The sequence below is a fragment of the Phascolarctos cinereus genome, unplaced genomic scaffold (assembly GCF_003287225.1).
Source record: "Phascolarctos cinereus isolate Bilbo 61053 unplaced genomic scaffold, phaCin_HiC Scaffold_5;HRSCAF=322, whole genome shotgun sequence".
Lineage (NCBI taxonomy): Eukaryota > Metazoa > Chordata > Mammalia > Diprotodontia > Phascolarctidae > Phascolarctos > Phascolarctos cinereus.
The window spans coordinates 232,631,081-232,775,259 of NW_027555958.1; the positions used below are offsets into that span (position 1 = coordinate 232,631,081).

General features: G+C 45.4%; 1 protein-coding gene across 1 annotated transcript; it reads right to left on the reverse strand.

Annotated features, from left to right (window-relative positions):
* Positions 1-15,085: 15,085 nt before the first annotated feature.
* On the reverse strand, positions 15,086-116,296 carry FOXP4 (forkhead box P4). Its single transcript, XM_020999518.2, is given in 19 exon segments — positions 15,086-20,211; positions 21,105-21,274; positions 22,017-22,083; positions 23,532-23,653; positions 40,678-40,779; positions 43,271-43,347; positions 43,468-43,672; positions 44,051-44,134; positions 45,042-45,129; positions 46,086-46,190; positions 46,492-46,532; positions 46,534-46,617; positions 46,619-46,701; positions 47,011-47,158; positions 51,071-51,157; positions 52,267-52,389; positions 63,151-63,240; positions 89,460-89,712; positions 115,730-116,296. Coding segments are annotated over 18 exon segments (2,061 nt in total). The 5' UTR covers positions 89,697-89,712; positions 115,730-116,296; the 3' UTR covers positions 15,086-20,063.
* Positions 116,297-144,179: the final 27,883 nt, after the last annotated feature.

The following is a 144,179-nucleotide window of genomic DNA, read 5'->3' on the forward strand; positions in this document are numbered from 1 at the left end:
TGAGGACCAGATTTGAACTCAAGTCTTCTGGGTATGATATTCTATCTACTGTTCCACCTATCTGTCTCCTAGCTGATGTTAATTGATATTAGAGATCTGGTGATTGGTCTTTACAATTTGAGAGTACATACTAGATGGGGGCTCAGAAATGATAGTATTAGAAGATAAGCCAAAATGGAAGAGTAGGAGGAAGCAGTTCACCTTGGCTCTACAGACAACTTTTCCAAAAATGATCTAAGAAGAACACAGGATTAAATAGCGATTGAGGAATTGAAGGAGAAACTACAGTGGACCATCTTTCCAGCTCACAAATTCGACCCACAGGCAAGTGACCAGAGCAGGAACTTTGGAACAGGGAACATCATAGACTCAGCATCCTGAGCTCCAAGCTAGGCCATCAGAGCAAGGACAATGAGAACTGATCTCAGACTCATCCCCCAGGCAGCAGCTCAGAGTCTCCCAGAGGGGCAGAGAACATAAACTCAGAGCCCCAGGACCCTTAGCTAGGCCAATAGCAGAGAGATGTCCGTAAGTTTACAAAAGAAGCCAATTATACTGAAATACATTTATCAAAACATTAAAAAAAAAACAAGTTCATGGACAGCTTAAAATCTATCCACAGACCCCTCTATCCCAGGCTAAGGCCCCTTACTCTATATGGTCCTATTAAGCTGGAAAACTTTCATGTCTGAGTCCACTCTTTTGTTTCGGCAGATAGTCCTCAGTGCCAGATAAGATTAATCAGCAAGAATCTGTTAAGTGTCTACTACATGCCAGGCATTGTGCTAAGCACTGGGGATATATGGAAAGGCAAAAGACAATCTCTACCAGCAGCTAGGTCAGGAAGGTTCATCTTCCTGAGTTCAAATCTGACCTCAGATACTTTCTAGCTCTGTGACCCTGGGCAAGTCACTTCACCCTGTTCGTCTCGGTTTCCTCATCTATAAAAACGAACTGGAGAAGAAAATGGCAAAGCACTCCAGTATCTCTGCCAAGAAAATCTCAAATGGGGTCATGAAGAGTTGGACAGGACTGAAATGACTGAACAGCAAAAGACAATCTCTGCTGTCGGGGAGCTCATAGTCTACTGGGGGAGACAAATGTAAACAATCAGACACAAACAAAAACTAGACAGGATGACCTGGAAATAGTCTCAGAAGACACTAGAATTAAGGGGGACCCTGAAAGTCTTCTTGCAGAAGGTAGGATTTTAGCTAGGACATAAAGAAAGCTAGGGAAGCCAGAAGGCAGAGATGAGAGGGAGTTCCAAGAAGGGGGAAGAGAGAGTGCAAATGCTCAGTCAGCAGATGGAGTGTCTTATTCAAGGAAGAACAAGGATGTCAGAGTCACTGAAAACCAAGAACAAAAGGGGGTGGGGGAGAGGTGTAAGAAGATGGGGAAGCTGTGTGTGTGTGGGAGGTCAGGGACAGGTTATGAAGGATTTTAAGCCAAACAGAAGAGTTTATATTTGATTCTGGAGCCAATATGGAGCCACTGAAGTTTATTGAGTTGGGGAGTGAAATGGTCAGAATAGAGGGCAGAGGGAGCAAAGAATCTCACAGCCTCAGACTTTCTCAAATACCCAAATGGATCTGTAAGCCCATAAATACTGGAGATCCCAACTTATTCCCTCCTGCCCACCTGTGTACTTCTTGTCTTTGTCTTCCTTTATGTGTCTAGATTGTCAGTGGACCAGTCTAATTAAGGATGAAGTATATCACAGAGGACTGGCCCTTATTAGGTGATGAATTCTTTGGCCTTGCTTATTGACTCATGAAAAAAGTGGCAAAATTTCCTTCTCCAGGAAGCCCTCCTAGTATGCTGTAGAGCACCTGCCCTCTCAGCAGGTCTAGACCACCATGGTAGCCAGAGACTCTTGTGTATTCATGGGTGTGTGTGTGTGTGTGTGTGTGTGTGTGTGTGTGTGTGTATCTCCTGAATCCTCCTTTATATTTGAAACTCCTTCAGGTTGTCAATTATTTCTATATTGATATTCTTTCTCTATTAATCACTCCTTGTATTCAAAAACCCATGTTGGGTATTGGGTGTGTGAGTGAAAGGTAGAAGAAAGTAAAGGGGAATACTTCAGAAGAGGGAAAGTTGTGTTGTTGTTGTTTGTTTTAAGACCGAATCTCCCTTTCTTACCCAGTCTGGAAGGGGAAACACTACTTACAGGCCTGCTCCTACTCTGATCAACTGAGCGACTATGGCCTACTTGAGCCAGTTATCCACTCTGTAGGCAACTTGGTGGCCCCCATTCCCAAGGTCTCACCATATTCATGCCAGACTTAGTGTGGACATCCAATTGGCTTAGTCTACTCTAGCTCAGAACTCCAAAGCTGCAGATGTCCACCAGCCTACTTCTTCCTTGTAGCAGGGATTATAAGCTTGTGGTACCACCTTGACCTTATGTAGTACCTATCTTTGGAAAACTGATCTTATTAAAGATACTCCTCAGAGGTCCTCCAATTTGGGGAAGATACAGACCCTATCCTCAGGGAACTCCAAGTTTAATGTGGATGTCAGTGTCTCTTCCAATAGAAGGTTCTCAGCAGGATTGGGTAGACACAGTTCCTACTTTTGGGAAACTCTCCAAGGGAGATAAAGTCTCTGATCTCAGGCAATTCCATCCTTAAGGGGAACATACACATAGGGGAGAACTTGGGGAAAATTCCAGAAGGCAGAATTGACAAAAAAGGAAAATGACAAATGCTGGAGGAGGAAATGGGTACATCAATGTACTCTTGGTGGAATCATGAAATGATCTAGCCATTCTGGAAAGCAGCATGGAATTTTGTTCCCCAAACTATCAGATTGTGCATACCCTTTGACCCAACAATGGTTTACTACTAGTATTACACCTCAAAGAGATCAAAGAAAAAGGATATATGTACAAAATGTATACAAAAATACTTAAAGCATTTCTTTTTGGTGGCAAAGAATTGGGATGCTCATGAAGTGAGGAATGGCTGAACAAGTTATTAAATAAATGATGGAATATTATTATGCTGTAAGAAATGATGAGGGCCATCATTTTAGAGAAGCCTGGGAAAGACTTGTATGAACTGGTATAGGGTGAGGTAAGCTGTGCCAGGAGAACAATTTATACAATAGCAACAGTATTTTGAAAACAAACAACTTTGAAAGCTTTAGGAACTCTAATCAACATAATGACCATCCATAATTGCAGAGGACTTGTGATATGCTACCCACCTTCTAATAGGTGGACTAGGAGTGCAGATTGAGACATATTTTTTTATATGGCTACCATGGGAATTTGTTTTGCTTGACTATACATGTTTGTAATAAGGATTTTATTTTCTCACTTTCTCAATAGGGAGAGAGGTGAGAGGGAGAGAAGACAAAGTTTAGTGAAAATAAAACTTCATTAAAAAATAAAAAGCTGACCCCCCCCAAATCATCAATGTATAACACAATTCATCTTCCCATATTTCATCACAGAGTGGAGGTGACCCTAGGTTCTTTTCAAAGGCTATATCAGCTGGGCTTCTGGTACAGTTGGGTGACAGATTGTGTTTACCCAAGGGCCAACCTAATTAAGAATGCAGAAGTTCATCACCAGAGGGCTGGCCTTGTGATGAATTCTTTGGCCATGAAGCAGATAAAAATAATAAACGGTTTTCAGTCTCATGTAGCACCACTCCCCCATCCTATCCTCCCCTGCTTCTTCTTCAGTGACAGTCTTAGAGCAGCACAAAAGAGGAGGCACAGGGTATGAAGAAGCTCATATTTCTTTGACTTTCTCAAACAGATCTGTGATTTCAGTGATATGGATGTTCTGGACATAACAGGGCATTCAAAGAGAAGGTACCTTTTTCTGGCAGATCAAATGTGCAGCTAGCACATGGCTTAGGCTCTTTAGGGATGAGAAAACCCTTGGCTGTGATGCAGCTTTGAAAGATTTGGGCAATCAGAAGAGGACGAAGCAATGACCATATCAGCTACTGAGCAGGAAGGGCCACTGACTCAGTGGATCTTTTTTTTTCTAATATTTTTCTTTTTCTTTTTTAAATTCTTTTTATTTCATTAAATATTTCCCAATTACATGTTAAAAAAATTTTTAGCAATCATTAAAAAAACTTTGAGTTCCAATTTTCCTTCCTCCTTCTTAGCCTTCTCCCCTCTTTAAGAAGGTGAGCACTTTGATTTTGATGATACATGTGAAGTCATGCCAAACATATTTCCATATAAACTATATTGCAAAGGAAAACACAAACAAAACAAAACAATAAAAATAAAGAAGGTTTAAAATATACTTCAATTTGCACTCAGAGTTCATCATTTCTCTCTCTGGAGGTGGATAACATTTTTCATCACGGGTCCTTTGGAATTGGCTTGGATCATTCTATTGATCAGAGTAGCCAAATCTTTCACAGTTGATCATCTTTACAATATTGCTGTCACTGTGTCATGTTCTCCTGGTTCTCCTCACTTAACTTTACATGAGTTCATACGAGTCATCAAAAGTTTCTCTGAAACCATCCTGCTCGTCATTTCTTATAATACAATGGTATTCCACCACAACCATATACCATATCTTGTTCAGTCTTTACCCAATTAATGGGCATCCCCTCAATTTCCAATTCTTTGCCACCACAAAAAGAGCTGTTATAAATATTTTTGTACAAATAGGTCCTTTTCTCTTTTCTTCGATCTCTTTGGGGAACAGACCCAGTAAAGTGGTATTGTTGGATCAAAGAGTATGCACAGTTTTATAGCCTTTTGGGCATAGTTTCAAATTGTTCTCTAGAATGGTTGAATTGGCAACTCCAACAACAGTGTATTAGTGTCCCAATTTTTCCACATACCCTTCAGCATTTGTCAGTTTCCTTTTCTATCACATTAGTCAATCTGAAAAGTATGAGATGGCATCTCAGAGTTCTTTTAATTTGCATGTCTCTAATCAATAGTGATTTAGAGCACTTTATGTGACTATTGATAGTTTTTATTTCTTCTTCTGAAAACTGCCTATTCATATCCTTCGACCATTTATCAACTGGGAAATGGCTCTTATTTTTATGAATTTGAATCAGAAAGGAAGGAAACAAGCATCTATTAAGTGCCTACTACATACCGGTCACTGTGCTAAGCACTTTACAAATATTACCTCATTTGATAGTCATAATAACCTTTCAGGGTAGGTTTTATCATTATCCCTATTTTATAAATAAGGAAACTGAGACAAGCATTCAAATTCCCTATATATTTGAGAAATAAGGTGGGGCAGCTAGGTGATGCAGTGGATAGAGCACGGGCCCTGGAATCAGGAGGACCTGAGTTCAAATACAGCCTCAGACCAAACACTTGACACTTACTAGCTGTGTGACCTTGGGCAAGTCACTTAACCCCAACTGCCTAAAAATTAAAAAAAAAAGAAATGAGGCCTTTGTCAGAGAAACTTGTTACAAAAATTTCCCCCAGTTTCCTGTTTTCCTTCTAATATTGACTGCATTAGTTTTACTTGTACAAAAGCTTTATAATTTCATATAATCAGAATTATCTATTTTATTTTCCATGACTCTCTCTATCTCTTGTTTGGTCATAAACTCTTCCTTTATTCATAGGTCTGACAGGTACATTTCTCCATGCTCCCCTAGTTTACTCATGATATTCTTTACATTTAAACCATTTATCCATTTTGACCTTATCTTGGTACATGTTGTGGGATGTTGGTCTATGCTTAATTTCAGCCAAACTGCTTTCCACTTTTCCCAGGAGTTTTTGTCAAATATTGAGTTCTTGCACTGAAAGCTTGGATCTTTGGGTTTACCAAACATTGAATTACTATGGTCATTTACTACTGTGTATTGTGTACCTAATCTATTCTTCAGTGGATCTTTAAAATATAAAGTCACCTGCCCTTGGCCACCCTCTGTCTTTCCATTAGCTGAATGTACCATTACCCTTTGAGCTTCCCCAGTCCCTACAGAATGTTGACTGCTTTTAAGTGGCAACTGAAACAGGGGGACTTAACTCAACCTAGGCCACTGGCTACCTTTTTCAACTTGTGTTTTCTTTTCTGAGCATACATGACCAAAGAGCAATACTGACATGGACATGTCCAACCTTGGAAGCAACCTTGTGAGTTCCAGAAGCTGGAGATCTTTATTCCCTTGGTCAGAGCCTATTGGTGGGATAGGGAGTGTCTGCTCTCTGTCAGCTCCACCAGAATGTACTAGTAATTAATATTGCCACTTGCTTAAGTTTTCATGTCAATGCATGCTTGTGAGACCCTTTTGTATTAAACATTTCTTTTGTGTGGAGAAAATAAATACCTTTCCCATACCTGATTTATATTATACATTAAATACCTTTCCAAACTTCAACTATAAATAATTTTTCCTCGGGTATGTGAAAGAAAGTGGTATAAAGTGCCAAAGAGTTACAAAAAAAGGTCTGATCCCTCTTTCTGGTTTGCAAGTGCTTCATTCCAGAATTGAGAAGGACTCTTTAGTGGAGAAGGTGACCAGTTCCTTGGGCCCAGTAGCTAGGTGGGACAGTGGAGAGAGCTCAGCCTGGAGTCAAGTTCAAGTTCAGTTGAGCCAGTACAAGCCCGGCCTTAGACATTTACTAGCTGTGTGACCCTGAGGAAGTCACTAAACCTCTGCCTCAATCTCCCCTGCTTTAAAAAGGGGATAATAATAGCATCTTTTTCTCAGAATTGTTGTGAGTATAAAATGATAAAACACATGTAAAGTGCTTTTGTAAACCTTCAAGCGCTGTATAAATACTAGCTATCATTATTATTATAACTGTTAGTTCAACAGTGACCCATCCATGCCTGTCCATCCCATACACCTCTTATTATTGTCCTCCCATAAATTCAAGAGACTGGGGGGCGGGGAAGGGGTCCATCAACATGCTGGAGCTCTTCCTTGATTTCTCGTCACATCAACAGTTTATCAGAAAGAAAGGAAACAAACCTACTTGCTAAGCACTTTACAAATATTATCTCATTTGATCATCATAATAACCCTTCAGGGTAGGTGTTATTATTATCCCTATTTTATAGATGAGAAAACTGAGACAAGCAGCAGTCAAGTGACCTGCACAGGGTCACATAGCTAGTATCTGCGGGGTAGGATTTGAACTCAAGTTTTCCAGATTTTAAGCTTAGCAATCAGTCAACAAGCATTTATTAAGTGGCTGCTATGCACCAAGCACAGGGAATACAAAGAAAAGCAAAAGATAGTTCCTCCTCTCAAGGAGTTCACAGTCTAATGCAAGCAATAATAGGAAAACGACTATGTATAAACAAGCTAGATATAGGACAAATTGGAGATAATCAAGTGGAATTGGAAAAGACTCGGTTCACATCCCACCTTCTACAAGAAGCCTCTCTTGGGCACCCTTCCTCATGCTGCTTATTTCTTTATGAAATTACCTTCCATTTACATTGTGATCTCTTGTATTTCCACAGTTATTTGCATGTTCTGTCCCCATTACAGTGTGAGTTCCTTGAGATCAGGGACTGTGCTTTTACCTGTCTTTGTATCCTCAGGGCTTAGCACAGTGCCTGGTATACAGTAAGCAGTTACATCTTGGTTAACTGACTAACTCTTTCTTACCATCTGGTTAGTAACTGTTCAACTCCCAATGAGTCTGGCTTCAGCCTATAGTGCTCTTTCTGTGAGTTATTCTCTCACCTCTCAATAGGAGTTCAGATCCCCCAGAGGGAGGCTATCCTCAAGTTCAAAGGCACTCTGTGGGTCCCGAATCCTAGGACTACTGGTCACAAGCCATTTACCTTTGATATTCAGACAGCAGACCTACTTAGCTCAAAGCAAAGGAATTTGCTAAAATGATACAGTAAGAATAATAACTACCAACCAGTCCTCCTTAACCTAGGGTACACTTAGCACCAGATACAACTAGTATCTGTGGGAAGAGTGGAAACAATCTTCAAGTACTCTGACGGAGAGGTGTACAGTGTAAGGAACACATATTGCTTAGGCAACTCATACCTATACTACCATAGCGCCCCACTGTCCTTTCTCTTCTTGTAGTGTTCTTCCTCTACTCCCCCCAGGGTACAGCATCTCTACCATGATGGTTGCTTATCTGGGATTCCAGGGCCTTGGACTCACAACTGTCAGGACTAATTCTCTCTATAGTCTGCCAGTCTGGTCTTTCCTCTGCAGCCAAAGGTCACGATCTTTGAAGGTGTTTCCTTCTCTCTCAACTTTTTGTATTTACATCAATCAATAAACATTTATTAAGTACCTACTATGCGTCAGGCACTGTGCTAAGTGCAGGAAATACAAAGAAAGGCAAAAGATAATCTCTTGTCCTTTTTGGGGGGTCCTACTTGTCCTACTCTCTTGCCTTTTTCTAATTTAATTTTTTAAACTTAGTTCTACCATATGGCACTTCTTGACACGTTCTAAAAGAGTTACAGGAAACAGACACATCTGTATACTTCTCATTACCTGCCCCTTCTGTGATTTCATCAACTAGTCTGGGGTGGGGGGAATCCTCCCCTTTCCACATATATTCATACTATTCTAGTGAAATTACTCTGTTGACAATTACCAGCAACTTCCTAATAGTCAAATCCCATGCCATTTTCTCAGGCCAGAAATTAGAACCTTAACTTCTAAACACATTTGATGTTATTGACTACTTCCTCCTTCAGTAGACTCTCTCTCTGATCTAGACTCTTCCGGTTTTTCCATCCCTTCTCTTTCCTTTGTAGTTTCCACTGCCTCCTCATATTCTCCTATCCCAACCCTCTGTTAGTCTCTGAATCTCAAGCATCCACTACAATGATGATTTCCTGTGGCACATCTAGCATTGGGCCTTTCAGTTCAGTTGTGTCCCACTCTTTGTGGCCCCATTTGAGGTTTTCTTGGCAAAGATATTGGAGTGGAGTTGCCATTTCCTTCTCCAGCTCATTTTACAGTGGTGGAAACTAGGTAGCAAGCATAGTTAAGTGACTTGCCCACAACTAGTAAGTGAGGCCAGATTTGAACTCGTGAAGATGAGTCTTCCTTCATGAGTTCAGCTTCCTGGGGGCATCTGCTCCTCTTCAGAGCTGGCCCAAGGAAACTTGGTCTCGACCTTTGGACTTTCACCTTTTGCTAATTTTAAGACATTGAGTCTCCTAACCACTTTTGGTTTCTGAGCCCTCTCAGCTTCCTGAGTTTGGAGATCTGCTATGGCTAATCCCTAGTTACCTTTCCTTCTTCTGCTGCTGCTCCCATCATATCAGTGCATTCCACTGTCCCCTTCCCTTCTTATTCCTGCCTCCTCACACTACCAACCATAAAGTTATATTCTAAGGTGTATTCACCAAGGAAAAGAGTCATGTTAAATTTAAAAATAGGGCTGCCTTAATTAAAAGTACATAGGAAAGAAATTACCCAACCCAGACAAGGTGGTATAGGGCCAACCAGAACCTTCATCTAGCTAAAATGCGCAGGGCTGAGTTGAGCCCTCACATATTTGAGAAAAGATCTGGAGGTCCTAGTGGACTGCAAACTCAAAAGGAGTCAGCATCATGATAGGACAGCCAGAAAATACTTGTCTGGATTATTGTGTACATCTCTGAGAGTCACATTTTAGTAATAACATTGCTAGGAAGGCAAATAAGAGGTGAATCAGGGCTTTGAGTCCCTCATATATGGAGGATCTGTTGAAGGAACTGGGGATGTTTAATCTGGATGAGAAGATACTCAGGGGAGATGTGAGAACTGCCTTCCAGTATTTGAAGGGCTGGCATCTGGAAGAAGGATTAAATTTGTTCTGTTTGTCTCCACAGGGAAAAGTTAGGAGCCAGGGGTGGAACCTGCCAAGAGGAAAATTTAGGATTGATGTCAGGAAAAATTTCCATTAGAGTTGCCCCCAAAGTGGAATTGGCTGCCTTTTGAGGTGGTAGTGGGCTCTCCCCTCTTGGAAGCTCTTTAAGCAGAGACCAGAGGAGCACTTGTCAGGCATGTTATGGGGGAATTCTTCCAGTGTGGATTAGACTACTGTGTCTTAGTCCTTTCCAACTCTGGCATTCTGTGGTTCAATTCTCCTTTGTGGTCCCCAAAGTAAAATGGCAATTCTTGTTTCAAATGTTAGTCATCGATCTGAGATTTCCTTACCTGAGTGCTCTGAACTGACCTCAATCGTTAGTTCAGATTCTTTCCATTTCCCCCTTACCCCAAGCCCAGGACCTCATCACCTTATAATCAGACTATTGCATTGGCCTCCTACGGGTCTCCCTGCCTCCATTCTCTCCTCAGTCAGTGTGGAATAGAGAAAAGAATGCTAGATCTAAGGACAGAGAACCAGAGTTCGAATCTTGCCACTGCAACTTATTTCCTGTTTGGCTTAGATAAATGGCTTCCTTTCCCAGGGCTTCAGATTCCCCATTTATGAAACAAGAGGGTTGAACTAGTTCATCTCTAAGGTCCCTCTCAACTCTAAATCTATGACTTATCTGGACACAGCCATAAGACTAAGTGGCTGAAAACATTGCCTTGTGCCTAAAGCAAAAGTACTGGATCTCCTTAGAGGGTCTCCCTTCTGGCTTTCTTCTGGTTCTTTGGAGGATTCCTTTATATTACCTCCACAGGGCCTAGTGCAGGACTGTGTTGCTGTTGTTGATGATGATGATGATGGTCATGGTGGTGATGGTGATGGTCATGGTCATGGTGGTGATGGTGATGGTGATTGTGATGGTGGTGATGGTGATGGTCATGGTCATGGTGGTGATGGTCATGGTGATTGTGATGGTGGTGATGGTGATTGTGATGGTGGTGATGGTGATGATGATGGCGGTGATGGTCATGGTGATGGTCATGGTGATTGTGATGGTGGTGATGGTGATGATTATTGTGGTGATGGTGATGGTGGTGATGGTGATGGTGATGGTGATGGTCATGGTGGTGATGGTGATGATGATGGTGGTGATGGTAATGGTGGTGATGGTGATGGTGATGGTGTTGATGATGATGGTGATGATGGTCATGGTGATGGTCATGGTGGTGATGGTAATGGTGATTGTGATGGTGGTGATGGTCATGGTGATGGTGGTGATGGTGATGGTGATGGTGATGGTGGTGATGGTGGTGATGGTGATGATGATGGTGGTGATGGTCATGGTCATGGTCATGGTGGTGATGGTGATGGTGATAGTGATGGTGATGGTGGTGGTGATAATGGTGATGATGATGACCACAATGATGTCCAGACCTGCTATTTTATTGGATAAGGAACTCTGGCAGGAAAGTTCCTTCTAGGAATAAAAATCTCCACCTGTTCTCCAGCTAGGGCACTAAGAGATTTAAGTGACTGGCAGAGGGTCACACAACCAGTACATGTCCAAGACAAGAACTGAAGCCAAGTCTTTCTGACTCTGAGTCTACTTTTCTCTCTATAACACATGGCCTCATATTATTATTATAGTAGGTGACTAATAAAGGACCATGGATTAATTGCTTCAAGGTCTTGGTATTCAATCCCAAGGACTCTCAGAGACAAGAATAAAGGTTAACCCCTAACCAACTTGATTCCATCCCTCTTATCATTTCTTCCTCCGCAAGAAGAAACAGCTTAGAGAAACAGGCAGGCAGGGCAGGGAGAGATCCCTGGCATTGGGAGCTGAGCACAGACCATTGTTCCACACTGCCTGGGGCTTGGGTGATGTCAGGACTAGGGACCTGTTTAGCTTCTGAAGCAGCAGGAAGATCTGAGGACAAATTCTGCTTCACACACTTGCCAGCTTTTTGGCCCACAGGCAAGTCATTTGACCTCAGTTTCCTCATCTGTAAAATGAGAATAATAATAGCACCTACCGTCCCTGAGTTGTTGTGATGATGAAATGAGATCATATTTGTAAAGTGGTTTGCAAACCACAAGGCTAACAGTTATGTTAGCCATAATTATCATGATGCCTATCTTTCACCCACCTCTGTGCCTCTGATTTTCCTCTTCTCCTAGGCCTGGACCAGCTCATTACCCCTCCTCCTGCCCCTATCCAGACGAGCACAGAAGGCCTTTCAGACTGGGCTCAACCATGACATAGTCCCTTGGGAGGGGCTGTGTTATTCTAAACTTTCACTCCTGGCAGGAGGTGGAACAGAAGAGGAGGGAGGACCATGGATGTGAGTGTGAGCTTGGGTGACTAACTTCATGTGTATACATGTGTAGCTATCACATGTGATCATGGACAGAGGTGACAATGATTTGGAAGTCTGTGTGGGCATGTTGGGGGGGTGCCCTGTTTACTGTGCCTATTTACTGTGTGGAACATAAGGTCATGGATTCCTCAAGCTGGAAGAGCCTTTGTGCACACATATATGTGTGTTTTTGAATGTGAACGTGTACATGTGTGTTAACGATTTGTGTGTCTGTATATATGCACTTAGTATCCTGTCTACGTTTCTGAATCTGGATTTAAGCTTCTCTGTGTGTGTGTATTTGTGTGCGGCTAGGAGGTGTCTGTGCATAATTTGATGTGCTTATGTGTGCCTGACTTTAGTGTGTTTCTAAGTCCAGACAAGGCCTCCTTTGTCCTCCCCATTCCTTACTCCTTTCTTCATATACATGGCCCCTGTTTGATTATTTTTATAGGTTTTCTTCAGCCTCCTTCCCTGCCCCCCACCCTCTCTGCAGTGGCTCAGCTGATTGAAGGATGGGGGCTGTGGATATGGAAGCCAGGACCCCCCCTTCTCAGCTCTGTAGAGCTCTGTGCCTAAGCTTCCCCAATGGGAGTTTCTGGAAAGGAATGGTTTGGTGGAGGGAGCTGAGGAAAACAGAGTTACCAAAAATAGAGATTAAGCCATGGGTGCCTAACCCCACTCTTCCCACCCACCCCATTTCTGAATATCTCTCTGTTTCTCTCCCCCTCCCCTTCTTTCTCTCTCTTTCTCTCTCCCCTCTCCTCCTTTCCCCCTTTCCCTCCATCCCTTCCTCTCTCTCTCTGTGTGTCTCTCTGTCTCCCTGTGTCTGTCTCTTTCTCTTCCTCCCTCATTCCTTTTCCATGCTCTATCTGGGAGATTTCTGAAGAGACAATTCGGGGGGGGGGGCCTGAAAAGACTGTCCAAAATATCAGGTGGCTTAACCTGTTTTTTACCCCATCCAGAGGCTGCAGTTCAGGGCCTTCCTAAGGCAGTAAGAAATGTGTTACATGTATGTGTGGAGGGAAGGTGAGATACACACCCCTGCAGCTACTTCTTCCTCCCTATCCTGATACCTCATCCCCTTTTCCCACCAAAGGTCAAGTTCAAGGGAGAGAGCTCAGTGACTGCTTTGTCCAACACCACCCTCTGCTGGTCATTTAGAGTCCTGCAATGAGAAGCCGACAGAAGGCTGAAGGCTTTTGGCGGGTGTGTGTGTGTGTGTGTGTGTGTGTGTTGGAGGGATTGTGTTTCTGAACAAGAGAAGGCCCGATGTTTCTTTTTTTCCCTCTTCTTCCACTGTCTGGAAGCTGGGCCCACAAAAAGTACCTTTGAGAACTCGGTGGAATTCCCTCCAGGACCGCCAGGGAGAACAGCTGCATCGGTGTCAGGAGCAACAGAAATCAGAGGCGCTCACTTGTTCCCCAGAACTTCAGAGATATAAACAACCAGGAAGGAGGCTTGATCACTGACCAAGGTACAGAGAGGTAGCGAATGGACTGAGCACTGGGCTTGGAGCCAGGGGATCAGGTCAAGCCATAGTGCTACTTACTATCCACATCACCCTGTTCATTTTATCTCTCTGACCCTCAGTTTCTCCACCTAGAAAATGGGAATACTAATAATTCTAGATGCAGCATGGCATCATGGATAGAGAGTTGGGCTCAGAATCAGGAAGAACTGAGTTCAGAATCCTGCCTGGCATATGCCAGTTTTGTGACCCTGGACAAGTAATTTAAACCTATGGGTGTCCCAGACAACATGCAAAAACTATAATTTGGGGGCAGCTAGGTGGCGCAACAAATAGAGCTCTGGCCTTGGAGTCAGGACCTGAGTTCAAATACAGCCTCAGACACTTAACATGTACTAGCTGTGTCACTTAACCCTCACTGCCTCACAAAAAAAAAAAAAAGCAAAAAAATTTTGCAAAACAAAAGACAGAAGCCTGTCTGGGCTGGTAGGAGTCTCCTCATTAGGACTTCCTTCAACTAAATAAAGATCTGGTGTAAATAATAGTAACGCTAATAATACTTGCCGTCCCACAACAGCACAGAGTTGTGAAGATACAAAGGTGTTAGGCATGAGAGGTATTTTATAACTAGTCAGCACTAAACAAATATGAGTAACTGAGCTGTTTGAGGCCTAGGAGTGGGTGAGTGTGGGAGACTTTGAAAACACCTTTCCTTGGGATCTCCTGGCACAGGATGAACCCAATCGGTCCTGGCTGGAAGATGGCCTTTCTTGTTTTGAGGCAGGAAAGGATAGATGAAGTGAACTTGAGAGAGACAATCCAGAAAGAGGGAATTAAATTTAGGAGTCTAAACTTCATGGGGTTCAGAGATGTACTCCCTTCTTTTCTCTGGGCTCTCTGCCTTCTACTTGCCATTCCTAAGTCAATCCCAGGGGCATGAACTCTACTGGATTTCCAAATCCCTGAAGGGCTATCTTCTGTTTTCGGAGCACAGGACAGAACGAAGTAAGGGTTGAAACTTTGCCTGGAAGGTCTGGAGTGGAGGCACCTTGATATGATGGAAAGAATACTGGCTCAGGAATTAGGGGATTTGGGTTCTTATCTTGCCTCTGACTCTATCTGGGTGGCCATGGGCAAGTCATTTAATTTCCTTGAATTTCTTTCATCTTCTGTAAAATGAAGAGGTTGGACGAGGTGGTCTCTGAAATCTCTTCTTGTTATATAGATCTACAATCCTTACGAGATTAGACAATTGGGATGACTTTCTGAGAGTGAAGTTGGATGGGAGCAGTTGGGGGTGGTGAGTAGAGCACAGCAATCTCATCCTTGGGAAGTTCTTTAGCACAGAGCAGACCCCTATGGGATGGAGCAAAGGCTGTTCTGGACCAGAAACAGGGAGAGGGATCAACTTGCCTCCAAAGAAGCATCCTGGATTCTCAGTTGCTTTTTGGAGGTGTGGGGAGGAAAGAAGGGGGAAGGGGCATCATTGTAGGTAATTCACTTTATTGCATTATATATAATGCTGTTGTCCATACAGATTACATGCAGCTAGTTCTACTGTACAGGGTCCACCTGTCTGCCACCACAGAACGGAGGGAGGGTAGGCGGAGTACGAATACACAGCAATGCTATTCCTTTATACAGCACAGGATGGGACTGGGCCTGGGCCAAGGGGAAAGCATGAAATCCCCTATCTGTCCCACCTGACCCCTTTCACTCTGTAGCCCCCACTAGAGGAGAGGAAGAGAGGGGGACCCCAGCTCTGAGCATGTGTCCAGCAGGATGAAGGAAAAGAGTGGGAGAGATACAGAACGACACATATAGGGGCTAAGAAAGATCAAGTGAGACACACATACATATACACACACACTAAGCAGACAGAAGGGGTGGGGAGGGGGGGATGGTAGACATACAAATAATAGAGACAGAGAAAGGCAGAGAAAAAGGGAGTGGGGGGAGGGGCAAGGAAGGAGACAAGACAGAAATCAGGCCAGAAATAGAGAAGGAATGAGGCCACAGAAGAGAGATGACACATTAAGGAGTTGGAATCCTCAGGGCCCACTCCTCTTCCCCACTCTTCTTTAGTCTGTAGTGTTAAACATTTGAGATTGGCTATGGTAAGGGGGCTGGGTCCCAGTATTGTACTTCCCCCCAGTGAAGGCCAACCCTCCCTCTCAGGCCCATCCTCCCTCAGCCCTATGCCTGAAGGACCCTGGTCTAGGAGCTCCCTGGCCCCAAAAGTGTTGGGGTATCTGGAAGACTCTGATGGTGGTTGTGGGTGGTGAAAAGGAAGTTTGAAAGTTGAGACTTGGGGTCCTGTGATTACATCTCAGAGGAAGGTATATAGAGGACAAATGGTATGAGAAGTAAACAGGCAGGCTTCCTTCCATCTATCAGGTCCCCATCTTGGAGGTGATGGTAGGGAGAGGAATAGAAGCAGAGAACTCATGATTTGTAAGGGATGGGTGGAGTTGGGAAGTCAGAGTTGGAGAGAGTGCAAAACTGGTCAGGGAAGGACTTTGGTTTAAGCATGTTTAGGGTCCCTCCTGTCCCCCTGTCCCTTCTTTGTTGGGAGGCCAGCAGCACTCACCTAGGCATCCATTGACTCTACATCCCATCCTGGCTACCAGCTAGACCAGCCAGTATAGTCGCTTTGCATGAGACAAACTCACACAATCACACTCACACACACATTCAAGTCTGTAAGCATGTGCCCATATACATAACCTTACAGTGGCGTATATACATACATACATTAACACGTTGTGCATGCACACACACATACACATACACCACCATAAGGATGTGGGCTTGCTGGCCCAATGTTTCAGACTCAAGTCTTCAGAATTACTTTCCCTTGTAAGAGATCTGGTTTCCATCAACGAAGGAAGGAAGGAATCTTTGATCTGATGGTCAGGGTGACTGTAAGGGCTAGTCCAAGAAGTACACAGATCCTGGAAATTGCTTACCCTCCCCCTCCCTGTCCCACTCCCAGGCACATCAGCCTGGGAAAAACAACAAAAAACTTGGGTTCCAAACCTTCATAAAAACATTGGGTGGTGTGGTATAGGGGTGGAGGGTTTGACTTAGGAAAGAAACAAGAAAGAGAAGGAGGAAGAGTTAGAGAGAAAGCTTTTGGGAAAGAAACTTTGAAATATAAAAAAAATGAACGGTTTAGGGAGAGATATGGGGAAGGAATAGGAACCTGGAGCTGGGATGGAAGGCAGCAAGGGGCTGTACCTCATCTATCTGGGAAGGTAGGGCATGAGGGCTGTGCTCTGTGTGTGTGTGTGTGTGTGTGTGTGTGTGTGTGTGTGTGTGTGTGTGTCCTCAGCTCTTCTTGGGGGTGAGGGAAGACCCAGAAGTGTAGTAAGAAGCTGAGAGAACAGCACATAGAAGTGGCAGTGAGGAGCTAGGCCACATCCAGAGAGGGAGAGCTGGGGCTGGCAGAGGAGAATGGTAGCCTGAGCAGAACCTAAGGCTATTAGAAATACTGTTATTATACAACACTCCAGCTTCTCCCACTTAATAGGCCACTTTATGGGGAAGCTGTCCCCAGACCTAGCTTGGTAGGAAGGGAAAAGAAAAAGAAGCTAAAGTGGGGAACCAGATTGGCAGTCCAATGAATGAAGCCTACCTTCCCAAACCAATAGGTCCTTTTGTTTCTTTGTGAATGATGCTTTGAATCAGACATACATATATTGGTTTTAGGAACCCATGGGTGCACATCAACATCCCTGCTCATTCATACATGGCTGAGTGTGGTCATATGGACTCACATACATACATACACAGAAATACATACATACTCATCCACTCCTATGAAAATGCCCACTCCCATGCTTTGTGTTCCATGCTCAGGTCCTTCTGACTTAACCCCATCATACATCCCCTCCCCCCACTAGGTGACACACACTGAGGGCCTAAGAGCAGAGGGCATTTAATATTTCTGCACAAGTCAGAGGGCAAGGAACAAACTGGGATGAGGGTCATGGCTAACAGGCACCAGGGATCTTTTGCCACCCAAGTCCTACTGAGGACTTGTGAGGATCACAGTCTGTGTGTGGTAACTGGATCTTTTCTAGGCAATAGTCCATCAAGTCCCCCTCCATCCCCTTCCTGGTCCTGTCCCTATCAGAGGGACTAGTCTAGGGGCAGGGTGGGTGTCAGACATAGCAGCCTTGCCTTCACCTGAAGTTGGAATCCCCCATAGTAGGGGGAAGGAATGACATCTGGTTGCCCCTTTACCTGCTTCAGCTCTCTCCCCAGTAACCCTCAGAATACAGTCCTCTACCTTTGTGTCTCCAGCCCTAGTAGTGATAGAAGTATGATGATGGGCACACCAGGGACCAGCCTGGGGTGGGCACTGGAGGGTGATCGAGAGGAATGGCCCATGACTGGGACACAATACTGACTGGAGGTAGAGGAGGACTGGGGGGGAGGGGGAGCAGGAACAGCAACCTGTAACTGGCCCTTCCCTGTAGAGGCCCTTGGAGACAGCCACTGTTACCCCAGGGGGCCGAAGGGAGCTCATCCCATTTGAGCTCTCCCTTCCCCTCAGATCCCAAGCACCCACTGAGAGAGGAAGGGGAAGGACAGCCGAGGGACAGAGTGATGAGGAGGCAACGAGAGTAGAAGGGAGGTATGCAGGGAAGCCTGTCCCCAGGCCCCTTCTGTGGGCAGCTGAAGACCGGGGTGTGGAAGAAAGCCATGGCCACCAACAGACACTGTCAACTTTGGTTTAAAACAATAACTTAAGTGGAGGGGACCCCCCTCCCTCCAGCTTCTAGGTTGGGGGGTGAGGGAGCCATGGGGGCGAAGGTGGAAGGTCAGATCAGGAATGGAGGGCAAGAGGTGACAAAGGAAAAAAAGCAAACAAAAAGTTTTGGTTTCTGCTTCTGGCATAAGAAAGGTCTTTGGTCATCTGTTTAAATGGGGAAAGAAGAGGAGAGGGAATTGAGTGGGGCTGTGAAATGGAGGGGGGCAGGGGGTGGGGGAAGGATTAGGAGGGAGAGCTTTGGAAGAGGTAACCCATTCCTCTGGCCTTGGCAACTGGCCTGCTCCCCCGCCCTCCCCAGACCCCGCCCCACATACACAAGCCTCTTCTAATACCACTGGAGGCTGAGGGGCACACTTCCTCCCCCAGGCAGCCAGCTGCAGCAGCGAGCTCCATGGGGACACCTGGTGGACGCCATAGGATTTTCCCCCTCCGCAAGTGTGGAACCAACCTTCAGGTCCATGGGTGAATACCAAAGTCTTAGGGACATTTTCCCTCTTCCCTATTCCCAACCCCCCCCTCGTCCCCATATCTCTCCTTCTAGATCCTCGATACTGCCCACTCTTCATAAGAAGGCAGGGTACATGGGGGATGCAGTGGAGATGGGGCCCTCGGCCCCTGTTTGACTTGAGATGGCAAGAGTCAGAGCTCAACAATTATAGCAAAGACGTGGGAAGCTGTGAGCGAGGCGACATCCCGCCTCCCTTGGGGAGGCCTGATCCTCACGCGGGGGATTTCCATCAACAGTCCCCTTCTTGAAGCTGCTTTCGGTCCACAGCCCCAGCAGGTCTCACCCGTGTGCAGCCCCGAGGCTGCTGGATACACAGGGAAGGGAGAACTGGTTTGTCTTGGGGGGTGGGCTAGAGTCTGAGATGCTCTAGGCTCCCCTTTCCCCATGAGGCTGGTGCCGGTGTTGATCATTCACAGTATGGAAGAAGGATGCCTTGTATAGTACCGGGGAGGAGAAAGTGGACCGGACTTGGAATCAGAAGACCTGACTTTGCTGCTCACTGTGTGGCTTTAAGCAAGTCACTTCCCTTTTCTTAGGCCTCAGTTTCCTCATCTGCCAAATGAGGGGGTGAAACTAAATCATCTCTCTGGCCCCTTCCAGCTCTAAATCCTTTGACAATGTCGCCTTGTCTTGGACTTGTTGGAGAAGAGGGTGCAAGGTCAAGGTTGGGGTGGGGGAAGGAGGGGACAAATGCTTCCTTGATGGGAATGGGGGTTTGTAGCCCCGCCTGCGGGTCTCAGTGTTGAAGGGGGCAGAAAGCAAAGGTGGCGGGGAGAGTCCTGCTGGTGGTGGTCATGGTGAGAGGATGGACTGGAGGGTAGAAGTCAAGGGGTGGGGAGAGAGAGGGAGGTGCTTGGACACAGACTGAAGTCAGGTACTGGGGGTCCATGCTCTCCTGGCTCTTCCACCAGTTCTAGACCACCGGTCTTAGGGTGAAAAGCAAAGATCAATGGAGGGGGAAGGGGGCCATCTCTGCCAGGGAAAGTCTGTCAGTCACAGGTGGGATGGCATAGAAGCCCTCACCCCAATCTGCTGTTCTGGAAGTGCCTTGAGGTGGGGGTAGAAGGGGGTGCAGAGTGGAGGGGAAGGTGAGAGCCTGAGGAGGAGTCTCCTGAGCAGGGGAAGGGGGGAGTGTTCACCCCCTTCCTTCCCTTCCTGCCCCTCCCCCAGAGGCCCTTACGACAGTTCCTCCCCAGGCAGATCCTCTTCAGGGTCCCTGTCTTCTGGGGGAGCCCCGGTGCTGGGGTTGGTGGGGCCAAGGTTGGGCCCAGGCCGACTGTCCTCCTCCGCTTCAGCTGGCTCTTCTTTCACCTGCACCTGGTGACTGCAGCAGTGAGAAGAAGGGATGGACGGATGGTTGGGTAGATGGATATAAACCCCAGGCAGGAAGAAAGACCTTTTCCCTCGACTCCCCACATTACACTCATCCCCAATACTTGCCAGTCCCTCACCTCTGGCTCTACAGACCATAACACTCCTGCCTTGCTGGGACCTGACCTCTGACCTCTCTGGCATCAGGTCCCAGTGTCCTACACTCCCTGGATACCCAGACCCTCAGAACCCCACCTATCTCACAAGAGAAAGGATCTGTGGAGATACAATTTTATGCTGCCCGAGAAAGTGTGTGTGTGTGTGTGTGTGTGTGTGTGTGTGTGTGTGATACATGTGGGCATGTTTGCAAACACGTACTGTCTGTGTATGTTTGTTAAGCTTGTATATGTAGATATGTGTATGTGTGCATGCTTCTCTTCATCTGCCCCCGTCCTAGGGTAGGAAAGATGAACAGGGATAGGAATGTCTTAATTGTACTGAAGAAACATATGAGAAAGGGAGAATTTCACCTGGCCTGGGAGAAGAGGGAAGGCAGACTTTCCTGAACTGGTCACCAGGGGGACATCTCCCTTGTACTTGGGCGGAGGTAGGGAGGGAAGTGGGGAGAAGGGAGGCTCTGACTTGCTCTAGATGAAGCGGGGGTGTGGGTATGTCATGTCACATGGCAGCAGAAAGTGGTTTCCCCTGGAATGCCTGAGGCAGACATGTTGCACAGTGGATGGACTACTGGCCTCAGACTTGAGAAATGAGTTCTAGCTCAGACATTTACTTAGCTGTATGACTCTGGGCACTCTGGAAACCTTAAAGCACCAAAGCTATTGTTATTATTATTCCTAATGGGGGAGGGCTATGGCATTAGACAGAGGGGGCAGAGGGTGATCTCACCTGTATTGGGGTGGGGAGAGGCGTGGGGGACTGATGCTGCCATTGCTGGTGAGGGGCTCTACAGTACTGCTCACATCCTCATGTCCGAGGTGCAAGAGGCTGCTGGTGGAGCCCGGGTTCAGCATGCCTGGGCTGTTGAGGAGGGGGAAGCTGCTCTCGGCAAGGGCAGCCTAGAGAGGGAAACAAGAGAAAAGAGGGATGGGCAAATATTTCAAAAGGAATACTTTACACGAAGGCCATGGCAGATATTCTTCTCACCCTCCCCCATCACACCAGCTGGGGAACCTCCTATCTGTCCGTCTGGGCTCACTTGTTTATCCATTAACTCCTCTCACCCTCCTAGCCCTCATACAAAGTGACTGTTATGCCAGGTCCCTTGGCCTGCTGTTCTCTTTGGCCCCATCCCACTTGAGCCCTGGCCTCCCACCTTCTACCCTCCCAGGTTCAGCTCACATCCTATCCAGGACAGAAGGGAGCCCGTGGGGCAAGGGGCTCCAGATGCCCGGGAGACAGAAGGCCTCTCCTGAACTGGGGATAGTGAGAAGGGAGATGAGGGAGGAGGGTCTCACCTGTACTGGAGGGGAGAGGCAATCAGGGCCAATCTTCCCTCCTGTCCCCCTCCCCCAGCTCCATACACAAGAATTGGAAAGAACTGGAGGCTGTGTGGGAAGGAGGAGATAGAGGGGGAAAGGGAGTTGGGGGGTCTCAGCCAACATGGAGAGAGGTCCCTCAAAAAAGGAAATAAGTCTTTCTTGGCTCTCAGCTACCCTGGTGCTCTTTGGCATAGGAGAGGACAGGTCTTTGACAAAGGGTGAGCAAGGGCTTTTGGAAGGAACTGGTATTGAGGAAGCAAGGCAGGGGAAAGGGAAAGAAGGGTGAATGGGACCCCACTGGGGGATAACAATAAGTCACCTGATAGCTGGCATTAAGTGCTCCATAACTGAGGCCCGAGATCATGTTCTTCACCAGAGTTGGACTCCTTGGGGGGAAGAGGGAGGGAGAAATTTAAAAGACTATCACTTTCCTGGGGTGTGCATCGTGAGCCAGGAGGGAGAAACTCTTCCTAGCCCAGATCCTGGACCTGGTGGGACAGTCGTCATTCAGTAGCTAGGGTGACTAGGTAAAAGAGATCATTCTTTGCCTCATTTCTTACCTAGCCTTAATGGGTGTTGCCTCAGTCAAACTGAGACCTAGGAAAGACCTTAACTTAAAAAGGCCAATGCCTCCCACTGCATCCTGGACTATCTCCAGTCATCCTGGTATATGTCTTGCCATTGAACCCAGATGGCTCAGGAGGAGAGAGTGAGGCTGGTGACTTTGCACAGCCCTGCCTCACTTAAATCCAATTCACTTGCAAGTCATGATATCTCCTTCCTGATGCCACGGCCCTCCTCGAGAACGAAGGATAAACAACAAACAAATGAATAAGTGAACAAACGAGGGGGGCTGGATGAGTGGAGGGAAACTCAGGTGGAAGAACATGACTGTGGAGACAACTGGCTGTCCTGCTCACATCCAACACATGCTCTCTCCCCAAAATACCTCTGACCCAAAGGGGACTCTGGCGTTGGCCCCAGCCCTGGGAAACTGGACAGTCCCCATGAGACAGGTGACCAGACACCTGGAGAGGAGGGAAATTGGGATAAAACGGCTCTTCCCCAACCCCCTCCACACACCTTGAAAACTGTTCTTGTTCTCTCTCGCTATCTCCCCACCTCCCCGATATATACGTGCACACAGATATGTATACATTTATATTTACACAGCCACATACACATACACAGTGGTACATATGGGTGTCTAACAAGGCATATATATATATATACACACACACTTAGATACAGAACAGAGGCTATACATGGGATGCATATATGTGTGTATGTGTGTGTGTACACAACCATCTTTAGCCCTCATTCTATACCTCTGTGTTTCTCTTCATGGTCCTCTCCTCCCTCCTTTATTTCTCTGTCTTGGCTGGGGGAATAGGAATGTCATGACCAGGGAAATTCTCCTCATCTACCCTGTCCCTCCATTACTTCCAGACTCCATGTAGACCGTTCCTCAGTCCTTCCCTTCTAATTTCAACTCATCCATCCATCCATCCATCCGTCCATCCATCTGTCCATCCATCCATCCATCCGTCCATCCATCCATCCATCCATCTGTCCATCCATCCATCCATCCGTCCATCCATCCATAAATTTCCAACACTTGATTCAAATGCAGCCAAGGCTAGGATAGATGGGTGACGTATTGGTTCTTGCGGTGGTGGTGATGGTCGTGTGTGCTGGCAGAGGGTATGGGGGAGATAAGTGGCCAACAGTACGTATGTACAAGCCTAGTCACATAAACACATGCACTGAGCAGATCTTTTTGCTGGCCCAGGTGGCTGAGGCCCATACGACCCAGAGGGCTGAGCACACATACCCTGTCATCTTTGGCGGTCTCCGCTTTTGGTACTCGTGCTCATCCACCGTCCACACGGCACCCTTCACGTTCTCTACTCGTACAAAGCACTTGTGTAGGCTCAGGTTGTGTCGGACAGCATTCTGAGAGGTGGGAGGTGGGGAAGGGGAGATAACAAAAGAGACCTAGGTCAACATCTCCTCTAGCAAAAGTGGACATGGAGAACACCACCCACCATCACCACCACCATTATCTTCAAGAGACATTCGCAGAATGCAAGAATCCCAGCTTCAAAAGGAACCCCCAAGGTCATCTAGTGGAGCCCATTCCTAAACAGAAATCTCCCTTCCATTTCTCTGACAAGTGGCAGCAGTATCACAGGGTCACCCGTTAAAATTCAGAGACCTAAAAAGCCCTTTAGGCCAATCCCTTTCACTCTCCAGACTAAGAAAGAAACTCAGGTGTTAATTAACTTGTCCAAGACTACAAACTTAGGAAGTGGCAGAGTCAGAATTTGAACTCAGATCCTCTGATTCCAAATCCATTGCTCTTTGCACAGAACCAAGCTTGAAGACTTCCAGTGATGGGGAACCCACCCATGACCTCTTGCAGGAGGCAGCCCATTTCACTCTTTTTGTTGTTCGGTCATTTCAGTCATGTTCAACATTCTGTGACTCCATTTGGGGTTTTCTTGGCAGAGATACTGGAATGGTTTGCCATTTCCTTCTCCAGCTCATTTTACAAATGAGGAAACTGAGGCAAACAAGGTTAAGTGACTTGCCCAGGGTCACACAACTAGTAAATATTTGAGGCCAGATTTGAACTTCGGTCTTCCTGACTCCAAGTCCAGCGCACTATGGTGCCACTTGGCTGCCCCCATTTCACTTCTGGACAGTTCTAATTGTAAGGATGGTTTTCATTTCCTTACACGATACCTGCATTGATTTCCTGGCAACTTGCACCCCTTGCTCCTAGTTCTGCCTTCGAAACCCCAGCAGAACAAGCCACTAGACTTCTCTTTAATACTCACCCTCCCCAATTTCCCACTCGCTGATGCTCCCTCCCAAACAGAGCACAATAGCTTCCTTTAAGTGTCTGCCAAATTCTACTTGAATCAACAGCTCCCCCACTCCCATAACATCTGAACCTCCATCTTTTTAAAAAGCCCAATCCAGCATAATTGCCTCAATACATGTCACACCTGAGGTACCCACAATCGATTCAGAAACCATCCCTTGTCAGAACAGGGAGAGACCTTAAGGGTCATCTAGTCTAACCCCCTTGTTTTACAGTGGTAGAAAACGAGGCCCAGAGAAAGGAAGTGACTGACCCAGAAGGGCCTTTACTAGAACCCAAGGCCTACTGAGCACCTAATATGTTAGGCAGGGCTGGGGAACCTCTGTGAGAGGCTCTGTCCTAGGTGTTGGAGACAGTATTTAAATGGACAAGACAAAGCCCCTACCCAACCAGAATCCGTCTCAGAAGGCACAGCCCCTGAATAGAAATGCCCCCAGGTTGCATCTGGGGTACAGCTGAGAGAGCTCACCCCCATCCCGCCTGGGATTGTTTATGTGACTGTCAGAGTCACAGGTGGGGTTGCATGGATGACCTGGAAGCCTGTTTTATGGCTCTCACGCTCATGACTCTTTCCTCTGAGTTTCCACTAAAGTAAAGCTCTCCCCAAACTGTCTGCCCCTATCTCCTGACCTGGTCCCAAGCTGGACCCCTGGAAGGGCCCACACTGGACTGTAGAAGCATCATCACACTTCCACTCTTACAAAAACTAAGTGTCTCCATTAATCACCTTGGTCTGCTCAGGCCTAGAAAGCACTTTCTCCTCACTTGCTTGACCACCACACCTGGAAAGCTCTCCTTCCTTATGTCCAGCTCTGAGAATCCTTAGCTCTGCTCACAGCTACGATTAGGTCCCAGATCCTACACAAGGCCTTTCCTGACCCCCACCTCCTCCACTCTCTTAACTTGTTAACACTTTTCCTCTACTCCATAAGTTGTCAATCACTTTGTATATAGCTTGTATTTACTGGCAAGACAATGTGGTATACTAGATAGATGGCTGGTTTCAGAGCCTACAGGAAATCCCACCTCTGACACATACTGGCTGTATGACCCTGGGCAAGCATTCGAGGTAACCCCATAAGACCTGAGAAGGTAAAACTGCATGAGTAGAGGGAATGTCCTCATCCAGGAGTTCCCTATACCAACGAAATCACAGGTTCAGTCCCTAGATCTTGTATTTACTGTATTTGGGATATCTTCCCCAAGAGAAAATAAGTTGCTTGGGGAGACAGAGATAGTTTCATGTTCTTAGTATCCCCTACTCTAGCACAGTGCCTACACAGTGGGGTCTAAATAAGTGTTTGTTGAACTGAATAGCACAATATTCCTTTTCCTTTGTGGCTATCATACCCCACCAGCTTCCCTCCCACCTTTCTACTCTCCTATCCTTTCCATCCAGACCTACCGCCCTAACACACAAGCCCTGTCCTGATGCTGCCTCCTCTCACAACATTCTCTCAGCCTTATGCATCCCAACTTTCCTTTCCCCAAGTCCCTCAGAATCAGAGGATCTAAGAATCTGGAAAGACCTTGGTCCAACCCCAATCTATAGAGTAGGGGTTCTTAACCTGGTAGCCATGAACTTGAATATATATTTTATTATACCATATCATAAAATATATTATATATGTATATTATAATATAATATAGCATCATATTTTATCAATGTATTTTATATGTATATACTTCTAAATATATACGCATACATATATTTGTGTTTCATATATGTATTTCATTATAGTCAGTTTTCTTTGTAATCTTATGTATTTTATTTTATGCATTTAAAAATTATTCTGAGAAAGGGTCCAGAGGCTCCCCCAGATTGTCAAAGGGGTTCATGACACAGGAAAGGTAAAGAATCTCTGCTAAGAAGCAATCCTTTCTGCAATACGTGACTAGAGAAAAAGTGAAGGATGGGAGAGGTATCATAAAAGTAGAATTGATTAGACTTGGAAACTGACTAAATATTGGAGATGAAGCAGGTGGGGGGAAGGGGGAGTCAGAGCTGACCCAAGGTTACAAAGCTGGATTACTGTGAGAATTAAAGTGCTCCAAAGAGAAGTAAGGGGAGGTTGAAGAAGGGCTGGGTTGAAAGGGAAAGATGACAAGTTCTGTTTTGGACATACTGATGCTGATGAGACAACCTTTAGGCAAGATGGAGTTCAGAAGAGAGTCAGGCAGGATAAATAGATTTAGGAGTTATCTGCAAAGGCATAATACTAGAATCCATAGGAGCTAATGAGATGTTCAAGGGACAGAGGGTAGAGAAAGAAAAGGAGAGAGCTCAGAAGGGGACAACTGCACTTAGGGGTCTGGAAACGGATGAGGAACCAGCAAAGGAGACCGAGAGAGAATGGCTAGACAGGTAAAAGAAACAGACAGGTTGTCCGGCCACAACTCCCCCATCACATATTTGAGAAGTTGACTTTTTAATGCAAGTGTAGCACTTTACATTTATCTCAATTACATTTCATCTTTTTTAGATGCAGCCCACCGTGCTAGTCTGTCAAGATCTCTTTGAAATCTGACTGTCATCCAGTGGGTTGGCTAACCCTTCTAGCTTTGTGTCATCAGCAAATTTGATAAGCAATACCATCTATGCCTTCCTCCCAGTCATGATTTTAAATAACCCCATTTCTCTGTTAGCATCAGTTGACAGCTCCACTTTTCCTCTGAAGTTCATGTCATCCAATTTTATCATCTTCCCCCATTCTTCATGGTTGTCCTGCACTGTCCTGGGTACTCTCCCACCTTTCTCTTTGGCACCTGGCTCCAGTGTCCTCCCACCCCTTTCCTCTGGCATCATCCTTAGAGACTTCCATATCTATGCTGCTCTTTCCAACACCCTATTCTCATAGTTCCTTGGATTTTTCACCTCATGGGACTTCCATATCAATCGGTGTTTATTAAGCACCTACTATGTGCCAGAAACTGTGTTAAATGCTAGAGATGCAAAGGAAAAGCAAAAAAATAACCTCCCCCTCCCCATTCTTGCAATAAAAGAACTTACACGCTAATGGGAGACAACATAAATCGGTATATACAAAATACATAAGAGCAGATGAAAGGTACCACCAGCATCACTCAAAATTCAAAATCAAGAATAAAAAGAGAGGCATCCAGGGATAGTGTAAAACTGCTGGATTTGAAGATAGAGGACCCGGGTTTGAATACCAGCTTTGCTGCTTATTTATCTGAATGCCTTTGGGGAAGTCATTTAAACTCCATGGGCCTCAGTTCCTCCTCTGTAAAAGGAGGGAGGTGCTCTAAATTTATAATCTTATCTTCAATTTTTCCATAGTTGTTAGTTTTTTCAAGTCAGCCTCCCAAAATGCCCAGGTCCCCCATCTTCCCTTGGTCTCATTGTAACCTCAAAGTATGCTTCCATTTCTTTCCTCACTCTCACTCCTAAATTTTTAGAAAGAGTACAGTTCTCCCTTCTACACTGTAGGGGTTAGGGGTACAGAATCCCTGCAATCTGGTAAATCCATGTAAAAATTTTTGGTCCTCTCTGTACCAGAGAATAAGTCTGAATTTTTTTTCTTTTATGGGGTATTTACAGTACCTTACTGTAAAATTTGGGCTGATATTATATAATACTATATATATTTTATGCTCTTCTGAGTTTCTAAACTTTTTCTATGTCATTTGCTGGCCTTCATGTGTCATCTGCGGCTTCCGCAAAAATCTCCAAAAATTCCCATTTAATTTCTTATGCCGACCTGAGATATATTTAAACTGTGATGGGGAAAATCATGATGTGGAAGGGATAACTAGTCAGTCATCAACCTCTTTGAATACAGCTTGCATCTCTGAGAGCCTATTGCGACAGCTCTCTCCAAGGTTACCAGTGACCTCTTTATTATTAATCCAACAGCCCTTGTCCTGGCCTCCTCCTACTTGACCTCTCTACAGCAGCCAGCACTTCTGACCAGCCCCTCATTCTTGATATCTTCACCCTTCACTGGCTTCCAAGACACTGCACTCTGTCATTTCTTCCTCTATTTCTCTGACCCTTCCTTCCTTGCTGGTTCCTTTTCTTTCTCTCCTACCATCCCCACAGCGCCCGCCCTTAAACGTCAGTGTCCATTCCCTCGGCTTTAATTATCACCTCTATGCAGATGCCTCTTAAATCTTTATTTCCAGCTTTGACTTCTGAGAACTTCAGCTCCCTGTTTCCAACTGTCTGCGGAATATCTGCATCTGAATGTCCTTCTGGAAGCCCAAACTCACTCTGTAAAACTGAACTCATCTGTCCTACTAAAAAATGCATTTTTTTTGAACTTTTCTGTTTCTGTTGATCTTCCCAGTCATAAACCCTCAGAATCATCCTGGCATCTTTCTTCTTCACTCCACACATGCAAACAGTTGCCGAGTCCTATCAAATCAACCTGAAAATATTTCTCCCATTGAACTCTCCCACAGTGCAGGCCCTCATCTCCTCTTCCTTTAATTACTGTCTTCCTGCCCCCATCTCTCCAATCCATCCTTTACACTGCCTCCTGAATAACTTTCCTAACACATTACTCTCTGACTCAAAAATTTTCCATAATTCTTCACTGCCTACTGAATAAAGAATAAATTCATTATCATTCTGACATTCGAAGCCAAATAGCCAAGAGAGTGATAATATCATTAAACAGTCTAAGGTTTAGTTCTGGATCTTTAATAGATGCTGTCTGGTGTGGACACTGAAGACAGAGACAGACAGACAGACAGACAGACAGACAGACAGAGAGGGAGGGAGAGAGAGGGAGAGAGAGAGAGAGAGAGAGAGGAGAGAGAGAGAGAGGGAGGGAGAGGGAAAGGGGAGAGGGAGAGAGAGAGAGAGAGAGAAGAGAGAGAGAGAGAGAGAGGGAGGGAGAGAGGGAGGGAGAGAGGGAGGGAGGGAGGGAGGGAGAGAAGGAAATATGGCTTGGGAGAGAGAGAGAGACAAAGACAGAGAGTAAGAAAGAGAGGAGGAGAAGGAGGAGAAGGAGGGCAGAAGAGACAGATGGAGAAAAAGAGGGGGAGAGAAAGACAGAGAGAGAAAGCAAGAGAGAATGAGAGAGAGACAGAGAGTGAGAGAGAGAGAGAGAGAGAGAGAGAGTCCAGATCCAATCTACTGATCCAGCCTTAACTCATACTCCTTCCCTTCACAGAGGCAATGTAGCTCAGTGGAAAGAGAATTGGATTTGGCATTTGAGGCTCTGGATATAAACCCCAACTCTGCCACATGCTGTCTTTGTGACTTTGGGGAAGTCACATAACCTCTCTGAGAGTCATTTCCTTTATTAGTTAAAAGAGAAGGCTAGACCCTGCCTCAGATATTTGCTAGCACGTCAGTTACCTCTCTGGCCTCAGTTTCCTCATCTTTGAAACCAGGAGGTTGGACTTAATGAGCGCTAAGGTCCCTTCTGGCCCTAAGACTATGATCTTTTTTTTCCCAACCAAACTGCTTCACCCTCTGTTCTTTTCTCATTTACCTTTGCACCTTTGCTTATGCTGTCTCCTCAGGCCTGGAATGAACTCCTCTCAATTCCATTTTCTACTTTCTGAAGCACAATTCCTCATCTGGCAAAGCCCTACTTAGTTCCAACATAAAATCTTCTTTGACTCCTTCCCTAACTCCCCCAGCTGAAAGCCATCTCTTCTTTCTCAAATCACAGCACATAGCTTAGATTTCTCCTTTGCACTCATCATACTCTCTCCTAATAACTTATGTCATAGTTATTTTTTGTATTGGATTGGAATACAATACAAATTGAGGTAATTTGACTGGAATTTGGTTGGGGGACCCACCTCTACTCCTCATTGGACTATAAGTTCCTTGAGGGCAAGGTCTATTTCATCTTTGGCCTTTATATCTCCAACATTTAGGGCAATGGCCAGTATATGGCAGTATATTATTATATTAACTATATTATTAAGCATTTGCTTAATAAACACATTAAATTGGGCAGCTAGGTGGTCCAGTGGATAAGATGTGGGGCCTGAGGTCAGGAAGACTCATCTTCCTGAGTTCAAATCTGGCCTCAGACGCTTATTATCTTTGTGACTGAGCAAGTTAATGCTCTTTGCCTCAGTTTCCTCATCTGTAAAATGAACTGGAGAAGAAAATGACAAACTACTCTAGTATCTCTGCCAAGAAAACCCCAAATCAGGTCACAAAAAGTCAGACATCACTGAAACAGCCGAACAACAACAAAATTGGATAGTAACCATGTGGTGCAGTGGACAGAGAACAGCAAGACCTGGGTTCAAGTTCTGTCTCTGAGAGGTTAGCTAATTTGACTGGCTGTGTGACCCAGGCAAATCATTTAACCTCTCAGTGACCCAGGCAACTCTATATGATTATAAACTGTAGAGCAGTAACTGACATGCATCAATTCCTTACACCAATGAAACTACATGTGTTCAGATCCTACCTCAAACACTAGCTGTGCGACTCTGGACAAGTCATTTGACCTTCAGAGACTTAATTTCCCCACTTGTAGAATGAATATAATAGTAGCACCTATCTCACTGCATTGTGAGGATCAAATGAGATAATGTATATAAAGCACTTGCAAACCTTAAAAGCTCTATATACATTTTAGTTATTTATTACTACTATTACTAAAAAGCACAAAAGCTTTGAAGAGGTATTAAGAAAAAATTTAAGGAACCATTATCAAATAATGCAAAAAACAAAAGTTCCCATTGGGAGAAAAATGAATAGTATGACAATAATGTAAACAAAGAAATTATCAGAATGAAATATGAATTATAATAATCAGTCAGTCTTGGTGAACAGATAATGAAACATATCTCCTCAACCCCTCTTAATTCTAGTGCCTTCCTTCTGTTAATTCTTTCCTATTTATCCTGTGTATAGCTTATTTTGTATGTATTTGTTTGCCTGTTGTATACCCACCCCACTCCATTAAATTGTAAGTTCCTAGAGGGCAGAGTTTCTTTCTGCATCCCTAGCACTTAGCACAGTGCCTGGCACATAGTAGATGCTTAATAAATGTTTATTGGATTGCATTGAATTGAATCTCCCTCTTTTCAGTAGACTGATGGGAAACTGCAGGATGATCACAGCGTCACTTGGTTTTGCTTAACTGTACAGGTTTTATTCTTGTGTTACCAGAGAGGGTTTAATGGGGGTTTAATGGGAAAATCTAGAAATGGCTCTGATTTTTTTTAAAGGCATTAATAAAAAGAAAGTAAATTAAATTATATAACATCGTGAAATAGAAAGAGTACTGTGCTGTAGGAGTCAAAGAGCCGGGTTCTGCCACTAACTAGCCATGTGACCATGGGATCCACTTCTCCTTTTAGAGCCTCAGTTTCTTCCTTTGTAAAATGAAGGAAGTGTATTAGATCATCTTTCAATTTCAATCCCTTTCCAGCTCTGACATTCTAATATTATTTTTTTTTGGAGGCAATCGGGGTTAAGTGACTTGCCCAGGGTCACACAGCTAATTAGACTGGATTTGAACTCAGGTCCTCCTGACTCCAGGGCCTCTATCCACTTCATCACCTAGCTGCTCCCATCCTAATAGTCTATAAAGTGAACTGAATCCTGTCATCTGAGGAGCCCCAGGGAAGTTTGGAGCACCCTTCTTCCAAACATCCTTATTTCTATCAAGAGACCTACCATCCTTACAATCACCAGATTCACATCCTTGGGAGTCGTCCTTGACTCCTCACTGTCATCCCACACACCCAAATCAATTGCCAAACCATGTCATCTCTGTCTCCACAACATCTCCCATACCTGATCCCTTCTTTCCACACACACCAGCACCATCTTACTTCAGAATCTCATTCCCTGTCACCTGAACTATTGCAATAGTCTTCCATTTTTTCCTAAAACATAGGCCTGCTCATGTTACCCCACGCTTCTACTCCATAAACTCCACTGGTTCCCTGTTATCTCCAGGGACACATATAAGCCCTTCTGTTTGATATTTAAAGCTCTTCCCAACCTGGTCTCAGCCTGACTTTCCAGCCTGATTACATCTTACTCCCTTCCATGGACTCCATGGTCCATCCACTCTATGATCCAGGGTTGTTCCTCACACCTCTTCCTCCATCTTGGTCTTAGTACTAGCTGTCTCTCATGCTTAGAATGCATTGCCTCCTTAACACCATCTCTTGAAAGCTCTGGTTTCCCTCAAGCATCATCCTCTGCATGAGGCCATTCCTGGTCTCCCTGTGCCTCCCCTTCCCAAGCTAGTTAGTCAGAAAACATTTATTCAGCCCTTAGGTGCCAGGCACTGTGCTAAGTCCTGGAGATACCACCACTATCACCACCAACAACAGTAGAAGCAAGACGCAAGCCCTGCCTTCAAGTAACAAACATTCTAATGTATTTACCCACAAGTTTATCATGTTATCTGTTTGCATGGGTTTTATTGTAGCTATATAGGTGTGGAAGGCAGCATATGGTACTGAATAGAAAGTCAGCTTCAAAGCTAGGAAGAACTATGTTCAGGTCCTGTCTCTGACATACAGTGACTATGACCTGGGAAGGTCACAACCTCTCACGGCTCTAATCTATAGCCTTATAGCCTCTGTAAGGCTCTAGGTTGCAGAGAAGAAGCTGTCTTGAATCAGTAGAGAGAATTTCCTCCCTTGGGAATTCTCCATACCAATGACATCACAAATCTAGTCCTTATCCTCTATTTTATATGTTTGTGTATATGCATGTATTATTTCCCTCTTTAGAATGTAAGCTCCATATTGGAAACTGAGGAGGTGCCCCTTCTTTGGGCAATGGCTAAACAAGTTATGGTATGTGAATGTCATGGAATACCATTGTGCTGAAATAATGAAGGGTATAGTTTTAGAAAAATCTGGGAATACTTGTATGAACTGATACAGAGTGAAGTGAGCAGAACCAGGAGAACAATTTATTAACAACTTTATAAAGGCAACTTTGAAAGACTTATGACTCTGATCAGCACGATGACCAATCTCAATTATAGAGGACTCGTGATGAAACATGCTACTCACCTCCTGACAGAAGGGTGATAGACTCAGGGTGCAGACTGAGACATATTTTTTGGACATGGCCAATACAGTAATTTTTTGTGCATGATTATACATGTTTGTAATGGGGGCTTTTTTCTCCATTCTTTCTCATTTGGAGAGTGGAAGATGGATGGGAGAGAAAACAGATTTTCATTGAATAAAAAAAAATAAAAGTTCATTATAAGAATAGAATGTAAGCTTATTGTAGGCAGGATCTGCCTTTTTTCTTTGTATTCCCATCATGTAGCACAGTGTCTGCCACATAGGAAGAACTTAATAAACCTTATTAATTCTAATAGAATGTAAGTTCCTTAAGGGCAAGGACTGGTTTGGTTTTTTTGTCTTTGTTTCCCCAGTGCCTAGAACTTAAATGTGTAATAAATGTTTCTCAGATTGAATAGACTGTCTGATTTCATTCATTCATTTATTCTGTTGTCAAACATTGCATACAGAGCCCTGTGCTAGCCTGCAAAATAAAATAGAGTTTCAAACATAAAACATACAACGTATGTGCATAATATCACAAAGTAAGCTGCATTAGAGAAGTGTAAAATAAAGTGCTGTTTGAGGTCCGGAGGGGAAGGATGTTACAGAAACCTTCCTCCCTAAGACTAGGGCAGACCTTCTCCAGTTACTCTGTAGTGTATTTATTTTGTACACACTCATATATGTAAACGTCACCTTCTCTGATAAAATAAATGTAAGTTCCTACAGGACAGAGAGAGACTTTTGTCTTTCTTTGTATCCCCAGCACTTAACACAGTGCCTGGCTCTAGTAGTTAATAAATGCTTGTTGACTTGACTTGGCCTAATGCCATATGCACTAGGTGCCTGGCACATGGTAGACACTTAATAAGTTATTACTGATTGACTTATTTATTCCAAAGGACATAGTAAAGGGGACAGAGTAATTATTTAGGAAATATTTGATCAATTAATGAATATTGACTACCTTTCGTATTTATCTGATGTTCCTTGAGCATGTGAGTAGATTGTAAACACTTTGGGGTCAGGATTCTGTCTTATACTCTTCTATATCTGGCACAGTAGCTCGCACAGAATTTAAGTACAAAATTCTAGGCAGAGGGAGTAGATAATAAGACTAACAGCTGATATTTACATATTGCTTTAGTAATTGCAAAGTACTTTATATATGTTATCACATCTTATCCTTATAACAGCCCTGTCAGGTAGGTACTACAGATGTCATTATCCCCATTTTACAGATGAGGACACTGAGGCTCAGTGAAGTTAGGTAATCTGCCAAAGGTCACCCTCTAGGTAAGCTCCAGAGGCTATATTTGAACCCAGATCTCTCCTGATTCTATCCATGACTCCACATCCATACACCATTATTGATACAAATTGAATTGATTAGACCAGAAAGGAGGATAGCAGGAAATGATCGGCAAGGGGAAGCAATCCAACTCAACAAGGCTTGGGTTATCCCCAAAGTCTTACAACAGTTTAAAGCTTTATTAGCTTATTTATGAAGCACCTACTGTGGGTAAGCTCTGTGCTAAGCTCAGATTGAAATGAGATTCAAGCCTAGTAAGTCTAATAAGGGCATAAAGACATGTACACAGAAAACTCTAACAGAGTAGAATATGAAAATGCATAAGAGAGAAGTAAACAGGCCACAGGATTTCAGGAGATCATTTCTGCCTGAGGGATCAGAGAAGGCTTCACTAAGAATCAGCATTTGGACATGAGTTGGAATAGGACACGAGATTCTGGGGGAGAACATTCCAGGTAGAGGGAGCAGTGTGGTTTAGGAAGCCAAGAACATGTCTCAGGAAGGAGTATCTCAGTTTGGCTAGAGTGCATATAAGGCTGGAGCCATAAGGCTTGGACCTTTTTTCAGTAGGAGATAGGGAGTCATTCAATGTTCTTAAGCAAGGAGTCTAAAAAAATCACTACCCCTAACACTTTCGGGGCTGCCTCTGAAATTAAGGTAATCTCTCTGCCTTCTTGATTTTTAGGTGGGGACATGCCCATTCCCTCCCCTCCCACTGTCATCAGCTGCCCCCTATTCTTCCTACTGTGCCCTGAACATAGTAGGTGCTTAATAACGGAAATAAATTGAATTCCTCTCCTTATTTCCCACCCCCTCCCCATCTTCTGACCTACTTCTCTCCTTGCCCCTAATTCCTTTCCCTGTCTCCCATCTTCATTCCTGTTACCCGGTCCCTTCCTCCCTCCCCACACCTGCCCTTCTTATCCCTGTGTCCCCGTCCCTGTCCCTGGTCCCTGACTCCATCTTTACATTTCTAAACAGAGAAGAAAGCGGGCAGGGCAGGCAGGCGCTGTGCCCCCTCGAGATCCCCTCTCCCTCTCTCTTTTCCAACTCTTGCCACTTGCAACTGGCCCGATTTCATTACCAATTTTAATTTGCCTCTAATTAAATCCTGTGTATTTTTCCGACTCGCTTGCTAATCCACGAGGGAGGCAGGCGGCTGGAGTGGAATCTCTCGGAGCGATAATTACAAAGGGCCTAATCACGCCGGGGCTCCTGCCTCGGAATAAATTTCCCCGCATTACGGGGCTCGGATCCTCCGCTTTGCAAATGAGAATGACCCCAATTTCCGAGGATGGCCTCACCGGGGCTTTTTTCCCTCATTTCGAAGCCTGATTCGTGATGAGAGACTAATTCGTTACGCTGAAACATTAACGGCAATTTAAGGGGTCTGGCGGGGGCTTCGTAAACAAAGGGACCGGCCCCACAACAAGGGCCCGGGGAGGGGCCCGACACCAGGAGGGGGCGGGAGGAGTGAGCTGGGGAGGGGGCCCGGGAGGGCAGCAGCTCTGAGAAGCAGATGGCGTCTCCTGTCTCCGGGATGGCCGGGCTTGGCCCCAGACCCCCTCCCCATCCTCTCCCCCTGACCTGGTCCTTCCAGGGAAAGGGTTCCAAAGAGAAAAGGGGGTAGGATGAGGAGGGAGGCAGAGCAGGAAGGGCTGGGTGGACAGAGGGGGAGAAGGAAGGGAAATCTATGAAGCCAGGATTCTGTTTTGCCCCAGAGGGGATAAGTAGCAGAGGCCTGAACCCCAGTGGCCTGGCCTGGCCTGGAAGGGGAAGTGGAGGAAAGAGACGGGAAGTGTGGGTAGAAGGAGAGTCATAGGATATCGCCTATGCAGAGGGTGAGTTAGGGCTGGGAAATGAGAATTGAGGATGACCCTAAAAACCCCAAGGGTAAGGAGCTGGGTCCAAGAGGGCTAGAATATGGCCATAGAAAACCTGAGGGCCATGATGGACCACCCTTCTAATGTGATACATTCTACTGAGTTGTCCACCATTTTACTATGAGGAAAAATCTGAGTGATCCCAGCCTGTATTCCCAAGAGGGTGACCTTCCCTTGTTCAAGAGCCAGCCCCTCCCCCCCCACTCCTCACACACATCTATCCCCAATGTTGACCAGGCCATTGTCTATCCATTATCAATTCAGGCCTAGTAACAGGCTGACACTGTTGGATCTGGGAAGGGAAAGTAGAACTGGGGAACAGATGAAGAATTGACTAATGAGTAGGAAATCAAAAACAGTAGGAAGAGGGAAAGGCATAGGGACTGTTTGGCCTGAAAAGGAGAAATGAAGAAGCACTGTATAACTACTCAATCTCTGAAAAGCTTTCTAAAAGAGGATGATAAAGAGAAACTGTAAAAAGAGCCCTGGATTTGGAGGACCCGAGTTTGAATTCTGGTTCAGCCACTTACTACCAGTATGCTCTTGTGGAAGTAACTTTCTGTTCTGAGCCTCAGTTTTCTGAGCTGTAAAAGGAGGGTGTTGGGCTAGATGAATTCTAAGGTCCATTCCAGATTTAAATCATATGCTCTCTAATTATCCTCCATCTTCAGAGAGGAAATGGTCTGCACTAAAGTAGATATAAATAAAATAATGACAGAGTGAATGTACAATTTCTAGTTTGGGCAGGTATGTGTAGTGAGTGTGGAAGCAGCATGGACAGGACGGATCCCCACACACATACATACCCCACCCACACAGTTGTTAAGTAATAGGTAACTCCTTTAGGTGCTGTCCTGTCTAGTGGCTAAAGACTGGAGATGACCTCTAGAGGGCTCAGCCAGCCTGAAAGGAGCCCCAGAGTCTAGGAACAAGATGCAAGTCAGAGCGATGACATCACTTACAGCCAATCAGAAGAGCTGACCCAGCTTGGCTTGCCATTACCTCTTTGGGGCCTTATCACTCCAACTCTGTGACCCTAGTCCAAGGAATGGGGGTGACATTTTAGCTGAGTGACTCTATTCACCTCTCAGTCCTGGGAAGAGGCATCATGCATAATACCTGCTATGGCCCTAAACCAGTACATTCACATTCTGTCCAATGAGGGACTTAAAATGTTATTGTGGCTGAAAGTTTGCAAAGTGCTTTACAAATGTGATCTCATTTGATCCTCACAACAAACTTGGGAGGTAGGTGTTATTACTACCCCCAGTTTACAGTCTGAGGCAGACAGAGGTTAAGTGACATGCCCAAAGCTGGTAAGTGAACTGAGGTCCTATTTGAACTCAGGTCTTCTTGGCTCTGAGTCCAGTTCTCTATCCACTAAGCTGACTTGCTGTTCAGAAAAGTCTTCTGACAATGAGTTCAATGAAAGGCTGAAATATTCTTGAGGCTCTTCAATAATAGTGTCAACACCCATCTTTCCAGACTGGTTTGGGTAACATTTGCCTGGAGCTAGGAGGATGACCGAGATGACCCTTCAAATTCCCTTCCAATCCTATAATTACCTATTCTGATGTTTTCCATAAGCCAAGGCAGTATTATACTGATGAAGCAGTATGACTTAAGGGGTAAGAGACTAGATTTTAAGTCAGATGACCCAGGTCTGAGTACTAGGACACTTTGTGGATAATCATAGTGCAAAGAGTGCTAGATTTGGAGTCTGAATTAAAATCCTTGTTATGCTACTCATTATTTTTGTACCTTGGACATGTCACTTAACCTCTTTAAATCTGTTTCCTCATTGGTTAAATAGGGGGTTGGACTAGAATAAATGACCATCAGGGTCCCTTCTTGTTCTAAATCTATGACTCTATGATCCTAATTCACGGAAATGTTCCCTCCCACCCCCAGCCTGGGGAGGACATCTTGCACCTCTGAAGTTCCAACACTGGCCAGCAGGAGGACTCAAGGGCCAAAATTCCTGGCAACTCCCTGCATAGACATTGGCCCCTTCTCTTCCCCACCCTGATGGTCATGCTCCAGCCCTCTCTCCACTGAGCCACAATGCCCACCCTGCTGTATAGGCACCAAGTCCTTCATCTGACACCTGCACCTGCCTGTGACTGCTCTCTCGTGCTCTCTCTCTCTCTCTCTCTCTCTCTCTCTCGGTCCCTCTTTTCCCATTTATCCATCTCTCTGTGTCTCTCTCTCCCTCCCTCTCTCTCTTTCCCTATCACTCTCTCTCCATCTCTCTCCATCCCTTTCCCTCCATCTCAGCCTGTCTCTCCATCCCTCTATCCCCATCTCTCCCTCCATCCTTCTATGTCTTTCTGTTTCTGTTTCTCCAGCTCTCTATTTCTGTGTGTCTCTCTGTGTCCACCTGTCTTTCTCTCCATCTCTCTTACTCTATCTATCGGTGTCTCTGTCTCTGTCTCCACCTCTCTCTCTCTCTCTCTCTCTCTCTCTCTCTCTCTCTCTCTCTGTCTCCCCACCCCTCCCACCCCCACAGTCTTGGCAGTGAGAAAACAGAAGGCACTATCAGCATCCGGCCCCTAACTCCCTGTCCCATTTTCCCTAGCCCTCCCCCCCACCTTCTCTCTCTTGTCCCCCTAGGAAAACTGTTATGGCTGGAGGTGTTGAAATGACTAATTGGACTAAGACAATTATCTTTCTGCTTCTGACAGCAGAAAGGGGGAGGGTGTATGTGTGTCCATGTCTATATACGTGTCTGTGCCCATGTCCACAGACCCGTATTTGGCCCCAGGTCCAATTTTCCCATACACTTTTCTTCCCCAGTGAGGGGTAGGGTCTTTGGAACACCCCTATGGTACCGTTTTGGTAATTCAAGGGTCCCTCTGAATGGTTTGGACATACTTCATGAGAACCTAGCCACAAGCTCATCAAGGGGCCTGTGCCCCTTGCAGTTGCCTCTAGAGCCTGTGCGGTCACCAGGGGTCAGACCCCATCATGTTTCCCTTTGTTAAAAAAAAAAAAACTTCAGTGGCTCACTATTGTCAATAGAATAAAATAAAAAACTCCTCAACTTAATTTAGTGCCCTCCATAATCTAATGCTCCATAACTACCAGCCTTATTTCATAATACTCTCTTTTAAAAACTATGTTCCACTTAAATTGGATTGTAAGTCATTCCTGGAATTTTAAACTCCATCTCTCACACCCCTGCATCCATATAAGCTATTCTTCATACTTGGACTGCACTTCCTTCTCATCAGTACATTTCAGAATCCTTGTCTTCCTAAAAGGCTCATTAGAGGGCATATCCTCCTTGAACCCAATCCCCCTTAGATCTTGGTCTTTTCCTTCACCATTGAATTTTCTTCATTTTATGCTTATTTGTGAAGATGTTTTATCTCCACCTCCCCTAAAATGCAAGAGGAAAGTACAGACCTGCTCCCTAGAGACAGAGACTCTTTCATTTTTGATTCTGTATCCTGAATATCTGGCACAGTAATTTGCCTGGGGTTTTACTGCCAGCATATGTAAGAAACAGGGTTTGAACTGAGGTCTTCCTGACTCTGAGATCTCCTCCCTATCTTTTATGCCAGGCTGGTATTGCACATAATAAGTGTTTAGTAACTCTTTGTTGAATTGAATTAGGGAAAGGGGGGTTTAGAATCCAGAAGATCTCTGAGGAGACATTTGAGTTGTAGGAGTCACCGATGATGATGATATGGGGACATGCCTGAGCCAAAAATGTTCCCGACTAAGCCAACAACACAAGAGCATGCCTGAGCTCCTAGAGGAAGGGAACCTGACCTTTGGGCTGTAGCATTAATATTCCCTACAGGAATCTCCTATCCTGAATGTGAATCTAGGGGATGGCCTGCAATATTCATCGAGGGCCCTTAGGAAGAGGAGGAGAGGCAAAGCAAGGTAAGTGTCTCACCTTCCAGGTGGCTGTATTCCTCCGGAAATAGGCGAACATCCTGGTGAACCAATTGTAGATTTCATTCAGAGTAAGCTGCCTGTCAGGGGTCTCCAGGATGGCCTTCAAGGGAAGCAGAGGTCAAAAGGGTTACTTCTTCTAGAGACAGGAAATCAATAGCACTGGATTCTCTTTCCTAGGATTCCAACTCTCCCTTAGGCCAACAATTTTTACTGTTGAGTCGTCTCAGTCATGTTCGACTCTCTGTGACTCCATTTGGGGTTTTCTTGGCAAATATACTAGAGTGGTTTGCCATTTCCTTCTCCAGCTCATTTTACAGATAAAGAAATTGAGGCAAACAGGGCGAAGTGACTTATCCAAGGTCACACAGCTAGTTAGTGCCTGAAGCCAGAATGGAACTTGGGTCTTCCTGACTCCAGGCCCAGCGCCCTATCCACTGCACCACCTAGCTGCTTCTGAACCCACACTAGCCCTTGTAAAAGTTCCTAAGTGTGTGAGTATGAGACATGAAGGGTGTGACTGTGTATGCATGCATGTACCTTTATGCTTTAGTAATGATAATAGCTAGCATTTATATAGCGTGTTACGGTTTGCAAAGTGATTTATAGGTATTATCTCATTTTATCTCCACAGCAACCCTGAGAGTTAAGAACTACTGTTATCCCCATTTTGCAGATGAGGAAACTGAGGCAGACAGAGATTTAAGTAATTTCCCAGGATCACACAGCTAGTAACTGAGGCAGGATTTGAACTCAGGCCTTCCTGACTCCTTCCAGCACTCTATCCACCGTACAATCAAGCTGGCTCTGTCATATGATAAGTGTTATGGCTGGCTAATCAGTTCTGCCAATGACCCCAGGAATCATTAACTTTGTATGCACGAGTGCCTATGTGGAAGAAAGGAAAAGGGGGAGAAAACAAGAGGAGGAAGGGAGAGAAGAAGAAAGAAGGGAGGGAGAAAGAGAGGGTGAGGAAGGATGAGAGAACAAGGGAGGGAGGGGAAGAAGATAGGGATGGTTACAGTGACAGAGACACAACGAGAGTATAAAAAAAAGATGTGTACATAATACAAAGAATGTGGATGTAAGTGGAAAGAGCCCTGGATATGGGAGGACAAACACAGTAATGCCCCGCTGCTGGGGGCTATGGATTGGTCCAGCATTTCTGGAAAGCAATTTGGAACAACACCAAAAGGTCACTAAACTGTGCATATCCTTTGAATCAACAATATAACCAGAAGTCAGAAAAAGATGAAAAGGTCTCACATGTACATACTTATTGCAGATGTTGGACTAGAGATGAAGAATGAGACATACATTTTTGGACATGGCCAAAGTGTGGATTTGTTTTGTTTGACTACACTTACTTGTTACAAAGGAAGGATTTAAAAAATGGTGAGGGGGATTAAGGGGAACAGGGAGTTTAGTAATAAGTAATGCCAAAAAGAAAGAATGAAAAGAAGGCCATTGAATTTACAACCAAAGAGAAGCAAGACAGCTTTGAAACTGTGTTGAATTTATTTTATGTTTTAAAAAAACCCTATACATAATAGGGACTCGTGGTTTCATCGGCTATCCTCCTTTTCAGTTCTTCTTTGAACGTGGAAATGTTTATACTTGTTGTTTTTCAAGTTTAAAGTAAATAAAAATTTAAAATATTTTTTAAAAAAGAAAGTGCATTTGATTTAGAGTCAAAGAAGTGGGTTTGAATCTTTGCTCTGTCTTGAATTCTTGCTTACTATCTTGGATAAATAATTTTCCCCACCCTGGAACTCCGCTTCCTCATCTATAAAACGAAGGAACCGAATTGAACTGCTTAGGTCCCTTATAGGTCTGTCTGTCTGTCTGTCTGTCTGTCTGTCTGTCTCTCTCTCTCTCTCTCTCTCTCTCCCTCTCTCCCTTTCCCTCATTCTCTCCCTCTCCCTCCATACGTATATATATGTATATATGATCCTGTGACAAAACATTCTATATGTGAGTATGTATATGTGTATGTGTGTAAGCATGGGTATGAAAGGAGGGAATAATTATGTATGCCTGTGTAAGAGAGACAAAGTGTGCAGCATAAGTGGGAATGGATACATATATATATGTCTAAGGAAACATGTGTGAGTTATATCTATGTGCAATAAGAGAGAATGGATGTGTGCATGAGAGACATAAAGAATGAGCTGGTGAAATGATGAGAGAAGGTATATCTGTGAAAAGCTGAGTGTGGGAGTGGATGTGCCATATATAAGCCTGTGTCAACATTTACAATGTACACTATAAGCTGTAGGAGAATCTATGTGCATGGGTGCACACATGTGTGAGAGAGATGGGAGAAGGATGAGTCACTTCCTCTGACCCTAAAGGGATAGGGAGTGAATGGAAGAGACAAGAAATGCTCTCGATGTCCAGAGGAGGGAGGCTAGGGTGATCAGGGCAGGGGGAGGCTGGGTAGGATTTAGATAGTGGGAAAGGAGAGGGAAGGGCTTCATAAGCAAATAGGCAACTGGAGGTAGATTTGGGGGATGGGAATGAGAATGGAAGGGAGGACTTTTCATGAATTCTCTTATTCCCAACACCTCCATATTCTTCCCTGGGAAACTCACCTGTCGGATGAGGGACGCATAGGTAAAGGGAGGTCGGACGTCTGCATTTTTGTAGAACTCATGATTCTGGGCCAGTTCTGGGGGAGAGAGATGAGGGATATAAGGAGGGCCAAACCTGTGGCCCAAGGAAGCCCCCTCCCCTAAACCACAATGCCTCCCCTTCTGTGGTCCTCCTGCCCCCACCTCCCCACCCTCACCAGAGGAGATGGGGGTGCAGAACTTGTCACTACTCCTCCTGCGGGCAGGGCCCCCACTGTGCAGAGTAGCAGAGCTGAGGCCAGGGGGGCGTAAGGGAGTAACAGGGGCGGCAGCTGAGGTGGGGGGGTGGGCGAGGCCATCCGGGAATGAATCAGCTGCTGAGACAGTCACCTTGGAGAGTGAGGAGCCTGACACCAGGTTCAGCTATGAAAAATGGAAAGGGTGATGAGAGCAGAGCTAAGGAGGACGGCAGGTATGAGCAGAGAGCATCTCCTTGGATTCCAATGTCTTCTCCACTCTTATAGATCTCGCAGTCAGAATGGTGGGGGGTGAATTTCAATCATTAAGGAAAAGGGTAAGTGGGGTTTAGTTTCTGAAGGGAAGGATTCTGAGGGAAACAGATCTGAACCACAAAGGTCTAAGGTAGAGGAACAATGTTCAGGGGGAGGGACTAAAGGAATGGTTGGGGAAAATGTCTGGGAAGTCTTAGAGGGTTCTTGGAAGGTCCCACTTCACTGGAAAGTATGAGGGGTCATAGGGACTGAAGGAAGCAGGGGATATATGGGGCATGGAGCATCTCACCGGCTGGCTAAAGGGCTTGGGTTCTGAAGGCCTCATGTGCAAATGGGCCATCATCGCCTGAAGTCGCTCACTCTCCTTGGCTAGCTGTAGGGAGAGAGAGAAGGTGGGAGAAAAAGCCTGGGTTTCTTCAAGGTCTAGCCTTCTCCCCTTCCATTAGCACCCAACACCATCCTTCCCCAATCCTCTGCCTCAAGGGGAAAGGGAAGGAGGAGCCAAGGGGAGAAAAGATGACAAACACAAGTCTCTTCAGTGGCTTGACCTCAGACAGGTATCCCTCAGTCCCACAGCCCTATCAAACTCCAGGGTTTCCCACCTTTGTTCATGTTATTCAACCCGTTTAGAATTTAGCATCTATTCATCGATGCTTACTGGCTGATTGATTTACCCACCAAATATTTACTGAGTGTCCACTCCATCAAGGCCCTCAGTCAGGCCCTGTGAAGAGTACAAAGATGTATCCCCACCCTTAAGGAATGTGTAGTCCAGTAGGGAGCTGATACTGCACACATATTTGTTGGCAGATTAATTTCTCTCGTGGATTGATGGGTTCCCTTGATATGTCTCTTGGGTATCTGCAGTTCAGGCCACTAGCTCCTCTATGATTTCTTCATGTTCCTCAATCTGACTTTTCCAGAACCTTTTTTTTGCCACAACCTTTGCTTAAGACAACCCGCTGGGAAACTGAGCACATATCATCTCCCAAATCCAGTAGAACCCATCTGCCAAGAGGCTTCCTAGTTATGTTGGATACACTAACTATGCTGCTTCTGGTCCTCCCAGGGCAAGACCCAGACCCTCCCCCCCACCCAAGCCCACGATGTGCCCTCTCTAGAGTTCAGCTCCCCCAGCCAGATAACCAGGAGAATTTAGACAAGGTAAGGAGATCACTTTGGCTACGTGAACACATGGTTGAGCCCAGAAGGCCCCATGGAAAGGTGAAGGGTGAGTGGCATCCAACGAGCACCCTACATACACACACAGAGGGCCACACCTGTATCTCCAGCTGCTGGACAACCTGCATCTGGACCCGGCACTGGGCTGTGCTTCTGTCGTCAAGTGCATGTTCTGTATTGAGGTGTCTTCGTCGGGGGGAAAGAAGGGAAGGTTTAGATTCAGGCTTCACCTAGGACTTGCCCCCCAACTCCCCTGACTGTTCTCCCCAATCTGCCTTCCCTGATATATCTTCAATCCCCTCACACACAAAGACAGAGATACAGAAAGGGGCAGACAGAGCAATGGAGACAAAGAGACAGAGAAGGTGGCCAAGCCAGAAGAAAGGGAAGATAGAAGCAGCATCCTCCTAGTCAGCTTCCTTTGATGTCTTTGCTAAAATCCCAGCTACAGAGAGATCTAATTGCAAATGAACTAATTAAGTAAACCTCTGACGAAGCGTGAAAACAATTTGTTTGACCCTGATGCTGCAAGGGGCTGGGAGACAGCAGAGTTAATCAGTCAGTGACAGAGCCTGGCACCACTGTGGCAGCACCAACCGCCTGTGCACCACCCCCCCCGCCTACCTGTCCACCTGCCCCCTCCAGGCCCCATCACTCTGCTGTCAGTTTCCTCCTGCCCCTGGACTGGGGAGACTGGGAGAATATAGGAACTGGACACCGTTCCCTACTCACCCCTCCACCTACTCTGTATCTCCCTAGGATGGGGAGGAGTTGCTCTAGTTCCCACAGGAGCTGGCTGGAGGGGCTAGGAATGGCTGGAGGGGGGCCCAGGTAAGGCAGCTGTGTGTGTGTGTGACTGAGAGCATGCACTCACACTCACACCCACACATCTCAGCACTCCCTCACCCCCAAAACACAGATTCAGGTTCAAGGATTCGGTGGCTGGGGGCCTGTCTAGGACTTGAGATTCAAAGAAGAGAAGACAGTGGCAATTATGGGAGGACGGGGAGCTGAGGCTAACTGTGGTGCTCAGTGACCAAAGGGTACAGGGAAGTGGAGGTAAGGAGTGCAGTCAAGGAGGTGGGGGGGAGGGAAAGGGGGAGGGGCGAGAGGTGAGGAGGTGGGGGCAGTTGGGTACCTACTTGACAAACTGCCCCAGGTCTTCACAAAGGGTCTCACAGCCTGGCCACTTGCACTCACCATGACCGTAAAGGGGATGGGAGCCAGGGGTGTCCTCATGTGAGGAGCTGGGAAGGGAAGGAAGGTAGGAGGTCATGGACCTTGTACAATAGGCAGGGGTCCCTGTAGCTGACCATGACACCCTTTGGCCCAGTTTGGTCCCAGCTCCCCCCACCCCATTTTCCTTTGATCAGGCTATTTAGCCCTCCAGGAGTACTGACCCCCACAACCAACCCCCATCCCCTACTCAATTCCTCCACCAGTTTAAAAGCTCCGCAGTTCAAGAGGCAGATCTGAACTATTTACAGTTGGGCTTCCCGGTGTCACCCACCCCAACAGCTCCCTTTCAGGTCCCCTCTCCAAAGGTACCTGTCTCGTCGAGGTGTGAGCACAGTGGGTTGCCCATTGGGGGAGGGTGTGGTGGGAGAGGGGGGGTGAGACCTTAGGGGGAGCAAACGAGGTAGCGGTGGCTGCTGCTGTGGTGAGGTCCAACCCCTTCCTGCTTCATGCTGTCTTCAGCTGGCTGGGCAGCCGCCCCATCTCCCTTCCACAGCTGGGGCAGGTCCGATGGACATACGGCTGCAGAGAACAGGGCCAGATAGAGATTCCTCCCCACCCTTAATCCTTCTTAGACAGTACAGGAGACACTTAACCTTCTGGAAATGAAGATTGTGACGATCTTCCCAGGAACCCTGAAGGATTCTGAACCTTCCGTGTGGGGCCTTAGAAATGTGGGGTCTCCTCAGGGGTCCAGGGTGTGAAAGCATGGGAGGCTCAGTCTAGACCCTAGGAGTGGGAGGGTTTCAGGGACTCAGAGCAGAGGCTCTGGAGCTCAGTCTGGGCCTGGGAGAGTACAGGAAGTATGTGAGAACTACAAGACTTACTCACCTTGTGGGAGAGTTTGGAGGGGTCCTGTTGCCTGGCTGGGCTGCAGACTGACCAGACCCTGTCTCTGCAGGTTCAGCAGGTGCTGCTGTTGCAGCTGCTGCATCTGGAGGAGCTGTTGCTGGAAGGCCAGCTGCTTGTTCCCAAGTGCCTGGTCCCAGGGAAGTAACAGTGAAAGGAAGAAATATCTCATCAGGCCTTTCTTCATTGGAGCTGGCGCTCCCTGCCCTCCACCACCCCCCAGCCCCACTCCCTCTTGCTCCAACCAGCCTTTAAAGAGTCTTGTCTCTTCCCTACTTTCCTTCCCCAAAGACTGAAGGCCTTCCTTGAATATGATGTAGTACCATACACACACACAAACACACACACACACACACACACACACACACACACACACACACCCCCTATACCTAGTCACTCTCTCCCATCTCTTGCCTTTCCTCCTAGGGGCCATCCCCCTTTCTATTCACTGCAGTAGGGATGGGTGGAGGGAAAGCTTGCTCTCTCCTACCCCTGGTTCATCAGAGACCTCTGGGTGCCATTCTGGCCTAGAACACAAGTCAGCTGACTTGAGGTTTCACACCACCCTCTTCTCTTTCCTCTAATAGCCCCAGCTTTTGAAAAAGCCACTGGTACAAGGGGCAATGCTAAGAAGGGGGACAGCTCTACTCTTTTCTGGCCCTCCCTCTAGCATTCTCTTGTTTTCTTCTCTATTGCTGTCTTCTCTCTATTCTCTCCTGTTCTCTCCTCCCTTCCTTCCTTTCCACTACTGTTTTTTTTAATTTTTTTTCTGATCTTTCTTCTCCTTTCTCTCCCCCTCCCCCTTTTCTCTTCTTAAGATCAAGAGAAGGAATAGACCTTAGCCATCATCTATTCCAATTCCTGTGTTTCCCGGATAAGGAAAAAGGCCCAGAGATGTTAAGGCCAAAGTTAGTAAGGAAGGTAGTAAGGTTCTCTGTGTTCTCAAAATCCATTCCTTTTTCCACTACTTTTTTTCCTCTTACTGAATCATCAAACTTAGAATGAGAAGATCATCTCGATAACACATCTCATGCAACTCAGCAATCTCTTCTAGAGCATCCCTGATATATATGGTCTTATAATCTCTGCTTGAACAGTGATCCAGACTAGAAGCTTACTACTTCTTAAGGCAGCACATTCCATATTTAAACAACTCTAATTATTTAGAAAAGTTCTTCCTTATATTGAGACCAAATCTTTCTTCTTGTGACTTCCAGCCTTTGGTATTAATCTTATCTCTTAGAGCTTTGAAGAATAAGTTTATTCTCTCTTTCATATGACAGGCCTTTCAATACTTAAAGATGGCAAACATGTCCCACTCCTTACCCTCTTTTTAAGTCCTCCAGACTAAACACATCCAATTCTTTAAGCTATTCCCAATACAATGTGGTTTCCGGACCACTCACTGGCCTGGTCACCCTTCTCTGGATTCACTGCTATATGTCAATGTCCCTTTTATCTCTTACGTACAACCAGAAAAACTTCTCTCCAGAAGGTAGGGGCTCCCCAAGGAGGACAGAAGGTCACAAGCAGGCAAGATAAACCCCATAATAACATGCTCAATCATTTCAATATACCACTACACACACACCCCTACACCCTTAAACACACAATCACATATACATAGGTACGTCTTTGCCTGGAACCACTGACCACAATAACTTCTTGTGACAGATAACATGCTGGGGCCAGAAGTGAAGCTTATCATTTCTGTCCCACCAACTTTTCCCTTCCTTTCTTCCCCCTACTCAGTACACACACCTAGTCACACCCACACACCGCTCTGCCTTCCACCCCCCCCCCCCCAACCTCCCAGCACACACAGATTCAGACAGGGCCATTCAGCCACATGCACAGGCAGAGACAAGTCAGTCAGTCAGCAAGTTATTTATGGAGCCCTCCAGGGTCATGCCTGCCCTAGGAGCTTGCAATGATGTCTGTTTGCAGCTTGCTACTTATTGGGGAAAAAAACATAGGATTGCAGATTTATAATGTCCCCATTGGAGTATAAGCTTCCTGAAAGCAGGGATTGTCTTACTTTTCTATTTGTACCCTAGCGCTTAGCACTGTGTTTTTACACATAGTAAGCATTTAATAAATCATTTGTTCAGAGATGGGAGAACCCTTACTAGCCATCAAATGCAGCTCCCTTGTTTTATAGATAAAATGTAGGCACAAAGATGTTAAGTGACTTGTCCTGGGTCACACAGCTAGTAAATATCTGAGTCAGGATTTGAATCCAGGCATTCCTGATTCTAAGACCAGTGTTCTATATGGCTGACAAGATTAACCAAGAGGAAACACTAGAGATAATATAGCAATGTAAGAGTGAGTTGAAGTAGCAAAAGAAGCCACCAATTGTCCTGGTATGTTAGAGGGTTTTTAGTTCCAATCATGGAAGACTCCGTGGAGGAGGCCTGCTTGGAACTGTCATATTTTTCCCAACATGGGAGGAAGGAGATTGTTCTAGACACAGAGCAGGAGCTGTCAGGAGGGGCAAGAAGAAAAGTGTGGCTTGGATAGGGTGGGCAGGCTGTTTGGAAGGCTTTGAGAGGAAGAGAGATGAGGCAAACAGAAAGAGAAGGAAGGAGGGAACTTGGCAGTTGGGAAGCTGACGAATAGAAAGCCACAGTATTGAGATCCACAGGAGAGCCTTTAAGAGAATGGAAGGAATGTTGCAAAAGTATAAAAAACATGTTTGGCCCCAAACAAGAGATTTGAGAATCTCTTCCATCCCAATCTTTTGCAGAGGTGGGGGGTGGGGAAGTGGGTAAAGAGGAGCAGTCCATGAGTATGGACCATTGCTTACAATGCCAGATTTTTTGGTATATATTGAACTGTCTTGCTAATTTTTCTTTTCTCTCCTTCATCTTTAAAAAAAACCTATTTGTTTTAAGGAATGGCTCTTGGGAGGCATACAATGAGAAATAGGGGTGATTTTTTAAAAGGATATCCATAAAAATCTATTTAAAAAAAAACAACAGAGAGACTTAAGGCATAAGAAGGTACAAAGTGAGGCGCATGCACATACACACACACCCCTCCAGGAAATTATACATATACAGGCATGCAAATATGGCTCGAGCTACACATTCACAACTAGATTCCCACACAATTGTCCCATATGGTAAAAGGGAACCCAACTAACCAGGTGGTGGCCTAGGGATAAGATGGCATATAGGATAAGAAGAAAGAAAGAGGGATGGAGCAGCATGGGGGAAAACTGGTCACCAACTAGACACCTAGGTAGCACAGTAGAAAGAACCTGGTGTCAGGAAGACCTGAGTTCAAATATAGCCTCAGATATTTACTAGGTATGAGACCTTGGACAAGTCACTTAACCTCTATCTGCCTCAGTTTACTCAACTGCAAAATGGGGATAATAACAGCACTCATCTCCCTGGGCTGTTGTGAGGATCAGATGAGATAATAGCTGTAAAGCACTTAGCACAGTACCTGGCACATAGTAGGCACCATAAAAATGTTAGCTTTCTTCATTATTGTCATCATTATTTATTATTATGATTATTATTAAAATCTGGCCTCAGACACTTCTTAGCTATATGATCCTGGGCAAATCACTTAATCCCTGTTTGCCTCTGTTTCCTCAACTGCAAAATGGGAATAACAATAGTACCTTCCCGCCAGGGTTGTTGTGAGCATCACATGAGATAATGATTATAAAGCACTTAGCACAGTGCCTGGCACACAGTAGGCGCTACATAAATTTAGCTATTTATCATTATTATTTTTTTTCTCTGTGATCCTGGACAAGTCACTTAACCTCCGCTTTAGTCGCCTCAATTGTAAAATAAAGATAATAACAGCACTACTTTCCACAGTTGTTATGAGGACAAAATGAGATAATAATTGTGCCTGGCACACTGGAGCTTAATACATGCTTGCTTCTTCTTCAACTACGCCAGTCCCACAGGCTTCTCTACTTCCTAGGAAGGGCTGGAGGTGAAGTGAGTGAGGGGGGAGTGGAGGGAAAGAAGGGGGACAGGGCCCAGGCCGCCTGCCCCTCCCCCAAGCCTCCTACCTCTTTGGGTTGCTGTTTCCCAGCTTGCTGCTGGGTGAGGAGCTGTAAATGAAGCTGTTCTTGTTGTTTCTTGTAATATTCCTGTAACTGGGGCATAAGGGAAGGGGAGGAATAGGTCATAGAAGGAAAAAACAAACAAACAAGCAAACAAACCCAAGTCTGGGTTGCTTTCTTTCTTCTTCTACCCCACCCCCCCAACTGTGGACTCCTCAAGGCCCTAAAGCTAGGGTGGAAACTGAATCCAACTCACTTGGTAAAATGGATCCAGGAGCCCAACCTTTTGCACGGAAAAAGCACTGAGCCAGGATTCAGAGGACCTTGCCTCTCATCCTTACTACCTGAATGACCTATGGCAAGTCAGCTGGGCCCAGATTCCTCATCTGTCAAATGAAGGGGTTAGACTAAAATGGCTTGGGAGGGCCCTTCGATCAGTCGCGAGATCTCAGCTCCGACCCTATGACCCCTGCCCGCTGAGAACTATTTTTGGGGAATGTGGCAGAGCAAGAAGAGAAGAGGTTGGTGAGAGGGCAGACTTGGTGTCTAGTGTCAGTCACCAGGAAAGGGGATGCTTCATAAAGGGAGGGCATAGTCCTTCCCTCAGCCTCTGAGCCTTCTAGAGGAGAGATGAAGCCCCCTAGATACCACTGAGGCTGGGGTTCCTAAATCCTTTGTCCCAGCCCTCCCCTCCCTGCAGGAGTGGAAGAGAGATCTCCTGTACAGGTCAGAAAGTCCAATTTTTTTTTCTCAGGCCCAGAGCTGTGGAGATAGGGGTAGGACTGGTACCTCAGGAACCCCCAGGGGACTAGGGAGTACAGCGTGAATATAACCCTCAACAAAGAAAAAGAAAAAATGATCTTTGACCTGTACCCAGCTGTTCTAGAAGAATGCAGGCCTGTCTAGCCCGAGCAGTTTCCCTGACTGTCAAACAGGTTTCTGTTACCCTCCCAGGCCCCACCCCTCCACTGGAGCTGGGGGCTCCCCTCAGCATTGGTAATAAACAAGGACCAGAGGCAGGAGACCAGGCCTGAGGGGGGAAAGGGGAGACCACCAGGAAGAAGGTGAAGAAGGTGGGCCTCTTGGTCCCACACCTTACTCTACCCACTCAGTAACAGGCCTGAACTTGTGTAACATCAAGGACACTGGTAGTGAGAGATGAGAGGAGGGGGCAAAGAGGTTGGGAATAGGTGGGGTCTCACCTGTTGAAGCATGATGGCCTGTTGCTGCTGCAGCAAGGCCTGGAGCTGAGGAGGTGACAGGATCTGCTGCATCTGCTGGGGGGTGATCATCTGAGGTGACATCATGGCCACAGACACCGGCACCTGGGGGCAGAGGGGCAGACACCATCCCAGTCAAACACTGTCTCCACTGAGCATTCTCCAGGCCTCTCCGGGCCTTTCTCATTCCTATGCCCAAGGGAAGGCATGCCATACCCCAAAACACAGAACCCCAGAAATGGCAGAGCCTCAGAATCCAACTTGGCCAACTTATACCTGAACAAGAATCTTCTTGACAATGTTCCTGAAAAATGGTCAGTAGGTCTACAAGCATTTATTACTTATTTATTTATTTAGTCTACAAAACTACTATGTATGTGCCAGGCATAGTGCTACGCATTGGCAATACAAAGAAAGGCAAAAGATAATCCCTGCCCTCCAGAAGCTTACATTCCAATGGTACCTTACTCCCCAACACATACTCTTCTATCCAATAACACTGGTCTTCTGGTTGTACCACAAACAAGACACTCCATCTCTTAGCTCTCGGCATTCTCTCTGGCTGTCCTCCATGTCTAAAACATTGTCCCTCCTCTGTTTTGATTACTGACCTCCCTGGCTTCCTTTAAGTTCCCAATAAAATTCCACCTTCTACAGGAAGCCTTCTTGAACCCCTCCTAACTCCTGTGCCTTCCCTCTGTTCACTATTTTCTAATTATCCTGTACGTGGCTTGCTTTGTATATATTTGTTTTCTGTTTCTTCTCTGTTAGATTGTAAGCTCCTAGAGGGCAGCTAGGTGGCACAGTAGATGGAGTGCTAGTCCTGGAATCAGAATCAAAACAGTTCCTGGCCTCAAGGAGGTATCATTCTAATGAGGGAGACAATGTGCACACAATTCTACACAGGTAAGAGCTATGTGGAGAAAATGGGAGGTAATCTAAGAGGGAAGAGACCAGGAAGAGGGAGGCGGAGCAGGAAAGCGCTTTCCTTTTGTGGAAAGTGGGCATTCCAGATATGGGAAGCAGCCATTGCAAAGGCCTGGGGATCAGAAATGGAATAAAGTGGGCAAGGAACAGCCTACTCACTGGATTGTTGAGTTTGTGGAGGGGAGTAAGATGTGAAAAGCCTGGAAAGGTAGGAAGCGGCCAAGTTAGGAAGGAAATCTTTCCTTACATCAAGCTGGAATCTTCCTCTCTCTAGTCTACTCATTGATCCCTGGAATCAAGTAGGAGAAGTCCAGTCCCTTTTTCCTAATGCTTGAAGACAATAATCATGGCCCCTTCCTTCTCACCTCTGTCTTCTCTTCTCCACGTTAAACATCGCCTATTCCTTCCACTGAGCCTCATCTGGACCTTGTCTCCAATCCCCCTGACATTCCAGTCACCCTCCTCCCCTACCTTTTCAATGTGCTTGCTAAAATGTGGCACAGAGAACCCAATACTCCAAAAGTTGTCTGACCAAAGGGACTATCACCTCCCTAATATTAGACGCTGTGCCTCTCTTAATGCAGCTGAGGTCAGCAATAGCTTTTTAGGCTGTTGTGTCATGCTGTTGACTCATACTGAGCTTGTTGGAGAAGATACTGATGGATGTCAATGATTAGGTGCCCACGGGTGACCAGGAGTTCTTGATGTATAAAGAGAATGACTACAGCATGGCCAGCAGGACCTAGGGGCTACTTTGGTTTTCTCCTGGAAGAGATGGGCTGAATGGAGCCACCCTCACTCTCACATAGCCTTACTCCCTCAGATGCAGCAGAAATACCTGGGTTCAAATCCTAGCTCTGGCATTTAGTAACGATATGATTCTGGGCAAATTTCTTAACCTCGCTAAGCCTCAGTTTCCTCAACTGGAAAAATATTATGATAAGAATATAGTAATATTTGCAAGTTCTACCTCACAGGATTGCTAGGAGGGAAGCATTTTAAAAGCTAAAACACAAGTTATATTTTATTATTAATAATATATAATATTGTCATTATATATTATAGCCCTAGCTAATCAGAGTCAGTGATAAAAATCAGTGGCTATGGAACTTACAGGCCCACAGTGGGGTTTAAATGTATGACCCCAGCCTGCTTAAGAAGAATAACCACTCTCATTTATATTACATTTTACAGTTTACAAATCACTTTTATCTCAACAACCCTGTAAGGAAGGCAGTAAAAGTATTTGTTGTTCAGTCATGTTCAACTCTTCATGACCCCATTTGAGGTTTTCTTGGCAGAGATACTGGAGTGGTTTGCCATTTCCTTCTCCAGCTCATTTGACAGATGAAGAAACTGAGGCAAACAGGGTAAAGCGACTTGCCCAGGGTCACATAGCTAGCAAGTGTGTGAGGCCGGATTTGAACTCAAGAAGAGGAGACTTTCTGACTCCAGCCCTAGCAATCTTTCTACTGCACTACCTAGTTGCCCAGTAAAGTATTATTGTCCCCCCTTTACAAGGGAGGAAACTGAGTCCCAGAGAAGTAACTTGTCCAGTGTCACATGAGTAGTAAATAACAAAAGCTGAAATTCTAACACAGCTCTTCTGATTCCAAATCCATATTGACATACGCATGTACAAACACAGACAAGTACTCATACTATGTGGACTCCTGGACCCCCCCCAAAGACAGCTGAGTTTGCAAGTACCTAGGATGCAAGACTTTGGAGAAAAGAAGCAGGAAATTGGGTGGATAGATGGGCCTCCTAGGTAGGAATACAGAGCAACTCACTACTCTACCACTTCCCCCAGGGGCAATATTAGAGAGCCAGACCCTAGCACTTTCATTTAGCTTTCAGGTTCCATACCTGAGCCCTGGAAGGGACTGTGGAAAGTTTGGAGACCCTGACCCTCAGGTCAGCAAGCCCAATTTGGGGCACAGATTCATAGGTCTGAGGGCTCAAAGGAAGGTTAGAGATTATCTAAATTTTATTTGAAACAGGAGGAAACTGAGGCCCAGAGAGGGACAATGCTTTACCCAGGAAGCAGCAGTGCTGGGATTTGAACCTAGGTTTTCTAAGTCAAAATTCAGTGTTCTTTCTACTCCATGGTATGCTAGGCTTTCCTGGCCTGTATGTCTATGCTACTCTCTCTTATCAACCAGTTTGAATTCTACCCTGACTGCCTTTGAGACCCAGATGCAATTCTTCCTCCTCTGTGACAGACAGCCCCAGCCTGGCCAGTCTTACCCTTCTCTAAATTCCTGCAGTATTTGGCTGTCTTCACTGTTTTTATGCATATATTCTCATCTCCCCAATTACAATAAAACCTGGATTAAAGGGAAGCCAACTACAAAATCCTCATTAATAAGGACTGTTTTTCTTCCCTGAGCTCTACTTTTGGGAAAAAGGGGCAAATGGAAAAAAGGTGGGGTGGGAGGGGGGAGACTTTCAGGGATCTGTTTAAAAATAAACAAACAAACAGAGCAAGCCAAACAACTTCCAGGCTATGTCCTTGGCTCCTTATATATCTCTCTTCTAAAGCCTTCCCTCCCTCTACCCCTCTCCCCTCCAGATGAGAATTCCTGATCAGCAACAAAATTGGGAAAACAAAACCACAAATCCACACAAAAGAATAAAGAATCAGGAGACTGGGAAGCAAACAGGACATTTTTGTTCTGATTTTGCTCAAGTTAATATACACATTGATTTGAACAAATTGTAAATAATTTTGAGTTTTGGGTTTTATGTATGGATCATTTTCTTTGTTTATCTGAATATTTGTTTTTGTTCTTGCTTACCAATGTTGGGAGGCAGAGAGGGAGGAAGGGAGGGAAGGAGAGAGGGAAAGAGAGAGAAAGAGGGAGGAGAAAGGGAGGAGGGGGAAGGAAAGAGTTAGAGACAGAGGGAAAGAGGGAGGGAGAGAGAGGAAGAGGGAAGGAGAGGAAAAGGGAGAAGGAGAAGGGGAGAGAGGGAGGGAGGGAGAGAGAGAGAATATTTATTTCTACTCAGAGTGTTGGGACCTGACCTAAAAGATTTTCAATCAGCAAAGAAAGTTTCCATTGTTTTCTGAGTACCATAATTAATAAATCAGGAAAGAGGGCTGAAAAAGAAATCCTGGGTTGTAGTCAATGGACTTAAGTTCAAAACCCCAGTAACACCACTAACTTCCCATGTGACCCTAGACAAACCTCTTCCCCTCTCGGTGCCTCAGTTGGAAAATGAAGAGGTTGCACCAAAATGGTCACAGTGCTCTCTTCCAGCTCTAAATTCACCAGTCTAGGATTGTAAAAAGACTTTCAAGAGTCAAAGATTATAAAATATGGAAAGAGTTGTTGTAGGGCTGTGGACCCCTACAACATCGACTCTTCTCATATTTTATAATCTTTGACCCTTGAAGACAGGCATGTTAATATACTATTGATGAAAGTAGAACTGGTTTAAGTTCTGGAAAGATATTTGGAATTGTGGCTAAAAAAAAAACTAAGAGTATGGACTACTATGTCCATACCCTTTGACTCATACCCTGGGCATATGCCCCAAGAGGGTCAAAGATAGAAAGTAAAGTCCGACATATACAAAAACACTTATAGAGACACTTTTTTTATAGTAGCAAAGAACTGGAAATAAATTAGATGCTGAATGATGAGAGAATAGCTAAACAAATTGTGATACAAGACTGATTATGAATATTACTGTACTGTAAGAAACAATGATTACGAAGAATATAAGAAAGCATAGGAAACCAAATAAACGGACACAGAGTAAAATAAGCAGAATCAGGAAAATAATAAGCACAATGACAACAACAATGTAAATGAAAAGAACAGCAAAAATGGAAACTGAATGCTTTATAATTATAAAGACCAAGCCTGGTCTGTAGAAAAGATAGGAGTACATCTCCCTCTCTTCTTTGGAGAGGTGGGGGGCTATGGATGTGGATCACTGCATACACTGTCAGATTTGAGTAACACATTGGTTGTTTTGCCAAATGGCTTTTTTCCCCTTTATCTTTTATTAGGAAATGAAGCTAATTAAAAACAAAAGATATTAATTAAAATTTCTGGAAGCAATCAGTAGGAAGGAAGGAAAGAGAGAAGGAGGGAGGGAGGAAAGAAGAGAGGGAGGGAGGGAGGGAGGAAGGGAGGAAGGAAGGAAGGAAGGAAGGAAGGAAGGAAGGAAGGAAGGAAGGAAGGAAGGAAGGAAGGAAGGAAGGAAGGAAGAAAGCTCAGAATTCTTTAGCATCCCTAACCTCCCAAGCTTTGCCTTCTATGACCCTGGGATACTTGAAGAAATGAAACCTCATAAGCTGTCAATGTCTTATACACAGTAAGTACTTAATAATACCCTTTTCAATCTCTGAAAAATCTAGAGAAGTGAGAGGCAACCTTTGTCAGGGATGGAGGTGGGAGAGAGAGAGACCAACTTACAGCTAGGAAATTGGTAGCCCAGGATAGCTGGAAGAGTGCTGGATTTGGAGTCATAGGACTTGAGTTTGAATCCTGGCCATGCCAGTAACTACATAGGCAACCTTGAGCAAGCCATCTTACCTTTCAGAGCCTTAGATTCTGCATCTGGAAAATGTGAAAGCTAGACTAGATGGCTGCCTGAGGCCCCTCCTGACTCTGTGAGCCTGTGTATAACCTCTCTGAGTAGGCCACGATAATTTTTCATTCACTTCCTTTATCTGAATTTTTTTCTTCTCTTACACTGTCATCCCTTCCCTCTAAGTCCATCATAGACACTGTTTCTTCCTTCTTTTTTTCTCTCTGTCTCTTTCACTTTTAGCCTTCACTATAGCCTACTATTGACCCCTATGGGTCACTGCTTGACTGGGAACACTCAGAACTAAAGAGCCTGGTTACCTAGCCCTCAGGATTCAATCAGTCAGCCAACAAGCATTTATTAAGTACTAAAGGTTGCTCTCCATTTCCAGAGGTCCAATTTAGAGTTGAGTCCCAAAGTCACAGCTCAAAGGGAACTCCAAGGCCATCTAGTCCAACCCCGTCATTTTTCAGATGAGGAAACTGAGAACCAGAGAGTTTAAGTGACAGGGGTGAAATCTGAACCCAGGGCCTCTGATTCCTAATCACTTGCTCAATTCACTGAACCACACTACCACTAAGATTGATGCTCAGAGAGAGAACTATCTTGCCCAAAGTCACAGAGCTAGTAAGTAGCAGTTGGGATTTTGAATCTAGTTTTGTGACTCTAATTCCAGGATTCTTTCCATTTACCCCATGCTTCCTTCTGGGGAGATGGCGGTAAGAGTGGAACACACAGATCTGGCCCACAACATGAGAATCTGAGGTCAGACAAAAGGAAGAACTTTCTGGTTATAAAAATATGAGTCACTAGGAAGAATAAGTGAGAGACGCTATGGGGATCTGTTTTCCAGGGGAGACTAACCCTCTCCCGCTCTGGCTGTCTGGTCTGGAGGTAAAGGAGTGGATAAGATGACTCTTTAAAGTCCCCTGCATCTGTGAATCTGTGATTCAGTTTATCAAGACAACTGAGTCTCTGGGCCTGTGCCCAACCCACTCTGTCTTGGTCCAAGAAGTTACATGGGATGAGTGCTGCTCACTAAAATGGCACAGCCAACATCATGACGCCTTTGGCCATGCCAAGGAATAGCTGCCTACATCCCTGACTTTAACCCCTTTCTCAAGGGGCCTCTCACTTCCTCTGTCTCATGAGAATCGGACTCCAGGACTCCAGCTTCCCCAGGCTCCCCCCCCCCCCCCCCCCCCCCCCCCCCGGCTTCAGAGGCCTGGGTTAGGGATGTGTCAGGATGGGCATCTGCCAGATAGTGAGCTCAGCAAAGTTAATGAGTAACCATCTGGCCAGGAGCCAGCCCAGCAAAGTGCTTACTAAGGCTAAGAGTCACAGGCCACCCCTCCCCTAAACCTTCTCCTCCCTGCCCCCGAGCTAAGAGCCAAAGAATCTCCACCGACTATCCTGCCACTCCTCCCTCCCCCCAACTAGTTCTCTCTCCCAGCCAAAGATCATTTACACTGAGAGAGTCTTGGCTGGTAAAGACTGAGTGGAGAGGGATCATAGAATAGTGACAGGACAGGTTCATGTCAGGCTGGGGTCCCCCAGATGAATGAGACTGATGCACTGGAGCCAAACCCTCAACTGAACATCATGTGGTGGATAGTAGATGTCTTGCTGCAAATTGAAATCAAGAAGACAGATTAAATTAAGTGATTTCTAAGGGAGTATGTGTGTGGGTGTGTGCTTGAGGGGGTAGAATCTTTGGGAAATGACAGTGAGGTGAAAAACCCATCAATAAGACATTTTTTAAAACCTGGGTTAAAATACTATCACAGGCACATACTAGCTGTGTGACCATGGGCAAGTCACTTAACCTCTGTCTGCCTCAGTTTCCTCCTCTGTAAAACAGGGATGATAATAACAACACCTATCTCACAGGGTTGTTGTGAGGATCAAATGAGATAATGCATGTTAATAGTGTATTACAAACCTTAAAAGCAATATAAGGATTCCTTTGACCCTGGAAAAGAATGGAGAGAGAGAAAAGATCCTAGCCTAGGCTTGAACTCTGACAGAAAATGATTGGGAGTGTCCAAATACAAGGTACCAGGAATGACTATACTCTCTCTACTCTGAGGAACACAGGACCAGGCCTGAACTTGAAGGGGGAAGGACTGAAGTGAGATAGTGGGTGAAACTTCTGAAATGCTGGAAGGAAAAATATCCAAGACATCTTTGCAGGAAATTTGAGGCTGGGAAATAGTGGGTCCTCCCAAGGGTACCAAACCCCCACCTCTTTAATGATTGAGCACCAAGCCTCTCATTCCCTCCAAGCCCTGGCAAAAGATGTTCACCACCCCTCCCTAGGCCAGAGTCAGAAATTTAACACCAAATTTGGGAACTCAATTGAATTTGGCTGGAGAGATGTTCAGGGAACCCTTGGGAGTAGGGAGAAGGGGAGGGAGGCCCAAGGAACTGGGGGAGGCAAGCAGTGGAGCAGGAAAAGGGCTGCCATCGATCTGTCTTCATTACCCATTTCACTCAAGTTTCAAATCAACAAAATACACTTTTCCGCTTCAGTGCAGTCTCCGTCCCCCCCCCCCCAATTCTCACCCTCCCCACATCTCCCTACCCGCTTCTGAGCTTAGAAGAAAAGCAATTTCCCCAGAAAGTCTCCAGATTCCTCTACTCCCTGGACAGAACCTCTTTCTTTTGGAGTCAGGATTTAGGGAGTAGGGGAAAATAGATTAGTGCTGGGTGGGGGGGAGCAGTATTCCTTCATATCTCTAGAGAAAATCAACATGTCTAGATGATGAGTGAGAGGAGAGCAAAGTCTAAGGGTCCTGATTCAAATAAGCATCCCAGGATATTCCCTTAGACCCCATTCTCTGAGACCACCTTCCCTCAGGACACAAGGGGAGGCCCAGACTGGGGCTCTGTTCTCAATTACTGGAAGAGAATATGATTTGAGGGAATAGGGGAAAAGGTTCTGAAAAGAACCCCATCTGGCTCTTTACCTCCAGTTACAAAGATCCCTCACAAAGTCCAGACTGACTAGGATTGCTATTGTCCATTATCAAAAGAGACAATATTTGTAAAGCACTTAGCACAGAGTCAGGGATATAGTAGGTGCTTAATAAATGCATTCTCCCTTTCTTTCCTTCCATATATTGGGGAAATCTGCTAGGAAAGGGATTTCCTAATCTCTCCCCCCCACCTGAAAAATCATTTCTGATGCTGGACCCTAATCCCTCCTGATGCAGCTCAACTTTATTCACCCTTGTCCTTTTGCTAGCACTGTGAGCCATCTGCAGAGTTTTGGAAAGTGACCTCCACCCCATGGGGTGACATTCATAGAGTCCCCCCCACCCCTCCCCCGCCAGGGGAGGGGGCCATGTTTCCTGAGGATGGGTTTAGATGGAGGAACAGTGCTCCTACATTCATTTCAGACCTAGACCCAAGGTTATTTCCTGTTTTCTCTACCTTCAGGAAGATCATGGGATGGTAGATTTCTAATTTAAAAGGGCCTCAGAGGTCATTTAGTAAACCTCTCATTTTACAGATGATAAAACTGAGGCCCAGAGATTAAATGACTGGCCAGAGGTTCCCAGGATTTGAGCTCAAGTGCTCTGTTTCCTTCCTCCCTAGAGGAGTTGGTCCGCTCAGCTTTGGAACTCTGCCCTGGAGTGAGCGGTCCTGATTGGTGAGTGCATACAAACTCACCTGGCCTATTCTAGTCTAGCCAACCCCAATGTTTCACATACCATTCACTCAACTATCAGGAAACCCAGGACTACTTACAAGGGCTCTTCGAGGGCACAGACTGTCTCCCTTTTGTCTTTGAACCCCCTGCACCTAACAAGAGTGCCTGGCATACAGCAGGTGCTTAATAAATGCTCTTTCATTCACTCATTTGTTCTGACTCCAAATGCAGTTCCTTTCTACTAGACCACATGGTGGCCAACATGGGTGGGAGGGCTTTGGCTAATTACAATGGTTGGTTTAGGAAGTCATTTCCCCCTAACCTTACCCACTCCTTCTCTACCAGCCGTTTGATCAAGACTTGGATTACTATGATGATGTCTTACATCTCTGAGCAACTATAAAACTTCTCCAAACTATTTCAAATGTCAGAAAAAAAACTATTCATTGCCAAATCTCCCTCATGGGGGCGCAGCTCAGCCCTAGACCCTTCTTGCCATCTCCCTGCACTCTGCAGGCCCCCACTGCAGAGCTGGCCCCCTCTCCCCAATCTCTCATTATGCTACCCTGCTTCCCCCTGCCCCCCAACACACACACACACACACACACACACACACACACACACACACACACACGCGCTTCTCAGGGCCCTCAGTCCACCCTCCTCTGTCCTCTCCCTGGCCCCTCTCCCCAACTCTCCCCCTTCTCAGCCCCTTCTCTCCTCAGCCCCCCAACTGTTCCACATCCCCTCCCCCCAGTCCAGATTCCAGATCCCCTCCTGCTCAGAATCACTCTCACCCTTCCTCTCTTAGATAAACTTCCTTTCAAAGCAGCCGCTTAATCCTCTCCCCCTATTCAGAGCTTCCCCCAGCTGCTGTGGGGAGGGGGGTGCAGGGAGAGGGGAGGGAGGGGGACCACAAGGCGGGTGAGGGGAGGGAGGGGAGGGAAAAGGGAAGGGGGGGGCTGTCTGAGTTATGACCCATCCCTGACTCATGTCTGCAATTCTCCCAAGTTCTTTGTGACACAAAAAGTAAACAGAAGGCTGAGCTTCCTTCCACCACCACCCCCTTTCCCCTCCCCCTACCAGCCAGATGGACCGACAAGCTGAAGGGGGGGGTGGGGGGAGCAGATTGTGCAAAGAAAAACAAAAGAGACAGAGAGACATCACGTAGAGAGACAGTATACAGAGACCAGGAGGCCCCAGAGGCAGAGAGACACAGCAAGAAGCTTCAAAGAAACAAGGAGAGAGAGAGAGAGAGAGAGAGACAGAGAGACAGAGAGACAGAGACAGAGACAGAGACAGAGAGACAGAGAGAGATCATTAGGGACAGAGGCAGAGATTCAGGCATGGAGACAGGGCAACTGAACACTAAGAGTCAGAGATCCAGAGAGATAGACAGAAACACACATGTTGTAAGAGACAGCGGCAGAGAGAGGCAGAAACAGACAAAGACATGGGCAGCCTAGAAATGGAACCAGTTCAGACAGTTAAGTGGGGACAAACGTCTTTGCCAGTGACCACTGTGGGGAGCTGTCCTGGTGGGGTCAGCCTTGGGGGGGGGGACAGAGAACTGGGGCTAAACATTGCCCCAGCTGTAGTCTTCTGTTTATGGTATTCAGTTTCCCTTTCTCTCCTGTCCAAGCTGTTCTCCCAAGGACTGTACCCCCCCAGTTTACCTTGAACCTTCTCGACCAATGGCTCCCCCCAACACCAACCGACACCTGACCCGACCTCCTTACCTGTACTGCAGATTGCTTGTTGTCATTGTTTCCAGGAGAGCTCAGGCCTGAGGCTTGTTGTAGCAGGAACTGTCGGGCTACTTGGAGAGCCTGGAACACAGAGGGCCTGGGTCAGTGGAGAGGGCTCATTGGTGAGGGGGGGGAGGGGGGAGGCATCAGGTAAATATACAGTGAGAGGGGTGGTTCCAGGATCTGTGGGAGAGGATAAATGGTAGGTCAGAGGTCAATAGGTGGGTCAAAGGGTCATTGAAATAGGACCACAGGGGCAAATATAAGGTCAGGGGGCTACAGGGCAAATGAAAGAGGTCAGAAAAAAGGTCAATATGAGATCTGACATACTTTATAAGATCTAGGATTCAGGGTGGGGTTCAAGGATTGGGGAGAGAATCAAGAGTAACAGGATGGAATATGGAACTACTGTAGGGTATGATAGGTCAAGACAGACTCAAGGAGTTTAATGAAGATAGGTCATAGGTAAAAACATGGGGTCAGCAGTCAAAAGTAGGGCCTAGGAGTCAACACAGGGCCAATGTGAAGTCAAAAATCATGTTAGAGTTATGAGAGTTGAGTGTGGATTTGGGGGAATCAGGAAGCAGAGAAGCGCTTTCATGAAGAGCACAGGAGTGAGTGTGGAGTTTTAAGACCTCAACAAGTTCAATTCGGGATCTAGAGCAGTCTAGGTCTTTAGAAGTCAGAATTCAGTCTAAAGGGTCTTTGTGTAGTAGGACAGAATTTATAGGATTAAGGAAATTAAGTGTGGGGTCTTAAGAGGTTGTCAATAAGGTCAGGGGGCCAGTGTGTGGTCAAAGAAGATAGTGTGATTTATATGGGACCTTTTGGATCAGTGTGGACTCAGAGGAAACAACATGGCATGGGGTGAGGGGTTGGTGTCATTGTGGGCAACCCTATTCAGGGTTAGTTACTATGGGGTCAGTGAGTGATATGAGCAGGTGGATGGGGCTCTGGGAGAACTGGGATGAGATCAGATGGATCTTTGTAGTGACTGGGGGGTAGCAGTGCAGGCTCTGGTGGGTGTGGATGAAGCTGAAATATCAGTAAGGGACTGGAGATTGGGGAAGAAACAGGGGTAGGTCCAGAGATGTCAATGATTGATCAGAAAAGTATAGGAAATAAATCTAACCTTGACTTTATCTCAATTCCCAGCTCTGGGTTGGTGGCCCGGCATTGGAAAGTTTAAGCACTATATTCCTTAATTCAATTCAACAAGTATTAATGAATGGCTCTTATAAACATGGAAAGCATACTGCCAGTGCCAGACTCCGGACATATAAAGACAGCACCAAAAAAGCCAATCTTTCCTCTCAATCAGCTTATAATTTTAGCTCAGAAGGATGAGAGCTCCACAAGGACATCTCAAGGTCTAAAAAGAATCAGTCAACAAGCATTCACAAAAGCACTCATTACTGTACTTAAGAGGTATTGTGCTAAGCACCTGGGAATACAAAGAAAGGTAAAAACATGGTCCCTGCCCTCAAGGAGCTCCCAGTCTAAATGGGGAGACAACATACAAACCACCATGTATATAACCAAGATATACACTGTCTAAAGGAGAGATAATCTCAAAGGGAAGGCACTAGCAGTGTCAGGGACCACTGTGATTATGTTTATACTTGGAAATACTCCTCCCCCTCCAAAAAAAAAAAAGTATAAGTAATAAGGGAGGATATGGAATGAACAGAGCCTTCCCAATCTAAATCCATGAAAATAAGGTGGTATGGCTCAGTGGAAAGAGCACTGACTCTGGAGTCAAGGCCCTGGGTTCAAATCCCACATCTGATCCTTATTATGTGTGTGACTTTGGGCAAGTCACTTAACCTCCCTAGGTCTCAGTTTGCTTATCTGTCAAGTGAAGGAGGTGGCCTCTGAGGGCCAGCCTTACATCTACGATTCTACCTTCTGAGTCTCATTTTCTGTATCTCCCTATTCACACCATATGTACCTTTCAGATGAAATATGTTCCCCAACTTAGACACCCGTGGTATCATTTAGAATTCAAATCCAGCCTCAGACACTTACTAGCTACGTGGTCCCGGGCAAGTCACTTAGCCCTGTTTGCTTTGGTTTCCTCATCTGTAAAATGAACTAGAAAAGGGGCCTTAGAGTTGAAATGAACTTCACAGATCCTTCAATCCAATAATAGTTCAATAATAGCTCATCCAACATTATTAGGGGTAGGTTTTTTGGGGGGTTGTTGTTGGGATGACCAAGTCAGGCTGGCTTTTGATCCTGTGTGATTTCACTACTAAGGTTTCCCCTTTTGGTAAGGGGAATTTCCAATGTGGAAACCCCCTCTATTAATGTATTTCAGCAACTCATTTATTATTTAAAGAGTTGCTTGGGGGTAACTTCCCCCCCCCATAGGATAAATGACTTCCCCAGGATCCCACATACATATGTGTCAGAGGGGAAATGAGAGTCCAGGTCTTCCTGACACTCAAGACACTTAGCCACACTGCCTGTCATCACTGTCATTCTTGGCTTTGGCTAAGGTTGTCACCACACGGTCAGAGTGGGTGCATCCCTCTTAGTCCCAGACCTAAGGAAGTTGGTGTATACATATAAAGAGATTGATCCAAGCTGACCCCACCCTCAGTAAGGCTGGAGGCATTCCAGCTCCTCTATCACCCCACCTCAAAATTCAGATTCACAGAGTTTGTGATCAGCAGACCATAGGGTCAAAAGATTTAGAGCTTAGCTGGGACTTTACTGGTCATCTAGTCTAATCTCCTCATTTTATAGATGAAGACATTGAAATTCAAAATGGAAAAATGACTTAACCAAGGCCACACAGACAATAAGTGGCAGAACTAGGATTTCAGCCCAGATCTTTGGACCCCAAATCAAATGCAATACATTTGCAATACATTGTCCTAAAGGCCTAATTGATGGCCCTCCTCACCTCTATTAAGTCATTTGCTTAATAGGGGTGGGGAAGAGGAAGAGAAGTCTTAGGATAGAAGTGTAAGAGAGACAACCCATCCAAAGGACAAAGTGTCCTCCCAGCCTCCAATTCAAATGTCCAACCCCAAGTTTAGCGTTGTAGACAGTATCACTGACCCTTCCCAGGTGGCAGTATTTCCTGCCCTGCACCTACCCTGGGGGAATGGGGAGAAGACCAGACTTGGGTCTCAAGGCCAGAACAAATTCCTACTTTTGTTGCCTTTCCTCATTCTTTCTCCCTTCTATCTAGGGAGTCTTCTTCCTACCCCACCCCACCCTACACTCCCTGAGTTCCTGAGCTTACTGGATTTGGAAGCAGGAGATCCAGAGAAGAATCCTAGCTTTATTCATTTTGGCCAGCATAACCCTGAAGAAGTCATTTTCTCCTCTCCGGGCCTCAGTTTCTTCATCTATAAAATGAGGGAGCTAGACTGGATCAGAGGTTCTTAACCTGGCATCCAAACTTAGATAGGGAAAAAAAATTAAACTTTATTTCAACATAATAGGTTTCCTTTGTATCTTGTATATTTTATTTTATGCATTTAAAAATGTTATTCTGAGAAGAAGTCTGTGTAAGTTTTCTTTCACCAGACTGACAAAGAAGTCCATGACACAAAGAAAGGTAGAGAACCCTTTGAGGAGAGAGAACCTCTAAGGTATCTCCCATTTGTCTAAGGACCTAGTGCCTAGTACAGTGCTTTGCAGAACTGGGGCTTCATAAATGTTGAGTTGAATTGAATTCAACCTCTAAACCTTTGATCTATCTTTTCCAAGGAGTTTACCAGAGTCTGGAGATATGGTGTAATGGGTATGTTTCTTAAATACAAGATTGCCTTCTTATCCATCCCACCCAACCAAGTCAGAAGATTCTCAGAAGAGGTGGCAAGGTTAGGGACAAGGGGATGTTGATGGAAGAGCCTGAAGGAAGGGAAATAGCTGGCAGCTCCAATCAGAGTGAAGATAGTGAGGGGGCCATCTTTTTCCACTCATCATTTCCAGGTTTGACATTAGTTGGACAAAGAGTTCCTTATTTGCCCATAAGGATTGAAAAGGGCTTGGAATACAGAGGCCAGAAGGAAGCCAAGAGGTGGAGAAGCAGTCTAAGGGGATGTGGCCCACGGAAGACATAAGGATAAGGTCTGGGGAAAGGGGAGAGGATAGGGCAGGAACCTGAGAAAGGAGGGCTGTCTGGAGTGGGGAGTGGGGTTCGAGAAAGAGAGGACTTAGTTCCCAGAATTCCAGGGAAGTTGGGGAGACAGAAGGGGAGGTACATTTCCAAGGAGCAATTGGGACTGGAAGTGGCTGAACTGTCCTTCTCAGTCTCTTGGGGCAGAGGACAGCCGGGGGAGCTTGATTCACTCCCCGCTGACTCTCTCACTTTTGTTGTCCTCTGGAGCATGAAATTACAAGATTTAAAGGAAAAAATGACACGGCCTTACAATCTCACACGGGGACCTCCCTGTGACAGCCCTCCATTCCCCCTCCCCCTATTTTCAACCCTTGGACCTCCACCACCACCCTGTTCATCCCAGGCTTCTGCTCCTTTCCCTGACTCTCTTTACAGACTCAGGTGAGTGGATGGGGCTAAGAATGATCCCTCATCAGGCCAGGCGCAGCTCTATTCCTCCCCTGACTTCCTTTCATTCTTTCCACCTGTTCTCATTTCCTCTGGATACCCTAGATACAAGGGACACTGGGGTTTGAGGATCTTAGAAGCGACATGATAGTCAGGGACCACAAAATGTCACCATTTACCCCCAAAAGGACTGGACGAAGGACAAATAGGATCAATAATCCTAGAGATGGGGGAGTAAATGGCCTGGCTATTTTCCTATTTCAAAACATGGGAACATCAGAAACAAACTGCCTGAACTACTGATTCTGTGTCCTCCACTACCATCACTACATACATGAGTCCTCTCTTCCATGGCTCCTGCAAAATCAGATCTAAATGGTGACTGTTACTCCCTAGAATCTTTTGACTTGTAAGCCTATTGGTCCAGAGTGGCCTAAATTCGGGGAGCAGTTCACATTAATGGCTAGCAATCACTAAATCTTGGCTCTATTTCTTATTATCTATATGACCTTAGGCATGACATTTAACCTTTGTTGAATCCTTGGCTAAGTCATTTATTTCACCTCTCTGTGACTCAGTGACTCATCTTTAAAATGATCTCTAAGTTCCCTTCTAGCTACAAATTGTATGACCCAACAAAGCCACATGAAATCACTGAATAGCATTTCATTATTTACACGGCATTTGGCATAATGGATAGAGCACTAGAAACACTGGTTCTAATCCTGGCTGTGCCACTAATTTCAGGTTCAATCTTGAGTAGATCATTTCACTTGTAAGTGACTCCGTTTTCTCACCTTTAAAACTAGAGGGTTGGTACTCTAGACAACAATTTGGAATCATTTGAGAAAAGTACGTGTAACCATTTGATTGTGGGCTAAGAACCGACAAACAGGAAGAATTTAGAGACACAAAAGGTCATAGGATCATAGGTTTAGAGCTGGGAGGGACCTTGAAGACCATCAAGTCTGTCCTCTCATTTTACAAATCATGAGACTGAAGCACGGAGTTATGAAATGACTTGTCCCGGGTCACACAACTAGTATCTGAGGCAGAATTTTAATCAAATTCTTCCTGACTCCAAGTTCAGTGGCCTAGAGACTCTGCTACCCATTTGGAGCCCAAGAGGTGATACGGTGAGAAGGAAGCAGAAACGAGTGAACAACAATAGTACATAATTACTAAAACACAAAAGATTTCAGAATTTAGAATAAATTTTGGTTCTAATTATGAAATATACTTCCATCCTCTCAGAATCAAGAAGTCAAGAATCAAATGAGATAATATTTGTAAAGAGTTTAGCACATGACCTGGCATACAATAGGTCCCTAATAAATACTTTTTCTTTTCCCTTCTTGGTAGGAGTGACAGACTACAGGTATGGAGAGTCGAATAGACTGGTAGATGCTGCCTCAAAAGGCCTCCTCTCTCAGGCTCCTGCGCTATCCTCTTTCCTTCCCCCAGTCTAGTCCCTTATTCTCATGTCTTCTGCTGGCCACCTCCTCTTGAATTTGCTTCTCCATCCCTTGGCTTAGTTAGTCTTTTTCCCTTTGTTGTTACAAGGCTGGACTCTGTGGCAGGAGTGAGCTGGTTATTGGGAAGTCATAGGAGTGTAGGAAATAAAAAGCATTAAAAAAATTTCAAAAATTAAAATAAAATGAGGGGGTAGACTAGATGATATCTGAAGTCTCTTCCACTTCTAACATTGTTTGATTTGCATATGAAGAAGTGCAATCATATGTATACATATACCCTTTCTTCTAGCCTCTGGATAAAATCATCGAGTCATCTTTTAAAAGAGAGGAAAAAAAACAGGAGTGCTTGTCCCTGCTAGGCCCAATCTATCTCTCTCCCTAGTTAATCCTAACTAGGTTGTAAATTCTTTGAGGCCAGGGACTGTATTTTTTTTTTAATCTGCCCACAGATACAACTGTGCTTTGGGCACATAGACGATACTCAATACACAGTTGTCAAATTGAATTTTGTTTAGGTTGAATACAGGGGGCAAGCATAGACAGATGTATAACTTATGCAAATGACCTACACATTGGTGAAGTCTTGAGTATGATAGCTGTCAATCCCTCTTCTCCACTACACACATTTCTTCTGTCAACCTTTTCATGTGTGTGCCATTAAGCCAGGGCAGGAGTTAGGAGAAGGAGAGCAGGAGCAAATGCCTTGGAATGGAATGAAGAATCTCCAGAGGGAGGTCATCTGGGATCCACCTTCCTTGGTAGCCAAGGAAATCCCTTGCAAAGCTGCCCGAATCTCAGCCCCTGAATAGGTAAAGGCTGGACTTACTGACCTCTGGAAGGGAGTTATCTGGGAAAATACTGAGATAGGGGCTGGCAGACAGGGTAGAGACAAATACCTATATGATTTAGGTTGAATCTAAATCTTTTCTACCCGCCCATTTCCAGAGATAAAAAAAGTTAATAGTACATTAAAAATGGGGGGGGGGACTGAGGCCTTCTTTAGGGGCATACACATCTGAGAGAAGAGGATAATTCTTCCCCAAGGTTATCTCTGGACCACTGTCCCCAGATCTCGTAGTCCTCCACAGGCCCTGAGAAACAAAGAGCCACACCTAAGAATCCTACCCCTCAACAGAGTTCTACCTTTCCCTGCTATCTTTCCTCCATCCCCACTGCTTCCTTACCAAGGCTGTCATATATGACTCTGAGGCAGGGGCTGAATTCTCTAAGAGATATACCACCAACCCTCAAAGGGACATTCCTTTGGCCTTCCCTTCCCCCCACAACTGAATGTGCCCTGAGTACCAGAATTCCTAATTATGACTCTGAAAATCAACACCCCCAAGTCTTAGGATGATAGAATTTAATTAGAGATGATTCATAATCCAATCCTCTCATTTTATAAATTAAGAAACTAAGGTTCAGTAGGTAAGTGATTTGTACAGAGTAGCATGTTGTAAGAAAGTCTGAACATAAACCTCTAACTATAAATTTGGAGGGTTTTTTCCTGTGTGTGTGTGTGTGTGTGTGTGTGTGTGTGTGTGTGTGCACATGCTCGCTTCCCTGGAAAGGACTTGGTCATTTCTGTAGTGCCAAGCAGAAGGTTTTGCTCTTTTTTATTGAGAACCAATCTCCCTCTGCTTCTCAACTCCCCCTTCAAAAAGCCCAGAAACCCAGTCCCCACTAATGAAACTCAACTCCTCCTCTTTCCCTCCACCCTGTTCAGGAGTCATTAGCAAGGATCTCCACAATTAGGAACAAATGGTTTATAACGGATGGCATCAGGCCTGAGGGAAAGTGGGAGGGAAAGCATGGCTTGGGATGTATGTGACGATGACAGAGGGCTCCTGAGACCTTTCCTGACCAAAAAAAAAAAAAATTTTAAAATCACAAACCAAGCAAGAAATAGGTCTAACCCCCTCTCTCCTCCAATTCTTCTCTAATAATAATAACAAGGACTGACATTTATGTTAACGCTTTAAGGTTTTCAAAGCACTTTATCCACATTTACTAAGCCAGGAAGTTGATGGGACCAGGAATGATTCCAAATCAAGTTAGGCCATGCTCCTCTGACTCTCTTTCCCTTCCTTTCACTGGGTCTGACTTCCTCCATGTGCCCTAGATACAAGAGAATCTAGAATTGTGCCCCAGAATTTGAGGATTTTAGGAGCCACATGACTATCAGCTTGAACCCCTAAAATGTTACCTTTAAGTCTCACGTTGTTGGGTACAGAAAGGACAGGTAGTCCTAGAGACTCGGGAGCTGATCCTTCAAACAGCTGTATGAGGCAGGTGCTATTAGTGTCCCCCTTTTATAGAGGAAGAAACTGAGGCTCAGAAAGGTTGAGTCATTTGCTCAGGGTCACACCACAAGTAAATGGTGACATCAAGATTTGAACCCAGGTCTTCCTGATTCCATGCCCAGTACTCTGCCATATAACCTGTCCACACACTTTGAAGAAAGGGGTCTCAAAGTTCACCCCAAATCTCCAATTCTTCCACTAGGTCAAGACAGGCCAGCTCTGCAAAGTTACAGAAATTAAAGAATTTCAGAGCTTGGAAGAAACTTCAGTCGGTGGTCATTTTATCACATCCCTACTTGAACGGGAAACTTCTCTCTAAGCCCTGCTGTCGGGAAGGGAGTCCAGGGAAAGGATGGAAATAAGATTTACTTTTTTTTCCTCTTCGCTGTTACTGGCCCATTCCCAAACTCCTACACTTAGAATCACAAGACAATTGATCTAGAGATCTGGGAGGGATCTAAGTCCATCCAGCTCAATCCCCTCATTTTACAGATAAGAAAACTGGGATGCAGGTGGGAGAAGCTGCAATCCCAAGGTTCCCTAGGTAGTTAAGCATCAGAGGTGAGATCTGAATCCAGGCCCTCTGACTGCAGATTCAGTGCTGTTTCCACCGTACCACACACACTGCTGCCTGTGGGGCAATGGCAAACTCAGCTCCTCTTCTGTCTCAGTTTCCTACTCATCTCACAGGGTTGTTGTGGGGATCCAATAATGCACATCAAGAAAGTATTCTGTAATCCTTAAACTGATACCTAAAAATCAGTTATATTATCTTTATTATTTCAGCCTCCCAGGACAGATAATGGAAAGGTTCAGGATATAAAAACAATAAACTTCAACTTCACAAATCCCCAAACTGGGATTTCCAGAAGGAAAAATGTAGCTGGCACTCAAGAAATAGGTATTGATTTGATTTCTGAAGATAGTCAATAAACATTTATTATGCACCTACTATGTGCTAAGCACTGTACTAAGCACTGGCTGAAGACTATGGAAGTTTTTGTTATTTTCTTTTTGGGGGGGTGTTGTTTGGGTTTTCTTAATGACACAGAGAAGTGAAAACTCTTACTTTCAAATTACCTGATTTAACAAAATCAAGATTGGGTTCTCTTCCATTCCCCTCTCCCCCCATTACTCCAGCAGCTGATCTCAGGGGTGGGAAACCTTTGGCCTCAAGGCCACATGTGGCCTTCTAGGTGTTTGGGTATGGCCTTTTGACTGAGTCCAAGTTTTACAGAACAAATCCTTTTATTAAGGTGATTTGTTTTGCGAAGTTTGGATTCAGTCAAAGGGCTGCATTTGAGGACCTAGAGGGTCACATGCGGCCTGGAGGCTGAAGGTTCCTCACCCCTGAATTAGTTGAATTTAGAAGAGAAGAGGCCCTAGGGGAGGCATCCTCAGATGATGAATGGCAGCCCCACTTTGCTCCGGGCTCCCAGGCTGAAGATGGCATTTTGACAACCCTCATACCTTCCTCTTCTGTCTACACATGCACTAGAAAGCTATTCTTCTGCTACAGGAACTTCAATTCTATTCAATTCAATCTAATTTGACAAATATTTATCACACCTACCATGTGCTAGGCACCACAGGCAGGGTGTGGTGGCCCTGGAATAAAATAACCCAGATTCATGTCTCAATTCTAACTTCATATCTGTATGTCCTCAGCTATGTCATTTCCTTCCTAAAGGTTTTAGCTTCTTTGTCTATAAAATGAAGGAGTTCCTTTTTATTGTTATTGTTGTTCGAGTTCAGAATTTTTAAAAAAGCCCACCACTAAGGGGTTTAGCTGGATAATCCTTAAGTTTCCAGCCCTGATGTTTTATGAAGCTGTGGTCTTGTTTTCAAGCAGTTTACAACTTAATATAGAGGGAAAGATGTTTGTCAATAATTGTAATGGGAGAGAGAGTTCAGTCTATGTAAAGCAGAGGTCATCCTGGCAGAGAAGTGGTAGACTTTAGGTGGGAAACATAATATATGCTGCTAGATGTGCTCAATGTGTTGGTTTATTTTTGTTTAAAATAAAGTTTGTTTCAAATTTGTTTTAAAAATAATCAAGTAAGATTTAAAAACAATTAATTTGTTTTTAAAATAATCTGGCTTTCCATGAAGGCAATGGAGGTTTCTTTATGTGGAAGTGAGAAAGCACTGGGAAATAACAAATTTTCAATAAAACACGGGGTTTTTTGAATTTAAAAAAAAGGACATATAAAATATATACATATGCAATAAAATATATATATTATATATTTAAAATGCTAGAAGAAATATGACTTCTAGAAAATTCCACAAAAAGAATCACCATGGAATAGCCTCTGAATCAGAAGACCAGGGTTCAAGTGTCACCTCTGACATGTCACCTCTGGGAAAGTCACTTAACCTTTGAATGTCCTAGGCAGGTCTCTAAAACTATAAATTCCTGAAAAGATACAGATTGATAGAGGATATTTCTCTCCCAGAGCCTACTACATAGATAAAATCACAGATTTGGTCCAAAAAAAAAAAAAAAGAAAAAAAGCCCCGGTCCCCTCATCCCTTTCATCACCCCTACCACAAAAACTCCTTAATCCCCTTTCCCTGGGAGGTCTTCAAGTGGATCCTGAGTAAGACTATGGAGGGGATTGGTCTAGATGGCAAGTGTGGTCTCTTCCAATTCTGAGATTCTATGGCAATATGGCTCAGTAGCTGCTTTGTGAATCTAATTCTTGTCTCTCGGCTAATGTGGAAGCCCAGCCATTAGGGTGGAACGTGGCAGATGCCTAACAAAACAGCTTCAAGTAAACAGCACAAGGAACCCCTTCTCTTTCACCCTGGGGGTCACCTGCCAATACAAGAAGGTCATCGGCAAGCGTGTGGTGAAGAGCACCTGACCTTGGGAGGGAGGAGGGGCAGAGGTCACTGGGCCCCAAACTACTGGAGAGAGGCTGACCTGGAAGAGATCCAAATTTTAAATCAGGCTTTGTCCTCCAGTAAAGGAGAGTGAGACAGAGAAAGAAAAAGAGAGAAAGAGAGAGACATAAAAATGATATTAAACAGTGAAGGGGGGATGAAGGGAAGGAGCAGGGTGAAAGGGGGGGAGAGGGGGAGGAACTATAAAATCCCGTAAGTGATTCTACACCTTTTTCCCTCAGAAAAAAAGCTTTTTGGAAAAGGCTGTAAATTATTTTTACACCAACCTCGTAAAAATGACATTGGCACATTCCCGAATTAGAACTATTAAGATAAAAACCAGAAACACACACACACACACACATTCCACAGAATACTGTGGCACACATACTCCTATATAGGGAGATAAACACATATATGAGTGTGCACACAAACAGATGAAACACATAAGCATACATATCCCTAGCTATTTTGGAATGAATTTTCCCCAGAAACAGAAGAGGCTGGGAGAAGGTGGCCTGGAGGGGGTGGGGGTAATTCTAGTTTGGGGAAAATCCCTTTTCCAATTTTCTGGCTCTGGATCAGCTTCAAATCTATGATCTTATGATCTCTGAATTAATATATGACCTACTTGGCAATCAAAATGTATAAAAGAGAAAATTCAATCTTCTGAAAGCCCCTTTCAGACCTGCCTTTTTCTTCTTCAGTTCCCTCTCCCCTCCCACCAATAGGCCAACAGAGCCTAGCTTTCTTTTCTCCCAAAAATATGTCTTGCCTAGGCTACAGTGTTTTCTAATTTCCCCCTACATCCAAAGACCAGGGAAAATTATGGAAGGGGCCCTTACCAGCTCTGTGTCTGCTGCCCTCCTGAGGAGGGAATGTGGGTGGGCTTTCTGAGACACTTCCAAGGACTAGGGTGGGAGACCTGGTGAGTCTGGGCTGCACTGAGAGAGAGAAATGAAGCCTTGAGAAATCAGACTTATTTTTGGAAGAATCCAAGAAGTCCAAGTATCCCCTTAGAAGCTGGGTTCCCAGGAGAGAACCCAGTCACTTCATTTTCTCAGTTCACTCTCCTTGCTTTGTCTCTGGAGGCTCCCTGGAATTCCCCTTCAGCCCCACCAGCTTATCTGTCCACCAGGTAGACCTGGGGTAAAGAAACAGCATTACAGAGGACCGCCTAACAACTCACAGGGAGCAAAGATGCTGCCTCCGTCTGAGCTGTCTTCAGAGACGACAGGATCCCTGAGGGGACAGCGGGAAAAGCCAATTCTCTTCTGATCCCTATTCCCCAGAACACCTGTTGGGGGCTTGTCAGGGAAGGGGCACCCACTGGGGAAGAGGAGACCCTTCACTAACCAAAGTCCTGTACCCTAATCTAAGGGCAGCCTCTAACAACATGGCTGACTCTGGGGTCACTGGAACATGGTATAAGGCAGAGAGGGCTGACTTTACAGTAAGATTCTTTGTTCCTGTCTCACTCCTGATACTCCCTGAGTGAACCTACACAAGTCACTTTACCTCTACAGACCTGTTTCCTTATCTATAAAATAAAAGGATTGGACAAGATGGACTCCAAGGTCCCTTCCGGCTCCAAATCTATTATTATCTTATTGAATGGCCTATCATCTTCTTGAAAGAGTTGGGTGGGCTGGTCAGAGAAATCTGATAAATTACAGATAGATCCTCAACTCCCCCAAATGGAGTTCTCCTCCTTTTTTCCTTTGGGACCTCTGTCTTATTTTGTGTCATCATGAAGGTGTGAGGTTGGAAGTAAGTTCAAGGTGGAGAGAAGCGAAAGGGAGGGGTAAAAGGAGAGACTGATATTTCCAAAATGGAGCAGAAGACAGGTCAGAGTTTTTTCCAGGCAGATATTCTAGATAGATCTCTCCTTATTTGTCATGAAATCAAAACCCCCAGTATCCTCTCTTCTTCCTAACCCCTCACCTCTCTCTCCATAATGCAGCTGCTTCTGGTTGGAAATGTTCCCTTTCTGTTGATCAAACAAGATAATATTTGTAAAAAGTGCTTGGCACACGGTAGGTCCGTATAAATGCTTATTCCCTCTCCCTCCCCCACCTTCCCTTATTGAGAACCATAGTCCCAAAAGAGGCATCTGCCTAAGTAAGTAACCAGCATGGGGTGAGAGGAGGGAAGAAGGGAAAGTAGGCATGCCCTCTAATAGACAAACACATACCAGTCTCTCATCCCTTTCTTCCTTCTCACATTCCCTTCAACCTTCAGCACTAAGTTTCTTCACTTGCTACCACCAACATTATCCCATGGCCACACCACCCATGCCTAGAAACAAAGGGAAAGACCATGGCAAAGAGAGGGGTGTGGGCAGCCCCTCAATGTGGGGAACTTGAGCTGTATTACAAGGGTTCCATTTGTCTTCAACGTCTCCAGGAACTCTGCTCTCCAAACCACCTTCCCACTTTTACCCCCGGGCACCTCCTGGGCTTTGTTGCTTGATAGAGAGGGGTTGGAATTCAGGGAGGAAAGAGGGTAATGACCAAGTAGCCTCGGCCCCTCAAGGCTTCTCTGCCCCATGGAATCAAGGGAGACCTCTCCAGCCCTTCAAAGCATGCTTCAGTTCTCCAAGGCTGGGAGAGTGCAGAGGAATGTGGGGTATAAGATAAAGACAGAGGAAGTGACCTTGGGGGACACAGGCATGGAAAGTCAGGGCAGAGATGAGGAAAGGGATGCTATGTTAGCATTTTGTTCAGAGAAAGAAGAGAAGAAAGAAGAATCTTTGAAGACCATCTAAGACTAATGTAGCAACAAAAGTGAAAACTCACTAAGGAGAGAGCTTTGGGGTCAGCCTCTACTACTGAGGCTTCTGTCAACTTAATTCAGCAAATACTGATCAGGCACCTTCTGTGTCCATGTGGACTAGGTGCTGGGAAGCTCCCAGTTCCCCTATAGCTTACAGGGGGCTAAGATCCGAACACTGAAGACTCTATTGCATGATACTAAATAGCCTCTGAGATTTCTTCATACTCTTAAGATCCTGGCTCTGTCAGAGGGACAAGACTAAGCTTTATATGAGGTCAGAGGGAACGTGCTTCCCCACTAAGGAAGGGGAATCATCCCAGATTTAGAGCTGCCAGGGACCTCAGAGTGCAACCTCCTCATTTTACAGATGCTGAAACCAAGACTTCAGAGAGGGAAGGTTTGCAGAGACTCCAGAGGCCATCAAAGCCAAACCACCCCTCCTCCCTCCATTTTACAGGTGAGGAAACTGAGATCCAGAAAGGCTAAGTGACTCAATCAAAGAAGGCTTGGGGAGAGCTTGGAAGCCATCAAGCCAACCCCACCCCTCTTTCTGAGAAATGAGGAAACTGAGGCCCAGACAGGATAAGTGACTTGCTCAAGGAAGGCTTGGGGAGACCTTAGAAACCATTAAGCCTGACCCTTCTCCCCATTTTACAGAGGAGAAAACTGAGACCCAGAGAGGGTGGCTTGATCAAGAAAGGTTTCAGGGAACAGGCTTTAAAGGACAGGCAGGAATGTCTAACACCCCCACCCCCAAATAGGCATTGGAGAGAGGCAAACCAGAAAGGCCATGAAAGTCCACCATCCTCCTTCCCCTCCTCGCTGCCCTCCACCCCCACCCAGGTCCATTTTCCTTTTTCTCCTCCCACAACTCCTTTCCCTGCCCCCCCCCACCCCAGTTCCAAGGCATGGAGAGTTAAAAGCTCATTAATGTGCACGGACCCCCGGCCCCTTTGAATCTCGTCACAGGATGTGAACGGGCAGGAGCTGGCCCCTGTTGCCACAGCAACTTCGGTGGGAGTTCCCAGACGCTAGGCAACCCTCCCATGACCCTACCTGACCTTTCACCCCGAGTGACCCCGGGGACAATGGGAGTGCACGCTAGAGGGGCCCAGGACGCTTTGCAGCCCGGCCGCCAGCCGGCTCAGCCCGCCCCCCTCCCCCTGGGCAGGCTCCGCCCCCTCCGCAGGCTCCTTCACTCCCCAGCCCCCTCCAAGCCCAGCATCTGGGGGTAGTGGGGATGCTGGTCCCCTCCCCCTTCCCAAGCCTCCCAGAGCTGGCTCAGGCTGCCTTGCCCCTCACCCCTCACTCTATCAGGACGCTGGGGAGTCCTTAAGCGCCCAGGTGTAGGCTAAGATATGGTCCCTGCCCTCCATGGAGCATACAGTCTGGCACAGGCACAGACAGAATTATCAAAATACACAATAGGACATGGGAAAGGGTGTTAAAAGAGGAGGAGCAGAAAAAAGGCTGCCTGACATCAGGGACAGAAGGACGTTACCAACATGGGGTGATCAGGATAGGCTTCTTGGAGAATAAGGCATTGGAGGGGAGCTATTAAGCCAAAGTTTCCTCTTTGGTACAGTGACAAGATTGGACTACACAATTTCTACAGAATGGTTAGTGTTGGCATCAACAAGGCACGAGTTTGAATTCTTCCTCAGACACTGTTACCTTGGGCAAGTCACTTAGCTTTCTTCAGCCTTAGTTCCTTTTTTTTTTTAGCTAAGCAATGAGGTTAAGTGACTTGCCCAGGGTCACACAGCTAATAAGTGTTATGTGTCTGAGGTGGAATTTGAACTCAGGTCCTCCTGAATCCAGGGCCAGTGCTCTATCCACTGTGCCACCTACCTGCCCCAGCCTCAGTTTCTTCATCTGAAAAATGGGGCTAATAATAGCCCCAACTTCACAGGGTTGTGGCGAAGATCAAATGAAATAATAGATGTAAATCAAATGAGATAATATATATAAAGCACTTTGCAAACCTTAAAAAAAACCTATATACTTTTTAGCCATTATTAGTCTATAACTCAAGAGCCCTGCCACCAAAAAGCCTGAGTCCTTCTTCTCAGAATATTCTAGGGCACTCAGAACCCCATAAAGAGGTGGGGGGGGGCGTTGCCTTGGAGAACTAAAGTGGCTCTCCTTAGTAAGGTTATCTTCAGTGGGTAAAGAACCTAAAGCAAATCCCTGGTGGGATCCCCTGCTTTCCTCAGAATACATAGCAGTACAGCAAACATGTTACTGCAGGTACAATCGGGGTAAGGTAAACAGCCAGAGCTGCCTAGGGGGAAAGGGTTGAGACAGAACCAGAACTAGTAGTTGGGTAGGAGGCCATGCAGGGCATAAAATGCAAGGACAGAGGATGTGTGAGGAGAGGAGGCTGTTTTGAATTTTTTTTTATATAAAAAACATACTTTTTAAGGCTAGAATATCCCACCTTTGATGGCACTGGGGTCTTTATGTTGTAAAATACAGATCTACAGCGTGAAATGTAGATCTACAGTGGACAGTAGGAGAGAAGGGTATGTGTGTGTACTCACACCCTTATACCATCTTCAAGCCTTGTCCCTGACCTTGACAAATGGCTTGTCCCAGTTATGATGTATTGTGTTGAATGGCAGGTCCTTTTTTTTTAAGCATTTAAACCCTTCACAAACTATTTCTTCTTTGCCTTCCTTTCTCTTTCTTTCTTTCTTTCTTTCTTCCTTTCTTTCTTTCTTTCTTTCTTTCTTTCTTTCTTTCTTTCTTTCTTTCTTTCTTTCTTTCTTTCTTTCTTTCTTTCTTTCTTTCTTTCTTTCTTTTCTTTCTTTCTATCAAGGGTAAGTGATTTGCCCAGGGCCACACAGCTAGTAAATGTCTGAGGCTGGATTTGAACTCAGGTCCTCCTGACTGCACCACCTAGCTGCACCCTTTCTTACCTTTCCATGCAGACTATATGCAACATATGTTATGCACACAAACCCGTGTCCCTCATGCCTGGAATGTTCTTCCTCTTCACCTCTGCCTCTTCAAACTGGTAGTTTCTTTAAGTCTCCATTTTAAGGGCCACCTTTTTTTTTTCTTCGGTGAGGCAGTTGGGGTTAAGTGACTTGCCCAGAGTCACACAGCCAGTATTATGTGTCTGAGGTGACATTTGAATTCAGGTCCTACTGACTCCAGGGTCAGTGCTCTACCCACTTCGCTGGCTACCCCAAAGGGGCCACCTTTTTCCAGAGACATTTCCTTCAGTTGTTAGTACCTATCTCCCCAATCCCCATCATATTATAAAATTTAATTTGCGTATACTCTCTATTTCCTATTCTGTGAACAGGATGTATCCCCCAGTAGAATGTAAGCTCCCTGAAGACAAGGACTATCTGGCTTTTGTATGTGTACCCCCAGAGACTAGACCAGTGCATAGTACATGGTAATGGATTAATAAAGAATTGTGGATTGATTGATTGATTGAACACATGTTATCCCAGCTGTCTGCTCTCCTAAGTCCTTTCCAGAGACAACAACTGGCACTATGGCTCTGTCTGCCCCTCTGAGCCTGTTAGGCTCATTAACACTTGCTTAATGAAGGAAAAGAGACATTTTCATTGAGAGGATGGGACTGCAAGAGGTGGAAAAAATACTGACACTCTCCTCTCCCCCTTTACTGGGGCCAAAAGGCAGGATGGAGGGCAAGGGGAGGCTTATCCGCTATTCCCAGAGATGGAGGGAGAGGGAGGCTGTGGAAAGAGGTGTTTAGATGGAGCAGCCTAGGCCTCTTCCCTGCAGCCCCAGGCTTTTCCCTTCCAGGTCCTGATCTGGCCTTTTCAGGATTCTCCCCCTCTACTGCCTCACTCTATTTGAACAAGTTTGCCAACTGCATGGAAACAGGGGCTCCCATCATGTTCCAAGGTGAAGCAAGCTCCCTCTCCAGCACTGCTTGTTTCGGCTTAAACTATGCACTGACTGATTTCTGACTCTCCCTGTTTATCTCTTTCCTTCTGTCAACTCATTGCTACTGCAGGTCCTCCCTCTTTCCCTCCTTCCCCATCCCACCCCCACCATCCAGGATTTAGATCTCTCCTGAGCTCCATTTCTACATTTCCAGCTGCCTACTGGATCTCCCCACTAGGAATGATGTCCCTGTGGTCACTACAAACTTCACATGTCCAAGCTGGCCATGGCATCTTCCCCCAGTAAATCTGTTCCCTCTCACTGCTCAGTTTCTGTTTAGAGTACCACCTGCTTCCCAGCCTCCCAGGCCAGATGCCTCAGCATCCTTTCTGGCTCTTCCCCTTCTTTCATCCCCTCGGTCCAAAGAGTTAACAAGTCTGGTTGATTCTACCTCCATTGTATCTCTTGTATCTGTCCTCTCCTCTCTACTTACACCTCATGCCATTCAGGACCTCATGACCTCTTAACTAGTCTTTCTGACTCCAATCTCTTTTTTTTTTCTCATCCAATCCATCCTTTGACTTACGCTGTCAAAGTAAACTTCCTAAGGCCTCCTATACCTGCCTAGTTAGGTCATGCCTCTAACCCAAAAACTTTTACTGGATGTCTATTGCTTGTAATATAAAGACAGGTTTCTTAGCCTGGCATTTAAGGCTCTTCATAATCAGTTAATCAATAAGCATTTATTAAGCTACTGTGTGCCAGGTAGTGTGCCAGGTATTGGAGTTACAAAGACAAAAATGGGACAGTCAGGTGACGCAGTGGATAGAGCTCTGGTCTTGGAGTCAGGAGGACCTGAGTTCAAATCCAGCCTCAGACATATGACACTTACTACTGTGTGACCTTGGGCAAGTCACTTGACCCCGATAGCCTCACCAAAAACAAAAAACAAAAAACCAAAGACAAAAATGAAACAAGCCTGGCCTCAAGGAACTCACATTCTAAAGGGGAGAGAATATGCACATAAATAAGAATGTGAAAATATATTAAAAATAGCTACAAGGTAATACCTTGGGGAAGGGGAGAGGACCTGGGTTCCTTGGAGGAAAGGCTTCATGTTGCAAGTGTCAATTAAACAGAATTTTGAAAGAAAGGATTCTAAAAGGCAGAGGTGAGGAGTGGTGTATTCTAGGCCTGGGGAGCAGCCAATGCCAAGGTGAGGGGACAGTGCCCCATGGGAAGAACAGCAACAAAGCCAGTTTGGCTGTATGTAGTATCATAGTGTGCAAGAAGGGGAGTATAGTTGGAAAGGTAGGTTGGGGTCAGGCTGTGAAGGGCTTTGAAAGTTAAACAGAGGAACTTATATTTGATCCTAGAGTCCCTGGAATTTGTTGAGTAGGGGGAGTGTCACGGTCAGATCTGTGCTTTAGAAAAATCACTTTGAGGAGCAGCTAGGTGGCACAGTGGATAGAGCACCAGCCCTGAAGTCAGGAGGACCTGAATTCAAATCCAGCCTTAGACCAAACACTTGACACTTACTAGCTGTGTGACCCTGGGCAAGTCACTTAACTCCAATTGCCTAAAAAAGAAAAAAAAAACAAACGAAAAATCACTTTGGCAGCTGAGTGGAGGATGGATCAGAGAGGAGAAAGTTTTGATGGAGGGAGCTCAATTAGGAGGCCATTGCAACAATCCAGGGGAGACCTGATGACGGCTGAAATCAGAAGGGTGGTTGTGTGAGTTGAGAGCAGGGGACAGAGGCAAGAGATGCTGTGCAAGTAGAAAGTACAAGATTTGGCAAACAACTGTACGTGTGGGCCAAGGGACGGTAAGGTGTTAAAAGGTAATACCAAGGTTGGGAATGTGGGTGACTGGTGGGATGGTGCCCTCAAGAGAAACTGGGAAGTACAGAATGAGACGGTGGAGATTAGGTGGGGTTTTGGGAGGAAAGTGATCATGAGTTCTGTTTTGGACATCCTACATTTCAGCCAAGCAGGATGGCTGGCCAATTTCAGATCTGGTCCTGAACTGTACTGTGATCTCTCTTCCCTTCCTGCCCTCTTAAAATCAATATCGCCCTCTTTAAATTTTCCTAGAGCTCTTTATCTGGATCCATCCTTTGTCCTTATCATAATTTATCTTCAAACTTAATTGAGTATATGTTGAGATTACTTCATCAGATTATGTTTCCTGAAGGCAGGGGTTATGTACTTTTCATCTCTCCATAGTACCTTCATATAAGCAAATCTTTGTTGACTTGCATTGATTACCCAGAGCACCAAACTTTCCAGTAAGAAATTGGAATAAGAGAGAAAGAAGAGGAAGAACAGAAAGACTTTAAGAGGTAGCAAGGGGTTGTGAAATCAAGCACAGAGGGGTGGGAACATGGAAAGAGGGACAATCACACCTGTCGGGTTGGCAACAATTATTTAAAAAAGTAATTGAAATAATGTTGAAGGAGTTTCCACTAAAACGCTGTTGATGGAGCTATGAGTTGGTCCAACCATTTTGAAAAAATAATTTGGTATTATGGGAGAAAAACACTAATCTCTTCATGTTCTTTGACCCACTGATCTGACTTCTGGGCATATATGCCTAAAAGATGAATGACAAAAAGAAATGTCCCATATAATATATGATATTTGTAGCAGTGCCCTTTGTGATATTAAAAAAAAAACAACCTGCCAACAAAATGGGTGATTATCTATTTGTAGAATTTTGAAAAAAATTATGATATACAAATGTTTTGGAAAAATCATTGCTCTATAAAAAAAAGCTATAAATAAGAGTAATTCAGAGAATTCAGGAATTGAAAATAGAACCCAGAGAACAATATTCACAATGACTACAATCATGTAAACAAAAACAGTCCTAAAAGGTAACAGAACCCAGATTAATTGCAGTGAAGGATCTTGGTTCTGGAAACAGAGGATTAAACGCATATCTTGCCTCTCAGCAGAGAGGTGGGAAACTATGGAGGTGGAATACTGCACATGCTGTCAGATGAGGCTACTCTGTCCATTATTTTTGCTCAACTGTTTTTCTTTGTTACAAGGAAGGGTTCAATGTATGTGTACTCATGCATGCGTATTTGGGAAGGAGTATATAAAAAATTATGATGATGTAAGAAAATGAATCAATAAAAAACAGGGGAAAAGATACAGACTAGAAGAAAGTCTGGTGAGTGTGAGGGCCATACTCCTCCTTAACTCAGTTTACAAACTCTTAATTAAGAGTCTGTTCCAGAAGGTCATTTCCTCATTTGTGGAAAGGAGGTAGTATCGGTAGAATGGGAGCTAAACTTCCTTGCTTCTTTCCTTCCACAAACATTTAATAAACACCTACTAAGTGTATTACACTGTACTTTCCTCCTCCTTTTTCCTAATGGAGATGCAGACTCAGAGATGCAGTTCAAAGAATATTGAATTATGAGTCTGGAGACTGTCTGGATCTAAGTCTTAGCTTTGACACTAATTAGCAATAGGCCTATGGGTAAGTATCTTAACATCTCCAGACCTCAGTTTCTTCATCTATAAAATGGAAATAATAATGCCTATCTGAAAGGATCAAATGAGATCATGTATGTGAAAGCTTCAGCTCTATAGAGACATAATGTATTTATTTATTTATTTAAGGAAAGAGCTAATACAGAGGCCTCCAAGGACTTCCTCATAGATGCCGGAGCATGGGAAGGGGTAGTGGAGGAGGGATAAAGGAGTGGGAGAAGGAAGAAGGAGCCCTGTCCCTGGGGCAGCTACCAGGGTTTCTTTCCCACACTTCCCTCTGCTTGGCTAATTCCCATGGCAATGAGCTGAAGGGGTTATATGGGTCCCAGAGAGTTCAGGACCTAAGGTTCCCCAAGTAGCCCTAATAAAAAGCAGTGAGGGAAGGAGTGATGGAATCTATATTCCAACCTTCTCCTCCCCTCCCTAACCCCATTCCACTCCCTTCCCCCCCCACACACACACACACTGGGCTGTGGTTAGCTGGGGCCCCACCCTGTGCATCACATTTGGGAAACAGAAGGATTGCCTAGGGCATTGGGCCATTTAAAAATCCAAAGAAAAACAAAAACAGGAATAAACAGAACACATACACATGGGCTGTGTATACATAGCTGTCTTGAAGAGGAAAACTGAAAACTTCACTAGAAAATGAGGCACCATGTGGTGTAGAGGTAAGAACACTAGGTCTGAGTCAAAAGAATTAGGTTCAAGTTTTAACCCTACTACAATCCTTTTTCCCCTTTCTGAGCCTCAGTTTCCTAGGTGGTTAAGTGAAGGCCTTGGACTCTATGCTCTCTAAAGTCCCTTCCAGCTCTAAATCTTACAACACAGTTGGCAACTCTTGTCTTTCCAGTCATGTCCCACTCTTGGTGACCCCATTTGGGATTTTCTTGGCAAAGATACTGGAGTGGTTTGCCATTTCCTTTTCATATTGTTTACCCTAAAAGACAATTTTACATATAACATCTCATTTACCTCCCACCACAACTTCATTTGGTAGGTTGTCTGATTATCACCATTTTACAAATCAGGAAACTGAGTCTCAGAGATGGAAAGTCATCCACCAAAGTTGACACAGGTAAGAGATGGCAGGGATGTCACCTGAACCCGGTTCATCTGACTGGGCAACCATACCAGACTGCCTCTTTAAATATGGCTAATCCAAGTAATTCAGGCCCTCCATAGCTACAATTGGGGGGGATTTTGAGAAGACAGACTTAAATTATCTAGATAATTGTGTCCGTACTTTACTTTATTGGTGCTCCTCAAAGCAAGAGGTACTTCTTCAAATACTAAATAAATGTTTTAAAATAAGACTTTGCCCTAGGTGATAATTTCCCCTTGCATTCAATATTCCTGGCACTGGAGGGAGGGGGAGAGGGAGCATGGTGCAGTAACCCTTGCCAGAAGGGATATATAGCCATGTAAAAATGGGTGCGGATTGGGGGACTTTTTTTGGAGTAGGAGTGCTTTGTTTTTTATTTTGTTTTGATATAAAGTTTGTCTATTTAGGGGTGGGGTAGGGAACATTTGCACTTTCATTATGGGGAAAACCAGTTGAGTTTCTGCTTCTTGCTCCCCAGGAGAAAGGAGGCTCTGATGCCAGGGTTCCCACAATGCCTCTTGGAGCCCTTCTCTTACTGGGACTTTTGAGCATTGCTTAGGGACACTCCGAGACACTAACAGACACTACACCCCCCTAAAATGGCAGAGGGGGGCTTGGAAACATCTCTTGTTCTGTTCCAAGCACTAGGGAAAAGAAAATTATTTTTTCAGTCCTCAAACCCTTCCAGCATCAAATGGTACTAGGAAAGGTGATGATTTCTTTCACAGAAGTTGTGTGTTCATCTGATATCCACTCCAGTGGTACAAGATGACCTTAGGCTGGTTACTTCACCATTCTGTGCCTCAGTTTCCATCTGTGTAAAATGGGGGAAGTGGGAGAGCTGGCCTAGAATCTAGATGCTTGAAGAAGCCTTCGTTATCTACTGACTCCCCCCCTCCCATGTTCTTTGTTATAACTTTGTACATTCTGAGAGCCCCTTATGTTCTGTGTTTAACATTCTATATTCTAAGATGGTTACTACCGGTTTCTCAAAAGAAACTCAAGATGTGCAAATTTAGAGAATCCACTTCAAATGTTCCCACGGGCTATTTGTGCCCAATCTGTGACAGAAAGAGCATTCCAAGCTCACATTGGTCTGATCAGCCACAGTCGGACACATTGTAACTTGACTCTAGCTTAGCAGGTACTGTCTTTAGTCCTCTTCGAGAATGAAGGTCAACAACCAACCAGCTACCTGCATGACCGTGGACAAGTCACTAACCTCCATGTGAATCAGTTTCCTCATCTGTAAAATGAAGCAAACTGGACAGCCTACAAGGTTTTTTGCAGCTCAAAGCCTATGATCTGATGACTTTAAGATTCCATCCCATTGACACTCCATGTTCTTTGTTCTAACATTTGATCATCTAAAATAGGAGGCATCATGGTACAGTGGTAAGGGCTCTTAGAATCAGAGGTCTTGGGTTCAAATCCCACCTCTGATGTTTACTGCATGTATGACATTGGGTAAGTCACTGAACCACAGTTTCCTCATCTGTAAAATGAGGGGGGTTGGATTAGATGGCCTGTAATGTCCCTCCAGTTCTAGATCTAAGATCCTATGAAGATGTCCTCCAGGCTCTGACTTTCTGTGTCTAATACTTTATGTTCCAAGGTCCATTCCAGGACAGAACAATGGTCTGAGAGTCAGGAGATGTGTTTCCAGTGCTTATTCTTGTAGCTAAAATTAGCTGAGTGACTTTAGGCAATTTACTTTCTCTTTCTTGGCCTCAGTTTTCTTATCTGTAAATTGAGAGGGTGGTGGTGGATTAAATCACTTTTAAAATCTCTTGCAATTCAAAGTTGAGGGTTCCAGGAGCCTATAATTTTCTCTCAGGGTCCTTCAGAATCAATGAAATGTGATTCAGAGTGGGCAGGACTGGTGTCCTGGGTTGGAGTGGGTTGGGGGGTGGGGGTGGTGGTGACAGTGGAGTGAATGGGGAGGGGACAGGCTGGGGCCTCAGCTGGGGCCTTGAAAGGCAGGGGTGTGCCTCCCTTTTCACATCTTTTTATTTCCACATTCACCTTGAAGCCATCAGGGCTAACAGGGGCAGCTTCAGATGGGAGAAGCAAAAACAAATAAATGAAGGAGAATCCCAGGCTGAGGGCTGGCCCAGCCGGTTTTCCCCAAACAAGAAAAGCATGATTCTCCCTCTTTTCCCCAACCCATGAGACCTGGGGCCCCTGCCTTGTCATTATACATACAGCTGAGCTCACTGGGCAGTGTCAGTGGCTCTTAACTGTCTTGTAGACTCAGCTCTGACCTTAATTATTTACAGGAAATAGGGTGTGTGTATGGGAAAGGGGGGCAGGCATAATTGGAAGGGGGAACAGGATATGAAAGTAGGGGTGATATTCAAACAGAGAGGAGCCCCAGAGGATCCCCATGAATTTGATCTCTCAAAAATGAGGTACTCAAGAAGTATTGTGGCACAGTGGACAGAGCACTGACCTTAGAATTAGAAAGCTCTGATTTCAGAGCCATGTCCTATAGGAAGTCTTTCCCAGCCCCTCTTAATTCTAGTTGCCTTCAGTCAGTTACTTATTTCCTATTTATCCTGTATATAACTTCTTTGTACATAGTTGTTTGAGTGTTGTCTCTCCCATTAGACTGTAAGCTCCTTGAAGGGAGGTACTGTCTTTTACTCTTCTTTTTATATTCCTAGTGTTTAGCTCAGTGGCACATAGTAGGTGCTTACTAACTGAGTTACTGACACACACTGGCTGGACAAGTCACTTAACCCCTGAGTTTTCTAGAAAAGTCTCTGAGACAATAAGCTGTAGGACAGGTACCCATCTTTATTGGTAGAGAGAATTTCCTTGATTGAAGAGTTCCTTAGGTGGATGAAATGAAAGGGCTGCACGTTGTTTCTGCCCCACCCTCACAAGAGGGGAATACACTGGATACGCTTAATTCTAAATCCTTTATCTTCCCTTACCCTACCCCAAACCTGCAACCTAGAACTGCAAGTGGAGGCCTCTTCCAGGCTACAAGGACCACACTATCTGTGGATTCCTGGGCCTCCTGGAACCCTGAGGGGACAAAAGAGGTAGGGTCCTGGCCAGAGAGATTTAGGATTATAGTTCATGTGATCATAGATTTAGGGCTGGAAGGTACCTTAGGTGCCAAAACATTCCTCCCCCCCCCCCAATTTTACAGACAAGAAAACAGACCCTGAGAGTGGAGAAGTGACTCATCCAAGATTGCACAGACAGTATGTGGTGGAGCTGGGATTTGAACCCGAGTCTTCTTTTCACTATACCTTGCTGCGAAGATCAAAGTAGGCAGATCCCTACCCTGCAGCCTCAATCACAGAATACCCAGGAAAAGAGCCCCATGGTCCTTAAACCACCTATCCACTCATGCTAAAAGTGCACACAGACTCTGGTCCTTCCAGTTCCCTGGTGAGGGCACAGTAACTCTCCAGTCAATTCAGGCTCCATCCAAGCCCCACCCCCTAGAGTTTCCTCCCAAAGGGAGCCTCCTTGAAGTTAGACTTAACCCATCCCCCTGGGCCCCATCTCCTCTGCCAGTTCCCAGCCACCTAGGAGACTAAATGGTAGCGGGTGCCTGGCAGGGGCGCTAGAAGATTGGACCTTTTCGAGATCAGGGAAATGAGGCCGGAGGGATGGAAGAAAGGCAGTTTGTCACTGGGCTGAAGCTCCCTCCTCATTAAGCCAGGGGTGGGAGTAAGGCCCAGTTCTCCTCCTTCTTTCCCCTCCCCCCAGCCTGAGAGATCAGAGGAGACAGACGGATGGAGAAGAAACGGGAAGGGGGGAATGAATAAGGGGGTGGGGGTGGGGGAACGGAGCTGGGGTGGGGGAAGGGGAGTGAGAGACGGCTCCTACCTGTTGCTGCTGAAAGTGCAAGAGCTCCACAGGGCTCATCTCGCCGTTGCTCTCCCCGCCGGCTCCTCCATCCCTCCCTGCTCCTCCTCCTCCTCCTCCTCCTCCTCCTGCTCCTGTCACAGTTCCTGCGGCTCCAGCGCCACCACCGCCACCATCGCTCTGGCTGGAGAGACTGCTGACTCCGTTCTGACCGGACGGGGCCGACCTGATTGTCTCCGAGGCGGATTCCACCATCATGTCGCTCTAGTGGGACCTGGAGATGGGGATGGGGACGGGGATTGGGGGGGGGGGTAGGGAAGAGAGGAGGGGCTGAGACTCGGGAGCTGGACCGGCAGGGCTGGCTCTCGATCCCAAGGCAGTTTTCTGTCCCTGATACCCACATGCCCCAACTAGAGTCTGCTTCTCAAGCACCACCCCCACCCCATATAACCCCCTCCCCCAAATTCTGCAGGCAGACATCCTCTTGCTTGTAGCCTCCGCCCTCTTGGCCTGAAGCTCCCCAACCTCCAAGCCCATGCCAAGGAAGAAGTGGGGGTGGGGAGGAATGAGAAGAGAGGCATCCCCAGATGAAGCTGGTGTTAGGTGAGTCTCCCATCCCTAGTCTTCTACTAGGCTTGTGGAGACCCCAGTACTGGGAAGGGCTGAGTAGGGGGAAGGCAAAGGAGCGATGGCATTACTCTCCTACTCTCTGTTAAAAACCTATTTAACTTCTATATGCTCCAGTTCCTAGGATAAGGCCCTTAGGAGCTTAGATGAACTGTTTTCCAGGCCTGCCCAGCCCTGTTCCCAACTGACTCTCCTCAAAAATTCACAGGAGGAAGAAGTTCAAAGTGTGTGAGGGTGGGGGGTGGCATGGAGGTGGGGGAGGAGGGAGAGGGTGATAGGAAGAAATTAAGGACTCTGGCCACCCCTGGAAATTAACATGGGGGGGGTAGAAACCAAATTATAGGATTAAGGCCTAGAATGGACTTTAGAGACTGACCAATCCAATAAACATTTATTAAGTGCCTACTATGTGTCAGGCATTGTGCTAAGTGATGGGGATACAATTAATAAAAAAGAGTCAGAGCCTTCTTCTCTTCTCCTTCCCCATTCTATTCTGCAGGTAAGGAAACTGAGGTTCCTGAGGGGTTAATGATACATGTAACTTGTCATACAACTAATTAGTAGCATAGTTGGAATTTTAATCTAGGTCCTGTGACTCCAAAATTCAGGGATTTTTCCATTCTATCAGGCTGTCTCCATATATCTAGGAGAAGAGAAGTGTGCCACTACCCTTCCAAATTATACCAGCTCATAGAACTGTTCCCTGCTTCTCCAAAACTGTTCCCATAATCACACTTTTCTTTTGGGGAAAGGGCCAGATATGTCTTTCCCCAGGGTCTCTGATTTAGAACCTGGGACACCTAGGACAGAGGGCTGTTCTTCCAATCTTGTTTTGTGATAGCTTCATAGAAAATTAGGGAATGAACAGTTGGAAAAGGGTCAAATATTAAGAGGGTACATCAACAACTCAAGCCTCTGCCAAAGCTATGGCCTCAGGATTTTTCCCTCTTCCCTGAAAGGAGAAATTCCCAGCCTTTCTTTGGTTAACCTAGAACTGCTGGGTTCAGGTTTCTGTCTTTGTAGATGACCCTTGTCACTGAGATGTGAGAGGACTGGGGAGACCTTCAGGTCAAATTCTATGGGGAGAGTGATGGATTTGGAAGCAAAAGCCGAGTTTGAATCCTGTGGCTCTTACTTAGTAATGTGTAATTTTGGGCAAGTCATTTGCCCTTCCTTGGGCCTCAGTTTTCTCATCTGTATACTGGAGAGGTTGGACTGGATTCCTAAGATTCCTCCCATCTCTAAATCTATAATCCTATGATTTTAGGTGCTACACTTTAACTCAACAAACAAGTATTAAGCACCTACTGTGTGCAAAGTACAGTACTAGGTACTGGGGTTGGGAGGGGGAAGAGATTAGATAAGACAGGACCTCCCTCCTCACCTCCTCTCCTATTGTCCAGGCCAACTTAATTTCCCTGGATCTCAGTTTCTGCAATGGTTAAATGGGGGGGTTGGACTAGATCGGTTCCAAGGTCCAAGGTCTTTGGTTTATGGTACCATGAACAGCTCTACTTGCTACAGGCCAAACTCAGCATTCCATCTCCTGCCTTTGTAATTTTAAAGACTGTACTTTTTAAATAATATTTCATTTTCCCCAGTTTTTTGTAAAGACAATTTTCAGCATTCATTTTTTTACAAGATTTTGAGTTCCAAATTTTTTCTCCCTTCCCTCCCGTCTTCCTAAATTTGATATAGGTTATATTCTTCATGCCTAGCCTTTCTACCATGCCTAGAATATACTTCCTCCTCATCTCCATTTCTCTAGCTCCATTCAAAGGTCAACTCATGTGCCACCTCCTAATTGAATTTCTTGATCCCATTATTTATTTATTCTCTTTCCCACCTCAAGCAAATTTGTGTATATGAATATGTTTACACATTGTATCCTACCAGTACAATGCAAACTCCTTGAAGACAGAGAGTGATTTTCATTTTGCTTTGTGTCCCTAAAATCTAGCTTTGTACCTTGCCCATAGTAGGTGCTTAATAAGTGTTTTTTTAAGGGTTAGATTGGATTGTTCTAGACTCACAGGGAATATTAGGAGGACATGAAATGTAGTGGAAAGCACCCTGGATTTGGAATCAAGGGACCTGGAGTGAAGTTCTAGCTTTGTTCCTAATGAGCTATACAACTTTAGGTAAGTCATTTACTCTACCTGTACCTCAGTTCACTCATCTGTAAAGGTAGGGGGTTGGACTAGATGATCGTTAAAGTCCATCCCAGTTATAAGCCTTATGATCCTGACCATACCCAGATAATTGTAATAGAAAATAATTTGTAAGTGTACTTGTTCAGTTGTTTCAGTCATTTCACTCTTTGTGAGCCCATTTGGGGTTTTCTAGCCAAAGATACTGGAGTGGTTTGCCATTCCCTTCTTCAGTTCACTTTACAGATGAAGAAACTGAGGCAAACAGGGTTGTGTCTGATGTCTGATTTGAACTCAGGAAGATGAGTCTTTCTGACTCCAGGCTCCCTCGATGTCCCACATAAGTGTACTAGGGAGCTGCAAAGTTTGAGTCACCAGTAGGAAAGGTCATTAACAACCTGGGATATCAGGGAAGACTTTTGGGGTTTGAATCGGGCTTGAAAGAATGGTTAAGAATTCAACAGGTGGAAAGGGCAAAACATATACAGCCATATAAGGAAAGGCACCGGGGCATGAAAGAAGGAAGGTACATGATACAGTTTGGATGAAGGAAGAATATGGAAGAATACAGAAGGGTGGCAACAGATTGTGAGAGGCCTTGAAAGCCAGGTTAAGGAGTGAGTTTTATTTGGTTGGTAACAGGGAGGTAATGAAGAGAAAATGACCACATCCATTCATAAGGATTTATGTCTGTGTCCCTATTGCGTGTATGTGTGTGTGTGTATGTGTATGTGTGTGTGTGTGTGTGTGTATGTATCCATGTGCTTGTTGCTCCTATGTTTGTGAATTTCCCTGTGGGTTCACGCTCACATTGTGCTACAACCCAGACCAGCCTCCTGTCACCCCAGGGGGAGGGGGGCTGAGGCTATTTGGCTGGGGGCTGCAGCAGAGGCAGGGGCCTGGCCCTGATAGGGGTGATGGTTTGGAAGAGATTGAGCACTCTGGTCACCAGCCTTAATGGTGGTGTCAGCCTGAGGGCAAGCAGCTGAGGTGTGATTGATGGGACTTCTGTGGCCTTCCTCCACAGGCTCAGCTCACACCAAGAGAGCTGACCCCTACCTCTGGCCACCACCGGCCAGACTGCAGGGCCTTCCACTCCTTCCCAGACTCAAGACCAGGCCTGACGAAAATGTGATTGGGGAATGAAGAAGGAAAGGGAGGGGGGCAATTCACAGGCCTTCATCTTCCCGGCTGATGCTGACACTCAAAACTCTATTGGGGTTCAGGGTCCAGTGGGCAGAATCTGAGACATGTGGAAGAAGGATCCAAGAGTTGCCCTCCTAGGAAGGAAGAGGTCAATCCCCCCCCCCCACGTAGACATATGTATTTACACACGCACACACACAAGCACTACTGAGTCACTAATCAAACAGCTGGGTAATACAAGTTTGGAGAAAGCCACAGGGAAAGAGGAAGAGGGAAGAAAGCCTAGAGCTCCCTTTCTTTTCTGCCCCCCCCTTTTTTGGGGGTGGGGGTGCAGAAGACAACCAGTGAACAACATAATTGCTGCAATGTGGCGTGTAATAATAGCTATTCAAGGGCCGATCATTCATATTAAACAGGGTGAAGCAAGCCTCTCATTTGCATGCTTGAGATTATATGCATTTGAAAAGTCATTTCCGCAGGGTGTATGAATGACATTAATTCCCATGTGGAGTTCTCTGTTCCCTCCTGGAGCCCTTGCACTAGCAGACACACACCCGAACACCTCCTCACAGAGTCACTCACTCCCACCCACATACCCCCACACTCACTCCCCGCCCCCCCATCCACATTCTGTACTCCAACACACCCTTACACTCACACAACCAGACTCCACACCCCCTGCCTTCCTCTCCTCCAAGTGTTGCAATGAGGCTGGTATGTTGGGTAAGCTGTGAGGGAGCAGGTTTAGATGTAACTGGGTTCAGCTGGCAAGAAGGGCGGGGAGGTTAGGGTGGGCAGGGAGCACAGGCTGTTTGTCTTGACCCAGCCCCATGGCCCCAAGAGTCAGTCACCAGCAGGGGAGAAAAGAAAGAAGAAAAGAGAGAATGGAAAAGGGAAAGGGAAAAAGGGGGGAAAAGAGGAAGAGAGAAAAACATGACAGAGAAAAGGGAGAAAAAGAGGAGCAAGGAGGGGAAGGGAAATAAAATGTGAAGTGAAAGAAGACCCTCCAAACAAATCTCCTCAGGGAGGACTAAGATAAGGGAGGTCAAGTCCAAATCCTGAGCCCAAATTCGTTCACAGAAAGACCTAGAGCCCAGCTCGTTGGGCAGCAGCCACAGGGGACCAATTTGACACGTATGCTTCCTTTCCCACCCCTAACCCCCTTACTTCTTTTCTTTACAATCTTCCTCACAGGTCTTCAGTCCGGACCTAATGGATCTAAAGGAGTATTTCCCCTATTCTATCTAAATACCTAAATCATCCCCTAAATATCTCCTTTATGGCCCCCTGTACTTCCACTCAATCGTCCTCCCTCCCATTTCCTCCCTTCCCCTCCCACGTTTATTCATTCAATCAACAAATATGGATTAAAGGCCTACTCTATGCAAAACGTTAGGCTCTGGAGGAAAGGCAAAGTTTAGCGAAAACAAGATCTCACCCTCAGAAAGCTTGCAGCTTGGTTGAGCAGTGACACAAACACTAAAATATACAATATTTCGTTCATCATATTTCATTCATCTATTGAGAGCCAACTGAACATATAAGCACTGCACTCGACCGGCTTCCTGGGCTCCAGTTTCCTAATGCTTTCATTAGGAAGACAGCAAAGTATGGTGGATAGAGACAGTGGGTCTTGGAGGCTGTTAAACTTGGGTTGAGAGTTTTCACCTCTGACACACTGGCTCTGTGACCTGGGTCGTCTTCATTTAACCTCTTCGAGGGTGCTGACCTGCACTGGTAGATAGTTGTCTTATGGTGGGACGGGGTGGGGGATGGGAGGTGTCGGTCCATAAACCAATGAAATTGTTCAGTTCCTAGCCTTTTATGGCCTCTGCTCCCATCCCCACGGCATCTTCTAAGGACAAGAGAGCCAGAGGTTTGCCCCGCCCCATCCCCTCCCCTGATCCCAAGTGTGACTCCCCCAGGGGTAGCAGTCAGCCCCTTGCAGCTCTGAGATCTGGAAAACCGCTGGATCTCCTCCGGCAGCAGCTAGGCAGAGCTGGAGCCACCTTCTCCAGCTCCCTGACCTCGGGAGGCTCCCGGGGCTACAACTTCCGCTCGGAGGGTTGGCCTCGCTATAAGAACAGCGGAGCGCCGAACTTAACACCCAGCCTAGCTCGTAGCCATCCGAGGCCCGTTTCTGCAAAGCCAGAAACGGCGGCGAGAATGTCAGAAAGAAGACGACAAGGTCTTGGGAGCAGGAGCAGGAACCACGCCAGGCGCTTTGGGAGGAGAGGGTGCTGGGGTGGGGGGTGGGGGCGCGGGAGGAGACACAGAGAAACCTTTTGTGTCTTTTAGCGGGACCATATGGCAGCAGGAGTATTAATTACCGTTGCTTTTTAATTAACAATCGCTTAATCTGAGCGGTAACATTTGCCACGACACCCTGTGACTCGTCGCAAACCCGCGCCGCCCGCCCTGCTAACTCATCAATTAATTTTTATTGACGTTTTCTTCCCCAAACAGGCACAATACCAGGGTTTTCCAATTAACACCTCCGCGATCTCTAATTAGTGCAATTAACAGACTGATGGATGCCCAGAGTTTCCCTGAGAGAGAGTGGAGCAGCCCCTGCGGGCTCCCCAAGGCGCGCGCTCCTCTAAGCGCGCACATGCACACAAACCGGCCCAGCTGGAGGGCCTGGGGTGCGTGTTCCTGCGTGTGTGTGGACACAACACACTTGGAGATGGATTTTGAAAGTGCCCATGCGCCCCGATACATGTTGCACCTTTACTACTTACAGGAAATCACTTTTTGGTCCCTTAACGCCGAAGTACATTTTGGCCAGGATAAAGGGGTGAAGAGAACCCTGGATTTGGCGTCACAGAACCGGGGTTTAAATCAGTTTTACTTCTTACTAGCGTGGAGTTAGCCAAGCGCAGGAGTTCTTAAATCTCTTTTTGTGTCATGGACCTTTTTGTCAGTCTAGTGAAGCCTAGGGACCCCTTCTCAGAATACTGTTTTTAAATGCATAAAATAAAATACATAGAACTACAAAGGAAAGCAATTGCGTTGTAGTACAATTATCAAGTATGTGGACACACACACGCACAGAGTTCATAGACTCAGGGTTAAGAAGCCCTCGGCTTCTCTAATCTCTAAATCCTATCAACCTGGATCAATAAGGCTCGGTTTACTGAGTAGAAATAACGTAAACACCTCCCTGAGTGAGCTTGCTCTCAGTCTAGTCTGAAGAGACAGAACCCAATCCTTAGAACTTAGAGGCAGCTTTTCACCAAGAGTATCCAAACAGAGGTGTAGGGCAGACGTTCCCTCTGCGTAAAGACAGTCTACAGTCATATATAATATCTCTAGTAAAGACATGCGCTGACCCCTTATCATGGTGTGGAGGTGACCTTAGGTTTCTGAAGACACTGCTAATAGAACACTAATTCGGATAGGTCCTACCAAGCTGGAAAGCTTCGAAGTCGAGCTCAGCTATCAAGTGTGTGCTGTCTCCCAAGGATTAACCTATCTAACTTCGAAGAGGGTCATCACTACAAGGTTAGCTACCTTTGACCAGAGCAGCTCATGAAATCACGTAAGGCATGGAGAGGTTGTGATGTGCAGTTGTGGAAGACCAGCAGTCTCCTGTGAAATCACAGCTAATTTGAAATCTATAATGCAATGATTTCACCTGAGGGGAGAGCCCAGTAAGAAAACTCCCTCTACCAGCGCAGTAATTCTGCAATATATTGTCTTCGAGAGTTGTCCGTGCCCTGATAAGTTGAGACTTAGTCAAGGTCACAACCAGTATGGATCAAGGGCTGGACTTGAACTTGAATCTTCTTGACCGAGACTTGATTCCCTATACATTTCACCACGCTGCCTGTCTCTGTTTTATCTATTTTCCAGGAAAAGAAGGAACTAGAGCAAGGTGGAATCCTAGCAGACCTTTGCACCCAGACACCTATCTCAAGCAGTGCGCTTTACTAGAATGAGCACTTGACTGGGATTTGGGAGCCTTGGGTTCTAGTCCTAACTTGCTGTGTGACCTTAGGCAAATCATTTCATTTTTCTAAGTTTCATCAAGAAAAGAGGAGGATGGGACTAGATCGATCAACATTTCCCAAATTAATTTTGCGCTAATGTTGAGTTCAGAATACATCACTATTCTCAAGGAATTCATAAATGCTGATCAAGGATTCTAGAAGGATAAAAGGAGAAGGAGAAAATTTGGGACAAAAAATGAAATCAAGTCCATTTTCATAGCAAAAAAAAAAATTGTCTCATGTATTTAGTGTTTCCAATACGTGGAAATAAAGAGGGAAGAATGGAAATGTGAGGGACCAAAAAATGAAATTAAGTCTGGTTTCATAGCAAAAGATGGTCTCATGTATTTGGTGTTTCCAGTCCATGCATAATACCATATTTAATCATTTGAGTTGGGATTTCATTAGTAAAAGGGAACTCCCCAATGAGGAAATTTCCTCTAGCAATGCAATTTGTCACCTGCTCTGAAACTTCTTGTCTTAGAATGTCCTAGAGCACTGAAAAATAAAGTGACTTATCCAGGGTAACAAACCCACTATATGTCAGCGACACAAGTTGAGCCCAAGTGTTTCTGCCTTTTCGGCTGATCAACTATTCGGCGCTGCCTTTCATGTTTAATTCTTTACAAGAGAAGGACCCAAGTCTTGAGAAATACAATTGATGAAGAATCATCCCCCTAAGGTCCCAGGTAGATTTAACAGCCTTGGAGCCCAGGTCCAGGTTCGTTCAAAGAGGGATGACACTCTACTCATCTAAGGTACCATTTCCCCCTCTCTAACCATCCAGCCTAGTGGATCTTGACCTAGTAAGATTACATTGAAGAGTTACTACATTCCTTAACCCCTCCTCTCCAAAGGCATCACCACCAAGGAGCAAGGAGGACCAAGTTACCCAAACTGAAGGCAGCTCATGGCCACTGGTTAGAGTGCAGGACGATCTGGGTTCAAACCCTGGCTCTGCAACACTTGCATTACTTTTAATTTCTCTGTGCCTCAGTGTCTACATTTTTGCCATATATTCATAGCACCCACCTTACATGGCTCAGAGGTAATATATATAAAGCACTTTCCTTAAAGGACTCCTTGGGGGGGGGTTAGAGTCCCTTGTAATGGGGCTAGAGCACATATCAGTTTACATTTGGGTTTCCTGTTTACAAACTACACCTCTACTCTAAGTCTCACCCACCCCCAAGTAAATGTTGGAACCAGGAGAAACAAAGCAGTAGCCAGGGATTTGAAAACACACACAACACCCTAGCACAGTGCACGGCACACTGTATCTGCTTAATAAATGCTTGTTGATTAACTGAGTTTACAAAGAGCCCTTAGGATCACAAATCTAGAGCTGGGCTCAGAGGCCATATGTCCATCCTCTTCATTTTATAGATGGGGAAACAGAGGCCCAGGTAGTGACTTGCCCAAGGTCATTCTGATAGTAAGTGGCAGAGTCTGGATTTGAAGCCAATTTCAACACTCTATTGTATCATGTATTGAGGAACCTTGTTCTCACAATCCTGTGAGGTAGGTACTAGTCTATTTTACAAATGAGGAGTTAAATGACTCGCCTGAAGTTGTATTGCTAGTAGATGCCAAAACCACAGGCCAAGAGATGTTGAACCAGAGTCTCCTGACCGACCTCCCAACAAACACTCTCTCCTCGGGGTTAAACATACTGATACTTCACCCAGTATAACTCAACAGACACTGGACTGTGGAGAGAGGGGGAATGAGTTCCCTTGAGAGCTAGCTGCCCTTACAGCTCCTACAACTCTGCTCTGGTTCAGACACACAAGGGCGCTGGAGGAATTTCCTTTTGTACCATTTTCCCTCTTCTCCTTCTCCTCCCCAGCACCTAGTCTTTGGTGCCTTGGAAACTAGCCGTTATCTAGAGAACATTCAGTACAGAAGGAGCTAAGCTTGAGGGCTTCAGAAGGGGAAGATTGGGCCAAGGTGTTTGGAAGCAGCAGAGAAATGGGAATGGCATCAGGGATGGAGGGGTGCGGTGTGTCTTAGATTGCAGGGTCCACTTAAGAGCAATTCTTATGGGCCTTTACATACCCTTTTGTAAAGTCCAGGGAAACAAGAAGATAAATCAAACAAGGGAGTTAGATTAAGTTTGTGGGGGAATGAAGAAGAAAGAGCCGTAGCTCTTCTAAAGCTCCCAACTTAAGAGAATCCATACGCCTCTCCCCATATTTGTTTATGCTGGCAACCTCTTTCAAACTTAACAGCAGTTTGCCCAAAAGAGGAGTGTGACCTGCACTCCCATTGCATGAGGCTCTAGCGCTCCTGAGATTCAACCTGACAGTCCCTGAGGCCTCAAATCCCAGAGACAGGCATGCTAAGAAATCTCTCCCTTCTTTGCTTTACTCCTCTCTCCTTTCCCACTTGAGAAGCTAAAGCAAATGACTATGTTGGTTGGAATGAGAGCTGCTTTGACTCTGTCCATGCTTATATGATTGTCACTCTAAGCCTTCCCCTTGTCCCTCTCAAAATGCACTCAACACTGGAGACCCTTACTTCTCCTTGGGGACCAGTCAGTCTGTCAAAGCTTGACTGATCCCACAATGAACACAGCATCATAGCTTTAGAATCGTAAGGGACCTCAGAGGTCATCTGGTACAACCTCTTCATTTTATGGACAAGAAAAGCAAGGCCTGGAGGGGTTAAAGAACTTGTCCATTATCACACAGGTATTAAATGGCAGAGCTGGGATTCCAAACCAGGTCTTCTAGTTCTAGACCTGCCATTCGTCTCTATGCACCATGCTCTCTCTCGAAAATAATAACAACCCCCCTACATTTGTATCTAGCGTTTTTAAACTTTTCAGATGGTTCTTATATCTGCTATCTTATTTGAGCCTTATATGACCATTTCAGGTTCTGTTTCCTCATCTGTAAAATGAGAGTGTTAGACCAGATGACCTCTAAGGTCTAGTCTAGCTTTGAACCTATGATTCTATGAGCAACCCTATGAGGTTGGCACAGCAGGTATTATTGTGCTTTTTTTAAAGAGAGACACAATGAGGCCTAGAGAGGTTGTGATTTGTCCAAAATCACACAGTTTATAAGTATTCAAGCCATAATTAGAACACAGGTCTCCCAGTTTACCCGCACAGGGCCACATGTGGTAAAAATTGACACGGTAGCCCCTACATTGCAGAAGTTTATTGTATAATAAGAGAGCCTGGACAATCATGTCATCAATGGCAACCCATAATGATCAAATTATAAAAGTAGGCTGAGGAAGAAGAATGTAGGAAAGAGATTTGTGGGAGCTAGGTAGAGAATGGGCAGGGAATCGGAGGCTTATTGGAGATGGCTGACTTTGAACTTAGATTTAAGGCCTTGGAGGGACGCTATACACCATGGATAAGAAGAGAAAGCTTTTTCCAGGTATCTGAGCATAAGCCCCTCTTGCTGCAAACCTCCATCCCAGACTCCTCTCTTGATCCTGGGGAAATTCTAGAGAGGGAAAACTTATTAAGTCTTAGACATTCCTCCCTGACTGCTGAAAGGGCTCTCTGGATCCCAATGCACCTCTACCCCTTTGGGGGAACAGTGGCCCTTGGAATGATGGGATGTGCTTGGGGGAGGGGGTCTATCTGAAGAAGTAGGTCACACCATAGCTCCAAGGACTTCTTTTTAGGCTGAATGCATCAGGAGAGGAGTTTAGGAAGGGATCTGGTATCTGTGGGAAGCCAGAGTCATGGATGGAGCTGACTGCCATAGCAGAAAGGGGAGAAATAAAAAGATTACCCTGTCTCTGATTCTCAAATTACTCAATCAAAAGGTATTTCCTGAACACCCAATATGTACACAGCACTTCAGAAGGGGTTAGGTAGGGGTACTGAGAAGTGTCTCTTGACCCTCCTCTGCCCCTCAAAAAAAACCTTCACGATTTAGTTGGAAAGTCAAGACATACACATAGGCAAGGATAGCTAGCAGTACATGCTAGCTGAACCATATATACAAAATCCTGGAATCCACCCTAGAGATTATCTAGCCCAGCCTCCTCATTTTCAGATGTCGATGTTGAGATACAGGTAAGTGAAGGGAATTGTCTAAAGAAACATAGCGGAAGAGGAGGGACCAAGATCCAAGCCTGCTGTTTCCCAATCTGGTGCTCTTTCCATCACCCCTACCGGCACAGGTAGTCAGTCAATGCTACCCCATCCTTTACAAGCCAGCTTTCATGCTACCTCCTCCAAGAAGATCTCATTACTAATTATTAATGAAGTAATCACTTCAGATTGTGAACTCTCTGAGGGACTGTCTGTTGCCATTCTTTGTATCCTCAGCACTTAGCACAGTGCCTGGCACATAGTAGGTGTTTAATAAAATGCTTATTGACTGACTTTCTCCTCCTCCCCTTCGGAGTCCACAAAATGATTTGCTTGATAATGCTCTGGTGCACCTCAAATGCTATTATACAATTATATTATATTATATATTAGGGTTTCAGCCTCCTACTGGAATGTGAGCTCCCTGAGGTCAAGAACCAGGTCTTATCTAAATGTGAATTTCCTTTAGCATTTAGGGGATGGCCAAGCTCAGAGCAGGCTGGTAAATATTCCTCGTGTTGCATTATTGTATTAGACTGTATTGTATTAGATTCAGAGGAGGGAGAGGTCATTGTGGACCAGAGTGGTCAGGAAACGATCAGTGTACGAGCTTGGACTTGAGTTCCAAAAGAGCTGGTTAAGAGTTAGATGGAGTCAAGAGAGTGAGGAAGAAGAAATGTAGATTGTGGGAATGAAGGAATGTGCAAGGTGTAGACCAGTCTGGATGCCAGTCACTTAGCTGTGGTGTCACCTCTCAGGAAACACCCTAACTTGAAGAATCTTACATCTCTCCCTTCCTGTGCTTTCCCCAGCCTTCCATGCTCTGATCCCCCCAGACCAGTGTTACCATTGTGTATTCTACTTCAGGGATGGTAGGGAGTCCCTTGCAAAAAGTCTTTTTGGAATTTATCCTAGTATCTTCCTTTTCTTTTTCTCACCTCTCTTCATCTGATTAGTTGTGTCTGGCTTCCTCCAGCCAGTGGCTAGCCCTCCTCACTTCCCCACAGATTGAGGGACACAAACACACACCACCCTTGGCACACACCATGCAGGCCACACCCCAGACACTCGCCAGACCTTAGGAGGGTAGCTCCCCCTTCGCTACTCATTTCCTGCCTTCATCTAGAAAAGAAGAATTAACAAAAAAAAAAGAAAAGAAAAGAAAAGAAAAGAAAAGAAAAGAAAAGAAAGAAAAGAAAGAAAGAAAGAAAGAGAAAGAAGAAGAAAGAAAAAGGGGGGGAAAAAAGACCCCACTCCATCTCATTAAGAAAGTAAACACAAGAGCCGTCTAAGTGTCTAATTAAGCTTCTAATTAGTCCCTGCTTGTTACTAATGCAAATTAGATTACTCCGCTTAACTACAGCATGTCCACAACACCCTTGTTAATTGCGGCCTTTTGAAATTAAATTACTCCCTAATTAGCATATCAAAGCCATTGATTCGGAGCCAGGAAAGATGAGGGCAGGAGAAGGCGAATGCCAAGTTTGGTTAATCAGAGACCGCTAATAAAATAGTGATGTCTTACGTGGGGGCTGATTTTGAGGGTGCCCTATTGCAAAGGGGTAGGAGAAGCTTAGTCCAGGATCACAGGTGTAGTTTTGAAGTCTGGTTCCTGAAAGTAAGGATAGCACCAGGGAACTCCAGATGGGCACTAGGCAGTGGACACTGGGCAAGTAGCCGGCTGCAGCTCACCAGGGAGGGGGTCTATCTTGTCATATTGGGCTGTCCATCCATCAGGCCTTGGTTAATATCTTCTCACCCTAATTCCTCTAAGCTTTTCTCTCTTCTCACAACCTCTTTCTCTAAGGAAAGTTCCTTTTCTAAGGAGAAAAAAAAAAGTTGGATGACCCAGGGGAAAGTCTCAGGGGTCAGAAGGTCTGGGTCCTAGTGGTTTCATACTACCTGTATGGCCAAGGCCCTGTGCCTGTCCAAGACTCAGTTTCCTCATCTGCAAAATGGGAACTATAATACTTTCACTGCTTATCTTATTGGATTGTGAGGTTCAAATTTGATAAGGCAGAAAAATGTAAGCTATTCCCATTATCCATATTATTTAGGGCTCTTGCCTAGGTGTGGCATCTATATGGGCATTGGATTTCAAGCAAAAGGTTTATTCTCCCCACTGGCCACTCATTTTCCACCAACATCCAGTGAAGTCAAAGCCACCTTCACCCACATCTGATGACTGCTCCCCTGTCTTTATACTTCAGGAATTTCCCTTTTCCTCCCTCACCTCTGAAAAGTTCTAAGGAAAAAGTTCAGATGGACTGGATTGATAGGCTCTTTCTCCTCTTCTACATCAGCCAGCTCTTGGTCCCCTTTCCGTCTCTCCTGCTGTGACCCTAAGGACTAGACCCATTCTAGGCATCCATCTCTCCCAGGGCCCCAGAATTCTGTCAGACTACCCTGGGCATAATGCCAGAGGAGTAGGGACATCTCGGGGCATCTCTCACCACCTCTTTGTTCTGGCTAGCACCCAGCACCATACTAAGCACATAGGAGCCATTCAGTAAATACTCCATCAGTTGGATTCCAGACCAGGTTTGCTGAGCCTCCAGTCCCTACTCAGGCCTCTTTGCAATAAAGATAAGGGTATTGGGTAGGAGTGAGTGGTGGTGGGGGGGGGGCCGCCATAGAAGAGGGGTTAGGAGGGACTTAGATTGTTCTGCCTTCTTTCTCTGAGCTGAAAACCAGCTCACCCTGATACATTCAGTAATGCTTTTGTTCCTTTAACCTCAACTACCACTCTGCACTTGCCTTAGGCTCATACTATTCTTTCTGGCCCTATGATCACTGCATCTCTTTCTCCTTAATCCATCCTTCATACAGATGCCAAATTAATTTTTCTAAAACACAAATCAGACAATTCCCTTACTCAAAAATACTCACTGGTTCCCTACTGCTGATAGGAAAAAATGCTGATTCCTTAGTCTGGCATTAAAGGTCCTCCAAAAATCTCTCTCCAATCTACCTTTCCTGCCCATTTCACTCTGCATTCTTAACCAAAGAGGACCATGGGCCATTCTGAGAGCTTGTCCTGTCCCCATTTTACAGATGGATGCAAGCTCTCTGAGGCCAAGGTCTCTTCTATTTTTGCTTTTTTATCCCCAGCATCCAGAACAGTGTCTGGCACATAGTAGGTCTTTAATAAATTATTATTGAATTGAGTGAGGGAACTGAGACTCAGAAAAGGAAATGACTTGCCCAAGGTCACACAGCTCGTGCCAGAGACAGGACTAGAAACCAGTTCTAATTCCAGATCCAGTATGTTATCTGCATCCCAGTGACCAGCCCCACTCCAGCTCCAGCTGTTCCATTCACCCAGAAATGGACTGGGAATAACCTGAAAGGTTCAATTCTGTTGGCCTCCTTGGGGGTGGGGGGTGGCCGGTGGCCCACTGTGTAAGGGTGGGCAGAGATATTGGATCTTCTTCCCCTACCACTCCCTTCTCTTGTCAGAAGTTGGGGCAGGAATCGAGGGGCAGCTACCTGAGTTCCTCCATAAGGCAGGGGCACAACAGGTGACAGCCAGGAATTTTTGATGAGGGATTTTTATTTATTTATTTAAGTGGGAAATAAACATGGGACAAAGTGAGAAGGGAAAGCAGAGGCAGACACTGAGAGGCAGAGGCGTTCAGTGAGAGAGGTGGACAGCCCTACAGCAGCCTGGCAGGAGCGGCTGGCATCAGGAAGTCTGATTCCTTTGGTTTTATTTTAGGAGATGAGTGAAATTAAAAGAGAGAGAAAGAGAAATGAAGTGGGGGTGGGAGGAGATGAGCAGAGGGAGGGGGGCACTCCAGTGTCCTGTAGAGGAGTGTGTAGGTGGGGGGAGACAAGACTGGAGAGCACAAGGGCCCAGCCGTCCCCCCCCCACCCGCCTGCCCGCCCCCGCCATACTGAGCTCTCTCCCAACGAGATTCAATTAATTGATAAGAAGAGGCATCAAATTAATTTCTCGAGGATGTGAGATTCTGATGAAGGGAAATCTCCTCGATGGGAATCAGAGTGGAAGGGGAGGAAGGAGGAGGGGGCACAGCCCTTTCTAATCAGGCTTCAGCTACTTAATTGGGAGGGGGGTCCTAGTCTCTCCTAGACCTCATTGTCCCCCACCCATACTGCACCTGGGGAGAAGTTGGAGCCTATGATTGGACATACTGTGGGGTTAGGGTTCTAGACATGTCCGAAAAGCAGTATTCTCCCTCCTGCCTGCACCATCTCCCCCTCTATTTCCTCAAGAAATTAGAAGGGCTGTGGTCTAGAAGAAAGAATGGGCCAGTGGACGAGGCTGGCTATTTCCTGCTGGGATTTGGGCAAAGCAGCCTGTGTACTTGTGTGTGTGTGTTCCCATAGTTTGTAGGTTCTGGGGGGTACACTCTACACTTCCAGAGGGCATGAAGGTTTACAAGGCATTTGTCCTAGGTAGATAATGCAATTAATTTAGTTTTATGAGATCTGTTAGGAGATGAGACCAACCCCCTCATTTTACAGATGAAGACATTGAGATGTAAAGGTGAGTGACTTGCCCAAAGTCACACAAGTTAATAAATGGCAGTGCTGAGATTCAAACCTAGGCCTACTAACTCCAAAACCAATGTTCTCTTCTCTCCATGTTACCTCTTGCCTGAATACATTGATTTGGGAGTAGAGCACATTTTGTATGCTTTACTGTGTGCTCAGACAGCACCCAGAGCCCTTATTTCCCTAGCCTCCAACTGCTTCCTCGAATTCTCCATCACTTGTGAACAGGTTAAGGAGGTATAGATTCCTAAGGATTGGGGGAAGGGTGGGAGGAATGTCCTCTCCACAGTGTAAAGGGCATCCCCAGTCCTAAGGGTTCCTTTATGATGACTGAAAGGATAAACCTCCATGACAAGCCTTCATCAACTTTCCTCCCTCTTCCTTTCCCTTCCTCAGTTCCAGGCAGATACTCTTAGAAAGATGGGAGCCTAGGCCCTGCTCTACAGGAGCTTCAACTCTGAGAGATCAAGCACTTATGAACCACTAGGCCCCTGAGTCTTACCCCCTCATCTTACAGATGGAATAACTGACGTCCAAGGTCAAGCAGATATAAATAAAGATTTGAACTGAGGTCGCCTAACTCCAGATCCAGGGAATCTTCTTTCTAATATGCCACACTGCCTCCAGAATAAAACATTTACCTAGAGCAAAGAGGCCTGGCTAGTTAGTGAGGAGTAAGACTTAGGAAGCCTTTTCTCTGGATGTGTTGAGAGACAATTCCTGGAGGAGGTTACATTCTCAGACTTATAAATTTCAGGCCCCAGGGCACGGGAGAAGCAGTGTGGTTCAATAGAGAGGGTGTGGGATTTGAAATCCGGGAACCTGGGTTCAGATCCTCACCCTACCAATTGCTGCCCACGTGACTTTGTTCATGTCACTGCCTCTTCTCTCGGCTTCAGTTTCCTCCTCTAGAAAATGAGGGGGTTGAATGAGATCTATCTCCATAGTGTTTTCTAACTCTAAACCCCCTGATCGTGTTTCCTGACGCTACTGGGAGTGCTTCAGCCTTCAGTGACAAACCAATGATTCCCCATTAAAAACTTAGATGCCCTCTTCAGGTTAGGGTAGTCATTCTCTTTCTTCCCTAACCTGTCCTTGCCCAACCCTCCTGGCAAACCATGATGTCCCCACTCCCCTTTCTGGGGTTGGATTCAGTTTAGGGATGATGCCACCTGCTCTATCACCGGGAAACCTCAGGCAGCTTCTCTGGTCCAACAAGGCTCCCAAAGGATAGAAGTCAGTAGGCTGAAGAGTGCATCCCAGAGCCCCCAGGTAGGAGCCCCTTACCAAAAATTCAGAGAGGAGAGGAGGGGAGGGGAGGAGAGGGTGAGAGAAGGCCCTTTCTGGTCTCCTTTTCTTTGCCCATCCTCACCCCCAGTCTGAACACTAAAACCAGATGAAATAGTTGGGGAGGAAACAAAGGGGGGAAAAACTGTCAGGGTTCATCCTGCAGACCAAATAGGAATGAGGTAGTAGCCAAAGACCCTTGAGGATCTCCAATAATAAAAACTCATATATTAACATCTATTTAAGGTCTATAAAGCGCTTTCCTGACAATAATTTTGCGAAAAAGTTAGGGTTCTATATTTGCTTCCAGCTGTAAATCCTATGATCCTCATTCTAAGGTGAAACTACTCACATAGGCTCACATGGGCTTGCTGGATGCAAGGCAAACACATTGTTCTCTGCACTATATACAGCTGCCACATTCACCTCAGAAATCCAGCTCAGGCCCCTCCAGAAAGTGTGAACAATCAACATTTCACTACAGAAGGCTGTGAGTCTAAAAGGGAAATCTATACCATCACACCTTAAGGGATATCACCACTTGCCCGAGAGAGCTTCTCAGGTCTCAAACCCTAAGGTCTGGAGGGCTTTTATTTATTTCTGTGGTCCTCCAGGCTCCTAGCCTTGTGTGTACCCTGCAGGGAATACTGGCTTTTTGTTTTGTTTTGTAAATATCTTTTAAGGGAATGGTGGGCAGCATACTGCAGGACTATACAACCCAAGGATCTTGGTTCCAGTCCTGACTGGGCCATTTTCTACCTGTGTGACCCTAAGCAAATCACGTCACCTCTCCACCTCAATTCCCTTATCTGTTAAAAAAAAAAAAAAGGCAGTTGGCCTACAAGGCCTCTGAGGTCCCTCTAAGTTTTAAATCAATGGTGCTCTAAGGTTAGCTGGGGACCTTCACTTTCCTCTGCCAATGGAAAATGGCCTTGTCTTACCTAACCTTCAGATCTTCCACTTACTGGCATCCCCCCCTCCCCCCCCACTCACTTTGGGAATAACAGAATTTAGAGGTGGAAGGGATCGAGGAGATCATCTAATTCTACCTTTGGCATGCTTTGAAGTGGAGAGAGCTTGCAGCCTCCACCCAGGCCCCAACTGTTCCACCAAAGGCACCCCCCACCTTCATTTGAATTTAAAATACAAAGCACTCCCCTAAAAGGGCTTTTCTAACCAAGTTCTAGATAGAGAGGCAGAAATTTGTCACAATCTTTCCCACCGCTCTAACTTTCTTCCCTTTCCACCTCCCACCCCACCATGCCCTCCCCCCACACACACACCCCTACCCTCTCTACCTCTGAGGATACAGAATGGGACAGAGATCTGCAAGGAGTAAAACAGAGTGGTGGTAAAGTATGTAGGCTGAAAACCTTTGCCAAGACTGAGATCTGGCTGACCCAAGTGTAAGACACCAGGCAAGGTGGAGAGAGTGGAGGCAATGGCCCTCAGGGTAGACACAGAGATAAAAGGACTGAGGTCTGAGGTTAGAATTGTCAGACTGTGGCCTGAAGAGTGAGGAGGGGGATGGGGGGGTTATAGAAAGTTCTATAGGATTTTGAACTATGAAAGACTTTAGAGGACATCTAGTCAAGCCACACAATTTTACAAATAAAGAAACTGAGGCTTAGGGGCTATGGACTAACTTGCTCAAGGTCAAGCAGCTATGGAATGAGATATGTTTCCAGGATGATGGCATCTAGTCCTCCGGACTCCTCCTATCTCCATCCTGGTCCTGGAAGCCTGTCACAGATCCCTGCACCCTTGAGGAAGTGGCCTCTGGGATTAGACCCCTAATATCCTGCAGCAGCTTGGACCTTGGAGTTTGAGGAGGGAGCACAGCAGAACCAGCAGGGACAGTCCAAGAGCTCGGCAAAGATCTGTCATGAGAAGGTGGGAGAACACAGCCATACAAATATTTGGGGAGCCAGACACTGGAGGGAGAAGGAGTGACAGAGAGGGAAGGAGTGAGGGAGTGAGGAGTTAGGGAAAACATATACAGCACTGAAGGGAAAAGAACTACAGCACAGGAGAGGGCAGAGTGGACAAGAGGGAGCACTGCATGGTGGTGAACCTATGGTTCTATGGGTCCCCCTCCCCCAGTTCTGAGGTCTGAACTGACACAAAGTCAATGCACCAGTATGAAAGAAGAAATCTGTCTTTATTCTCCATTCTTCCCCCTCGTCTGGGCAGCACCAGGAGATTGGGAGATTGGAGGAAGTTGGTGGGGGTAGGAAGGGGGAGAGGTGATCTCTGGGTAGCCAGACATCCAGGAGTCTGATCAGTTACTGGCTCTGGCCATCCCAGGCTCCCCATTGCCCTTATACTCCCAACTTAGCCCCAAGTAGCACGGTTATTCTATGTCAGTGTGAAGAGGAAGAGAACATGAGACCCCAAAATATCCGCATCTGAGGCAGATGTGGGTTGTATCCTCACCCCACTGCCATGTCCAGCATGAGCTCCATAGTTTAGGGTCCCTAAGACAGCATCACAGCAGGAACTCAGAGAGCTCTAATTCTGGACAAGATGAGGTGAAATCAGGAGGTAGGATGAAGGTTTGCATGTTTTCAGAGGATGCAGGTACTGAACACAGGTAATCAGGAGAAACATACTTTCTTTTCCTCCTCTCTCTGCTTTTATCTAGTGTGGCGAAACTGAGAATCCCAAATTGGCCAAACTCATGATATTTTTATGTATACGGGCACCTCTCTGTCCTTTTGAAGAGAGACGGTGGCACGCAGTGGTGGGAAGGGGATAGTGATTTCCACCTTCCTCCATTGGCTACCTCTAATCATTCCCATCTGTCTCCTAGAAGGGAAGTGAAAGGGATGGAGTGGAGCGGAGAGGACAGGGAAAGAGAAAGAAGAGAGGAGAGGAGAGAAGAGCTAGAGCTTGTTTAGTCTCTCTTTTACAACGAGGGAAAACTGTAGTTTAATTCTGGGTGTGAGGGTAAAGGAGTTGATGATGGTTACAGAGAGATAGGAAACCATTTTCCAAATGGGAAAAGTAAGGCCCAGAGAAGTCTTGAGCAAGTATCTTGCTCAAGGTCGCGCATATAGTAAGCGGCAGAACCAGGATTCGAGTCTGCATCCTCCCGTTACAGTCCAGTGCTTTTTTTTCCAGGTCAAAAATTTGATTACTGAACCAGCCACCCATTCTCTGGAAATTACACAAGGCACACATCCATCATAGCAAGAGAAAAGGCCCAGATACTAAGAGCTAGGAATACTAAGAGTGGAGATGCCTTGAAGTAGTCTTCTTTATTGCCTCATATAATTCCTAACTTTCCAAGATCCCAGGTGATGCTGTCTCCTTTTAAAGACCTGACTATTTAGGCACTTAAGTTCCAGAAGGAGAGGTGAAGGGAGGGGAGGAGAGAGTTTGTTTGAGAAATCCTTGCAATAGAACTCTCCTCTTCACCAAGGGTAAAAACAGACAGAAGGAGATAACTAACTGTATACCCATTAACTAATCCCTCCTATACACACTTTCCATTCATCAACTCACAAAAAGCTTGAGTCCTTACAGTCACAATTTTATCTGTGTCCAGGAAGTCCCACTAGCCCTTGCTTTCTCCTCTTTTCATGGTTGCCTCCTGTCCTGAAGGTCTTAGACCAATTGGACTCCTACTGTAGCTCTCATCCACCTGAATTTAACTTATATTATGAAGCTATGTGCCTAGAATGTGCTGTTAGGTATAATCTTCAGAGGTTATGAGAGGTGTAGAAGAATCACAGAACCATTGAATGTCAAACTGAGGGGGAGAAAAGGTGAGGGAGGGGGAAACCCTGGAACACAGAATATTGGAACATAGCTGGTGGAATATCTGATTTAAGGGATCTCAGAAAATAGAACATTACAATTCAGAAGCAAAAATATTTGAGCTGGGAGGGATATTGGATGCCATCTTGTTGAATATCCGTATTCTACAGATACAGAAATTCGAGGCCCAAAAGATCAACTGATTTGCCCAAGGTTACACATTCAGTTAGTGTCAGAGCTGGGACTGGAAGCCTGCTGTGGTGCCCAGCTCGCTAGAGCATCATAGACAGGGTACTTTCCATGTAGGGGTTTATAATATGGGATGGAGGAAGAGAGAGACAGAGACAGAGACAGAGAGACAGATAGAGAGACAGACAGAGGCAGAGACAGAGAGACAGAGAGAAGGCACACAAATGAAATATCTGAGTAACAAATTCACAGGATCATAATAGATTCTGAGCTGGAAAGAACCTTGGAATAAATGAATTAGCAAGCATTTATTAAGCACCTACTACGTCAGGCATTGTGTTAGATGCTAGTAGACCCCATGCCTCACCTTCCCCCCCCCATCTAACGGGGCTTGCTCACGATCACACAGGCAATAAATGGGAGAGGCAGAATCTAAACTAATATACTCCAGCTCCTATTTCAGCAGGCTCTTTCCACTGTCACACAATTCCAGAAGAGGATTAGAGCATTTACCTAAGTGGAATGTGTAGGGTGAAGTCAGTCTGGGAGGGCTTCTTGGAAGAGCTGAATCTTGAACACCTCACCTCCTCTCCAACCCAAATCTCTCTCATCCAAGCTTACAGATTTTTAAGGGTAGATAGTGAATACCATGGACCTAACAGAAGAGGAATAGGGATTGGCATTGAACAAAAGGAATGTCCTATACATTTTGCCATACTCCCTTGTCATACGGTAGAAGCTTCATATAAGTCCATAGAGGAGCTCTCTGGATCAAAAGCAGCTCCGGCATAGAGGACTTTTTTTTGGGGGGGGGGTGGGGGGGTGGTATTAGGGGGCAAGGACTACTCTCCTACTGTGCTAACTTCACCAGGCATGACCTGAAGCAAGGCCCTTACTTCTTTAAGCCTAGGTCAGTAATGTCCTGAGACCCATGGGAGAATTGAGATGTTTTGGGGGTGGGATGAAGGAGAAAGGACTGACAAGACCAGCTCCGTTTTAACTTTGCAGGGGGTTGCTGGGGAGTAGAGGCAAGGCAGCCCGGATGCAAGTTGGCTCCCGCCCATGGGCGTTTCCCCTTCCCAATGCCAGGCTCTCTCAGCCTGCAGGGCTCAAGGGTTCCCCAGTCCTTCAGCTCCCGAGATAAACATCTGGGACGTTTGAAAAAAAAAAGTTTAAAAAAAAAACGTTGGTTAAAAAAAATCCCTGGGGTCGATGCCAGGAGAGAAGGTGCTATCTGCTCTTTTCCCTAAGGTGCCCTGCCCCCAAGGCTTCCACCCACCCCTCCATCCCCTTTCTCAAGACAGTGGAGGAACTGGGGAGGGGGGGGATTGGCAATGAGTGCTGGTGGGGTGGGGCATGAGGAAGACAGGAGCAGGGACTTGTCAAGGCGGAACTCGCCTGAACTAAGCTCTTCTTTCCGAATCCTAAAAGTGCATGTATTTGAGGATGGGGGGAGGGTTGAAAGTGTGTGTAGAGGAAACAGTAAGATACCTGCATTGTCATCCTGACCCGAGACCCACAGTGGGCAGGAGTGTGAGTTCGAAGATGAAAAAGACAGAGATCCAGAGACAGATTTTCAAGAAACTGAAGGGAGAAAGAGACTGAGGCAGCCCAGGAGAAAAAGCTGCCAAGGGAACGAATTTACTTCCTTCTGCGTCTGGGGGTGTCTCTTGCAAGGTGACAAAAGATGCTCTTGGCCTGCAGCAGCAAAATTTCAAAACAAAGTTTTTTCAACTTAAAAACAATGAAAACCTTCACATCCTCTCAAAACAGCTTCCTTCTGTGGGGGGAGTAGGAGAGGACCTGTAGTATTTGTGGGGCAAAAAGCCGGGACAGTAGAGATGCGGGCCGTTGCCTGTTCAAGTAGGTGCTGACATTCCGCGAAGACCCAGGGTGAGTAGGCTTCCGCAATCTCCGAGAATAGCCATATCCCAATACTTCGGCCTGCCCACGCCCGCCGCATCCCGGGCCTTTGGGTGGCGCTTGACCCCAAGCGGGAGAAGAAAAGTAGAGAGACCCAAGAAAAGAGCTGGAGCTGGAAGACTTAACTTGCTCTAAGCGCTTACCCCAAAGTCCTGATATCCCCACTGCAGACCAGAGAAGCCAGTATGTGTAGACTCAGTATGGCCCCAGGGCTCCCAGAAGAGCTGCAGACCTTGGGGAACAATTTCTTCGGAATCCCCAGGATGAAAGTAGAGTGAACTTCGGGTGACTTAATTTCCCGAATAATTGTTTCAATTCCCTGGATTTGGCTTTGGCTGCAGGAACCGGGTCGAAGCTCCCAGTCCTCTCCTCTATAAAGCTCCTGCCGCTGTGGCCCAAAGTGGTGTTTCCGAGTCTGACTCTTGGGACTAGCTAGGATCATTTCTGACTTCAGTCTTCCTCCGAAGGTTCAGAACTACAAATGCTAGGGAGGGCTTCACTTCCAGGCTAAAGGAGCCTTAGCCTGTCCCCAGATGTAATGTATTTGTTTATTTATTTATTTATTTATTTGTCGGGGCAAAAAAAAAATTGGGCCTGGTCAGACCGAAGGAATCAAGAACTTGGGTGATGATCCTTAAATAGGGCAAAAACCCGCATTGGCCAAAAGAGCATTTTTCTCGAATCCTCTCTGGATAGTAATCTCAGTTCTCTCCTTCTTCAACTGGGGTGGGGGGGAGAAGACCTGGTGTCTCTCATCCTTTTTCTTCCCATCATTCCATACTGGGTCCCCTCAGTTGGTCCCCCTCTCTAGATTCGGAAAGTTGTTAGGGAAATTTGTCGGGTTCAACTATGGCTGCTGGACTGGCAAGCAGCCACTGAGATAGCACCCGTTTACAACGCAGTACTTTCGATAGCGACATGAGTTTGAAAATGGGGGACAAGGGGGTCATATGTAGGTGGGGGAAAGATGAGAAAGAGCAGGAAGGGGAGAGGGGATTTCTCCGGTCAGATGCTTGGGGGGGTGTCACCATTTTGCTCTCTCAGCCTCATTCCCCCGCCCATTTCACTCATTCTCACAATCTCCTGGGGCGGGGCGGGGGGGGGCTCTCATCTTCACGTGAATGGGAAGACGGAGCAGTCCCGAAGCTCAGAATCCGCTTCGGACGAAATGACAAACTTTCGGGGGTCTGGGGAGAAGTCGAGGTACAGAGAGGAAGGACTGAGAAATAGGGAAAAGGGGAATTGTTAGACACTTATTAGGTAGCTTAGGTACCTAACCCTGGACGGACGGACGTTCTCAAGCGCCCAACATCCTCACACCCCAGTCCGGGACCTGGCGCACTCCAAGTTTGCTTTTCGTTTCTCTGACATAAGATAGGGCTTAAGGGAGACAGGATGAGGAAAGTGAAGACTTCATAGTGGAGGGCACTGTTTGGAATCGAGAGCCAGAAGGCTGTAGCCCAAGGCAACAAGTAGGTGGGGGGGGGCTGTCTTATTAGGTTCCCCCTACACACACACACACACACACACACACACACACACACACACACACACACATCAGAATACTCCTCCCTGCTAGGATTCCGGCCTGGCAGCTGTCCCCGTTAGTCCAGCTCCCTGCAAAGCCCCCCTTGCCTCTCTCCACCAACCTGGTAGGGGGGCATCATGGATAAGGGCGTTTGGAGCCAGGGGATCAGTTGGACAGCTCAGTCCTTCCCTTCAAACCCATCAGAGGGACCTCCCTAACTGGAGACTCCCAGGTCTTCGGGAAGTTTTTCCTTTCCATCTCTGCCCCAACTAGGAGATTGATTCAGAGTATAGGGTGGGGGTGGAGGAACGACTTAAGATCGTACACTATCCATAGATGCATGGGAATCCATTTTTCCAGAGTTTCGGACTTCGCAAGACCAGATCCCTTTCTTAAGGAAACTTGAGCGGCTCCTGGCTCGAGGTTGCATTACAAACTCCACATCACAGCTCTGCCCTATAGGGAGAGTCCGGCACAGACCGGGTGGGGTGGGGGGCTAGGGAGGATGGGGAGGACGGAACAGGCCCCTGTATTTCACTCTCCCTTCAGTCCAGCGAAGTCTCAGCCGGGAAGTTGTCTTTGTCTGACTCCCGGCTCCAGGGGGGTCCGCTTCCCCCTCCCCCCCCTCCACCAACCCAGCCCTGGAGGAGGCGGGGCTGACGCCTTGGCATCCTGGTGGTGGTGGTGTTGGTGTTAAGGGGGGGATGTGGTGGGGGCGGGATAAGTAGGCTCTTCCCAGGATGGGGGGGTGCGACTCCGATGGTTCCCCGCCCCCACTGACCGGCTGCCCCCACCTGTTCCCTCTACAACGCTAGGACTAGGCTCAGTCTGGAGGGGGGGAGCGGCAGGAAAGGGGGTGCTAGAGTAAAGGGTGCGGGTATCTGCGCAGTGTGGTCATTGCCCGGCAAAGCACCCCATCTCAAGATTAAAAAAAAAGTCAGCACGAAGCCCGGCCCAGTTCCGTCTCCCGGCAGTTTGCAAACACAAAGTGAGTGGTGAGTGAGCGAGCGAGCGCGAGCTTCTTGCTCCCTGCCCACTCCACCCCCCGGACCCCAGGGCCCCCACCGCCCCACCTCCTGCCCCCCACCCGGGCCCCAGAACATTACCTGTCCGGGCCAAGGCTCCGCTCCGGGTTTCGGATCCCTCAGCCCGCCCGGGGCATGGGGCTCTCGCTTCGGCCGCTGCCCCGGCCCTGCCGCCGCTGCCTCCTGCTCCTGCTCCTGCTCAGGCTCCGGCTCCGGTTCCGCCGCCTCCCCCTCCCCCCGGGGCAGCGCCGCTCGGCTCTAGGCTCCGGCGCCCGGCGCCCTAACCCCTCTGGGGCATCGCACTGTGGGGGGCGGCTCCCGCTCCGGCTCGGGTTTGGGCTAGGGCTCCCTTTCGGGCTCCGGCTCCTCGCTCCCCGCTCCACTCGCTCGCCTCTTCTCCTTCTCGCGTCCTCCGCTCCTCTCGGCTCCTCCGGACCCCGGCGTCCCCGCCCCCGGCCCAGCCCTTGTTCCGGCCCCGGCTCCTCCCCGCCTCCGCTGCTGCCTCCGCCGCGCCCTCCCGGGGCTCGGAGCGGGGAGGGGGGGGGCTCCGTCCTGGGCCGTCCGGCGGCGCTGTCCAGTGCAGAGGGGCAGGAGGCTCGGGACTCCGGGCTAAGGGCTGCGACTGAGCAGGGGCTGTGAATGAGTGACTGCAAGCGGGAGGGGGCGGAGGCAGGAGGTGGAGGAGGTGGAGGAGGTGGAGGAGGAGGAGGAGGAGGAGGGAGGGGGGAGGGAGGGAGCAAACCAGGGAGGGAGAGAGGGAGAAAGGGAGGGAGACAGGCAGGGGGGGGAGGGAAGAAGGGGGGGGAGACTAACTTCCAGCGCTACCATAATTCATCTAAAACAGGTGCAGCCGCTTTCACTCCTACTGAAATAGCCGCGTGAGAGGAAAGACTAGGAGAGCAAAGGTTTTTGGGGAAGGAGAATGGGAAGCCGAGAGAGAGGAGGAGAACTTGGGGTACGGGTCTAAAAGATTCTCGGACCAGAAAGAGAACGCGGGATACTTTGGCACAGCCTCTTTCTACTCCGATTCTTTTCTGGGCTCTATCCTCTCCGTCTCCCCCACCCCCCCACCCCCCGCCTCCGCGACTGCCTACCACCTCAAGCTAACCTCTGGGTGCATGTTCTAACTCAGACAGCCTCCCCTAGTTCACTGCTGTTAGGTGATCGTATTCGCCCTAGAGCTCCAGCGCAGCCCCCAACCTCTAAGCGACCCCCCTCCCATCCCCATTAGATCCAAGAGGCGGGGGTCGAGAATGAGAGGTGTGGAGTGAGCTTCTGTGTGGTTAAGACGCCCTAAACCCCGACCCCACTGACTTCGCGATCTCTCCAGGCGCGCTCCGAACTACAGCTCAGAGACTGCTGCATTTCAGGGCGTTTTCTTGGAGAGGAGTTTGGGTAACCAGCTTTGAAATACACAGGGGAACCGGTCAGTGGATAGTTCGACCCGATTAAAGAGAAATGGGAACTACAGGAAATTACCCAGATAATTTACTTTTAGAACAGCCGGGGCGGGGTGGGGGAGGGTGGTTAGGGTGGGAGCTGGGGAGAACTATTTCTGTGTATAGGTGCTGAAAAAACCCAGCTGAACTGTCTGGTTGTATACGGGGAAAGGAGAAGAAAACACCCCATTTGGATCCAGAAAAAAAGATCAGGTTTGGTATTGAAATTCTTCTGGTAGGTTGGAGGTGGGGGCTGGGCAGGGAGGGGAGGTAGCGTTGAGGGAGGGAGCAATCCCTTTCTTCTTCACATAAATGATCAATCCAGCTACATTGGACCATTTTTCTCTTCCTAACGCGGCACTCCGTTCTTCTGTCGCCTCACTTTTGCATCAGCTGTCCCTCATGTCTGGAATGTACTATCTTCTCACTCCATATCTTAGAATTCCTAGTTTCCTTCACAGCTCATCACAAGCACCACCATTCCTGATTGTCCCCTTCCCTCAACATATATATTTTATATGTATTTTGTATAAGAAGCAGCATAATAAATACTAGAGGCTACAGGATCTGGGGAAGTCATTTAACTTCCCCTAGCCTAGAACACTTTTCAAAGACTATAGGTTGGAAAGCAGGTGCCAGCCTGCATTGTTAGATTAGATGAAACAGCCTACTTGGAGCTCTCTACACAGATGTAATCCCAAGTCTGGTAAATGTGTGTGTGTGTGTGTGTACATATATACGTATATATGTACATATATATGTATATATGTACATATATATGTATACATATATATGTATACATATATGTATATATGTATATATGTGTATGTATATATGTATGTATGTATGTATAATTGTGTGTATATATATAATATTTTATCTGTATACTTTTATATGTTCAACATGTTGTATTCTTCTAAAGAATGTAAACTCTTTGAGGCACTGTGTATGTGTATATGTGTGTGTCCCCAGATCCTCAGCACAGTGACTGACACATAATTATTGTTATTCAGTAGTGTCCAACTCTTTGTGACTCTATTTGGGATTTTCTTGGCAGAGACACAGGAGTGGTTTGCCATTTCCTTCTCCAGCTCATTTTACAGATGAGGAAACTGAGGCAAATAGGATTAAGTGACTTGCCCAGGGTCACACAGCTAGTATGTGCCTGAGGTTGGATTTGAACTCAGCAAGAGGATTTTCTGACTCCAGTCCTGGCACTCTACCCACTATGCCACCAAGCTGCCCTATACCACCTAGCTTTCACATAGTAGGCAATTAATTAATGCATGTTGATTGCACAGAAGGGACCTTAGAGATAATGTAGTACTTCTCTCTCCCTTCACAGAAAAGGAAACTGAGGCCAATGTGACTTGCTTAAGGTCACACAAATGGTAGAGTGAAATAAAAGGTATTAGAAGCAAGGTGTCCTGGCCTCAAATCTTTGGACTTCCCACTATAATATACTGTTTCTTTCCCTTGGGAGGTCACTGATGCAGATATGAGACTTAGTTCTGTTAGTTCTGGGCAAGTTGCTATATCTTCCTGAGCCTTGCTTTCATTCCCTATAAAATAAGAATGACAATGCACTTGGTTTGGTGGAGAGCACTGTGTCCATCTAGAAGTCTATATAAATGTGAGCTGTTATTATTGCTAAGGAATTCCAAGGCCCTGTGTCCATAGTTTATACAGCCACTGGGAACGCTGCAATGGGGAGCCAAATGCCAACAACCAGGCAGACTAAGCTGTAGGCATTCCCTTGGGGAGTTCACATTCTAGTTCAAATAAGCCAGATGGACCCAGGATTGGGACATGAGGTGATGACCTGTGCAGATCAGCCTAGGCAAGGAAGTCACACATGTTTAAAAGTTAGAAGGGATCTTAGGCCATCAAGTTAATCCTGTACCTGGCTGAGAATCTTCTCTACAATATCCAGCCTGGGTTTGAAGAGCTCTTTTGAGAGTCAGTCAGCCCATCAGGCTTTGGGTGGCTCTAATTGTGAGAAAACAAGTGTCCTTTTATGGAGCAGCCTAAATCGGCATCTCTGCAGCTTCCACCCATAGATACTTGTTCTGCCCTCTGGGGCCAAGCAGAAAGAATCCCATCCCTCTCACCATTGACAGCTCTTCAAATGCTTGAAGCTAGTCATGGAGTGGTGGTTTGCCTGCCCTGCAAATAAATACATACATGACATGTATGTTTATATAAACACATGTGAACACATATACATAACTATACCTATAAAGTAACTTATACACATATAGATACACATGTATATGTGTGTGTTATACAACATGTGTTCTCTTTTTTTGACTAAACAAATGAAAGTTCCTTTCATTAATCCTTACACATCATGATGTCAAGGTCCTTTCCTCATCCTGGTTGCCTTTCCTCCAGATGACCCCCATCTTATCAATGTTCTTCCTAACTTGGAGTGCCCAGAATTGAACGCAATACTCCAGTTGTCATCTGACAAGGGCAGCATAGTACACAGTGATTCTTTTAAAGCAGCTAGGTGGCTAGATAGGGCAGTGCATAGAGCACTGGGTCAGGAGTCAGGAAGTTGTTCAGTCATCAACTGTAGTGAGGAAGACCTGAGTTCAAATCTAGCCTCAGGCACTTGTAGTTTTGTGACCTGGACAAATCATTTAACCTTTCTCTGCCTCAATTTCTCAGTGGACAAAGTGCCTCAGACACTTACTAGCTGTGTGACCATGGGCAAGTCTCTTAACTCTGTTTACCTCTGTTTCCTCACTTGTCAAATGAGCTGGAGAAGGAAACGGCAGACCATTCCAATATGTCTGCCAAGAAAAACTTAAATGGGGTCATGAAGAGTTGAACACGACTGAAACAAACAAAAACCAACTGAACAAAATAGGGATGATAATAGCACCCGCCTCCCAAGTTACTGTAAAGATCAAATGAAAGGATATTTGTAAAATACTATATAATTGCTAACTATTGTTGTAATTAATGCAAGCCTAAGATTATGTTTGTTTAAGGCTGATATCAGTCCTAGATTAGCTCCTCTTGGATAAAAGGGGCTTTTAGATGGATACAGAAGAAGGGGGAAGTACAGGGCTTAGGAGTTCCAACATAGGCTGCCCTTTCTGGCTCAGAAGGAACAGGGAGGTGACTCTAGCAATATCTGCACTTTTCCAATAACTGCCTTAAATTGACCTTCAACGTTGCAAAGTTTGGCCTTGAGTCCCCAAAAGCTAATCAGAAGCATGAAGAACATCCTCAAAGCTCACTGAATTGCCTGAGATCTTGAGGGGTGTACAGGAGGAGGACATTTGTGTCAAATTTCTATTTTAGTTAGTTCTTTCCCAGTGGAATCAAGAAAGGAGTTTACAGGCTTCTCCCTAGTGAATATTTCTGGCTCAGGAGTCACCTGGAAAGGGTGACGAAGAAAAGGACTACAAAGGGTTTTGTCTCATGCTCTGACTGATCCCATTAAGTAAGTTCTAACCCAATACTGTCACAAAAGAGACTTAATTTGCCTTCAGAATAAAGCCAGTCTTGGGATATCTTGGGCTCTGTGGTCACAGCCTTTAGGCCAGGCCAATGAGTTATATCTTTTTCTTTTTTTAAAATAAAATCAGCTGGTAAGATGCAGAATGAGACACATGTTTTGTGGGCACAGACAACGTGGAAATTTGTTTTGCTTGACTATTTGTATTTGGTAGAAGGGTTTTCTTTTTTAAATTGGGGGTATGGAAGAAAATAAATGCTTGTTCATCAGGGAGAAAATGGGAAGAAAAAGATCATCAAGATCAATAGTTATGCTCTAGTTCTTATCTTCCTCAGAAGGTAAGTGGCTTCGAAGACCTTAGAGGTCTTCACATGGAGACTAGATAACCCCTTCTCAAGGATATTACAGAAAGGATTCTTATTCAATTAGGTGTTGGTGAGTAAATAGATGACCTTTGAACTCCCAATTCTTGATATTTTGTGATTTCATGATTGTGAGTTGGGGACATGGAGGGTGGAGTTGCCAATAACCTTCTAGATGACTTTGGGCAAGTTATGTGTCCTCTCTAGACCTCCTTTTCTCACCTTCAGAAGGAAGGGATTGGACTAAGTGATCTTCAAGTTCCCCTCATGTTCCTGAAATTCTATGGTTCAATCACTTGAGATGCTAGAGAAGAGAATCCCCTGTTTGGAGGGAGGTTGGACTAGAAGACCTCAAAGGTCCCTTCCCCAAAGTCAGAGAACTCAGCTTCAAATTCCACCTCTGATACTTACTTGTGTGGACTTGAGGAAGTTCTATGATCCCCTGTGACCTTATATGAGTCGTTGGTTCTTTGCTGACTCTTTTTTCTCTCCAGTACCTGTCTTTCCTTTGTTCTTCCCATTGGGATTTCTCCTGGAAAGATTTCTTTTTCATTTCAATCAATCTGTCAGCAAGCATTTATTGAATGCCTACTATGTGCAAAGTCCCCTACTGGGCACTGGGAAATATACAAGGGAACCATAACACAAGGAACTCACTGATAAAAAAAAAAAAAGCCAAAACAAACAAAAAACCATGAGGAAAAAAAATAATTTACAAAACAAACCCAACCAAATCAAAGCAAATGACCCAAAACCTTTTCTCCCTGGTGAAAGGATGAGAGGGAAAGTTCAGAATAGGACTTTCCAGCTTCATTTGATTTGTTCTTCATTCTTTTCCTAGGGCCTCTGGGATCTGCTCAGAGTATCCTCTCTGTCCTTTTCAGTTCTCCTCAACTCCTCTAGTTGTCTCGACATGAGTCTTTCCAAATAATTCTTTGGGAATTACCAATCTCTCCTCCCCCCTCCCCAAACTGCTTTTCTATCTCCCTAGCATGGGGAAAAAAGCCTAGGGGAAGAAGCTGATTTCCTTAGTTTGTTAACATTGTGGTCATCAATCCCTTAAGATCTATGGCATGGAAAAGGGAAGGACTATTTGAGTTTCTCTCAGGATTTTGTGTGAATAGAATGTCAATCCCTTGGATAAGTCACTTTACATCTCTGAGGCTCAGTTAGCCAATTTGTAAAATGGCTGAACTAGAGGATCTCTTATGTCCCTTCCAATGCTCAAATCTTATGATGCTATCTGTTCCAGACAGGGAAACTATTCTCAATCCCTTCTATTTCATGACCTCAAAACAAAGGTAGGTTCTCACTGATCAGCTAGGGTGGTAGCTATGAGGGCTAGGCATTACTGCCCTGCCTCTTTTGTCAATAAGATCAAAGGACTTCAGAGATGAACTAGACTTCAGAGATCTAATCCAATACTAACAGGAATACCCTCTATACAATCCCTGATAAGGGTTCATCTAACCTTTTGGATTTTCCTTCCTAATAAACTCATCTTGGCATGGTGTGTGGAGACCCATTGCTCATTGAAGCCTTCTGGAGAAGGCAGATTTCCCTCCATGGTGTACTCAAAACCTTGGTTTCTTCTGTCTTAGCACCTTAGCTTTCTTTTCCCTCCATGTAAGTACTTTTTTTTCCTCCTCCTCCCCACTCATGCCTTCTAGGGCTCACCAAGGTCTCCCACTGCATCCTAGTCCTTCTCCAATTGTCCTGATCATTATCTGGCCACTGGACCCAGACAGAAGCATCTAGAGGAGAAAATGAGGCTGGTGACTGCACAGCCCTCCCTCCCTCCAATCAAATTCAATTGCAAGTTATGACACCATCTCCCTGATGTCATGGTCCTCTTCGAGAATGAAATGTAAGGAGTCCAAGCTGCCCTATTGGGGATCCAGCTGGTCAGTTCCAGTTGGGTAACTCAGCTTGTCCTCTTCTCTCCTGGGGTATCATGCCCTTACCTGACAGTGTTCTGCCCAAAGGAAGGTGAATTTTGATGGCCAAAACCTACCTACTAACTTGGGGTTTACTGGGTATATTTCTTTCTCCAAGACCAAGCCTGAAAGCCAATTCACTCTGGATTTCATTGGTTGGACAACAATAGGTCCCTGCCCTACCCAAGTACCACTTCTAGGACTGGTATTGGCTCACGCTTTTTCCAGGTTCTAGATTTCCACTCTTCCTCTTTTCTTTCAATGCCTCTTCCCTTACCTCCCCAGCCCAAGACTCCTCTTCCACCTTCACTCATGCCCTCTTCTTTCCCTTCCCAATAGTCTAACTCTGGGATCTTATCAGGTGTAAGCAGTGGACCAAAGAAGCTAGGGTAACTTCCAGCATTTGAAGCCTTAGCCATAATAATAATAATTTTTAAAATAGAAAATCATACTTACAAAAGGCTTTCATCAGAACAACCCTAGGAGATAGGGAGGGTAAGAATTATCATCTTGACAAGCAACATGGAGTGGTAGATAAGACACTGGATTTGGAGTTAGGAAGACATGGGTTCAAACCCTGCTTCAGACACTTATTCTGTGAAACTGTTAAAGTCACTGCATTGCTCTGCACATCAATTTACTCTTCAGTAAAATGAAGGGGGTGGATTCCAAAATACCTAAGGTCCCTTCCAGCTATAAGTCTATGATCTCCATTTTAAGGTAAGTAACTTCTCCAGGGTCACACAGCTATTAAGAGTTAGAAGCAGGGTTTTGCTCAAGATTTCTGAGACTAGGTCAATTCAGTTCAATTCATTTCAACAAGCCTTTATTAAATCCTCCCCAAAGCCAGGCACTATGCTTGGGTCTGGGGATACAAAGATTAAAAAAAAAAAAGTCTTATAATACTAAAATCTTTGCCTTCAAGGAACTTACACACACTATTTCCACTAGATCTCATCATTTCTCTAAGATACATGAAATTAAAATAGAGAAGCCAATTACTGAGACATACTTTGAATTTTTTAGTTTTTAGTTTAGTTTTAGTTTTTAGCAAATGAATTAATTATGGCAGGAAATCTACCTTTTGTGCAGTGTCATAGCTGATATTAAGCATAGAGAGACCATCCTTATCTAATAGCTCTTGTCCCATCCTTGCTAAATTTGAGGCCCTCTGTGAGTTAGAGGGCTGAGCCAAATGGCCAATCTGCTTCCCACCTCTCCTCTCCATTTGGCTCTGGTTCTTCTTTTCCATCTAATTCAAATCAACAAACATTTATTAATCTCCTACTGTGTGCAAGGGATTTTAGGGATCCAAAATGGACACATTATGTGGCTTCCTCTCTCCCTCCTCTCCGTAAGAGACAGGCCAAGTGGGAATCTGTGCTCAGTTCAAATTAGGGTCCCTGCACGGGGAAGGGGCCCAGGCTTTTTCCCTCTCCAGCAGTCTCCCCCACCTACACACGCACTCTTCCCTGCAGATCAGTGAATATTTTAACAAAGAAATGTTTCATTAAGGAGTTGATACCTTAATGAACTGTCCCCAGGAGCCGTCAAAAACGCAAAGCTTCCCCCCACCCCCTTTTAAAGCAAAGGGGAAAGTCTTACCTTTGAGTTGGTTTATCAACTTACCGTAATGGCATGAATAGAGGCTGCAGTTGTGTGGGAGAGATGGCCTGAGAAAGGGGGAGGGCAAGGTGAGGACATTCAGCCTGGGGGCCGGCCGTGAATTCACTCAGTAATCTGGTCCTTTTAATTCCTGGATTCCACCTCCCTCCCCAACAGTCCCCCACCCCCACCTCAACTCCCAGGCACAGTTGCGGGTGGCAACCTACCTGTCCTCCAAGGTGTTTTCACCAAACCCTCGCCCCTAGCTCGCCCTACGGGACTGTGCAGCCTAGGGGACAGTGCGGTGGCCGAGCGGGCGCGGGAGAGCAAGCTGATTGGTGGGAAATCAGTCATTAAGGACCAGGAAATGAACAATAACCTGACAAGGAGCGAGCAATTTTCCATCAATTAGAACCCGGCTGCGTTCTTTGGGTCAAATTAAGTTCCGCGACGGATTCCCGAAGGTCGGGGTTGGGGGAGCGGGGGAGAGGAGAAGCGCGGGACTGAGTCTGAGAGATCAGAATCTTTCCCTTCCTCTCTTCCCCCATCTCTCTTCTCTCTTTTGCCCACATCTCAGATTTTCATCCAGAGGCAGCTGTTAACTGAAGACCCATAATGAAGCTGGAGAGAAGCAGGGGACAGGAAGAAAAAGGGGGCTGGGGACCCAAGGGCAAGATGGAAGAGGAAAGGATAAAAGCTCCTCGGCCTAGCAAATGCTTACCAATCCCTTCAAGGCCCACTTAAGTTCCCAGAGCACTTCCAGCTCCCAGTGAACTTTTCCTTCTTTGAGTTCCCAGATAATTTATTGACAGCACTCATCATGTGACCCTTACCAGGCCCCACCTTCTGTTCTGAGTAGCCTTTTCACAAGTATAGGTCTCCTTCCCCTACCCTCCTACCGCACAGGGCACCCTTTGTACCCACCTCTTAAGAACACCTTATTATTTGTGTATATGTCATTTCCACCTACTAAACTGTAAACTGCTTGAGGGCAAGGACAGACAAGTCCAGTTAAAATTCCCCATCTGCCATCTACACACAGCTAGTGCCCAGTGAAGCTTCTTGGATAGAACTGAATTAGAGTGTGACCTCTTTAGGCAAAGAATTTGTCTTTTGTTGTTCAATTGTGTCCTACTCTTCATGATATCGTTTGGGGTTTTCTTGGCAAAGAGATGCTGGAGTGGTTTCCATTTCCTTCTCCAAATCATTTTACAGAGGAGGAACTGAGGTAAACAGGGATAAGTAACTTGCCCAGGGTCACAAAGCTAGTAAGTGTCAGAGGTTGTATTTTTACTCAGGTTTTCCTGACTCCAGGCCCAGTGCACTTGGTCACTTAGCTGCCCCAAAATGCTTCTGGAAAGAAGCATTGTGATGTAGTGGACAGATTTCTGGACCTGTAATCAAGATCTGGGGTGGAATTCAACACCTCACACTACTAGCTGTGTGATCGTGGGGGAATTACTTAACCTTCCTTACCTGTAAATGGGAGATACTAAGAGCCCTTACCTCACAGAATTATTGTAAGGCTCAAAAAGGACAATGTAAAGAGCTCTGCAAACTTTAACCTCATACTTAAATGTCATTTATTATGATTTGTATCTTTCACTGTATCTAGCACAGTGCTATGCACATAGTAGTTGCCCAGTAATGGCTTTCTGATTCGTCGGAGAAAGGTAGGAGGAGGGCAAAGGATAGAAAATAAAAGAGGGGGTTGGTGAGGCAGGGAAGGAGATGAGGAAGAACCCTTCCCACCAAAACCAGTCTCTTCCCCTTGGAGGGCCCATCTTTTTCTCTCTCTGACTCTACTTTTCTTTTTCCTCCTTCCCCTCTGGACATCCCTCATCTACGGTATAAACCCCTGGAACTAAATGTGTGGCAAGTAGTAAGAACCAATTTTAGACAAAATTGTGTAGGAGCCCCCAGAGCTCACTTATACATGTTCCCTTCCTGCTCCTGTCCCTGTATCTCTAGCCTCAACTTCATGTCCTATGTTCCCATCTGTCCCATGAACACCAAAGACAGGCCAATTCTTTCCAGATCATAGTCCAAGTCACTCCTTTCCCCCGGATGTGCAGATGGAAATTCTAGGAATGGGCCAAAGGTCAGAAAAGGGAACCCCTTTCTCTTGCAGAACTTAAGTATGGCAGGAAACCCAAGTTGCTTAGTCTTAGGAAGGATCAAGCCCCTTAGATGGGGACTGCAAAGTCAGGGAACCCAAGTCCTGCAAAGTGCTATGGTACTAAAAGGATTCTACATGTTGAGTCCCTCAACTCTCAGGAGGTGGGAAGGGTGCCTCATCATTGGTCCCTTCTGGTTGTCATTACTCATTGCCTTGATGGGAGTATCTCTGAGATGTTGTTGTTATTGTATAAATTGGTCTCCTGGTTCTCTCTACCACACTCAAGCAGAGGTAGTCTTGAGGTAGTAGCCCCCAGGAGATGAGGATACCCCGGTGTTCTCTGTTACTTCTAAGTTTAGGGTAGAAGGCCTGTTGGATCATTCACAGAAACTCCCTTGGTAGAGACAATTCCCTTGATTAATCATCAGTTTGACTATTAATAGGAAGCTTAACTATAGAAACCAGTGGACTATACGCTACAGCCATGAGCATTGGCAGGAATTCAAAAAGAAGGGCCATATCACCATTCCCAACTCTGCCTAGAGACACTTTACAGGTCAGAACTTCCCCCAATTCTAGCCCTCCTACTCCAAACTGTAAATTACTCTTAGGATTTACAAGATTTATATACATCTTTGGTACTAATAGTTGCTTGATAGAGTATTTCTATTTGTTTTTCCTCCTTTAAATAAATAAAACTGTATTCTGTTTAACAAAAAAGATTGAAAAAAAACTTTGGTATATGAATATAATGGAATACCACTGTTTAGAAAGAAATGATGAAGGTGAGAAATTCAGAGAGATGTGGAAAGATTTGCATGAACTGATACATGACGATGAAGAATGAAGTAAGCAGAACCAGAACTATTTACATGGTGACTTAACAGTATTGAAAGGATCACTATAAGGAAGTCAAAACTTGGAGTGATGGAGAAAATTCTACAACTTCATCAGATCTTTTTGTTTAACTATTTTCTGCAACAAAGAGAGGGTTCAACCCAAGGTTTGGTGTAAAGGAAAGGCTGTGATGTACAGACAAAAGTCATCAATAAAATGTAAAAAACAACCCAGTTGATTAGTCAACAAACATTTATATTTACATGGCAAACATGACCCTTGTCTTTGAGGAGCTCATCATCTAGTAAGGCCAAGGGAAGATAAGACCAATCAATTTACTTGTATTATTACAAAATAACCATAATTCATTGGGGCAGCAAGGGGCTAATGATGTAGGGGGGAAGAAAGGGATAACGCTGGTGTTTTGGGGCAAATGGCCTGGACCAATCTAGAAAGGCCTCTTGAAGGAGGCAGCCTTTCACTATGACATTATTGAGGACAGGGACATAGTCTGGCAGATAAAATGGAGGGAAGATGGATGCATGACTATAGCATAGCATGGACCAAGGTTAGGCCATGGGGAAAAGGAAGTTTGGGCACAGAAAAGTAGCTCAACGTGGGGAAAAGAGTGCTGGATTTGCAGTCATAAGACAGGTTCAATTCTTGATTATGTTACTTCTTATCTGTATAAGTTTGGATGAGGGATTTTCCCTCTCTGAGCTTCATTTTCTTCATCATAAAATGAGGTAATTGAACAAGATAAAATGCCAAGGTCCTTTCTAACTCTAAATCCTATGAGAATAAGGATATTGGAATAACCTTTTTGAGTTAGTAAGAATGGAAGCATATTATGGTAGTGAAGATTTGAAAAGATAGCCAGGGTCTTTCCTAAAGACCATATGGGATTCTTTGGTTAGCCTTAGAAAGGCCCAGTCATACAGGTTCCCTGCCCTTGATTATCTTCCAGTCTTAAAGTCTAGATATGCAGACAATACAATAATCATACAATTATCAACGTACAATAATCAACAAGTAATTCTTATTGCCAAACTTCCAACTTCGGCTGGTTGGGGAAATATCCAGAGAGCAACTGTAGGATATTGGGCCCTGTGATGACAGCATAGAGCTGTACCTTTCCATTGGGTGGCTTGATGGAAGGGTTTTATATTTGATCCTGGAGGTGACAGAAAGCTACTGGACTTTATTTGGAGAGGGTGTGATGGTTATATCTGCATTTTAGGAAATCACTTTGGTGACTGGATGGAGGAAGGATGGATTGGAGCGAGGAGACCTGAGGAAGGCAAACCCACCAGCAGACCATAGCAGTAGTCCAAGCATGAGCTGATGAAGACCTGCACCACAATGGTGGCAGTATCAGAGGAGAGAAGGGTGCATATTGAAGAGATATTACGAAGATAAAATTGACAGACAGATTGGATATGAAGGGCAAGAGTGAGAAGTTGAGAATGACGTTTAGATTGCCAACCTAGAGGATTGGTGGTACCTTCAACAGTAACAGGGGATTTAGGAGGGACAAGAGTTTTGAGTAAAGATAATGAGTTCAGTTTTGAAATGCTGAGTTTATAATGTCTACTGGACATAGAATTTGAGATGTCTTCCATACAGCATTTGGAGTTGTGAGACTATAAGTCAGCAGAAAGGTTAAAGGCAGGATTGGTAGATTTGAGAATCATCATTAATTACCACTGAGGACTGAGAAAAAGGGATTGGATTTGGCAATTAAAAGATCACTAGTAACACAGGAGAAATCTGTTTAGGTGGAATGATGAGGTCAGAAGCTGAATCGTAAGAGGTTAAGAAGTGAGTGAGAGTGCAAACAAAACTAATGCAGCCAAGATTAAAAGGAAAGCAGGAAACTGGGGAAAAAATTTACAGCTAATTTCTCTGATAAGGGCCTCATTTCTCAAATTTATAAGAATATGAGTCATTCCCCAATTGATAAATGGTCAAAGGATATGAATAGGCATTTTTCAGAAGAAGAACTCAAAGCTATCTATAGTCATGTGAAAAAATGCTCTAAACCACTATTGATTAGAGAAATGCAAATTAAAATAACTCTGAGGTTCCACCTTACTCCTATCAGATTGGCTAATATGACAGAAAAGGAAAATGACAAATGTTGGAGGTGGCATGGAAAAATTGGAAAACTAATGCGCTGCTGGAATTGTGAACTGATCCAACCATTTGGAAGAATAATTTGGAACTATACCCAAAGTGCTGTAAAACTGTACATACCCTCTGATCCAGCAATACCACTTCTAGGTCTGTATCCCAAAAAGATGCAATGAAAAGGACTTATATGAATGAAAATATTTATAGCAGCTCTTTTTATAGTGGCAAAGAATTGGAAACCCTTTGGAGCCTTGGGTATTCATTCTTACTGAATACTGTTGATATCAATGAGGCAGCATGTATTAGTGGAGAGAAAACTGGCCTGGAAGCCAGGAAGGCCTGGGTTCAAGTTCCTCTTTTGACATATATATTGGCCCTTTTCAAGGCTACTCATCCCCCTTTGATATTCATCTATCACCCAACTCTCACCAGTAGTTCCAAGAAGCTATAGCATGGGCAGCAGCCATATCCTGGACAAAATCATCTCAGCAGATGGGCTAAACCAGGTTGAGGGTAACCAACAGCTTCAAACCCATCTGTAATTTAGGGGGATGTCTATCCCAAGCATGAGAAGACTTCCCCCAGCAGAATGGGGAGATAAGAACAGTCTGTTCCAACAGCCACGAAGTAGGCACTGTGGAGCTAAGATCTTGGTCAGATATTGAAGATGCAAGGTCATTTACTGCATCCCAGGCCATCACCAGTCATCTTGACTTTTGTCCTGCCTCTGGACTTTGATGACTCTAGAAGAGAGAGTGAGGCTGATGACTTTGTACAACTCTGCCTCACTTAAAAATCAAGATGTCACTGATCCTCTGAAAATGAAAGACCAAACAACAACAGTAACAATATTGGCTGTATGGCCCTAAACAAGTAAATTAACCAGTCAGCATCCTAAGCAATGATCTAAATTGCAGAAGCGTAAACCTGTATATGAGATGAGTTTCCTTAACAGGAAGCTCCCCTGTTCATTGACACAAATGAACTAGTTGGTCTAATTCCTATTCTTATCCCCATTTTTGATGCTGTGATGACAGTGGGATGTAAGTTATTTAGGCAGGCAACTGCAGGACTGTCTTTTCTCTTGCATCCCCAGTCAGAGACCTCTGGGGATATGTCCCAAAGACATAAAACAAGAACCCAGGTACCTTTGAAGTGGGGACCAACACACTAGGATGTAGATACATGACACTGGGCCTCTGGCATCCCTGTTAGCTTCTTCTTCCTAATATTATCCTGACTGGGGTCGTATACTCTCTCTCTCTCTCTCTCTCTCTGTCTCTCTCACACACACACACACACACACACACACCTACATACACACATACATAATCATGCTTGAATATACTCCCCTCTTCCCCCTCGAACCTCACGCTGAACTTTGTTCTTCATTTCTTTAATATAGTTAATGTATTATTGTGTAATATAGTTTATTTGCATAAGGGAACGTATTATAGTAGATAGGGCTGGGCTTGTGGTCAGGAAGACTTAAGTTCAAATTTGCATTTTCTGACTCTTACAACATGACCCTGGGTAAGTCACTGTAAACTCCTGTGTGCCTTAGCCATCTCTCTTAGCACCTTGTCAGAGACAGGTTGCTACCTGGGTTGTGGAAGGGAAATGGTTTACCAGCAATTCCTAGGCTGAAAACAAACTGCAGATCTTTTTTGTATTTTCATTATTATTTGTGTACATTTCTCACCCCCCTGGTAGGCTGAGAACGCCACGACAGACATACTGGTATAGTGGAAAGATCATTGAATTTGGAGTAAGAAGGCCTGGGTTTGAATCTTGGCTGTGCCACTAGGGGGAAGGTCACAGTTTGGGCCTCAATTTTTTTCATTTGTATAATGAGAAGAGTCAAGACTATTTGAACCTTAATATCCCCTGTATATCTCTATGTATCACCCCAGAGGGCAAGTGTCTAAACTTTGTGTCTAAAGTTTCTGTCATAGGATTATACATTTAGAGTTGGAAGGGTCCTCAGAAATCATCTGGTTCATTCCTCCTCCCCCCTAATTTTAGACATAAGGAAACTGAGGCTCAGAGATGTTAAATTATAGCCTGGATCTGATCCCAACTCCTCAGATGCCCAAGCCAGCATTCTTTCCATTATAACACACAAACACAGTGTTCTGTGTGAAGTAGGGGCTTGATGTGTGTTGGACAAATGAATGCTTATACACATACTCCTGTGTTTACATGTACATACCCCCAAACTAACACATTTTCTTTTTTATGTTTTCAATTTTCCTCTTCCCATGAGCCCTCCTTAGTAATGAAGAAAAATAGTTATGCAAAATCGACCTGCAAAGTGGCCCTCCTCTGTGTATACAGCATTCCCACCCATAGTCCCTCACTCTCTATGGAAAGGAAAATGCTTTCTCATCTCTTCTTGGTGCCAAGATTGGTGGTTACCATTACTCAGCCTTAAGCTTCAATGTAGCGTTGTTTTCCGTTTACATTATGTTGGTCGTTGACTCACAGTCTTTCATAGGTATATTCCTATACACATATACACTGCCATGCCCCAAATGCTCATTCACGTGCCCTTCCAGGTTCACACACTAGTCCTCTAACACTTGCATACACGAAGAAACACAGTTCCCCTAACCTCTCATCTCTAACCGCCTCGCCCCCCCCCTTTCCACTACACAACCCACCATGTCACCCACAAACCCTCAGGGCCCGGGGCTTAGTACCGCGGCCAGGGGCCACCCTTGTTGTTTCTTTCCCACCCCACTCTCCCGAGCCACTCCGCGAAGTGCCCTGTTGCCTGCTACAGTCACACGGCCCCTCACGCAGACCCTCCTCTGTCCCGCTCCCAAGCCACCCCTCCCCACCCCAAACCTCCACTCTCTTTCTCCCTCCTTCCCTCCCTCTTTTCTCCCGGCTGTGGCGGCGGTGGCAGCCGCGGCAGCATCGCCGCAGCCTGTTCTCATTACGGGCCAATGAGGCTGTTTACTCACCCAGCTGGAGATGGTTAGATAGTGATAAATAATGAAAGAGAAAACAGGCTTTTCCCCTCTGCGGCTTCTATTTATGTAACATGTGTCACAGCTCACTCACAGAAGACTTTGTTTCGGAGTTGGGTGCAGGAAATCGTTTATTTTTTCCGGACAGTGGCTGGGATGGGGGTCCTATCTCTTGGCTCACACCCATGCGGTGGGTGGGTGGGGGGCTATTTTTCGAGATCAGTCTCCCAGGATTATATCCCTTCCACTTCCCCCAGAGCCTACTTCACTTTAGAAGGCCTGTCCTGAAAGGGGAGTTGTCACTACCTTCCCCATGCTGCTCTTTGGCAGGACCACTCATTCCAGTCCTCCAGGCAGGCTTTTGGGAGCTCAGAGAACTTGGGGGGCTGGGATTCCTTGAGCAAAGGCAGTTGCAACAAGGCAAAGAAGGGCTTCCTGGGTGGGCTGCACCTGCCTACAGGGCAGGGAGTGAAAGGGAGAAAGACCCCAAGCCCACCCCTACTTCCTTTCCCAGGGAGAAGGACCTACCTTGGGGAAGTTCATGGCAAGTTTACTGACCCTGAGTTGAGGCTGTGGGAGTAAGGGTATGTGTGGAGTGGGGGGGCCACAAGAATGATGAGGTGGAGAATCTCAGAAAAGCTTCCTCATTCTTCCAGGAAAAATAGGAGTTCTTTTGGGGACATAGATGATGACAATCAGAATAGTTAAGATTTATGGAGTCCTTCCTGGTACATTGTCCGGATGGAGTCTCATAACAGCCCTAAGAAGTAGGCACTACAGGTATTATTATGCCCATTTTCCAGATGAGAAAACTGAGGCACATATCAGTAATTTGCTTTCCTGGGGTCACTCTCCTTCCTATCCCCAGTTAGTACTAGGGGGAATATTCAAACCCAGTTCTCTCCTGACTCAGTCTAGCACATTTTCCACTATACCACCATGTTCCTCTATACTAAAGGAAAGGAAAAAGTGAGTTTTGTTTTGTTTTGAAAGCAGACACAACTTCGTAAGCTCCCCTCCCATCCCTCAAGGCCTGGCTCCCCTAGCTTACCATTTTCAGTACTGGCTGTACCTTACCCAATCAGTCTTTCAGGAAACTGGGCCAAATGTGGGCAGAACCCTAGACAGAACACTAACAACAGTATCACCTTTAGTATAGCCCTTTACAAAGCATTTTCATAGAGATATTGCTTGATTTTCACAACTGTCTTGTGAGAAAAGTAGAGCATGGGGGTCAGTTACTCCATCTCTTTGAGCCTCAGCTTCCTCATCTGTAAAATGGGGATAATAATGCTTTTGGCACCTCCCTGGAAGGATGGTTGTGAGGTTCATTTGAGATAATTCATATAGAGCATTTTGCAGATAATGATTTGATCTTTAATAAAGCACTACACAAATGTCAGTTCTCCTCTTCCTCTCCTTCCTCCATCTCCTCCTCATTATTATTCCCATTTTGCAGATGGATTAACTGAGGGTTAGTGATACACTCAAGGTCTCTTAAATAATAAATAGCAGAAGTGGAGCTCTGGTTCAGGTCTTGTGATACTTAGTCCAGTGCATTGTTCACTGTACAACAATTTAGAGGAAGGAGTTGCTCGTTTAATGAAGGGACTTGTGGTCTTCCTTGGGGGACTTCCAGTCTGATGAGAAAGACATTACACACATTCACAGACACAAGGACAAAACTTTTTTAGACTTATGAAGTAATGGCAAGGGCAAGAGGCAGCCTAGCGTGGTAGAAAGAGCATGGGATTTAGAGACAGAGGCCTGGGCTTCCACTACTGATTTTGCCTCTTACTGACTATATCATCTTGGGCCAGTCACTTCTCCAGTCCCCAATTTCTTCATTTATTTGTAGGATGAGAGGGTTGAAATCTATAAGGGCCTTCCCAGTGCTGAAGTTATGACTCTCTGACAAGAACTGTGAATAAGAACTTGGTGCAAAGTCAGTAGTTAAACCCTAAAGGAACCAGGAGTAACAAACAGTCTTGGAAACTAGCTGAAATTAACAAAGGAAGACTTCCTGGAAAAAGTGAGTTTTCAGTAGGTTTGGAAGGAGAGTTAGAACATGAACTGAGGTTGAGGAGAGGGGAAGGACATCCTATGGGAGGGACAAGTGAGCCTTCAGAAGACAGGAAGGAGTGAGTCCTGTGAGCAAGATAGCAGTAAAAATAATTGATTAGAGTGGAGGTGCCAAGTTGGGGAGAAAAAGGATCACAGATTTAGACCCAAAAGGTATGTTAGAGGCCAACTAATTGAGGTCATCTAATCTAACCCCTTTATTTTTCAGAAGAAGCCCAGTGAAAAGGAGTGACTTTCCCAGGTTTACATAGGTACCAGGTGATAAAGCCAGAATTAGAACCTCTGACTCCAAATCTTTTTTACCATATCACAAGCTTAACTTCTAATAAATCTCATCTAGAGGGAGAATAGACACCTGGGGATTGGAGCAGAGTCCTAGAAGTCTAGATCCTATTTTCAGCACTATTCCTGGGCTACCTTTTCTAAGTCTCAGTTTCCTTCCCTGTGGGAAAGTGGATGGGAAGGGTAAAAGACGAGTATCCTGGGGTGAGGGTAGGGGGTGGGTAGTAAGGAACTGAGAAACAAGGCCACAATCAGCCAGCCCATGCTCTGATCTCTGACCCCATCACACTCAGTACTTTGAAGATTTGCCAGCTCTATGAGTTGTCAGGGGAAGGGATGACCACAGGATGGGGATGCATTCAAAGGGGTCAGTTCATAGGGCAGAATCAATTCCAAATACAGATATATAGAGTAGATATCATACACGTCTTCAAGAAGAAGCTGGATGACAACTAGTTGGAGTTGCTAGAGAGAGGATCTTAGGCTGCATGCCTCTGGGGTCCTTGCCATCTCTGAGATTCTAGGATTTTGACATAATATTCACACAATCTCTATCTATATCAGTGTTCGGGAGGCTCCAAAGGAAAGCATAGGAGAGAAGAGGTATTAGGCTGCCTAATAAACTGAAGGGCTATAAAGCTGTTGTGCTGACCTCATTGTATGCTTGTGAATCCTGGACAGTATACAGAGTTATGCCAGGAAACTGAAGTGCTTCCATTTGAATTGTCTTAGAAAGATTCTGAAGATCACCTGGCAAGATAAGGTACTGGACACTGAGGTTCTTTCTCCAGGCAAACTGCCAAGCATTCAAACTGTACTACAGAGAGCACAACTCCAACGGGCTGGCCGTGTTGTTCAAATGCCAAAAGGACTTTTGCCTAAAAGACTATTTTATGAAGAAGCCACACAAGGTAGGTGTTCACATGGTGGTCAGAAGAAGCAATGCAAGAACACCCTCAAGGTCTTTCTGAAGAACTTTGGGATTGATTGTGGGACATGGCAGACATGGCACAGGACTGCGCAGCCTGGCATGCTCTTGTCAGAGAAGGTGCTGAACTCTATGAGCAAAGCAGAACTGCAATAGCAATCACAGAAATGTGAGACTCGACAGTGTAGAGACGTCTCCACTCCAAATGGTTCATAAGCACAATTTGTGCCCACCCTGTGGTAGAGCCTTCAGAGCTCATCTTGGTCTGATCAGCTACAGTCAGACACACAGTACCTTGACTCCAACATAGTGATGTCATTTTGGTCCTCTTTGAGAATGAAGGACACCAACCAGCCAATCTATATCAATGTGTATATGGGCATAGGAACACTCTCACATAGTATGATACCTCCCACACATAAAGATAAATTCCAACTTGATTATAAGCTCCTTGTGGGCTGGAAATGTGAGTTATGCTCTGCTTCTATGGCAGACCTGCACAACATACATCTACTTTTGGCCTGCCAAAGGATTTTGGGCAGCCCACGAAAAATGTAGGGTTGCCACCTTGTACTCTGCTCTTTGTCATATTATCTGCTGCAACCAACCATTGTCAGTCTATGTCTTGTTTAACCTATCTGCAGCTTGAAGAAGTTTAGCCTATTTTAATTTTGGACCCTACCTACTGCCAAGTTGTACAGATCTGTTCTGTGGTAACCTCCACATTACCTAGGACAAGACATTGATGTTCAGTGAAGACTTGTCAATGATTGACTAATATGGGTACTCTTTCAGACATACATGCCCATATCTAATTGAAGTGCCATGCAATATAGAGGTAATGCCAAAGGTGTTGGATTTGGAGTCAGAGGCCCCAAGTAGGAATATTGTCTTGACTACTTATTAACTTATTAAGTCATTTGACCTCTCTGGGCCTCAGTTTCCTCATCTATAAAGAGATCTCCAGCCAATCTCTACAATACCTTCCAGCTCTTAGATGGGGAAAGTAGGATTATAGATCTAGAGCTAGAAGTAATCTCAGAGGCCAACTGGTCCTACCTCATCATTTTACAGATGAGGAAACCAAGGCCCAGTGGTGTGACTTGCTCAAAGTCATGCAGGTAGCAAGTATAAGAGAAAGGACTTGAAACCAGGTCCTCTGACTTCACAGCCTGTGGTCTTTCCATTCTCCCTCTCTGAATCCTTTGAAATCTGAGTCCTCTTGTCCTACCAGCCTACTCTGATCTGCCTCATTCATAGGGCCATGGGGCATAGAATGTCAAAATTGGAAGGTGCCTTTAGAGACCATCTTGTCAAAAAAGTTGTTCATCCTTCATTTTTGAAGAGGACTGATGACATCATGGGGTGATGTCTTAACTTGTGGGTGAATTGGATTTAAGTGAGGCAGAGCTGTACAGTCATCAGCCTCACTCTCTCTTCCAGAGTCATCAAAGTCCAGTGGCAGGACAAAAATCAGGCTGACCGGTCATGGCCTGGGATGCAATGGATGACCTTGGCATCTTCAATGCCTGACCAAGCTCTAAGTGCTCCACTGTATCTGCTTCAGCCATCCTCATGACCATTGAAACAAATTGTTCTCATCCCCCCATTCCACAGGGGGAATTCTTCACATGCTTGGGGTAAGCATCACCCTAACTCACAGACAGATTTGAGGCCCATCAGTTTACCTTCAACTTGGTTTAGACAGTTTTACTGAGGTGTGGCCCTGACCATGCTGCAGCTTCTTGGAGCCACAGGTGAGAACTAGGTGACAAGTGGACACCAAAGGTGGATGAGCAGTGCGGAAAATGGCTAGCACACCAGAGGTTCTAGTTCTCCTTCGACACCCCATTGAAAGGTTAAACTGAGATCTAGAGAGGGGGAATAATTTGTCCAGGGTCATACAGTGATTTAATGGCAGAAGTGGTTTAGAATTCAGCTCTCTCAACCCCTAGTCCAGGACTTTTTTTTTCAGTGTCTCACATGGAATGATTGCTGGGCAATCCTAGAAAGGTTTTAGGGCACAAAGCCCTCTTTCTCACCATTTCCGTGACGAGGCAAGAGCCAACCCCTGTCTAGGCTGGAGCCTCAGTTTATCCTGTATGGCTCACAGTCTAATGATGCTAAACACCTAAGCATGGACCTCCCCAGTCTGGGGTGGAAGGAACCCATAGCACAGGATGGGGCCCCTCTCTTGTGAAACCCCAGGCTTTGGGGGAATCTGAGGGCTGTAATGAGGCCCCAGTCTAATCCCCCAACTCCTCAGCACCCTCACACCTTCCTTCTGCAGGACTTTCATTCTCTACCCACCGCCCTCTCATATTCATCCTCCCAACCCCTCCCCACCAGCCTCCCTCCCTCCTCTGCATCCCCCCAAGGGACTCTGGCTTCGCTTGAGGGCACGGAGTGAACCAGCCTGTAACAGAGAAATCTCAGGCTCCTCTTTAGACGTCCCCCGAGGAGGCAGATCTGAGGGAAAGCTTCGGAGAAGGCGCCTGCAGCAATGTCAGCTTGAGAACAGCCCAGCTGACAGGATGCTGAGCAGGGGATTAAGGTCGGGATCAGGGAAGCTGGGGAAAAATGAAGGAAGGTTCTTGCTGTTTCCCGGGGCCAGCTCCATTCTGGCTTGTTTTCTTCTTGTTCTCACTCTAGGAAAGGAAGCTCAGAGGGGAGACAGAAGCAGGAAAGGGGAGGGAGATATCTCCAGACTCAGTGCCCAGCCAAAGAGTAGGGTTCCTGGAGCATCCAGGCCTACCCCACCAGGGGTTCTGCTCCCTTCCCTGCCTCCTTCTCTCTCACCTGTGATCTCCAAGCACTTCCCAGAGGCACCTGCTTCAGCAAGTGAGTTCTCAGTAACAGCTTTCAGTAAGTTCCTCTTCTCATTATTTCCCACGTTCATTCTGTACTGGGTTCTGGGGATAGATAAGATGGGACTGAATTTGTGATTTCATTGGCATGGGGTACTATAGAAGAACAGGTATGCAAATGGGCACAATCGATAGTCTTGAAGTTATGTGATGCACTGAGAGGATAATTTATTTGCTCAGCTGGGTGGCTCAGTGGATAGAGTGCTTGACCAAGAGTTAAGAAGGCATGAGTTCAAATCTAGCCTAAGATAACTAGCTCACTCTGTGACTACAGGCAATTCACTTTACTGCTGCCTACCTCAGTTTCCCCAACTGTAAAATGATGATAACAATAGCACCTACCTCTCAGGGTCATTGTGAGGTCTTGAATGAAATATTGTTAAAGCGCTTTGTGAATCTTAAAGCATTATATAAATACCAGCTATTAATATTACTCAACCAGAATGTGTAAGAGATGGGTCTTAAACCCAGGTCTTCCTGACTTTAAGAGCAGTTCTTCATTCACAACAACATTCTGCTTCTAAGTGGGAATACTGAAGACCCGAACTGGTGCCAGAGACTAAAGAGTTTTCATTCTCGTGGGGGAAATATAGACCCTTACCTGAGGGAACTCCTGCACTGATGAGAGAGTAACATCCTTGTCACTAGGGAGCTCCCATTCTGATGAGGGAGGCAGAGGGACTGAAAATGAAAGCAGAGGCAGAAAACTGGTCATGAAGATCTGCCTAGTCAAATACGACAAAGTGAAACAAGTATGGGTTTTTTTTCTTTGTTTTTTTAAATTTGGTTAGGCAATGGGGTTAAGTGACTTGCCCAGGGTCACACAGCTAATGTCATGTGTCTGAGGCTGGATTTGAACTCAGGTCCTCCTGAACCCAGGGCCCATACTCTATCTACTGTGCCACCTAGGTGCCCCTAAAGTGAAGCAAGTATGACATATGAAAAAGAGTATCAGTGGAGGGGACCAGTAATTTATAAAAGACAAATACTCCAGAACAGAGCCAGAAATGTGAAACCAAGTCTTCAGCTCTTAATTTGCAAAGTTCAGAAGGCAGATGATAAATAAGGTAAACATCAAGGTCTCAATACAAAGGAGTACCCTGAACCTCATAGTTATCACTGAGATCTTAGGGGGGTAAATAAAATCACTAAAATATGGTTATGGGTATATATTCCTCATTCAAAAAGAATGGATTAGACAAAAACCAGAAGGACTGAGAAGCATCTTCTATTAAGAACACATATTCATGTAAGGAAATACATACACAGCATGAGGGAAGCATGATGGCGGGTGTTTGGGTGAAGGACAAAGTAAAAAAAGAAAGTAATATTATAGTGAGAATATACTGCAACCTACTTGGCCAGAAAGAAGTCATGGAGGATGAGTTCCAGCAACATATCACAAACTTAAAACAGAAACATAATACAGTCTTGATACTAGAATTTAAGTACCCAAACATCCATGGGAGATCTTATTTTTCTAAAATGAGGGAAGCTGCTAAGTTTTCACTTGACTTAATGGTGATTTTATTTATTAAAAAGAAGAGGAAATAATGCAGTGAAATGCTATTTTGAATTTGTTTATGACCAATAATTGACTGCTGAAAAGAAATGAAAGGAAACTTGGGAAGAAGTGAATAGTTGATCTACCTAGCTGCCTCAAAGAAGCATCTAGTTTCACTCATTTACCAGGCATAGATGAACTACATTCCAGGATACTAAAAGGATTTATAGATGTTTTGAGGGGAAAATTTCACAAAAAACTAGAGAGGTGACACAAGGCTGGTTATGGGTTAAAGCAGTCATTTTTTTAAATAGCAGAGGGCAGATTCTTACTGGCCTTCTCCTTGGTAAAATCTAGAAATTATTAATAAAAGGATTGTAAAGGAACGTTTAGAAAATAAAGTGGCAATTCTTAGCTGCCATTATAGGCTGAGTGGTCAGCAATTGACCAGAGGAATGTTATAGGTATAATTTACTTGGATTTCTTGGATTTTTCAATCTCTTTTGATGAACTTAAAAGGAAGATAGAAAGATGTATTGTAGGTGGATTTGGATTTAGTTGATGAATCATTGCTAAATATTAGAGATCAGTGATACAGTGGGGGCTTTACATTTTAGGAAAATCCATGGATAATGTAGAGAGTATCCAGGAGAGAATAATCCAGATTGTGAAGGGCTTCAAGTTCACGCTATATGACAAACAGTTGAAGGAATTGGAGCTGTTTATACTGAAGAAAGAAAAACTCAGGGGAGATACGATGTCTTCAAGAATTTGATAGCCCTCCTGTGGAAGAGACAGGGCAACTAGGTGGTACAGTGGATAGAGCACTGGGTCTGGAGTCAAGAAGACTCATCTTCCTGAGTTCAAATCTGGCCTCAGACACTTAGTAGCCGTGTGACCCTGTGCAAGTCACTTAGCCCTGTTTGCCTCAATTTCCTCATCTGTAAAATGAGCTGGAGAAGGAAATGGCAAACCATTCCATTATCTTTGCCAAGAAAATTCCCCAAATGGGATCACAAACAGTTGGACACAACCAAACAACAAGTGGAGGAGGAACCAGGTTTTGTCAGAGCCATCTAGGTTCAAGACCTGCTTCTACCACTTACTGCCTAGTTAACCTTGGGCAAGTCTCTTAGCCTCTCTTGGCAGCTTTATGATCTATAAATGGAGAGGTTGGACTAGATCCTTCTAAATCTTTGATACTATAATATTTATTCTGCTTGACCCCAGAGGACAGAACTACGAGCTATAAGTGAAAGCTTCCTCTCATTAAAGGTCATCAAGGAACAACTATCTACTTTATTGGGGGGTAGAGATGGTGAGGGCATCGAGGTGGCACAGTGGATAAAGTGCCAGGCTTGGAGTCAAGAGGACATGAGTTCAAATCTGGCCTCCAGACACTTCCTAGCAGTGTGACCTGGGCAAGTCACTTAACCCTGTCTGCCTCAGTTTCCTCATCTGTAAAATGAGCTGGGCCAAGAAAACCCCAAAATGGGGTCACAAAGAAACAGACAAGACTGAAAATGACTGAATAACAAAAAGGTTGATGAACTCTTCTTTAGGAGCTGTTTAGATTAGATGGCCTTAAGTTCTCTCCCAACCCTGAAATTCTGTGATTCCGTATGATCCTATGGAGGGAGGTTACTAGTAGACTGGGCTAAGGTTCTGTTCTTGACCCTATCTAATCTGTTAAACATTTTTTATCAATGACTTGGAAGAAGGCATACACAACATAGTTATGAATTTGCAGGGGACACAAAACTCAGGATGCATGGGATGACTGAGTTAGGCTCTCAAAATAAACAAACAAATAAATAAATAAGTAATAAATAAATAAATGAGTGAATAAAGAAGCGAATGAATGAATGCATAAACAGGCTGGAACAATTAACCAAATCTAATAAGATTAATGGTGATGAATGCAAAATTCTACACTTGGTTTAAAATTCCAACTTCACAAATATAGGATAAGGAGGTGTGGCTAGATAATAGTTGGGGTAAAAAAAAATTGGAGTTTCAGTGTCAGTGGAGTCCATAGAAGTCTGCAGTGTGACATGACAGCTAAACTAATGAGATTGTGGGCTGAATTACAAAGGCATGGATGCCATCCAGAAAATAGGAGTCCTTGGTACCAGTGTGGGATAGTGGATCTGGAGTCAGGCAGACTTGCATTCAAATCCTGCCTCAGAAAGTTGACTAGCTTTGGGACCCTAAGCAAGTCACTAGGCACCTCTCATCTTAGCTTCCTTAGCTGTAAAATAGGGATGATAATAGCATCTACCTCACTAGATTGTTGTAAGTATCAAATGAGTTATTATGTGAAAAGAGCTTTGTAAGCTTTAGAGAACTGGCGGTAATGGCAGCTATTCCTCTGCCCTGGTCAGCCTAGTCACATCTGTAGCACTGTGTTCAGATCAAGGCACCACATTTCTGGAAGGACAATGTTTAACTGGAGATTGACCAGCTGATGATGGGTATGATGAAAGGACCACGTAATTTGCCACACAAAGACCCAATATCTTGCTGCATAAGTATCAGCTGAAGAAATGGAGCTATTCAGCCTGGAGAAAAGATTTAGAAGGTATGACAGCTATTGTCATTAGCCTCATCTGAAGAGCCCTCCAGTGTAGGACAAGTAGACTTCTATTTGTCCCCAGAGGGCAGCACCTAAAACAATGGGTTGAATTCAGGAAAGACAGACTTAGGAAAAACTTCCTAACAATTATAACCATCCAAAAGTGGATTGGGATGTCTCTGGAGGCAATAAGTTCTCCCTTCCAGGTCTTCCAGGAGCTAGATGAACCATTGTTGGGGATATAATAGAAAAGATTCCTGTGAAGTTGTATTAAACCTCTGAGGTCTAGGAGATGCTGTGATTTTGTTTTTGTCCTTAGAGAGTTCTCAGTCTGATGGGAGAGAACAATTCTTACCCTCAGGGAGCTTCTCCTCTGATGCAGGGTTGTAGCAGAGAGAGCAAGAAATATAGGGAACATCCATAAGCAATTCACAAAGCAAGGTCAACAAATACAAGCGAACCTGCAGACCAAATCCCCCTGTCCTTAAACATCATTCCAACTAAAATGTCTTTGGAACAAAAATATCTCCAAACACTAGTCACCAGTCTACTAAAATTGACACTATTTGATACAGCAATATTCTAGCATAACTCAAGAAAAGTTCGGTCATGGGCAGCCACTGAAATAAAATCAAACTACTAGTACAAGCAGATATATCTCCAGGCAGGTAATGTCAGGGGAATAACGGTCATACAAGGATGACTTGAAGTCTGGAATGACTTTGAAATGCTTACAGTGTCAAGGGCAAGAGAATGTCAGGAAACATTAATTGACGAGCTCTAAGGCAATAAGGTCAAACTCAGACAAAAACAGGGCCACCAAGACATACACATATAAGGATCCCTGCAGACATATATTGACTTAGAAAACCATATAGTAACATTATCTATGTCTTATTATATTTTTTATTTATCTTAATATTTCCCAATTATATTTTAATCTGTGTGTTTGACACTTCTCCTTTAAGAAATCAGGAAGTTATGGGACCATGTAGGAATACAAGACCTGGAGTCAGAAGACTTGGGTGGCATTAGAAAACCAAAGGTATTATTATTATTATTATTATTATTATTATTATTATTATTATTTTGGTTAGGCAATGGGGTTAAACTACCTGCCCAGGGTCACACAGCTAGTAAGTGTTATGTGTCTGAGGCTGGATTTGAACTCAGGTCCTCCTGACTCCAGGGCCAGTGCTTTATCCACTGTGCCACCTAGCTGCCTCAAAAACCAAAGGTATTGATATCAATAAAACTTTTTTATTTTAAGAAGAAAGAAGAAGAAGAGAATAATGAGGAAGAGGGGGAAGAAGGAGGAAAAGAAAATGACAAGTTAAAACTCTAGTTCTGTCCATTTCACCTGTGTGGTCTTGAACATCATTACCGCTATCTGAACCTCAGTTTCCCTTATATG